We start from the raw sequence: 144,179 nt of genomic DNA on the forward strand, positions 1-144,179 counted from the left end.
TTACTCTGGTTTCTCAGTTTGATTCCTAGTGCCGTTTTGAATTTCCTGCAGTTTTCACTGGAAAAGAATGATGGAGCTAGTACCTCCCCAAATATATGTATGGAGTGGAGTTTGTAACTGAAAAGAAACTTTGTGTTCCCAACAAGATATGTGAAGAACGGCTTTCACACACACTTTTCAGTCAGAACTGAGCATGTGGAGAGACGTTCATTCATGTAGCACAAAAGTAACGGTTTGCAGGAGAAATTTTTAATGTGGTTTCTCAGTCTGTTTCCTAGTGTCGGTTGGAATTTCCTGCAGTTTTCACTCTAAAACCGAGTTGGAGCTTGTACCTCCTCATATATATTTATGGAGTGGAGTTTGCAACTGAAAAGAACATTGTGTTCCCAACAAGCTAGGTGAAGGACGTCTTTCACACACACTTATCTCTCAGAACTTAGCATGGGGAGAGACGTTCGTTCATCTAGCACAAAGGGAACTGGTTGCAGGAGAAAATTTACTCTGGTTTCTCAGTCTGTTTCCAAGTGCCGGTTTGAAGATCCTGCAGTTTTCATTGTAAAACTCTGTTGTATCTCTACCTCCCCTTATGTATGTATGGAGTGTAGTTTGCAAATGAAAAGAAACTTTGTGTTCCCAACATGCAAATTGAAGGACGGCTTTCACACACATTTTACTCTCAGAACTTAGCATGTGGAGAGACGTTCTTTCATCTGGCACAAAGGGAACAGTTTGCAGTTGTAACTTTTAATCTGGTATCTCAGTCTGTTTCCTAGTGCCGGTTTGAATTTCCTGTAGTTTTCACTGTAAAATCGAGCTGGAGCTAATACCTCCCCATATATATGTATGGAGTGGAGTTTGCAACTGAAAAGAACATAGTGTTCCCAAAAAGCTAGGTGAAGTACGGCTTTCACACACAAATATCTCTCAGAACTGAGTATGTGGAGAGACGTTCTTTCATCTAGCACCAAGGGAACGGGTTGCAGGGGAAACTTTTACTCTGGTTTCTCAGTCTGTTTCCAAGTGCCGGTTTGAATTTCCTGCAGTTTTCACTGTAAAACCGTGTTGGAGCTAGTAACTCCCCATATATATTTATGGAGAGATTTTTGCAACTGAAAAGAAACTTTGTGTTCCCAACAAGCTAGGTGAAGGACGGCTTTCACACACTCATAACTCTCAGAACTGAGCATGTAGAGAGACGTTCATTCATGTAGCAAAAAAGTCACGGGATGCAGGAGAAACTTTTACTCTGGTTTCCCAGACTGTTTCCTAGTGCCGGTTTGAAGTTATTGCAGTTTTCACAGTAAAACAAATTTGGAGCTAGTACCTCCCCATATATATGTATGGAGAGGTATTTGCAACTGAAAAGAAACTTTGTGTTCCCAACAAGCTATTTGAAGGACGGCTTTCACACACACTTCTCTCTCAGAACTGAGCATGTGGAGAGACGTTCATTCATCTAGCCCAAGGGAACGGGTTGCAGGAGAAACTTTTACTCTGGTTTCTCATTCTGTTTCCTAGTGTCGGTTGGAAGTTCCTGCAATTTTCACTGTGAAACCGAGTTGGAGCTAGTACCTCTTCAAATATATGTATGGAGAGGTGTTGGCAACTTAAAAGAATCTTTGTGTTCCCAACAAGCTAGGTGAAGTACGGCTTTCACACACACTTATCTCTCAGAACTGAACATGTGGGGAGTCGTTTTTTCATCTAGCACAATGGGAACGGTTTGCAGGAGAAACTTTTACTCTGGTTTCCCAGTCTGTTTCCTATTGCCGGTTTGAAGTTATTGCAGTTTTCACAGGAAAACAGAGTTGGAGCTAGTACCTCCCCATATATATGTATGGAGAGGTGTTTGCCACTGAAAAGAAACTTTGTGTTCCCAACATGCTAGGTGAAGGACGGCTTTTACACACCCTTATCTCTCAGAAATGAGCATGTGGAGAGACTTTCATTCATTTAGCACAAATGGAACGGTTTGCAGGTGTCACTTTTACTCTGGTTTCTCAGTTTGATTCCTAGTGCCGTTTTGAATTTCCTGCAGTTTTCACTGGAAAAGAATGTTGGAGCTAGTATCTCCCCAAATATATGTATGGAGTGGAGTTTGTAACTGAAAAGAATCTTTGTGTTCCCAACAAGATATGTGAAGAACGGCTTTCACACACACTTTTCTCTCAGAACTGAGCATGTGGAGAGACTTTCATTCATGTAGTACAAAAGTAACGGGTTGCAGGAGAAATTTTTAATGTGGTTTCTCAGTCTGTTTCCTAGTGTCGGTTGGAATTTCCTGCAGTTTTCACTGTAAAACCGAGTTGGAGCTTGTACCTCCTCATATATATTTATGGAGAGGTGTTTGCAATTGAAAAGAAACTTTGTGTTCCCAACAAGCTAGGTGAAGGACGGCTTTAACACACACTTGTCTCTCAGAACTGAGCATGTGGAGAGACGTTCGTTCATCTAGCACAAAATAACGGGTTGCATGAGGAACTTTTAGTCTGGTTTCTCAGTATGCTTCCTATTGCCGGTTTGACGTTCCTGCAGTTTTCACTGTAAAACCGAGTTGGAGCTAGTACCTCCCCATATATATGTATGGAGTGGAGTTTGCAACTGAAAAGAACATTGTGTTCCCAACAAGCTAGGTGAAGGACGTCTTTCACACACACTTATCTCTCAGAACTTAGCATGGGGAGAGACGTTCGTTCATCTAGCACAAAGGGAACTGGTTGCAGGAGAAAATTTACTCTGGTTTCTCAGTCTGTTTCCAAGTGCCGGTTTGAAGATCCTGCAGTTTTCATTGTAAAACTCTGTTGTAGCTCTACCTCCCCTTATATATGTATGGAGTGTAGTTTGCAAATGAAAAGAAACTTTGTGTTCCCAACATGCAAATTGAAGGACGGCTTTCACACACATTTATCTCTCAGAACTTAGCATGTGGAGAGACGTTCTTTCATCTGGCACAAAGGGAACAGTTTGCAGTTGTAACTTTTACTCTGGTATCTCAGTCTGTTTCCTAGTGCCGGTTTGAAGTTCCTGTAATTTTCACTGTAAAACCGACTTGGAGCTAGTACCTCCCCATATATATGTTTGGAGTGGATTTTACACCTGAAAAGAAACTTTGTGTTCCCAAGATGCTAGTTCAAGGACGGCTTTCACACACACTTATCTGTCAGAACTGAGCATGTGGAGAGACGTTCTTTCATTTAGCACAAGGTAACAGGTTGCAGTGGAAACTTTTACTCTGGTTTCTCAGTTTGTTTCCTATTCCCTGTTTCAAGATCCTGTTGTTTTCACTGTGAAATCGAGTTGGAGTTTGAAACTCCCCATATATATGTATGGAGGTTAGTTTGCAACTGAGTAGGAACTTGGTGTTCCCAACAATCTAAGTGAAGGGCGGCATTCATACACACTTATCTCTCTAGAAATGAGCATGTGGAGAGACTTTCTTTCATCTAGCACAAACGGAAAGTTTTGGAGGAGAAACTTTTACTCTGGTTTCTCAGTCTGTTTCCTAGTGCCGGTTTGAATTTCCTGCAGATTTCACTGTAAAACCGAGGTGGGTCTTGTACATCCCCATATATATGTATGGATTGTCGATTGCAACTTAAAGGAAACTATGTTTTCCCTGCAAGCTAGTTGAAGGTCGGATTTTACAGACACTTATCTCTAAGAACTGGGAATGTGGAGAGAAGTTCTTTCATCCAGCAAAAATGAACGGTTTGCAGGGAAAATTTTTACTCTTGTTTCTCCGTCTGTTTAATAGTGCCGGTTTGATGTTCCTGCAGTTTTCACTGTAAAACCGGGTTGCAGCTAGTTGTTCCCCATATATATGTATCGAGGGTAGTTTGCATCTGAAAAGATTGTTTGTGTTCCCAACAAGCTAGTGTAAGGACGGGTTTCACACAAAGTTATCTCTTGGAACTGAGCATGTGAAGACATGTTCGTTCATTAGCACAAATGGAATAAGTTGCAGGAGAAAATATTATTCAGAATTCTCAGACTGTTTCTTAATGCCGGTTTGATGTTCCTGCAGTTTTCACTGTAAAACCGATTTGGAGCTAGTACTTCCCCATATATATGTATGGAGTGGAATTTGCAACTGAAAAGAATCTTTGTGTTCCCAACAATCTAGATGAAGGACGGCTTTCACACACAATTATCTCTCAGAACTGAGCATGTGGAGAGACGTTCGTTCATCTAGCACAAAGGGAACGGTTTGCTGTAGAAACATATACACTGGTTTCTCAGTCTGTTTCCTAGTGCCGGTTTGAAGTTATTGCAGTTTTCACAGTAAAACAGATTTGGAGCTAGTACCTCCCCATATATATGTATGGAGTGGTTTTTGCAACTGAAAAGAAACTTTGTGTTCCCAACAAGCTATTTGAAAGACGGCTTTCACACACACTTATCTCTCAGAACTGAGCATGTGGAGAGACGTTCATTCATCTAGCACAAAGGGAACAGTTTGCAGGAGAAAATTTACTCTGGTTTTTCATTCTGTTTCCCAGTGTCGGTTGGAAGTTCCTGCAGTTTTCACTGTAAAACCGAGTTGGAGCTAGTACCTCTTCAAATATATGTATGGAGAGTTGTTTGCAACTGAAAAAAATCTTTGTGTTCCCAACAAGCTAGGTGAAGTACGGCTTTCACACACACTTATCTCTCAGAACTGAACATGTGGGGAGTCTTTTTTTCATCTAGCACAATGGGAACGGGTTGCAGGAGAAATTTTAACTCTGCTTTCCCAGTCTGTTTCCTATTGCCGGTTTGAAGTTATTGCAGTTTTCACAGGAAAACCGAGTTGGAGCTAGTACCTCCCCATATATATGTATGGAGAGGTGTTTGCCACTGAAAAGAAACTTTGTGTTCCCAACATGCTAGGTGAAGGACGGCTTTCACACACACTTATCTCTCAGAACTGAGCATGTGGAGAGAAGTTCATTGATGTAGCACAAAAGTAATGGGTTGCAGGAGAATCTTTTACTCTGGTTTCTCAGTTTCCTAGTGCCAATTGGAAGTTCCTGCAGTTTTCACTGTAAAACCGAGATGGAGCTAGTACCTCCCCATATATATTTATTGAATGGAGTTTGCAACTGAAAATAAACTTTGTGTTCCCATCAACCTAGGTGAAGTACGGCTTTCACACACATTTTTCTCTCAGATCTAAGCATGTGGAGAGACGTTCTTTCATCTAGCACAAAGGGAAAAGGTTTCAGGATAAATTTTACTCTGCTTTCTCAGTCTGTTTCCAAGTGCCGGTTTGATGATCCGGCAGTTTTCACTGTAAAACCGACTTGGAGCTAGTACCTCCCCATATATATGTATGGAGAGGTGTTTGCAACTGAAAAGAATCTTCGTGTTCCCAACAAGCTAGGTGAAGGACGGCTTTCACACACCCTTATCTCTCAGAAATGAGCATGTGGAGAGACTTTCGTTCATTTAGCACAAAGGGAACCGTTTGCAGGTGTCACTTTTACTCTGTTTTCTCAGTTTGATTCCTAGTGCCGTTTTGAATTTCCTGCAGTTTTCACTGGAAAAGAAAGTTGGAGCTAGTACCTCCTCATATATATTTATGGAGAGGTGTTTGCAATTGAAAATAAACTTTGTGTTCCCAACAAGCTAGGTGAAGGACGGCTTTCACACACACTTGTCTCTCAGAACTGAGCATGTGGAGAGACGTTCGTTCATCTAGCACAAAATAACGGGTTGCATGAGGAACTTTTATTCTGGTTTCTCAGTATGCTTCCTATTGCCGGTTTGACGTTCCTGCAGTTTTCACTGTAAAACCGAGTTGGAGCTAGTACCTCCCCATATATATGTATGGAGTGGAGTTTGCAACTGAAAAGAACATTGTGTTCCCAACAAGCTAGGTGAAGGACGTCTTTCATACACACTTATCTCTCAGAACTTAGCATGTGGAGAGACGTTCTTTCATCTAGCACAAAGGGAACAGGTTTCAGGATAAATTTTACTCTGCTTTCTCAGTCTGTTTCCAAGTGCCGGTTTGAAGATCCTGCAGTTTTCATTGTAAAACTCAGTTGGAGCTCTACCTCCCCTTATATATGTATGGAGTGTAGTTTGCAAATGAAAAGAAACTTTGTGTTCCCAACATTCAAATTGAAGGACGGCTTTCACACACATTTATCTCTCAAAACTGAGCATGTGGAGAGACGTTCTTTCATCTGGCACAAAGGGAACAGTTTGCAGTTGTAACTTTTTCTCTGGTATCTCAGTCTGTTTCCTAGTGCCGGTTTGAAGTTCCTGTAGTTTTCACTGTAAAACCGAGTTGGAGCTAGTACCTCCCCATATATATGTTTGGAGTGGATATTACACCTGAAAAGAAACTTTGTGTTCCCAAGATGCTAGTTCAAGGACGGCTTTCACACACACTTATCTGTCAGAACTGAGCATGTGGAGAGACTTTCTTTCATTTAGCACAAGGTAACAGGTTGCAGGGGAAACTTTTACTCTGGTTTCACAGTTTGTTTCCTAGTCCCTGTTTCAAGATCTTGCTGTTTTCACTGTGAAATCGAGTTGGAGCTTGAAACTCCCCATATATATGTATGGAGGTTAGTTTGCAACTGAGTAGGAACTTGGTGTTCCCAACAATCTAAGTGAAGGGCGGCATTCATACACACTTATCTCTCTAGAAATGAGCATGTGGAGAGACGTTCTTTCATCTAGCACAAACGGAACGTTTTGGAGGAGAAACTTTTACTCTGGTTTCTCAGTCTGTTTCCTAGTGCCGGTTTGAATTTCCTGCAGATTTCACTGTAAAACCGAGGGGGGTCTTGTACATCCCCATATATATGTATGGATTGTCGATTGCAACTTAAAGGAAACTATGTTTTCCCTGCAAGCTAGTTGAAGGTCGGATTTTACAGACACTTATCTCTAAGAACTGGGAATATGGAGAGAAGTTCTTTCATCCAGCAAAAATGAACGGTTTGCAGGGAAAATTTTTACTCTTGTTTCTCCGTCTGTTTAATAGTGCCGGTTTGATGTTCCTGCAGTTTTCACTGTAAAACCGGGTTGCAGGTAGTTGTTCCCCATATGTATGTATCGAGGGTAGTTTGCATCTGAAAAGATTGTTTGTGTTCCCAACAAGCTAGTGTAAGGACGGGTTTCACACAAAGTTATCTCTTGGAACTAAGCATGTGAAGAGACGTTCGTTCATTAGCACAAATGGAATAAGTTGCAGGAGAAAATATTATTCAGAATTCTCAGACTGTTTCTTAATGCCGGTTTGATGTTCCTGCAGTTTTCACTGTAAAACCGATTTGGAGCTAGTACCTCCCCATATATATGTATGGAGTGGAGTTTGCAACTGAAAAGAATCTTTGTGTTCCCAACAATCTAGATGAAGGACGGCTTTCACACACAATTATCTCTCAGAACTGAGCATGTGGAGAGACGTTCTTTCATCTAGCACAAAGGGAATGGGTTGCAGGAGAAACATTTACTCTGGTTTCTCAGTCTATTTCCTAGTGCCGGTTTGAAGTTCCTGCAGTATTCACTGTAAAACCGAGATGGAGCTAGTACCTCCCCATATATATGTATGGAGTGGAATTTGCAACTGAAAAGAATCTTTGTGTTCCCAACAAGCTAGTTGAAGGACGGCTTTCACACACAATTATCTCTCAGAACTGAGCATGTGGAGATACGTTCGTTCATCTAGCACAAAGGGAACGGTTTGCTGTAGAAACATATACTCTGGTTTCTCAGTCTGTTTCCTAGTGCCGGTTTGAAGTTATTGCAGTTTTCACAGTAAAACAGATTTGGAGCTAGTACCTCCCCATATATATGTATGGAGTGGTTTTTGCAACTGAAAAGAAACTTTGTGTTCCCAACAAGCTATTTGAAAGACGGCTTTCACACACACTTATCTCTCAGAACTGAGCATGTGGAGAGACGTTCATTCATCTAGCACAAAGGGAACAGGTTGCAGGAGAAAATTTACTCTGGTTTTTCATTCTGTTTACTTGTGTCGGTTGGAAGTTCCTGCAGTTTTCACTGTAAAACCGAGTTGGAGCTAGTATCTCTTCAAATATATGTATGGATAGTTGTTTGCAACTGAAAAAAATCTTTGTGTTCCCAACAAGCTAGGTGAAGTACGGCTTTCACACACACTTATCTCTCAGAAATGAACATGTGGGGAGTCTTTTTTTCATCTAGCACAATGGGAACGGGTTGCAGGAGAAATTTTAACTCTGCTTTCCCAGTCTGTTTCCTATTGCCGGTTTGAAGTTATTGCAGTTTTCACAGGAAAACCGAGTTGGAGATAGTACCTCCCCATATATATGTATGGAGAGGTGTTTGCCACTGAAAAGAAACTTTGTGTTCCCAACATGCTAGGTGAAGGACGGCTTTCACACACACTTATCTCTCAGAACTGAGCATGTGGAGAGACGTTCATTGATGTAGCACAAAAGTAATGGGTTGCAGGAGAATCTTTTACTCTGGTTTCTCAGTTTCCTAGTGCCAATTGGAAGTTCCTGCAGTTTTCACTGTAAAACCGAGATGGAGCTAGTACCTCCCCATATATATTTATTGAATGGAGTTTGCAACTGAAAATAAACTTTGTGTTCCCATCAACCTAGGTGAAGTACGGCTTTCACACACATTTTTCTCTCAGATCTAAGCATGTGGAGAGACGTTCTTTCATCTAGCACAAAGGGAACAGGTTTCAGGATAAATTTTACTCTGCTTTCTCAGTCTGTTTCCAAGTGCCGTTTTGAAGATCCTGCAGTTTTCATTGTAAAACTCAGTTGGAGCTCTACCTCCCCTTATATATGTATGGAGTGTAGTTTGCAAATGAAAAGAAACTTTGTGTTCCAAACATTCAAATTGAAGGACGGCTTTCACACACATTTATCTCTCAAAACTGAGCATGTGGAGAGACGTTCTTTCATCTGGCACAAAGGGAACAGTTTGCAGTTGTAACTTTTTCTCTGGTATCTCAGTCTGTTTCCTAGTGCCGGTTTGAAGTTCCTGTAGTTTTCACTGTAAAACCGAGTTGGAGCTAGTACCTCCCCATATATATGTTTGGAGTGGATATTACACCTGAAAAGAAACTTTGTGTTCCCAAGATGCTAGTTCAAGGACGGCTTTCACACACACTTATCTGTCAGAACTGAGCATGTGGAGAGACGTTCTTTCATCTAGCACAAACGGAACGTTTTGGAGGAGAAACTTTTACTCTGGTTTCTCAGTCTGTTTCCTAGTGCCGGTTTGAATTTCCTGCAGATTTCACTGTAAAACCGAGGGGGGTCTTGTACATCCCCATATATATGTATGGATTGTCGATTGCAACTTAAAGGAAACTATGTTTTCCCTGCAAGCTAGTTGAAGGTCGGATTTTACAGACACTTATCTGTAAGAACTGGGAATATGGAGAGAAGTTCTTTCATCCAGCAAAAATGAACGGTTTGCAGGGAAAATTTTTACTCTTGTTTCTCCGTCTGTTTAATAGTGCCGGTTTGATGTTCCTGCAGTTTTCACTGTAAAACCGGGTTGCAGGTAGTTGTTCCCCATATATATGTATCGAGGGTAGTTTGCATCTGAAAAGATTGTTTGTGTTCCCAACAAGCTAGTGTAAGGACGGGTTTCACACAAAGTTATCTCTTGGACTAAGCATGTGAAGAGACGTTCGTTCATTAGCACAAATGGAATAAGTTGCAGGAGAAAATATTATTCAGAATTCTCAGACTGTTTCTTAATGCCGGTTTGATGTTCCTGCAGTTTTCACTGTAAAACCGATTTGGAGCTAGTACCTCCCCATATATATGTATGGAGTGGAGTTTGCAACTGAAAAGTATCTTTGTGTTACCAACAAGCTAGTTGAAGGACGGCTTTCACACACAATTATCTCTCAGAACTGAGCATGTGGAGAGACGTTCTTTCATCTAGCACAAAGGGAATGGGTTGCAGGAGAAACATTTACTCTGGTTCTCAGTCTATTTCCTAGTGCCGGTTTGAAGTTCCTGCAGTATTCACTGTAAAACCGAGATGGAGCTAGTACCTCCCCATATATATGTATGGAGTGGAATTTGCAACTGGAAAGAATCTTTGTGTTCCCAACAAGCTAGTTGAAGGACGGCTTTCACACACAATTATCTCTCAGAACTGAGCATGTGAAGAGACGTTCGTTCATCTAGCACAAAGGGAACGGTTTGCTGTAGAAACATATACTCTGGTTTCTCAGTCTGTTTCCTAGTGCCGGTTTGAAGTTATTGCAGTTTTCACAGTAAAACAGATTTGGAGCTAGTACCTCCCCATATATATGTATGGAGAGGTTTTTGCATCTGAAAAGAAACTTTGTGTTCCCAACAAGCTATTTGAAGGACGGCATTCACACACACTTATCTCTCAGAACTGAGCATGTGGAGAGACGTTCATTCATCTAGCACAAAGGGAACAGGTTGCAGGAGAAAATTTACTCTGGTTTTTCATTCTGTTTCCTAGTGTCGGTTGGAAGTTCCTGCAGTTTTCACTGTAAAACCGAGTTGGAGCTAGTACCTCTTCAAATATATGTATGGAGAGTTGTTTGCAACTGAAAAAAATCTTTGTGTTCCCAACAAGCTAGGTGAAGTACGGCTTTCACACACACTTATCTCTCAGAAATGAACATGTGGGGAGTCTTTTTTTCATCTAGCACAATGGGAACGGGTTGCAGGAGAAATTTTAACTCTGCTTTCCCAGTTTGTTTCCTATTGCCGGTTTGAAGTTATTGCAGTTTTCACAGGAAAACCGAGTTGGAGCTAGTACCTCCCCATATATATGTATGGAGAGGTGTTTGCCACTGAAAAGAAACTTTGTGTTCCCAACATGCTAGGTGAAGGACGGCTTTCACACACACTTATCTCTCAGAACTGAGCATGTGGAGAGACGTTCATTGATGTAGCACAAAAGTAATGGGTTGCAGGAGAATCTTTTACTCTGTTTTCTCAGTTTCCTAGTGCCAATTGGAAGTTCCTGCAGTTTTCACTGTAAAACCGAGATGGAGCTAGTACCTCCCCATATATATTTATTGAATGGAGTTTGCAACTGAAAATAAACTTTGTGTTCCCATCAACCTAGGTGAAGTACGGCTTTCACACACATTTTTCTCTCAGATCTAAGCATGTGGAGAGACGTTCTTTCATCTAGCACAAAGGGAACAGGTTTCAGGATAAACTTTACTCTGGTTTCTCAGTCTGTTTCCAAGTGCCGGTTTGATGATCCGGCAGTTTTCACTGTAAAACCGACTTGGAGCTAGAACCTCCCCATATATATGTATGGAGAGGTGTTTGCAACTGAAAAGAATCTTTGTGTTCCCAACAAGCTAGGTGAAGGACGGCTTTCACACACCCTTATCTCTCAGAAATGAGCATGTGGAGAGACTTTCGTTCATTTAGCACAAAGGGAACGGTTTGCAGGTGTCACTTTTACTCTGTTTTCTCAGTTTGATTCCTAGTGCCGTTTTGAATTTCCTGCAGTTTTCACTGGAAAAGAAAGTTGGAGCTAGTACCTCCTCATATATATTTATTGAGAGGTGTTTGCAATTGAAAATAAACTTTGTGTTCCCAACAAGCTAGGTGAAGGACGGCTTTCACACACACTTGTCTCTCAGAACTGAGCATGTGGAGAGACGTTCGTTCATCTAGCACAAAATAACGGGTTACATGAGGAACTTTTAGTCTGGTTTCTCAGTATGCTTCCTATTGCCGGTTTGATGTTCCTGCAGTTTTCACTGTAAAACCGAGTTGGAGCTAGTACCTCCCCATATATATGTATGGAGTGGAGTTTGCAACTGAAAAGAACATTGTGTTCCCAACAAGCTAGGTGAAGGATGTCTTTCATACACACTTATCTCTCAGAACTTAGCATGGGGAGAGACGTTCTTTCATCTGGCACAAAGGGAACAGTTTGCAGTTGTAACTTTTACTCTGGTATCTCAGTCTGTTTCCTAGTGCCGGTTTGAAGTTCCTGTATTTTTCACTGTAAAACCGAGTTGGAGCTAGTACCTCCCCATATATATGTTTGGAGTGGATATTACACCTGAAAAAAACTTTGTGTTCCCAAGATGCTAGTTCAAGGACGGCTTTCACACACACTTATCTGTCAGAACTGAGCATGTGGAGAGACGTTCTTTCATTTAGCACAAGGTAACAGGTTGCAGGGGAAACTTTTACTCTGGTTTCTCAGTTTGTTTCCTAGTCCCTGTTTCAAGATCCTGCTGTTTTCACTGTGAAATCGAGTTGGAGCTTGAAACTCCCCATATATATGTATGGAGGTTAGTTTGCAACTGAGTAGGAACTTGGTGTTCCCAACAATCTAAGTGAAGGGCGGCATTCATACACACTTATCTCTCTAGAAATGAGCATGTGGAGAGACGTTCTTTCATCTAGCACAAACGGAACGTTTTGGAGGAGAAACTTTTACTCTGGTTTCTCAGTCTGTTTCCTAGTGCCGGTTTGAATTTCCTGCAGATTTCACTGTAAAACCGAGGGGGGTCTTGTACATCCCCATATATATGTATGGATTGTCGATTGCAACTTAAAGGAAACTATGTTTTCCCTGCAAGCTAGTTGAAGGTCGGATTTTACAGACACTTATCTCTAAAAACTGGGAATGTGGAGAGAAGTTCTTTCATCCAGCAAAAATGAACGGTTTGCCGGGAAAATTTTTACTCTTGTTTCTCCGTCTGTTTAATAGTGCCGGTTTGATATTCCTGCAGTTTTCACTGTAAAACCGGGTTGCAGGTAGTTGTTCCCCATATATATGTATCGATGGTAGTTTGCATCTGAAAAGATTGTTTGTGTTCCCAACAAGCTAGTGTAAGGACGGGTTTCACACAAAGTTATCTCTTGGAACTGAGCATGTGAAGAGACGTTCGTTCATTAGCACAAATGGAATAAGTTGCAGGAGAAAATATTATTCAGAATTCTCAGACTGTTTCTTAATGCCGGTTTGATGTTCCTGCAGTTTTCACTGTAAAACCGATTTGGAGCTAGTACCTCCCCATATATATGTATGGAGTGGAGTTTGCAACTGAAAAGAATCTTTGTGTTACCAACAAGCTAGTTGAAGGACGGCTTTCACACACAATTATCTCTCAGAACTGAGCATGTGGAGAGACGTTCTTTCATCTAGCACAAAGGGAATGGGTTGCAGGAGAAACATTTACTCTGGTTTCTCAGTCTATTTCCTAGTGCCGGTTTGAAGTTCCTGCAGTATTCACTGTAAAACCGAGATGGAGCTAGTACCTCCCCATATATATGTATGGAGTGGAATTTGCAACTGAAAAGAATCTTTGTGTTCCCAACAAGCTAGTTGAAAGACGGCTTTCACACACAATTATCTCTCAGAACTGAGCATGTGGAGAGACGTTCGTTCATCTAGCACAAATGGAACGGTTTGCTGTAGAAACATATACTCTGGTTTCTCAGTATGTTTCCTAGTGCCGGTTTGAAGTTATTGCAGTTTTCACAGTAAAACAGTTTTGGAGCTAGTACCTCCCCATATATATGTATGGAGTGGTTTTTGCAACTGAAAAGAAACTTTGTGTTCCCAACAAGCTATTTGAAGGACGGCTTTCACACACACTTATCTCTCAGAACTGAGCATGTGGAGAGACGTTCATTCATCTAGCAAAAAGGGAACGGGTTGCAGGAGAAAATTTACTCTGGTTTTTCATTCTGTTTCCTAGTGTCGTTTGGAAGTTCCTGCAGTTTTCACTGTAAAACCGAGTTGGAGCTAGTACCTCTTCAAATATATGTATGGAGAGTTGTTTGCAACTGAAAAAAATCTTTGTGTTCCCAACAAGCTATTTGAAGGACGGCTTTCACACACACTTATCTCTCAGAACTGAACATGTGGGGAGTCTTTTTTTCATCTAACACAATGGGAACGGGTTGCAGGAGAAACTTTTACTCAGGTTTCCCAGTCTGTTTCCTATTGCCGGTTTGAAGTTATTGCAGTTTTCACAGGAAAACCGAGTTGGAGCTAGTACCTCCCCATATATATGTATGGAGAGGTGTTTGCCACTGAAAAGAAACTTTGTGTTCCCAACATGCTAGGTGAAGGACGGCTTTCACACACACTTATCTCTCAGAACTGAGCATGTGGAGAGACGTTCATTGATGTAGCACAAAAGTAATGGGTTGCAGGAGAATCTTTTACTCTGGTTTCTCAGTTTCCTAGTGCCAATTGGAAGTTCCTGCATTTTTCACTGTAAAACCGAGATGGAGCTAGTACCTCCCCATATATATTTATTGAATGGAGTTTGCAACTGAAAATTAATTTTGTGTTCCCATCAAGCTAGGTGAAGTACGGCTTTCACACACACTTTTCTCTCAGATCTAAGCATGTGGAGAGACGTTCTTTCATCTAGCACAAAGGGAACAGGTTTCAGGATAAACTTTACTCTGGTTTCTCAGTCTGTTTCCAAGTGCCGGTTTGATGATCCGGCAGTTTTCACTGTAAAACCGAGTTGGAGCTAGTACCTCCACATATATATGTATGGAGAGGTGTTTGCAACTGAAAAGAATCTTTGTGTTCCCAACAAGCTAGGTGAAGGACGGCTTTCACACACCCTTATCTCTCAGAAATGAGCATGTGGAGAGACTTTCGTTCATTTAGCACAAAGGGAACGGTTTGCAGGTGTCACTTTTACTCTGTTTTCTCAGTTTGATTCCTAGTGCCGTTTTGAATTTCCTGCAGTTTTCACTGGAAAAGAAAGTTGGAGCTAGTACCTCCCCAAATATATGTATGGAGTGGAGTTTGTAATTGAAAAGAAACTTTGTGTTCCCAACAATATATGTGAAGGACGGCTTTCACACACACTTTTCTCTCAGAACTGTGCATGTGGAGAGACGTTCATTCATATAGCACAAAAGTAACGGGTTGCAGGAGAAACTTTTAATCTGGTTTCTCAGTCTGTTTCCTAGTGTCGGTTGGAAGTTCCTGCAGTTTTCACTGTAAAACCGAGTTGGAGCTTGTACCTCCTCATATATATTTATGGAGAGGCGTTTGCAATTGAACAGAAACTTTGTGTTCCCAAGAAGCTAGGTGAAGAACGGCTTTCACACACACTTTTCTCTCAGAACTGAGCATGTGGAGAGACGTTCGTTCATCTAGCACAAAATAACGGGTTGCATGAGGAACTTTTATTCTGGTTTCTCAGTATGCTTCCTATTGCCGGTTTGACGTTCCTGCAGTTTTCACTGTAAAACCGAGTTGGAGCTAGTACCTCCCCATATATATGTATGGAGTGGAGTTTGCAACTGAAAAGAACATTGTGTTCCCAACAAGCTAGGTGAAGGACGTCTTTCACACACACTTATCTCTCAGAACTTAGCATGGGGAGAGACGTTCGTTCATCTAGCACAAAGGGAACTTTTTGCAGTGGAAAATTTACTCTGGTTTCTCAGTCTGTTTCCAAGTGCCGATTTGAAGATCCTGCAGATTTCATTGTAAAACTCTGTTGGAGCTCTATCTCCCCTTATATATGTATGGATTGTAGTTTGCAAATGAAAAGAAACTTTGTGTTCCCAACATGCAAATTGAAGGACGGCTTTCACACACATTTATCTCTCAGAACTGAGCATGTGGAGAGACTTTCTTTCATCTGGCACTAAGGGAACAGTTTGCAGTTGTAACTTTTACTCTGGTATCTCAGTCTGTTTCCTAGTGCCGGTTTGAAGTTCCTGCAGTTTTCACTGTAAAACCGTGTTGGAGCTATTACCTCCCCATATACATGTATGGATTGTAGATTGCATCTGTAAAGAAACTTTGGTTCCCAACCAGCTAGGTGAAGACGGCTTTCACACACACTTGTCTCTCAGAACTGAGCATGGGGAGAGACGTTCGTTCATCTAGCACAAAACGAACGGTTGGTAGGTGATACTTTTACTCTGGTTTCTCAGTCTCTTTCCTAGCGCCGGTTTGAAATTCCAGCAGTTTTCACTCTAAAATCGATTTGGAGCTGTTACCTCCCCTTATATATTTATGGAGTGCTCTTTGATTCTGAAAAGAATCTTTGTGTTCCCAACAAGCAAGGTGAAGGACGGCTTTCACACACACTTATCTCTCAGAACTGAGCTTGTGGGGAGACGTTCGTTCATCTAGCACAAAAGAACAGTTTTCAGGAGAAACTTTTACTCTGGTTTCTCAGTCTGTTTCCTAGTGCCGGTTTGAAGTTCCTGTAGTTTTCACTGTAAAACCGAGTTGGAGCTAGTACCTCCCCATATATATGTTTGGAGTGGATTTTACACCTGAAAAGAAACTTTGTGTTCCCAAGATGCTAGTTCAAGGACGGCTTTCACACACACTTATCTGTCAGAACTGAGCATGTGGAGAGACGTTCTTTCATTTAGCACAAGGTAACAGGTTGCAGGGGAAACTTTTACTCTGGTTTCTCAGTTTGTTTCCTAGTCCCTGTTTCAAGATCCTGCTGTTTTCACTGTGAAAGCGAGTTGGAGCTTGAAACTCCCCATATATATGTATGGAGGTTAGTTTGCAACTGAGTAGGAACTTGGTGTTCCCAACAATCTAAGTGAAGGACGGCATTCATACACACTTATCTCTCTAGAAATGAGCATGTGGAGAGACTTTCTTTCATCTAGCACAAACGGAACGTTTTGGAGGAGAAACTTTTACTCTGGTTTCTCAGTCTGTTTCCTAGTGCCGGTTTGAATTTCCTGCAGTTTTCACTGTAAAATCGGGTTGGAACTTGTACCTCCCTATATATATGTATGGAGTGGTGTTTGCTTCTGAAAAGAAGGTTTGTGTTCCCAACATGCTAGGTGAAGGACGGCTTTCACACACACTTATCTCTAAGAACTTTGCATGTGGATAGACTTTCTTTCATATTTCATCATGTTGTGGGACGTTCTTTTATCCATTTAATAGGTAGAGTGTATTTTAATAACTCCTTCTCTGATTTCTCTGTAAGGATTCAACTGTCGGTTTTCATGTAAATCTTGTTTGCTCTTTAAAATGCTTTTGCAGTATTGCTTGCCCTGGGATATATAATTAATGTATTTTCTGTAGACCAGTAACTCTGGTTTTACAAAAATTTATGTGATGGACTTCTCCAACACACATACTGATGCGGGAATTCACCATGTTCTGAGGCGTTCTATCATCCAGTATTAAAGTTAAGTGACATACAGAAACACTTACTCTGTTTTCTCTGTTTGTTTCTCAAAGCCATTTTCCATGAAAAGTTTTTTGCACTGGAAAACCGATTTGGTTCTAATACATACCCATATATATGAAAGCAGTGTAGTTTCCCCTGGCCATAAACTCTGGTTTCCCAACAAGCCAGTGGAAACGTGGCTTCCATACGCATACAGACCTAAAAATTTAGCATGTATAGAGGCATTGTGTCATCCAGCATAAAATACAAGGGGAGTTCTAGAGAGACATTCTCTGATTTCTCAGAATGTTTCCTGATGCCGGTTTCAAAGTTAAAGCCGTTTCCTGTGGATAACAATTTTGGAGATTTTGCCTCCCTTTACATATATAATTACTGTAGATTCTCTAAGACAGAAGCTCTGTGTACCCAAAAATCTAGTTTTACAACAGCTTCCACACAGATTGAGATGTCAGAAGTGATCATGTTGAGAGGCTTTGTTACATCGTTCATAAAAGGTAGAGTGACATGTAGAAACACTTACTCTCTTTTCTCAGCATGATTCTTAAAGCTGGTCTCTAGTAAAATCGGTTTGCAATGGAAAAGCGCGCTGGAGTTTTTGCCTCCCCTTTGATATGTAACTAGCCTGTTTCCCCGTGGCCAGAAACTCTGGGTTTCCAAAAACCTAAGTGAAGGAGGCTGCAACACATATTCCGTTCCCAAAATGGTACATGTGGGGACGCATTCCTTTATGTAACGTAAACAGCAAGGTTAAACCTCAGGCACTTACCATGATTTCTCAGCATGATTTCTAGAGTAGGTTTAAAGCTAAAAGCATTTTTCGCTCAAAAACCTTATTAGAGCTTGTTCCTTCTCTTATATTTATAGGTCGGGCAGTGCCCCTAACACCAAAATTCTGTGTTCCAACAGGGTTGATGAAGGATGATTTGCAAACACATTCGGTTTTCTCTCCTCCTCACTCTTCTGCTAAGGGAACCATGCAGGTTGTCTATTCTGGAAGCCAAGGAAAGTTTTATCATTTAGGATCAGCCTCGGAGAAAACTGAGATCTGCTTCTGCTTCTGCTTCTTTTCCCTGCTAGATTTCCTCTTGATGCATTTCCAGATCCTCACGAGTGAGTTCCTGTAACCAAGAAATTATTTCAAAGAAAATGAGCAGGTTTCCTTAAGGCCACTACTTCTTTTATATTCTTGCTTTTCAATACCTCATTTCCATCTCTTAATCTCCAGGTATCTTATTTCTATGTTCTTTGGTTGGGGCTGAAGTCTAATCAGCAATAGTGTAGAAATTATTGCTTGATATTACTGATCTACTTTCTTTCCATGGATATTTGAATTATCATTGGATTTTAGGGAAGATACTTTCTTTAAAAAAATTCTGGTAAGTATCTTGTGGGTGATTCTGATTCTCTTTGTCTAGAATTATAATGCTTAATTTCTGAATAAGTGATGCTTTCATAGAGCTCAAAATTCCAAAGGTTTGAGCGCCACCACTGTCCCGAAGCCTTTCAAACTTTTCCTTGGGGGCACTCAGAACTGCGTGTGTCTCTGTGTGTGTGTGTGTGTGTGTGTCCTTCTGGACTTAGTTTAGCCTGAAATGAGCAAAAGGAAGTACCCCTCTTTTTACACAAACAGCAGACGACTTTCACAAATTTATAACTTTTAAAAATATATGAACTGTAATGTTGTAGAATTTTACAAGAGGCAGTGACCTTCAGAGCTGTCAATAATGGAGGCAGAACAGTTGGAAGTACAGCAGGTTCTCGTGCTCAGTGGCTGAAGTCACAGAACATCCACGGCCACCTCTGGTTAATCTTTTACAGTGGGTGCTGTCTGCAGGCATTCAGGGCTGTGCCCCCCTCCCCACCAAATATATATATTAGGAAAACTGTGGAGCCTCAGTATGAGAAACAATAAAGTATTAGAAGGGGAAATTGAGTATATTGTTTTAAAAAAAATTAGCATCCAGGTAGTTTAATTTCAGCTCCTAATACACTGATGTGATGACATTGACAAGGATGTGTAAACACCTGTAAGATCAAGGGACAGGACCGGAGACTCTGAAGCAGCAATCACCACACACAACCTTCACTGCTGTCCTTGACAACCTTATTGAATTACTTGATTTAAAATAGACTATAGATGTTAAACATCATCATTTTGAGAAAGCAGATCTTTTGAAATCTTATATATTAATGTAACTGAATTGGATAAAGAAATGCTAAATGTGTAATAAAGTATCCAAAGAAGTAACGATTACTGTAAACACCACAAATTGAAGAGGACCACAGCATAATGTGCATATATAGTTTAATGATCTGGAAGAATCACTCACCATTGTATTCAAGACATCTAAAGATGATGTTAAATGTGGTTGTCCTTGGATAGATTTTTGTGAATGTTAGAATGAAATCAGGGTCAAGCACACAAGTTTAGTTTAAAAGCAAAAGGTGAAACAGACTTCTTTTCAAAAAGCTGTTGTGTCTGGTTAGAAATCATCGAACCCATGGGTCAAGGGAAGGAAAAAAAACCTAGTGACCACGTGACTGTTTCAGGAGCTGGTAGTAATATGAAAGTTGACAATAGTGTAAATTAGATATGATATTGATGTCCAACTGACCCAATGATTTTTAGTCCATGTGTAAAAAATATATCAAGGAATAAATACTGATTTATGTGTTCTCAGCTCTGTTGCCTCCCTTCAAGCCTGCATTCTGGTTGGGAAAATAAGAACTTCTACTGCAGGGAGGAGGATTTTCAAAAAAGGAGTGTCCCCCAACCGAGAAAATAAAGAAAAAGTAGACGACCACTGTACAGACACAGGGAGATCTGTTGAGCCAAATGACACTTGCTTTACTGTCAATTAGTAGGAGGCACAGTTTTTGATGAGTTGGGTAACGTATTGCTGCCTTTCTCAAGGTATTGCCCATGGCTCTTGAGAAGCGATGAAGTGGGGTCAAGGAATTAGCCTCCGAATGCCCTTTGCCATGGATGTTGTCTCTATTTTCCACTTTTAAGCTTTAGCTTAGACAAGTTGCCGTGTCTTGCCAAGTGAGCTACAGACAGTAAGTACATCTTGAAACACACGGCCCTTTCCTCCTCACTGCAGCAGAGAACCTCAGCATTGGAGCATTCTGAGATGTCATTGGTGGTCATTTTTCATGTTAGGAATCAGTAAGGATGCTATGTCCACATGGATGAGGAGGGTAAGGTTTCAGTCTCTAAAGTGTAATGATGGGTTTACCTTTTCACTTAAAGAGTCTCACATCAACAAATGCGGGTCTGTTCTGGACCAAGAAGAAACAAGTGTTTCAAAAATAACAGCTTGAAAGGTCAGTGGGACATGCCAGGCATCTTCTTCATGTCTTCAAGTTCGTGTATCAAACATGGGTTTCCTATCCTGAGTGATACTGACAATTTGTCATGCTCTGTGCCTCATGTATACCAAAGGCTTTCCTAGATAAAATGTCTAGAAATGGTATCATTCTTGATATCTGTTAAACAGGGGAAGATGAAGGAATTAAATTTAGTCCCTAATGTGCATTGATTTTTTTAAAGACATCAATTTTATAGAAACTTTTGAAGAATTAAAGTGACAGAAAATTGCAAAGCACCTTCTCCTTCTGGTAGAAAACTATTCTGTTTTCGTTTTTTGAAGAATGTGACATAGAATCAGTACTAATATTGTTTGTATTGTACTTAGTGTTTACAGAGTGATTCACAGATATTCTCCTATTTCATCTATGCAATGACCTCTGGAAGATAAGATTTCCTAGTTATGCTTTTTAATGTCTGTTTCCTAACTCTGTCTAAAAGCAGATTGATTGAGCTCCATTTGCTCAATTTAGAAGGCTGGACTGATTAATTGTGTCAGAACATTCCAGGAGGCAGAGGAAAGGAAGAGACAGGGGTTCTACACGATGGAAGCTGCTCCTGAAATGATTTGACCAGCAGCCTTATCCATTTTTCCCAAGGCTGGAAAGAAAAGACAACCCAAGGCAAGGAAAACAGGGAGCCCATGAGACTCCAACCTTGGCACGTAGAGTCACGGCTGTCCTCCTGTGCCTTGGAGAAGAGGAGGCTTTGTGTCTCTGTTCTATAATCTCTGTTTTGCTTTTTCTCCACAGTGTCTTGTTTTACTAGCATATGCTGAAACTTGATTTACATTTCATAGCATTAAAACAAAAATCAGGAACTCTTTATCATTTATTAACTATTTGGTAAATAGTTTTTGGTGAATATTTAACTTTATTATTAGGACTTACCGTGGCAATGTACAACACCTACTTCCCCAGATAACAGCAGTAGCTTACACATGCTAAACTTGTATTTCCCTCTTACATAAAGAAGTCAAGCAATCGGTACCACAGGGCTGGTTTGCATGAAGGTCCCAGGGTCAGAGAACCAGATGCCTCTTATTTTCAGCCCGTCAACTTGATGGCCCAAAGTGTCTGCCTGAGGGTCAAAAATCAGGCCCACATTCCAGGCAGCAGAAAGGAGGGAAGAAAGGTGCTTCAGTTCCCTTTTGGGTTGGTTCTGTAAAGTCCCAGGTAGCTTTCCTGCTTTTATCTTGCTTTAGACAGAGGGCTGAGAGACAGCTTGCTATGAGGTAAGCTCAGCTCAGGACCAGCCTTCTCCCTCGAGGGGAGGGGAGGGAGGGGGCGGGGAGGCACTGTTCATCCTGCACATGGTGTAAGACACCATGATGAGACACCGGGGGCCTCCGCAGTCCGCCCATTGCTTTGGGCTGCACTGAGCGGTTGGTAACGGTTGAGATTTTCCCGAAGTGCGTGTATGCTAGAACAATTGCTCGGTTCATTTAAACTAGTGGCTACCAGAGCACGTTGGAGAACTCATTTGTTCTCACCTTCTAGCCAGTGACTCTCCCGCCATGTTTCTGTCCTACTGATCATTTCCACCTTATTTTCCAAGACTCCCGGAGGAAATGTAAGCAGCCTGATGCTCAAATGCTTTTCTGTGTGATTTCCCCCTTGTTCTTTGAAGGAAAAACAAATTGCCTAGAGAACAGTGGACGAAATGACAACCCCCCATATCTTTAAGGGTCTGAGATTTGGTGTTAGGAAATAGAAGAAATTTCCAGAAACACCCTTAAGAAACATTATTCCTTTCAAATGTGATTTGGAACAACAAAGGACAATATATTTTATAGCACAGCTTTTAAGACAAATGAATTGGCAGTAAGTTCGCATAATGAAACTTCCAACATCTTTATATTTCTCCTGGAATTTCCATGGTTCTTGGTGTAAATTTTTAATAATTAATACCAGCTTTCTATTCTTTCTCTTCCTGTAGTTGTAGGGTTAACTTGAATATAGCTTGTTGTGTCACTGAGAAAGCCTCCTGGTCAGCCTTCTAGTTAAACAGCTTGTGTGAGTTTCGGTGGCAGGTGTGCTAAATAGTAGTTTTCAGGCACTTGAGGGATGCCCATCACACCAGCACTGCGGGAGCCTATTTCTCACCCACGACCAGGTGAGACCCTCCTTTCCTCCGCTGCCTCGCCCAGGCCCCCGCATTCTGCTTCTTTCTCACGACCCATTTTCATCAGGTTCAGCCCTGCACAAGCAGAGCAAGTCTTGGTTTCTCAAAGACCAGGAAATTAGTTCAAGGTTTTCTGTTAAAGGACAGTGTATAAAATCAGGCAAATTGATGTCTTTTGAGGCCTCAGGATCTCTGCATTTAAAACAAGAACTTGAGTTACAATACTATTCTCTTCCACTTTTGAAATTCTAAAGCTCCACACAATAGCTTTTTTAATTGCTAAAATTTTTTTCTAGACTATATTTTTCGAAGATTCACAAATATCTGTTAATTTATATTTAAATATGTTATATTTAAGAAATGGAATAATTATTTACATTTAAATAGGAATTTAAGTCAAGAAATATTTGATACTGAATGTTTACTCTGAGTTCAAGTATGTAAGCTTAATTTTTGTGGTACTGTCGATAAACCACAAAACGTGAGAGTTGTTGGTTAAAGTTTATCTGGGGCAAAATTAGGACCAGAGCCCAGGTGACAGCATCTCAGAGAGCTCGGAGGAACTGCTCTGAAGAGGAGGGGGAGTTCAGAATTATATAAGATTTCAGTGAAGGGGGACGTGCGGTCCAATACAAGTTTAGGCAGAGGCTGCTGCTAGTCAAGAAGCAGGTGTCTCTGTTAATGATTTTAGTGCTTTTCTAGATAGGAGGGGATGCAAGAATTTGGGTGCATAAAATTTCCTGAAAATGTCTAACTATCTGAAGACTCTTCTGCCCATTTTCCCAGAGCACAGAGCGCCCCATTCCTGATTTCCACACTTAACTACTTTCAGAGGGTGTTGAAAGTCAGCAGCTGCAGTGGCTCATGACTTAACCAAATCAGAGGCAGATGACAAGTGCCAATTTTTAGTTGACAATATGTATATATTGTAGGAAAAAATGTTACTTTCCAACCCTACCCGTGTTCTAGTTTTAGTTAGAGATCAACGGATAACTGTGTTCGATGACTTAGGTCAGACGAGGGGGCGACGGGGTCGTCTCATGAGCCGGCCAGTGCTCTATGTCAGCCTCCTTGATCACATTCAATTTTCTTTCTCTTCAAACAGTATGCTTCTGATTTTGTGAAGTTTTGAGCCTGTCCTGAGCACATGGGGTCTGGAGGTGGCCCTGTTCCTGTGGTCTTTGTTTATTCTGTGAATTATGGTGTGAATCTTTATGTGCCCAAGCTTCATCATAATTTCAAACTTAAAGGATTTAAATATGGGAGATGGATGCCAAGTTCTGGGAATAGATTTTCAGGATAACAGCCAGGATTGGTAAAAAGTAGGGAGAATGGATACGGCCTTCAGAAAAGAAATGCTATTTTACAATTTCTTGTAGACAAATTAAAGTGCTTGTTGGGATTCTATCAGGAATGTTTAATTGGGAGACTTGCCTCACATTTTCATGAAACAAAATAATTTTATTATTTGTTTAGTGCCTACTGTCTGGCAATGAAGTAGCCCCTTTGCATACAGTTTTATCATTTAATCTCTACAAAGAGTCCCAGGAGAACACATGTGTCACCGGTGAGGGAACCAAGATCATCCAGGGTATGTGGCTGGAAGGCAGATGGGCTGGAGGGCTTACCCTCCTTCAGGCTGAGACAGAGACACCAAGGTTTATTGACAAGCATGTTGCAGAATGGCTTACTTAATACTTTGCTTCCTTGATGAAGTGGATCTCTTGAAATTGTTTATGTCTGGCTTATATTCCCCTCTCTCCTCTGCCTCAGGACTTCTCGTAATTAGAATGAATTAAGCCTGAGCTGATTCAGGAAAATCAGAAAATATAAAATTAGCTCACACAAATGTCTGATTAGTCCTTGTAATTCAGTAATTCCTAAAACTCCTAGAAATGCAAAGAAGGTGTGTTACCTCGGGGACTGAGTGTATTTGAAGAGTGAGAAATTTAGTGTGATCTGGTAAAGGCACAGGCTCTATAGACAAAGATCCGGGTTTGGATCCTGGCTCCACCAAGTACTGGAAACATGACCACACATAGCCTCAGTTTCTTCATGTGTTAAATGGGCCGATGGAGCTCACCTCTAAGCAGTCAGGTCAAAATAAGATGGTACGAGTGACTCTCAGGCAGAATGCTTGGCAAAGTGCTAGTTGCTCTTGCTGCTTTATAATGTCTTCTTAGGTAATTCCGTTGTCCATTGGCTTGCAAATATCTCCTCATTTGATTTAAGAAATATAGCATGCCTTAAGAATTTTAAAATAAAGATTGAAGATTTACTGGTTAATGCTGGGTGTATTTTTATAGGTCATTTATTAAAAACAAGTAGTTCTCTAAACAGAATTTATTCAGTGTGCCTAGAATATGATTCAGTTAAAAATGATTTTCCTTTAAATTCTTTTCAGAAATTTTCTGTGTTATTTTTATCGAATAGTAGTTGAAGTTTTCTGAGGAGGGGTTACATTTTGAAAAGATTATTCTAGTAACAATTGATATATTAAATAAATGATTCATATCCCTGGACAGCATAAAGCCCTGTTTTTTTTTTAAATATATATAATTTTGGGGCTTAGTTCTATGTCATTTTATTGGGCAGAAGTATTTCCCATTTCCATTTTACAGGCAGAGAAGATGAGTCATACGATACTCATTATACAAGAGCAGCAGAGGCTGATTAATTTGGGCAGAGGAGGAAAAGTGTGTGGAGAAAAAATCCTTATTCTCAAACTGGACACATTCTGCAGTGCTGTGCAGCTGGAACGGTTTTGAATTTGCTTCTGGGTTGTCCTAGGTTTCGGCCCATGTGCCTGGAAAGGTCACTCGGGCAAACATGCTAATTTAAGAAGTTTGTCATTCTAAATGCTCTTAAGAGGATTAAACAAAGTCCACAGCAAATAAATGAACATGTTTGGAAGGTTTTCCACCCTCATGTAATTTCCAGAAAACAGACATGATTCACTTGCTAAACCAAACACACAGGTATATTAATGAGCCTGGTTCACATGACTGGACAGCACGGAGGGAGCCTCATCTATTGGCGTGGGTTCTGCTGCAGGAACCGCACCTGAAGGTTTAATTAGAATTTATTTCCAGCGAGTGCTGCTCCAGCCTTTTTCTCCCCAATGTAAGAAAGCGCCCTCCTTGCCTGGCCATTAGTCTGCAGAGCCCCGCGGCTCACACACTCCCCTGCTCATCAGGATGCTGATGGAGCCAGCTTGCTTAGACACACTTAGCTACACTCGCAGCGGGGATCATCAGTCTCTTCTGTGTGTTCACCTCCACATGCAGGGGAGAAAATCGAGTTTTGCTGGCGACAAACGCTAATTGACCACCAGTTGTTTCAGAGGGACTGTGATGTTGAAAACTGGAGTCCCTTTCATTTTTATATGTTGGATGCAGACAAACTGCACGGCGACACCCCCACTGTAACTACACCTACCAGGGAGGGGGTCGGAATTTGGATCTGCACGTATTCAGATCCTGGCACTGGTCAGCTTACAGTGTTCTCGCTGGGTTTGGGAGACTGTTTCCATAGTGATTTATTTGGTTTCCAATAAATTTGCACAGCCGTCTCCTTCAGTCGAGTTCTGATGAGTTCAGTTGGGAGGGGCATGTGAAATTGGGGCAGGCAGAGAGGTGCAATGAAGACTAGACACCATCTGGTTACCTCTCATTTTTTATGGGCCCCAAAATGCTTGTCTTGTTTTCTTTTCTCCTCCATCTACCCCTTCAGGTCAGGGAGTCGTCTTCAAGAATTTCATCCTAAAATGTAAAGTAATGAAGAAGGCAGTGTGTCTCTTTGGTTGATTTCATTTGACTTGGGTTCATTGTTAAAGATTTTCCAGTGAGGAGTTTGTGAGTTTTTAAAAGCTGGAAGTGCAGCACAACCAAGGAGAGAAAGTCAGAGAAACGAGTCAGCGGCCCCTGTGAGGTCTGCAGGACGAAGGCAGGAGGTGGGGCGGAGGCAGCACCGTGGCCTCCCCTGTAGCCCTGAGGCCAACGTGGGCATGAAAAGCCAGCGTCTCTTGTCGCCATGTGTTCTACCAGGTCTCCAACTAAAGGAATGCGAGGAGATTTGGGGAGGCCTTACCTTTTACCCTCTTGTCAAACATCTTTAATGCTGACTGTATTTATTCAAGATGACACAGAGATCACCTGCAGAGCTTGAGGGAGCGGTGCTTGCTTCCTGACTTGCCCGCCCCAGGCTCACTCATCAGACTCCTGATTCTTGCAGGCACTGCAGTGCCCGTGGGGGGCGCTCTGCTCCTGGGGGGTCTCTGCTCCTGTGGGGGGAGCTCTGCTCCTGGAGGAGCTGGGCACTGGAGTGCTCACATTGGAGCCGGTCGCACAAGCGCTGATCCCTCACCACGTGATGAGCCCTTTGTGTAAGTAGTAGAGGTGGGAAACAGAGTCTTCCTGTGTCTACGGAGTTCTCCAGTAAAGCCAACTTGGAGGAAAGAAAGAAAATGCCTACTGTTCCATGACTGTGTCCTAAGGGTTTAAAGCTCACTGCGGAGAACACGTGAGAACTCATCCAGTAAATACTCTGGGGTCTTGACTCTGACATGTCATGAATTTTGCATTCTCATAATGTTATTTCTCTTAAAATATGTCTAAGCAATCATTTTTGTGTGATGGTTATATGTGCATAAGTGTCCTGAAGAAACTGTTGTGGATGGAAGTGTGGGCATCAGTGGTACCAGAATGGCTGGTGGTCCTGGGGGCTGCCCGAGCTGCACACCATTTGTTACCAGCAGTCTTTCAGGTCGCATCTTATTCCAGAGCTCACCGGGGCTCCCATCTCTCACTATGTGTCTTGAGAGAATATTTGTTCAGAGGGTAGGGGACAGGGTGCTTCCAAGTCTGGGTTCTGGGGTTCCCTGTCTAAAGGTGGCACTGGCACAAATCCTTTATTCATGGGGTAATTAAGCCACACAGTCTCGTGGTTAATTTGGCCTCCCTGTCCTTCTTCATGTTAGGAGATGGAGGGCTTGGGTAAGGCCCCCAAACCTGTTTTTGGTAAGCTATCAGCCCTACCACACAACCTGGGTTGTCCCGTTTCAGTCACATGACTTTGATTTTTGCAGGTAGGTGTGACTCCTGGACAGTGCCTGGGACTTCCAGGTTTCCCCTACAGTAGGAACACTGAAGAAATTTCAACCCGTAAGTTGTGTTTGGGGGCCTCGAGGACAAGTAGGGACCCACAGAAAGATATCTGGATGGGTGGCGATCAGGCCCGAGTCTTGGAAGGACAGAGATTCCATTATTGTTTTAACAGTGAACTTTAGGGAGGAATTCGGGAAGGTCTGATGCAATTGAGGCTAAAAATATTATCTGGCTTTTATTGTTAGCAGTAGTGGTTTTTAAACCTTAGACCCACTCCCTCTTTTTATAAGAAATATTTTGCAACCTTTCTTTTTTGGTGCCCGGAATTGAACATCATGGAAAGTGTAACCTAAGTATAAATATGATAAACAAATAGACAGGTAGATGGAAAAATGGGGTACCTAAATTCTTATATTATGGGGTATTTTATATTTATGCTAATTAATGACCTCTCAGGACAAAAGGCACATACAAAGGGAGTCACTTCTAATAAACTGTTTTTCCAAGCCTTACCTAACTGGGAAACAAGTGGCTTCAGAATGTTAGAGCACCTCCCAGGTCCCCGGGGAAATCTCCTTGTCAGAGTTACACTTGCTGATGGTGTCCTGTGCCAAGTGCAAGCAGATGCGGTTCGGAAGCTGCCCGGGGGCTAACTCTGGGGATTCCTTCTCCGTCGCAGCTGTGAGGGAGCCTTGCCTTTCCTGACCACAACCACAGAGGCGATTTTGAATCTTTGAAAACTGCCATACAAGTATATATCACAACCCCCACAAGATATGTTGAATAAAGTAGAAAACTTTAAGTGCCTCCTTTAGGATAGAAATAGGATATAAAATAAATCATGATTTAAAAAATTCTAGTGCCTGAATAAGTGCTACATTACACTGGCTGCATTATTAGGTTAGACAACTTCATTACTGCTTTCCATACCACATCTTCTAGTTAGATTTTATTTATCTTTTTTTCCCTAAAGAAAAAAATCATATGATGCATTCTTGTGTCAGAGGTGACAAGAAGAGAGCAAGTGTAAAACCGGAAATCGTGATGCTGGTCAGTCTAATATCAGCTCCGTCACTGCACAGATCATCTTAACTCATTTTACTGCAATTTTTGGAATTACCTTCTCACTTGGAAAATCCCCTGTGTCAGTTAGATTTGCTAGTAAAACAATTTTTTTTCTTACTTAGTGCATCAGTGATGTTTTCAAGATGATAAAAAATTTTGCCCATGGCATTTAAACAGTTGCTTCTTCTCGTAATTCATGGTTCACGGTCTTGTATTTGTCACAACTGGAGAACTGTGTTTTCTGTGTGCAAATTCTCATTGCTTTGGTGACGCAGGAACACTTGTCCTTACTGGATGGAGTATGATAGTAGTTGTTTGAATTCTCTCTCTAAATCTGGAGTCCTGTGTTATGATTCCTGTTAACTTAAAAAATATAAATATTGTTATTTACCTAAATAGATAACATCACACCAGTGATGTATATCAAATTGGTCCAACTAGGAATTCCAATATTAAATGAAACAGTAATTTCACAACTCACTATTCCAAAAATTTGGATTGATGGTTCAATTATACCAGGGACATTACCTGTTGTAATTGAATCAATCATTGCTTTCTTCAATAAAAGTTTCCATTCCATCTGCTCTTTTGTTTTATTGTCCTTCTGTGTTTTGTTTGCTTTCTTTCCCAAATATATATGATTTTGGATTTTGTCATTGAAAATCCTTGCTGGTTTTGCTACCTCATGCTGCAGAGAAAGCCTTGTGACTGTTTTATAGTCACTGATTTCATGGTTGTATGAGTGCTTAATGCCACCTTGCAGGGATGTGGAGACCTAATGAAGTGTGTGCATAAAAGGCTTAGTCTACATTGAGTGCAGGGTTAGTGTGAGCAGCTCATGTCATCAGTATCATAGTTAATCCATTACAATCATCCTCTGTTAATCAGTGTTATCATTCTAACGTCTCCAGGAGAGGAAATGTAGTATTCTAAATGCAAATCTTTGCCACTCTTAGTCAATTCAACACCTTTAAAAATTTGCTGTAATAGGACTGTGTGCCTGGTATCCCTACTTTTGCTTCTCCTGACCCAGGATGCAGTCTCCACGGCTGATGATCCATGAGACACTGGAATCTTGGTCCCATGGCTCTGTGTGTTCTGGGACATCTGGGGACTTCAGCACTGTTTTAGGGGCTTTGGGTCCCACCTCTTCATAGCATTGCTGAGATGAGATCTGTGGGTTCACCCTCATTCTTGAGTGTATGGTGCATTTTTTCTAGAACCAACACACGCCACCGTGGCAGCACTGCTTTGACCACGTGCTGGGGCAGCGTGTGCTTGTCAGTTCTTGGGTTTAAATTTTCTGTTCAAATTTCTAAAATGGGGTATATTGACAGATACACTCCATGTAAACAGAAGCTCTGTGGGGTTTTCAGCAACTTCTAAGAGCATAAATATTCCTGAAGCAGCTAATCTTCCTCCCAACAAGTGAGGAGCAAGCCGGCAAGTCCTGGGCGCCTGTGGCGGCCAAGCTGTGCAGCCCAGGCTGCTCACCGAGGAGCAAGGAGAAAATCTTAAAAACCTACTTCCATGCTGTCTTTCACAGAATCTCAGAACTGAATGTTTTAATATTTAAAGAGGGGTGATTAGTTTTTTTTATATATTATTTTATTTTTTCCTTTTTCAGTATTATTAGGTATAATTATTACAGTTCAACTCCTCATACACATTGCATGTAAATACATATATAGAGTATACTGCATTTTTTTAGTTTACATATATGTACTAATTATTGTTTCTAAGAACAGATTAGAGTTTCAGATTTTTAAACTTACATAGTTACCAGAGGAATAAAGCCAACTACAAAAGAATAATAAACAGAATATGGTAATCCAATCACAAAGGACAGTCATATGTGCTTAAGCATATTCAAGAAATCAAAATAACACTTAGTTCATTTGTGGTCTTATTATAATTGCTATTAATTTTAGATTCCTCATAAATGAAGTCATATGGCATTTTTTTTTCTCTTTTCACCCCACTTCACTTAGAATGACAGTCTTCAATTCCATCCATGTTGCTACAAATTGCATCTTTTATGGCTGAGTATTATTCCATTGTAGATATGTATCACCTTGTCTTTATCCAGTCATGTGCTGATGGACATTTGTGTTGTTTCCATGTTCCTTGTTCTATGTCCCTTCTGGCAACAATTACTGATTTTAAATATTTTCCACCTTAAAATCCTTCCTGAAGGAGATGTGGTAAAAGGAATCAAAAACAGTTACAGCACAGGGTTGTGTGTGATGGGCCCTAGGGGCTTGGTAGGAAGGTTGGCAGAAAGGATTTCAGATTCTGATCAAATGATTCCTCCTCTTGTAGCCCTGCTGACCGCCTCTCTCACGGCCTGCCCTACTAGTCTGACCAGTCCATTCTGTGAATCCCACTGTATTGTGCACAAATTTTTTCCAATTGGTGTCATCCCGCAGGGACCTTAGGTGAGGCACCTAAGCTCCTGTGTTGGTTTCTTCCATCAGCCCTTAACTTCCTTGGGAGCCAGGACTGTCTCATTGCCCCAAGGATTCCTAATGCCTAGTGAGATGCCTGATACAGCTGGTACTTAACGAGCACATAAGTCAAATGGAAAAACCTGATCAAAGAAATGGCCCTCATTTTTCAGACATGCCTACTTGAGTACATAGGGTAAAATGACAAGTTTTCTTGAATTTGCTGTCAAATACTTCAACAAAGGACAAGTAAAAGAACAAAGGTCTGAATAAAGGAAATATGGAAATGTTTGTGAATTCCTTAATCTGGGTGATGGGCTTATTGTACTATATTTATTGATGTATACTTAAGTTATTTTATAATTTTCTTATCATTAGCTGAATAGCAAGTATTAATACGTATTAATTGAAATCCTTTGAGCCGACCAAACTTACCCCACACAAAATCCTTAATGTCCTAGTAGTTTGTCTTACAGAAATCTTTTCCCATAAAGACAGGAAAAAAGGGAAAGACAGATCCGTGCAGTATTTCCACATTGTCAAAAGACCAAAGACCGACACAAAGAAGAGATTCTAAAAAAGATAAAGAGGCTGAAATCAATGTCCTGAAAACCTAGCCAAGAATTCTAAATGTCCCAACTTAACTAACCTCAGCACTGCCGCATCAAGAATGGGGCAAGTAGAACCTTGAGGATTTTTTTTAAATAAATAAATAATGATCCAGTTCCTACCACAGGCAATTATGGTAAGAGTGAGTATAAGTTCTAACACCAACTAGTGTACAAATTATAATTTATACTTGATTCAAACTGCTTCTTCTATAAAATCTGAATCTTTTTATTCTTAAGACAGATTTGTGGCATATGACCTAGTGATAAAATTTTCAACTCGCTTGTATTCAAAAAGTTCACCAATGTGAGAGTTTATTACAACAACTATTGCTTTTTGGGAAACCCATGTGCCTTGTCACTCTCTTCCATAAGATTTCCTGTGGAAAATTCAATCCCTTATTCAGGAAGGGGCTGAGCAAACAGTCTGATGGAAAACCTTCATACACTGCAACACAAGAAAATGAAAATGACAGTGAGCAGCCCGTGAAGCCGGCAGACACACACAGCTCATGGCTGTGTTCCCGCCACGACTTTCTGTAACCAGCAGGGAAAATGTGCATTTCAAGAAATAGACATAAACACTTTTCAGGACCTGAGCACATAATTTCCCTTTCCGGGTTTAGTGGGCTTCCATTTAATTCTATGAGAAGTGTTTAAAACAACAGAACAACAGCTGAGATATGGTTTAAAGTAACATTTGTCTTAGTGAAAATAAAGCCAGCTGATAGTTATCATTTTTACTTTATTTGATCTCACTCTCCTACTTTACCTCCCCAACCTCCTCCACAAAATGATGGTGAACGTCCCCTCCTGGGTCAGAAGGCTAAGTAGAAAGTACCAATCACATGGAGGTGTGCTTTGTTGTTTTATTTTTCAAAAGAAACATGTTTCATTCATGTGATTTAAAATTAAGATCAAGAAACAAACTCTATTCAATGAATGGTAGCCAACACATGTCGTCATAGCTGCTCATCAGTTTTGGCCCCACGTTACACACATTTACATGGACATGTGACATGTGCTGTCATGGGACATGGTGAGTGGGGACAGGGTCTCTGCTCTCACAGGGCACACAGCCTGGTGGGGGAGGCAGTGTTCAATCATTGCCTTTTTTTTAATGTACTTACAAATTACGGGAAATTCTATTTAAAAAGAACAAAGTGAGTCAATGAAAGTGAAAAATTCAAGGACAGTATTTAGGCTGAGGGAAGACAGGGAACCTCTTTGAAGAGCTGACACTCCACTGAGACCCAAAGGACAACTCCGGTGCTGCAGGTGAAGGGCAGGGACACACTGATAAAGGGCTGATATCCAGAATACACCAAAATCTCTTTAAACTCAACAAGAAGAATGAATAACCTGCTTAAAAAATGAGCAAAATGCCTCAACACACACCTCAACATAGAAGGAAACTAGATGCCAAAGAAATCTATGGAAACATGCTCCACAGCATCTGTCATCAAGGGGCTGCAGACTGAAACAGCGAGGTATCACTGCACACCTGTCAGAACTGCCAAAACTCAGAACACTGACAGCACCAAATGCTGGTGAGGATGTGAAGTGACAGGAATTCTCTTGCATTGCTGGTGGGAATGAAAAATGGCCCAGATACTTTGGAAGACGGTCTGGCAATTTTTTACAAAACTAAACGTACTCCTACCATATGATCTGGCAACTGTGCTCCTTGGTGTTTACTGAACAAAATGGAAACTTACGTCCACACACAAATCTGCATACAGATGTTAATAGCAGCTTTATTCATAATCACCAGAACTCAGAAACAACTAAGCTGTTCTTCAGTAGGTGAACGGATAAATAAACTGTGGTCCAAGCAGAAAATGGACTATTTATGGTGTTAAAATGAAATGAGTTATCAAGGCATGGAAAGACATGGAGGAACCTTAAATGCATATTACTAAGTGAAAGAAGCCAATCTGGGAAGGTTCTGCAACTGTCTGATTCCAACTGTATGGTGTTCTGGGAAAGGCAAAACCACACAGACTAAAAGATCAGTTGCTGTCAGAGGCTAGAGGGGAAGGAGTAATGAATGAAGTGCAGCACGGAGCATTTTTAGGGTCACTAAGACAGACTACTCTGTATGATGCTGTGATGGTAGAAACGTGTCATTGTACATCTGTCCAAACCCACAGAGTGCACACCACCAAGTGTAAATCCTAGTGTCAAGTATGGGCTCTTGGTGATGATGACGTGTCAGTGTAGGTTCACCCATTGTCACAAATGCACGCTCAGGTGCAGGCGTCAATAGTGAGCAGGCTGTGGGGACAAACTGCAGTTCATACACCCAATCCAGCCCCAGCCACTGCTGTGAATAAAGCTCTGTGGGTGTGTGGACTGTCCGGCTGCTCTGGCGTCTGAACAGCAGAGCTGAGCAGCTGCACCAGAGATCAGGAGGTTTGCAGATCCTGAAATATTGACTCCCAAGCCCTTGACAGAAAAAAGTCTGCTGTGTCCTGTTCTACACGAATCACAATTCACCCTGATGAGACAGGAGAGCAGGGCCCAAACAAGGCATGGTTAATCGGACTGAAGCAATGTTTTAGTTCCAAAACCTTTGTTGAAGTCCTGCAGAATCAGTGACAGACTGCAGCCAGGAAGCGTCTGCAGAAGGAGTCGGTAGCAGGCCTTCCCGCCAGGCTCCGGGATGCCGGGGGCCGCACGCTGCACGGGGGCCACCCACTTGAAGAAGACGGACTTGCAGTGGAAGCCAATCAACTCATAGAGCTCGGAGAGGATGCTGCACTGCTGAATTCTCTCCTAGGAACGCTGAAGCACAGGGAGAAAAGCAACAAGCATCTGAACAAAACATGTAAGTGAAAAAAGACACGTAAAAAATGTTTTCCCATAAAACAGAGACCTGATGACACAGGAAGGAAGAAGAAGGCTGACTTCGTGCACTGATGGGACCGGATGCAGAAATGCAGGGAAGCAGCGCTGTGCAGATGCTCCAGACCCCCTCCGGCCCCACCTATCCACGTTCATCCTGTCCTTTTCCTAGAAAGGCCTGTATTCCCTGAAACAGAGGAATCTGCTCCCTACACATGAGACGCAGAGAAAGGAAGGAGCAAAAGAAGGGGAAAGTAAAGGAACAACGTTTCATCTAGACCCTAGTATTTGGGCAGGACTTTCACCAAACACACATCATCTCAAAGCACAGAGCACACAGTGAGAGGCTGACAGAGTGACTGCGACTTCTGCTCCTTAAGCACCAGCTACCTGCCAGCACATGCTGCCCCCCTTACTGAATCATTACAATCATCTCAGAAACTATTACTAACCCGGCTCACAGGCAAGGAAATCTGAAACTCGGGGAGGAATTATTATCATCCTGGACAATCTCCCACGACCCAGAATTGTCAGAGCCTCCACAGACCCTGGACTAAAATTCTCCACTTCACCACGGGCCCTGAGCCTCAGGCTGAGGCCACATCAGGTCTGCACGGGCCCAGAGCACGAGTATGTGGGACAGGGGATGGTCCCACTCGAAGTGCCAGGCCAAGGCCCTCAGAAACCTATGAAATGAAACCAAATCCCCAAACTCATTTCCAACCCACTGCCCTGTCCAGTAGGACTGCTCGGCACATCTGTGCTGTCACCTGTGCACAGGCTGTGCAAGGGGCCCAGACAGTGACGTGACGTCCCAATGGAAGTGGCTCGGTGACCACTTCATCACAGGACAGACTCTCCCGGCTTCCAACGTTAACTCTCCATTCCATTTTCAACTGGAAAGTAAGTTTAGACTTGTTTTCCTCTCCAGAAACAAAGAGAGTGGTAATATCAGCAGGAAACTCAAGATTGAGGAAGAGTCTCCTGGCCATCTGGAAGGATAGGCCGGGGAGGGAACAGAGACAGGGATCAGAAAGACCCGTGTTCCAGTCCAAAGTCTGCACGTCACTCACTTTGACAGTTTACTTATTAATACAGGTGAAAAAATCTAATTATGATTGTTGGGAAAACTAATTGAAATAACATATGCCACTAGCATACGTCTAAAATCCTTCATGAGTGTCCCAGAAATGGAAGTGATCGTGGTTAGTTACTGTCTGCCAAGTCTTGGGTGCTAAGCCCACATCAGCCAGCCAGAGATGTGCCAGAGAATGCCTCACCAGCTAGCAGCCTTCTCCAACTTGGAAACTCACATTGTCCGAAGAACAGGCAGTGGTGGATGCTTTGGGACACTCTGGAGGTAGCACTCCAGTGATGACTTTAAAAAGCTGGGAAGAATTTAGGGGACCATACAGTTCAAATACAGAAAACACATTCCATGTCTGCCCACATTCATCTCTAGCCATGATGATTCAGAGAGGAAATACATATTCAAACGTACACCATTTTCCCACATAAGTGCATCAAAACAATTTGGAAAGAATGTAACTTTCTTCTCTAGATCACACAGCGGGGATTACAAGGTTTGCACTGAGAGCCCTACTTGTAAAACATCTGCTAACATAACTGGGTCCACTATCAGTCCATTCAAAGAGAAGGATGGAAAAGAACAAAGCCAAGCTAATACGCTCCGGTCTTTGGTGGGTTACAATGTCACAAAGGAGACGGACAGGTCATCAAGGAACCACCCTGCCGTGATCACGGAGCCGGGCAACAGGGTGGGCGGCAAGATGTATGACGCAGCCGCAGCTGTGCCCGCGCTTCTAGACAGGTATCCAAAGTCACCTCGACATGGCGTCCAATGCTTGTGCCCACGTCCTCATCACCTGAGATGTATTTAAGAGAAATGAAAACTAATAAACGGAAAACACCTTTGGTGGGCACACCGTCCAAAAAGCAAAGTCACAGTTTGACAACTGGCCATCCCGGTTCCCAGGGATTCATTCTTGGAGAACCTTAAAAACCACTCCTCTGTCCTCAAGAAGTGCTGCCTACTTGTCCTATCTTTGGCTCAGGGATACAGCACGTTCACATGAACGTCAATGTCTGCACAGATTTGACTGTCTTTCTCCAGTTTCATTTGTCCATTCTGAAGAGGCCTGAGTTAAGTCCATCTTCTGTAAGATCAATTCCCTCCAGTGAAAACTCATCGAGCCTGCAATTAAAAGCCAACTGAACAGAACTGTCCTCAGCTAAAAATGTCACCCACCCTTCACTGCTTTCTTAATTTCCTTTCCTAGCTAATTGCAACAGACTAAAACCTCCCTCCACCCAGCTCCCCAACTATGTCAAACAGAAAGAAAGGTCCATAAAAGAGGAGACAACTCCATAGTCACCTCTGAATTCCTAGCATATACTAATGTCAATAAATAGAACTATGATTATGGCTTCTTTCCTTTAAAACCTTTCTGGTTATTTAAATGAGACCTTGGAAGAGAGCTGTTTGGGTCTAGTATCTTGATCCAGAAGACTCAGGAGGCCTTTTTCGGAATGGCTGTTCACTGATTCATTCAAAACACAACTTCTCATTCCGGGAGGAGCTGTGATTTTCTGCCAGGAGATTGTGGTCACTCTCATGCCAGAACAGCTTTAAACTAAATCCTTACTTTGGATTTGTTATTTTTCCCTGCTTCCCCAGAAATTGACTTTCCTTAATTTCTTGCCTTGAGGAATGATATTTTTCTTTCTTTCTAATTCACCCCTTATTAAACAGGATTCTCAGGATGTGCATGGCCTTACATAGGATGAGCCATCCAACTCCCAGTGTGAGAGGCCTGGGGCTCACCTCCTGCCCTCCTGCCAGGGCAACTAACACTCAGTTCAGGAGCCAACCGGCACCCCAGGGCTTCTAAGGCTCGTGTATCTCCCAGAATCCCTGCTTTCTGGTATGACTTGGATTCTGAGGATTTCCCCTCACTTTCTTGACAATTAGCTGTGCAGCTTGAAAGATGAGGAAGGAAGGATTTATTTCTTAATCAGCATTTTAAGGAACTTGTGTAATGAACGTTTTCACGAGTTTCTAGAACCCTCCATTGCCGAGACAGAAAACACAATAGATATTTTCTAAATTTAGGTATCATGTGCATTGTTTCTTTGCTTTTGTTTTCTTAACTACTAACACACATTTTTTAATTAAAAAAAATAAGCCCCGAAATAGGATAGAAACTTGAAGGGGCAAAAAAATTTAAGGGCAAAGAAAGAAAAATGATAAGTACTCTACAAAGTTAATATAATACATACACTATGGATCAGATCAGCAATTCTCAGTAACAGCTAATTGAAACATGACCATGAGGTAAAACGTCTCTCCTGTCAGGAGATGACCAACAGATACTAGAATTAAAACAACAAATTAAAATTCTAAGTCTGGCGAAGTATAGAAGGCTACCAGCTAAATGTGTCTTCTTCTGGAAAAGAGGGAGGCTCACCAGCTCTTTACTGTGGAGCCTGAGCCTAGGGGAGGGTGGTGAAGAACCGCCCTGTAAGTATCCAATTAACAAAGTGGGTGATGAATAAAGAGACGTGAGCTTTGATGACAGAGATGATACTACTATTCACTTGTCCTGTAAAGTATGTCTTCACGTTCAGTGATCAATACCTCGGCGTCCTCAGGGATTGAGATTATAGGAAAATGCACAGTCCGGGCCCAGACCTCCTCTGTGAGCTCGTGACACTGCACTTAGATGTCTCAAGGGCAACTCCAACTCCACCTGCAAAGAGCTGACTTCACGGTGCTCCTCCCATAGCCGTCCTGCCCAGGGCCCCTGGTTTGGAGGGAAGGTCTCTTTGCCCCTCCCAGCTCAGGCCCATCACTCACAGATGTGACTGGACCCCTCCTTCAGGGCTCAGATTTCCTCAGTCACCGAGCCCCACCACCCACACCTGACTTACCAGGTACTCACAGGCACTCCCTCAGCACTGACTCTGGGCTGGGGACCACGCTGCACACTGTGCGAATGTTATCTCACTGGATCTCCACAACAGTCCTGGGAATTGGGTATATCACTGCTTCAATTGATTAGATAAATTGTTTCACTTCCTTGAGTGCGTCATCCAAAGTGACACATCTACTGAGCCACAAACATGGGACTGAAAACCACTTGAAAATTGAACACTGCTACACCTCGCAGCCACCCTACTCTGATTCGTCACATCACTTTCTGCCGAGCCTACTGAATGTTTGCAAGAATTCTACAAACACAAAAGTGATCTACGAGAGCACCCCACTCCCCTACTTAAAATCTGTCAATGACGGTCCACTGCTCTTCAGAGAAAGCCTCACCGGGCCTGAGCACAGCCCAACGGCCCGGCATCCTCGTTCCCTGCACGGCCACGCCGCCTCATCCACCACGCAGCACAGTGCCATGTCCAGGACTGGGATGCTGACTCTGTACAACACGGGGCTCGTCTCACTCGAACAATGATCACCCTCTTCAGTGGTCACCCTCTTCAATGCTGACTCTCAGAAAAATGTTTTCTCAGGATGAATCAATATGTTTTCCCTTACAACTTCCAGTCATTGATAATGAGCTCCCCCAAAAAGAGAGAAGACTTAATCCTCAGTCTCCTTATCTGTAAAGTGGGAATAGCAAGGAAATATGTAAGGTTTTCAGAGAAATAAAATTCATGTGAGTCTGAGGGACAATTCCCAACATACAGTAAGCACTCAATATGGGCTTACTTAGTATTAATAAGAATATGTTGCATTCCAGCAACCTTAAATCAATGTTTTATGGCTTTGTCCAACAGACTACTGACAAACATTTGGACGAACCCCTTTGAGCAGATCAGCACAAGTGTATTGGGAGAGGTAAGCGCTGCCTCCAGTTACAGCTCAAACTCTTACATGTTGTTTGAGCATTTAGTTGTCGTTATTGAATAAAGACAGGTGTTCTTTAGTCAAAGCTCCTGAAACATAAATCTTCAAAGATAGATACAAATTAGGTTTCAAGTACAACATTCTCACTAGAAATTATTTGAAAATGATAGTCTTAGCTCCTCTGTACATCAAAAGAGCATGTTCTTAATGTATCTGACTATATACACTGAGAGGATTGTTTAAAAGAAATTAAGATGAAGCCATCCTAAATAAGTTCTCAGTATCATCTGCACAAAGCCCCACCCAAGGGTCTCATTTCTCACTTCCACATAGGTGTTGAGGTAGTTTAACCTGGGTCTTGGTTTTTTATAACACAGGGGAGGGAAGAGTTGTGGATAGATTTATGTAGCAAATATAAACTTAGTGTATTTGATGTGTAGGAATCCTAGAAATAAACAAATTGATATATAGTCCCACCCTTAAGAAGCTCAGCCTTTCCATTTACAACAGCATTAAAAATAAAATGGGAGATACATTTAACAAAAATTTACAAGATTTGTACATTGAACAATTTGAAGTATCACTGAAAAAATTTTAGAAGATCTACATATATGGAAGACATCCCATGTTCATGGAATAGTAGACAATATTGTTAAAAATGTTAAGACTCCCCAAAGTGATCTACAAATTCAGTGGAATCGCTATCAAAATTCCAGCTGACTTCTTTGCAAAAATTGAAAAACTGATCCCAAAATTCATATGGAAGTGCAAGGGGCCCAGGACAGCCAAAGCAATCTTGAAGAAGCAGAGCAAAGTGGGAGGACTCACTTTAAATGTTACTACAAATCTATAGTACTGAAGTCATTATGGTACTGTCATAAGTTTGGATACATAAATCTATGAGACACAGTAAAAATTCCAGGGGGGAAACTTACATTTACAGTCAGTTTTCAACAAGGGCGCCAACAACACTCCATTGAAAGAATAGTCTATTCAATGAATGGTGCAGGGAAAGCTGGGTATCTGCAGGCAAAAGAATGAATTTAGAATCTGAAACCCCCTATTGTATATAACAAATAAAAATTAATTGAAAATGGATCACAGACAGAAACGTAAAATCTAAACCTATAAACTTTCTAAAAGAAGACATAGTATAAATCTTTGTGGTCCTAGGATAGGTTATGTTTTCCTAGATACAATACCAAGAGCAGAAGTGATAAAAAAAATAAAACAGATAAACTGGACTTCATCAAAATTAAAACCACTTGTTAAAAAAGACATCATCAAGAAAGTGAAATGAAAGGGGAAGTGGGTAGCTCAATTGATAGAGTGCATGCTTGGCAAAAAATAAATAAATAAATAAAATAAATGAATAAATCTAATTACCTCCCCTATAAAGAAATTGTCTTAATGCTTATAAAAAGTAAAGTGGAATGACAATCTGCAGAATAGTAGAAAAAAATTGCAAAGCATATATCTAATAAGAGACTAGTATCCAGGATATAAAACAAATGCTTACAACTGACCAATACAAAGAAAATCGACCCAATTTTTAAATTTACCAAGGAATTAAATAGATACACAAATGACCAATAAGCATATGAAAAGATGCTCAGCATCACTAGTCAAATCAAAATCAAAATGAGATCTCATTTTACACCCACTAGGATGGTTATAATCAAAACACGGAGAATAACAAGTGTCGGTCAGGAGGCAGAGGAATGGGAACCCTCAATATGCAGCCATTGGAAAGGGGCAATGGTGCAGCTTCTTTGGAAAAGCCTGGTGTTTCCTCAAAAGTTTAGTGTTATCATATGGCTCAGCAATTCTACTCCTACATATAGGGTCATCCCTCAGTATCCTCGGGGGATTGGTTTCAGGAACCCACCACCCTGGATTCCATAATCCAAGGATGTTCGAGTCCCTTTACAACCAGCCATCTGGATCCATGAAGTAGAAACTACAGATATGGCGGGCCAACTGTACAGCCAACAGAATGAAAACATATTCTCACAAAAACTTGCACATCAATATTCATGGCAGTATCATTCAGAGTAGCCAAAGGTTACAAACAATGTCCATCCATCAATGAATGGGTAAAAAAATTATCAAAAATAGTCCCAAAAACTTTTGGTCATTGAATCTTTGACAAAGGAGGTGAGAACATACAATGGAGTAAAGACAGCCTCTTCAGAAAATGGTGTAGGGAAAACTGGACAGCTGCATGTAAATCAATGAAGTTAGACTACTCCCTCACAGCATACACAAAAATAAATTCAAAATGGCTTAAAGACTTAAACATGTAGACAAGACACTACAAACCTCTTAGAAGAAACGTAGCAAAACATCTGACATGCATCTCAGCAATGTTCTCCTAGAGCAGTCTACTCAAGCAATAGAAATACAAGCAAAAATATACAAGTGGGTTCTAATTAAACTTACAAGCTTTTTCACAGCAAAGGAAACAGTAAGCAAAACAAAAAGACAACCTATGGAATGGGAGAAAATATTTACAATAAATGAGACTGTCAAGGGGTTAATTCCCAGAATATATAAACAGCTTTTACACTTCATAAGAAAGAAAAATAAACAATTCAATCCAAAAATGGGCAGAAGTTCTAAAGAAACTTTTCTCCAATGAAAACATACAAATGGCCAATAGGCACATGAAAAAATGCTCAATATCATTATCAGAGAAATGCAAATCAAAACTACAACCAAGTATCACCTCACACCAGTCAGAATAGCCATCATTCAGAAGTTCACAAACAATAAATGCTGGAGAGGCTGTGGAGAAAATGGAACCGTCCTACACTGTGCTGGGAATGCAGTTTGGTGGATCCATTGTGGAAAACTGTATGGAGATTCACCAAAAGACAAAAAATTGACTTCCCCTATGACCCAGCAATCCCACTCCTGGGCATATATCCAGAAGTAACCCTAATTCAAAAAGACACCTTCCCCCAAATGTTCACAGCAGCACTATTTACAATAGCCAAGACATGGAAACAACCTAAATGTCCACTGACAGATGACTGGATAAAGAGGTTGCAGTATATTTATACCATAGACTACTACTCAGGCATAAAAAATAATAAAATAATGCCATTTGCAGAAACATGAATGGACCTGGAGAATGTCATTCTAAGAGAAGTAAGCCAGAAAGAGAAAGAAAAATACCATATGAGATCGCTCATATGTGGAATCTTAAAAAAAAAAAAAAAACAAAGAAAGCAAAACTTATCTACAGAGCAGAAACAGACACAGAGACATAGAAACCAAACTATGGTTACCAGAGGGGAGATGGTGTGGGAAGGGATAACTTGCGAATTCAAGGTTTGCAGATACTGATTATGTATAGAATAAACAGCAAGTTTATACTGTATAGTACAGGGAAATATGTTTAATATCTTATAGTAACTTATGTTGAAAAAGAATATGAAAATGAATACATGTATATTCCTATATAACTGAAGTGTTGTGCTGTAAACAAGAAACTGATGCAACATTATAAACTGACTAGACTTCAATGAAACTATTTTTAAATAGACCAAAAACAAAAAAAAAAAGAAAGAAAAAATATTATTAAACCAAAAGAATATATTACTGTTTCAGGCTACAACATGGATGAACCTTAAAAAAATTATGCTGAAATAAGCCAGACACAAAAGGACAAATACTGCCCTTTTAGGTGAAGTGTATCTAAGTGTTCATTGTACTACTCCTGTAAATTTTCCAGAAGTTTGAAGTCTATTAAATTAAAAATAAAGTGTATTATTCATTAAAAACATAAAACGATCCCTCACAGGAGGGCTTTAAATAATAAATGAAGAAATGCATGTAAATCTCCTGGAACAACACTTTGCACGTCCACAGACAGTCACTGCTGTCACTGCCACTCAGAGGTTGGTACCAGCGCTGATGAGAGCTGCCTCCACTCGCTGCCCTGCAGACAGGTGTGAGGGCCTGGGGTCTGAAAGGCAGGGTGACCTGGAACCTGAGTCAGACACAGCAATGCCCCAGACTCTGTGTTACCCAACTTTCTTATACAAGCTGCTACATGTAACGTAAACACGCTAGAGGGATTTATCTTACAACATAGGCAATACAGTCAATGTTTTACAATAACTATAAATGGAGCAACTATTGTACACCTGAAACATATCATATTGTAAATCAGCTATACCTTTAGAAAAAATTAAAAAATAATGTAAAAATGTTATAACTTTAATATCAGTCCAGTTTTTAAGTAACTACTAAACAGCTTAGAATGTATAAAAGCATTTAAGTGTGATGTTTATTTACATATTTATTTACTTTCAGCCTCCTGCTAAAAGAGAATTTAAACAATTTTTTAAACACAGCTTAACAACCATAACAACAAAAAGACAAAAGTGAGAGTGAAAAGAAAATGGAGATTCAATACTTAAATGAAACCAGGGGGAGGTAAAGTCATAAAAATGGATGCCATGAAGTCAGGGTAAGTGTTAAAGGCCGACTAGGAATTCAGCTGTAAGATTTTTGGCAGCTAAAGCAAAAAGAAAACGATGAAGGGGCGAGTGGTAGAGCTCAGCGTTAGAGAGTGTGTATAACACACACAGGGTCTGGTTTCAAGCCCCAGGGCCTCCACTAACAGATAAATACACCTAATTACCTACCCCCCCAAAAAGAGCCCCAAAGAAAAGAAAAAGAGAAATTTGTTTCCTAAAAAAACCTGATATTAAATTTAGATTAAATACTAAATAAAAAGAAAAAAGAAAAATAGAAACAAATGAGTGACACAAGCGATAATGCCCGTGAGATAAATCTGTGGTGGCAGCTGGCAGGTCCCCATGTCCCACGTGGGAAAATCTGAAACATCCTTCACACCACCCAGAGTCATCCTCAGCCTACCCCACCCCTCCCCCTGTTAAATGCAGGAGCACAGCCAGGGCCGGGCCTTTGTTCTCTCTGTGTCATCACAGTGAGACAGGATGGAAGGGGGCAGAGCACAGCCATTCAAGGAAGGCCACAGCAATTAACATCAAAATGGTGAAGGATTCAACCCCCAATAGGCCTTGAGGGTCAGGATGAAGAGATTTAACTTCTAGCAGATCTTGAGCTTCATTACACACCCATTGTAATAGTAACATGGTGAATAACACACCCCCAGGCACCATGGCAGTCCCAAGTCTAGCCAAAAAAGGTCAAAGGGTGGGAAATGGCCAACTCCCTGTGAATTCCAGCCCCTTGCCCTTAGGCTGGTCCTTCTATTTATTACCATATGAAACCACCAAGCCCATGAATACAAGCAACACAGCACCGCCTAGGGGTCACATCTCTCTCTCCCACTTCAGAGAAGGCCCACACTCTCTGGATTGTGTACCTACTTTTAATCTGAGCATCAACCCCCACACATCGTGGAATTTCTCTTGCCTTTCAATGAATCTCTCTGAATAAATCTACCTTTACTCAACAGTGGCTTGCGCTTGAATACTTTCCTGCATGAAGCCAAGTACCCACATCTGGCAGGGCACATTCCAGGGACTCAACCAAAGCCTGGGACACAGCCCTTCTCATGACCCACTTATTTTTTCTTGTATCAACAGGACTGGGTTGTGAAGGGAGCTCTAAGGCCCTGGTTAAGGGACAGAAGCAGCCCCAAGGGCTCGAATTGGCGGGCAGCCTCTCCCCTAGCAGGGGCCCTGGGGTCTGCCTGGTTCTCTGTGTTTCCTTGTTGTGCTGAATCCCCAGCCACAGAGCGTTCTCCCTAGGCGTGTCCCCACAAAACCCTTCTCTCCAAAATACAAGCACATCATGTCACAGTCCTCTTGTTCAACCAGGAAATTTTCAGCCCACTATTTCCCTCCCCAGTAAAGTACCTAACTGTCCTCCCTCCCATCCCACCACTTCTTTCTTTGTGACAACTCTGCACTCCCTACCCCCCATCCTGAACGCAGGTGCCTTGCTGGCTGGGACCGAGATGTTTCAGTCTTACACAGCCTGCGTCCTTTCACTTTCCCCTTTCTACATTAAAAAGCCTTTCCTGAGTCTCCCACCCATCTGATTCTGAACTTAACAAAGTGCTGAGGTTGCAGTCACTGTGTGCATACATCCCAGGTTTTGACTAGGTTTCCTTCACAAGATCCTCATTAAGGAGCTGCATCAAGAAGTTTAAAGAGGCTATTCTTACATCTTAGTGGAGGAGCCTGCATAAAATTTAAATGGCTTTGAATAGACTGTTAACCAGGGACAGAGAGGTCGCAGGTCCTAGTCAACAGTGTCATGAGGCAAAATGTTCTTCAAAGGCTCAGAGTGGCTTCTGAACATGGAGTCGGCAGGGAGGAGGTGGCAGGCAGTGAGTGGGGTGTGTGACAGAGCTTACGCTCCCCCAGCTTGGGAAGAATTGAATTTTTTTCTAGTTTTCCAAACAATTTCTTACTACCTTTTTCTCCTACTGTCACATACCATTTCCTACGAATTAAGAAAATCAATATCAGTCATTTGGGCCACTTGGGAGAAGCTACATGATGCCATTCACAGGGCTGGGGCACGACAGCCACGCCAGTCTAGGTTGAAAGACCAGTGGGGATATTTCCAAGGTGATCACGGGCATGCAGCAAACTCCCCAGCTTCAATTACCTCATCTCAAAGGTGGGGCCAATAAAACTACCAAGCAAAGTGCGTGATGATTATGGCCAACATCTGTTTACTAGGTAAGTGCCCATGACAGCTGCCGCTTAATGGGGAATGAGTATGACTAACGAGGCCGTCTACCTGGTCACACGTGCCCTGCCTTCCTGCCTTGGTGCAGCAGCAGAGCTTGTTTAGCTGAGATTAACACCCCCAGAGCAGCCCCGACGGGTAAGCTCCCAGCACTGCATGGCCAGGCCTGTTCCTTTCCTTCTCAGAGCTGATCACAGTTTGCAGTCATCTGTTTTTATGTTTATCCTTTTTGTAACTGCCTCCACCCCGGAGTTTTGCTCAAGCAGCACAGGGCCAGGTATGTCTTGCTCCCTGCTGGATATTCTGGGCTGGGAGACAGCCGAGCACACATCTGGCTCAGGTGCTGAAAGGAGAGGGCAGAAGGCCCAGAGGCCCATGCTGAACTGAGGCCCCTGCACCCAAAATTATGGTCTGACTTTGGGCAAATTACACAGTTTTCTTTACCCTGAGATTCCTCATTTGTCCATGAAAATAACTGCCCATGGCACACAGATTTACCAAGATTAAAGGAAATCACCAAATTCACAACATATTCAAGGGGCCACCAGTGCATCCTCAACAGACACATGCTGCCTTTACAGCTCTGACACAAGCGAAGCGGGGCGGCCCCACACAGTGAACACTGCTAAGTGCCAGTGTGTTAAGTGCTCTATGTGTGCTACAATACTCTTTACAACTTACAACAATCCCAGGTAGAAACGAATATTATCATGCCCATTTCACAGATTCACCAACAGGTTAGGAGAGGTTTCATTCTAGCCCAAGGCCCCATGGTGAGGAAATGGCAATTTAAACCTGAATCTGTGCCCAGGCCTGGGCTCCATCTCTTTCCCATCCACCTGACCACTTGCCTATGTATTCCACCTGTCCAATACACAAGTTTGCAGCCGGCCAGCTCTTGAATGCAATGTTTGCCACCGTTTCTCAATGTTCATTAATTACCATAAACTGTTCTGAGAAACCACTACAGAAAAGAAAGTTGGGCTTACATCCCTGCCCACAAAGGAGAGGAATTCTGCCTTGCCTTCTCCTGTAATGTGCAGAACACCTTCCCTACACCACCAAATCCTTTTGTATGCTTCATCCATGTTTATGTTTGCACACGGCTTATTAAATTAGAAGGTACCTGAAGTAATTCCATCTCAGTTGCTTTCCAAGTTTGCAGATTACCCATAATCATTCTGTGACTGAAAATACTACAGTGTGAATGAAAATACTGCAACCATGTCAGTAAACAAAGAATGTTGAAACCAGGTTATCAGTGGCTGCCAACACACCCCAGCGAGAACAGGCCTGCAGCCCAGCCTTTACAGCCACTCACAATGGTGCCCTCTGAGCACACTCAGAATAAGAAAGGACAGGATACTTGCCCTAGATAGCTAGGTGCTTGTCTAAAGAATGAATTCAGTGAGTCAAAATGTTTGCTTCCTCCCATACATGGAAAAGCACTAAATTCTTGAACTTGAGATACCTGGCTTTCTTTAGATAACAAGCAATCTTTTATTCTTCCAACTACCTGGTCTTTGTTTTAAAGCTCCTATATATCCTAGCTCCTCCTCAACCTCTTGGGAGCAGTCTCTCCGAGTGATCTGAGAGGCTGTCATCCCGGCTCGAGTCCTCCTACCAAATAAAACATAACTCTTAACTTTTAGGCTGCACATGTATTTCAGTCAAAAGTTTTGGACACCTGGAAGGGACCCAGAGGAGACTTCTCTCCAGCTGAACTCTCCGAGTTACCGGAGCCTTGGTACCAGCATTGGCACTTTGTGCCCATCTGCCTCCTCAGGGAATCCAGATGAATTTGGGTGAGTCTCTCCTGGTTCTCGGATCTCCCATATTGGTTGATGATCCTGAGTTTTATTTGGTGGTGTTTCCAGGTACCTGGCCCTCCAGTTGAAAGAGAATGGGGGGAATTACCCACCCAGTGGAGACATACTGGGTGGGGCCTGGTTGAAAGATAACAGGAAACACCCACCTTGAGGAGACATCTGAAATGGGGCTGGTGGAAACATACCAGGAAAATACTCACCCAGTGAAAACGTCCTGAGTGGGTCCAAGTTGAAAGACACTGGGTTCAGGACTGTGTGGTTAGGTAAGAGGCTGGTCTAATGTTGTCCTCAATTTGGTTACCTCCATTGAATTTTTCGGAATAAAAGTAAAACTCTTATGAGGAACCTTTCAACTCCAAAAATGGGACCCTCCTCCTGGCTGGTAACAGCTTTCTTGGGTGACGGAGAAACTTTCAGGAATGGTAGAGGCAAAGACTTCATGCCATAGTGTTGTCCCTGTGGGAAATCTTACCAGCAATTTTATTCTGAGAACCAGACCTTACAATGGGGAATAGAACTTTCAAAAAAAATTAAAAAAAAAACAAAAACACAGAACAGAAAAGAAAATGAAATGACAGATTGCCAGCCTCCAACTAATACACTAGCCAGGTTTATATACGTACAAAACTTACAACATTAATTAGGAATTAGAAAAAAAAACTCACCCTGAAAGTAACTAACCAGGCCTGATAAAATATTTTTTGGAATTCTGAACTTATAAGAACAAAATCCCCTTTAGGGGGAACTTGGATTTCTCTTCCTGTGTCCTTGAAATGTAAACGTTTTATCTTTCTCTGGGTGTTTTATGTGTGTGTATGTATGTATATATGTGTTTCTTTTTTTTTAAACGAAACTTTGGACTCTGTCATACAAAAGGTACGAGTATTGTGTACATATTGTGGCCATGCAAATAAATTGGGATTCTCAAAAATCCTTTGATTGTACCAATTTTCAGATATTTTGCCGTCTTAACCGTTGTTGCATCAGCCTGGACCACAAAGGCTTTTAGCTTTTGGAAAGTAAACTTTTGAATTTTATTTAAGCAACACCCCCACTCTCATGTGGAAAAGCCTCTTCATCTTACTGGTTTAAAATCACAATATATATATATATATATATAAATTGATGGCCATGTGATGGATCCTTTAATTTGGGAAAACTTAAATTGGTGAAAGTTGAAAGAGCCTCTCATTATAAACAGCCGTTTTATTGGTACCTATTAAAATCAAGTTTAAAGGTAGAAAAATATATCTAATGGTTAACCTAAGAAATTAGTTAAAAAAAAAACTGGTTTGAAAAGCTTCATTTGTGTTTTTCCTTTCCGATCAATGGTTTTAGAGATGCTAATAAATACTTAGAATAATTAATGTTAATTAGGCTGAATAACTGGAAAAAGGATTGTAAAAATGTCAGAAAAAAAAAAGATAAGGGGCTTATCCCAAATGGATAAATATTTTTATATGGTTATTTTGAATGAGATAAATAAAATGGACATTTTTGGATTTAGATACAAGGTTTTGATACTACACTATGTAAAGTAAAAAAAAAAAGGGGCCAAAGAGATCACCTACTGCCCCCCAAAATTAAAGTTCAAACAAGTCCGCTTTAGCACAGTTTAAAATATATGTATTTATAGAGCTAAAAAAAATACATATTTATAGACTGAAATACTTGATCAATGATTGGGACAACAGACCTATTAATCAAATTGAAAATCGAGAAGGGCCTAAGCTCTTTGGCCGAAATTTGGGCATCCCAGAGACTTTTCTATATAATTAAACACAATGCACAAAAAGAAAAAAAAAAAAAAAAAGGCTTCTGGCACTCCTTCTAGAAATAGGAATTACTGATTAAACCTAATAAATATAAAAATTAAAGGTACAAGATTTAATAAAATTGAGATAAAAGTTTGTAAAATTGTTAATTTAAATGGGCTTTATATAAAACTTTTGCTTAATTATATTGTGGGATAGATATATTTCAATGGCAAAACGCTTCCCCTTCTTGGTATTATAAGGCTGGGCACATATCTGTCCCTTAGAAAATATTAATTGAACAAAGTAAAGGAAATCAATAGAGTTTCATGAGCCATCCAATATAACGTAAAATTAAAAACTAATATTCAGTGGCTAATAGACAATAAAATAAGAGGTTTACCCTTGGTTTAACTTATAACTCAAGGAAAACAGACCTCACTAAATACCTTATGCAAGCTTTGGAAGACATGATAAAGTAAATCTTAAAGTTTTAAAACATGGAAGCTCTTCTCACTGATACAAAAAAGCCAATTAAGGAGATACAATTGGACCTGGGTGACAGAGCAGTTCTCTGGGGAACTGGAAGCGTGTGTCATTGTCTTGCAGATCAGAAATGTAAATACAGCAAACAGTGACCTAGGACTGAGCCTGATTAGCTCAACGAAATAATACTTAAGGCCAAGAAATTTTTGGCATTTTAGAACTCAGAACTCTGATGCGTCCTTCAGCATTTGTCAAGAAATCTTAAATGTCGGTTTCATAAATAGTAAGCCTTAGTGATTTGAGCAAGCAAATTCAGCTTACTCCAACTATTATTATACCTAACTTATAAGTAAGATTTAAAGTGAACCTATGAGATCTCTAGTTTTTGTCTGTTTATAAGCCTGCATACACATTATAGATGTGAGATATTTCTACAGCTGAAAAAAAAAATCAAAGTCAAAGAGCTCTGCTTAATTGACGTAAAAAAAATAAGAGCTTACAAATTAAGTATTTTTAAAATAAAAACTGACCAAATTGACTTTCAGCGTCACATGAACTGGAAAATATTCAATATTAAGATAATACTTGATATGGTTTAGTTTAAGTATGTTCTAATTAATATAGACATCTTTAAAGTTATCAATATTAAGTACAATACCTTTACTGTACCTAGGCTTAATGAAAGTCAAATAAGATCCTGTTATATCTGTTGCAGAATTGTCAAGAAAAAAATAGTAATGTGGTGTAGTAAAATTTTAAGTAAATTAAATGCAAATAAGATGAAAGCTTTAGGTAAATTTTTAAAATATATTTTTTAAATGTATGGTTAAGATAATCTCTAAATGTTTGGTATCTTTAAATTCTAGAGTTGTGCTACATTAAGTTAAATGATAAGATTTTATTAAATAGCTATGACATTTTCAGATAAAATAAGTTTGAAATATGAATTAATTAACATTTAACTTACCCTTACAGAGAAACTAAAGGTGTTTAGAAATATTAATAAATGGTTGGTGCTACCCTGAAATAATCTCTATTGTTAAGGGTATTATCTCAGTATCCTAGGAAAGTAAGATAAATGTGTAAAGGAAGATATATGAATGCAATTATATTTTGTTAATAAAAAAAGTGACTTTCTTCTGAAGCTGGTTACTTCTGAATGGAAGAGAAAATAAAGGACACACTAATGTGAGTATAGAAAGCTGTGGAACGCTTGTGGAAGAGGAACCTTGAGGAAAGAGTTTTGTACATGGTCAGAATTGTCTAAGTTTAGAATCAACTTGGGCAAAGTAAATGAATCTTAGAAGTAATATGGTACAAGACTAGATTTGGTTTTCTCTCTGTTAAGACGACAAAATTTTCTAAAAATGTTAATCCACTTTCAGTAACTAATTGTAAAACTTCTTATACCACATAACTGATCTGTTCTGCTTTTACCTTTAACGTATTGTCTTGTTAATGAAAAAGAACTACTTTACAGTGATCTATATGTTTATCTGATCAAGTGTTCTGAAAACTTTTAACAAGCTCCCCAAATATCAATTTCTAATTAAAATTCTTTTAATCTCCAGTTAAGTTTGGGATGCTACAGAGGGCCCATGAAACATCCCAAAGAGAGATTTTAAACTAGTAAGTTTCATTTAGCATGTTAAATAACATGGTATTGTCAAATGAATAATAGATCTTCCTAGGTTATATTGTATGAGAAAATATTATTAATATAGATATTCTAGAAATTATATGGATTCCCTAAAATTCTGGTATATCTGAAATGTTACCAGTCATAATTCTGGTTATAGCGACCAGCTTTCTTTATCGATTATAGTGTAACGTTGTTTAACCATGCTTTTAAATCACTTGTCATTTATATACAGTTAATTGTTTCCTTCTGATGATTTTGCAAATTGCTTTCTCTTCAAGGAGATTTATTGATTTCAAATAAATTTCAAACTATAGCACTGAACTAAACTCGGTAAGAAATTTTAAAGGTCTAATGAGAACTCTGATTAAAAGAATTAGTTACATGGGACTGAGTAAACTGGTGAATATGGTTATAATTTTTGATTTTGTCTGAAATACTACTGGCTTTTTACCTGTTTCCCAGACATAAAGAAACTCTTCTCCTTAAGCTAGTTATGATTCAGAGAAATTTGATAAATTACACCTATGTAAGCAGACTTGGAACAGTTATCTTTTCTCTCTATCTGATCCCTCAAGGGACTAAAAACTCTAAGGTCCCCAGTGGCTCTATCAGACAAATTAGTAAGATCATCTCCTAACAGATATAGCAAACTCAAAGTATTTTAAGGATTTTAAAGAGAAAAGAATTTACCTAAATCTGTAAGGCAGAAATCCATGACAAGCCCTTGACGAGGCATTCCGGGCCTAAGAAAACCTTATTAACATTCTACCCTGAGAGTCCTTATTAAAAGTTCCAACACAGCCAATTTTAAAAAAAGCCTATATAATCAAATAATCAGACTTAGCTTGTAAATAAATTAATCTTGATTTGACTATATTTGAGAAAACTGAGGGTAACTTTAGAGAGAAAAAAGATTATATTTTAGTGGATATTAATTTCTACTTTTGTTGATTGAGGTCTATATTTACTTAGACATTTCCCAGATCATTCCTTGCTGTTATGTCACATTGCTGTAAAGTTTAATTGAATTATAAAAAGAATACTCTAGGTTTGTTTCTGAAGCTCAGTAATCTATCCTTGGGCAAAGTTCCAATGCCCCATGACCAGCAGCCAGGGTATTATAAATACTGGAACAGGCATGACTTAAAGAACTGTCTCCAACCTGAATGGAATGACCCTTTATCAGGTACTCTTAACTAGACCATACACACCAAAGCTGAAGGAAATGGACTTTCAGATTCATTTCCTATCAGAAACAGCCCCTGCAGTGCACTGGTCTATAGAGCCCTGCTCACCTTAAAACAATGCCCAAATGGAGAAAAAGCTACAAGTTCAGGATGAGAAGAAGACAACATCTGAAGAAGACTGCAGACCCAAGACACCGAACCAGGCCTTTATGCAAATTACTTTGATAATTTCTCCTACCGTTGATTATGAACTACTCCAACTGTTAAGTTTATGGTAAATTAACTATGTCTAGTACTTCTGTGTTACCTTGGTGGGTTTCCCTACTCCAAGGCTCTAACTAGATAGCCCTCAGAAACGTTATTCTAAAAAGAAATTATAGTTCTGTTTAGGCCACTGTTGATCTTCCAAGGTGGGAGACCTCACCTGGCCAATTAATACCTGCTCTGACCCTGACCATAAATATGAAATTTCTCATAAGATCACTCAAACTCTATCAGAAACACAAGGAAAAATTTAACCCAAAAATATAACTTCTCGACTATTAAATTCTTACTCATGACTTTATAAACATTACTAGCTGAATTACTCATATACTGTTTATATAATAAAAGTGTTGTCTGTTACATTTCCCAATGTGTAACGAGGCCTACAAGATTGATGATGGCTAAACATCTTGAAGGAATAGATAAAATTTATAACTCTGTGTAAAATAATTGTAATAGTGTGATTCTAGTTATGGTAAAGAGCAACGAAGGGTAAACAATTCCTGGATCATAATAAACTAGTAAGATAGGCGATCCAGAGAACTTTTAGTATCAACAGGGTCTGATAAAAAACTAACACCTTGAATGGCAGCTCAGAAGATACTTCACCTGAACTAGGAATGAGCCATCCTAGCACCATGGGACAAAATTAGTCATGAAACGTCTCTCAAAATATTGGTCGAATTTAGGACCAAGGGGGAGCACTGTGAATGAAAGTACTACAATGTGAAAGAAAATACTGCAACCATGTCAGTAAACAAAGAATGCTGAAGCCAAGCCATCAGCAGCTGCTGCCGCACCCCAGAGAGGACAGGCCTGCAGCCCAGCCTCTCAGTCACTCACAATGGTGCCCTCTGAGCGGACTCAGAATAAGGAAGGACAGGATACTGGCCCTAGATAACTAGGTGCTTGTCTAAAGAATGAATTCAGTGAGTCCAAATGTTTGCTTCCTCCCATACATAGAAAACCACTAAATACTTGAACTTGAGATACCTGGCTTTCTTTAGATAACAAGCAAACTTTTATTGTTCCAACTACCTGGTCTTTATTGTAAAGCTCCTGTATATCCTAGCTCTTCCCATACCTCTTGGGAGCAGTCCCTCAGAGTGATCTGAGAGGCTGTCATCCCAGCTCGAGTCCTCCCACCAAATGAAACACAACTCTTAATTTTAGGCTGAACGTTTATTACAATCAAGTCCCAGAATAGACACAACTCATCACTACTGTAATGGAACACACTGGATCAGGAATCAAAAGCGTGTTCTAGTCCTGAAAATCTAGTGGTTCCTCTTTCTTCCTGTCATTATACAATCCCACCAGAACTCATTACTTTGCTGTCTGCTCATCTGGTAACCAAACTCAGAGAAGAGTCAACTCAGCAGACTGCCCTACTGGGGAGAACAGCTGGCAAAAGCACTGTGGGTTGCCTGCCCTCCCGCACGCTCTGCTGACCGCTAGTGTCCTCCATGGAGACCAGGGCAACAGAGCTGTTCCCAACAGCTGCAAAGTCCCACATGTTAAGAAAATCATTTTATTTTATACAATATGTTACATATATACCCATCTCTGAAAACAGCTTTGCCAGAAGCCCAAATCTTCAACATTAATCTGCAAAGGCAAATCCGGTCCCCAAGTGAAAACAAGTCTTAAGACGATGCTAAGGCCTCCAAAGTTCTCTCCAGGACCATCAACCAAACTGCCTGCAGGTCTGCACCTGCAGGCGGCAACATGTCTGCTTTTAAAGCAACTCCTTCCTGCCCTCGGGTGCTAGAATGTCCCTCTACACCCTCCCATCTCAGGGTAAGAGCAGCCGCTGCAGAACCTTGCAGGGCAGCACTGACAGGACTGGACAAAAGGATCAGAGCTAAACTAAGCCTTCTGATGACACGAGCTTGTCACTGTGTCACTTTACAAATGAAGATATATATATAGAGAGGTGGGGTGATATTGCTCAAAGTCACACAGCTAATAAGTGGCAAAGTCTATAACCCTGCTCCTCCCTCGGGCATGACGCCCCAGCTGGGACGCCCACAGGGTTATCTTGTGCCTGCCTGACCAGTCCTTTCCTGTCACTCATAACCCAGCACAGGGTCTGAGCCTAGCCTGCCTTTTCCGCATCTTTTCCCTCCAGTCTCTCAGGAACAAGGCTGCTCAGTCCACTGTATGTCTTCCAGCTTCACAAACCCTCCGTGCTCAGGCTGGTCTTGTCTATGAATCCAGCACCCTGCTCAGAGGCTCTTCCTACCCTGCAGGTGGACGTTTCCACTCTCCGCAGGGACACCCCTCAGGGAAGCCCTCTTCTCTCCCTCAGCATGGCAGGTGTCCCAGGCCACATCCAGAGCTGCCCCATTAGGACTGCAGGTGCCCAGGGACTAATCAGACTAGCAGCCTCAGAGCCAGGGATTATGCCCGGGTCTCCCTGCAAACCTACTGCCCGCCTCACAGTCCCCAGCCAGCAGGTCACCTGGAAGTCACAGCAAGTACCCCACCCAATCCAGAAGTCTCTTCATTTGCCAGCACCGCTGATGACTGGTCTCCAAGGTTTGGTCAGTTTTGCACAAAAAGGCACCTTCCACTGTGAACCGGGGGGGGGGTTTGCTTATGCTACCCACCCTTACTGGAAACGTCAAGGGAAACCAAAAGGCCTTTTCTCAACACATTTTTGATGACACCCTCCCACCCACAATACTCAAATGTTCAAGAGAATTGGGTCCACGTGATTTTGTTTTCCTTACTTAAGTGGCTCAAAACACTGCGGGATTCTTTCTCTTTTGAGGGTATTTGTACTAAGTTTATAGGCATTAATCGGTTTTTGTCTCTCTCTTCAGTATCCCTAGCCGTTGCCACTTCTTACTCCCTTCAGCAGCCTCCCTCCCAACATCAAGTCTAGGAAATCAGCTGTGATGAGGGGCCCAGGGGCAGTCACAGAAAAAGCAACCAAGGCACAGAAAGGCGACATAATTTGCCCAAGGTGATCAGCTTCAACCCCCAACAGTGTGTGTCACGTCCCTCTGTTTAATCCTTATCCTAAGCAAGTTAACTTTTTGTAGATTATAGTTATAAACAGATGAGGTATCAAAATATATACAAGGACACACATCAACTCTAAGATGTTCATTAACTCCACTATTTTGTTTCTATTTATTTTATTTCTGTTAAAAAAAATTAAGAATCTCTGCAGTCAATATAGCAAAATGATACTGGGGTTTAAATCCAGAATATAGAGGTGTTAAGTGTGTCATTGCTCACACTTATTTGTATGTTCACAAGACAAAATGATTTGAAAGTCTCTCTCCCCTCACCCTACTCACTACTGGCTCTCACCAGAGCTCGCAGTCCACACATCTAACAGCCTTTCATTTTACCCACAGCTGAACTCATCAGATTTTCCCCAGAACTCCCTCTGCAGATTTCCCTCATCACAGCACAGCAGGACTATCATTTACCTCATTAATCCACCCAGAAACCTGGGTCTTACTCCATTCTAACTTCACAGACAGCATTCATCCTTTCCTTTTTACCATCAAAACATGTTTTCAATCTGTTCACTTTTACCCACTGACTGTCCCACCGCTCAAGTGGAAGCCACCAACACTGCCCACCTGGTCTCACGAGTCTCCCAACTGGCCCTACAGCCGCTCTCCCCTACTTGAGACAAATGGAATTGTGTCACTCCCACGCTTTTAGGACTCTTTTCAAACCTACTTTTCTTAGAAGAAACTCCAAGTTCTTCACCTGGTGAAGGTCTTTGCCATCAAACTGTCAGCTCAGGGTGGGCAGGACACGCCCTCTCAGGTCGGCCCTGCCCTCTGACAGAGCATCAGCATGGGAGGACCAGCTGAGCTACACCAGCCTGTATTCTAAACCTGGTCTTGATTTCTTAGCAAACTGCTTCACTTAACCATACAAACCCAAGGTAGATTAGAAAGATTTTAGATGTTGAGCTAGACTATTGATTTGGGGATTTTGCACTAGCAACCTGCAAGTACATGTTCTAATGATTCTGTCTTCTAAAAGCCACACCCAGATTTAAGTAGTACTTTGGAATGTCTTCGGAGTAAAAGGGACTGTACTTATACAGACTTTATGTTTTATAACATAAACAACCTGCACAGGGTCACAAATGGAACTGCCTCACAAGTGACAGAAGACAGGTGAGAGACATATAGCAACAGGTCACAAAGATCGTAAGAGCAAAGATGATTCTCCAACCCCCGAAAAAATTCCTCAATGAACTGAAAACTCTGAATTTTGAAAGTAAAATACTATCATATAAAGAAATAAAATAAATAATCCTCTTCACGAAGGTTTCAAGATCTGACTCCAGAATTTTTAGCAGGCTATACTGAATCCTAGCACAGGAAAATCAGATAGACTAGTGGTGAGTAAGTTCCAGGGAAACGGCAGTAATTCCTCCACTTGTAAAAGGACATACACTCACCTGTCAAGGTGAATGTAAACCGCATTCTGGAGAAATTCGGAAGCTCCCAGGCTCCGCTTCTGGATGGCAAGGACACGGGCAGCTTCGAAGCATGCTTCTGAGTCACCGGCATTCTTACACTGCACGGGGAATTGGAGGCCATCAGTCATGAGCAGAGATGTTCCTGTAGTGTCTCACAGCCTGTGCCTCGGGGACTCAGTGCCCTGCAGCAACCCGGCCCCAGGTGAGGACCCGCAGCGTGGCCCACCCTTGCAGGAGGGGCACTGTGCTTGAGAAAGCCCATCCCTGATGCTGGCAAGAGGTGCTGGTGGTGTTGTGTGAACCTATAAATGCTCACAGAAATACAGCTACATACAATCAAGTGATACAATTAAGAGTAGCAGGCTATTTAACAAAATTTCAATTGTCAGTGGAAATTTTACCATTCCTTTCCACTTGTCCCCTGCACTCTGAGACAGGCTTAGGCTCTCTCACACCTGCAGCTCTGATGCAATTTTTCTGAAGTCATTTTACTTTGCTGCAAGTTTCTTCACTCCCCGTGTCGCTGTGACTGTCGTCTCTTAACAGAGTCAGATGTCTTCCTGGATCTCTCTCTGAGTTCCTTGCTCCTGCTTCTCAGATCCTAAGATAAAGGGCAAGTGAAGACACATGACTAGAAAAGGCACTGAGGACTTGACTAAAGCCTTCAGTGACCCATATGTGAGTGCTGCCCACCCCTTACCTTCACTTCTCAAGGTTCTGCCCAGGGTGACATCCAGACAGGATAGCGTCCTGGGCCAATTAAATGCTGTGTGGCTTGCATGCACGGACAGGTGCAGGAGCTGGTTCCGGAGCCGGGCACCGCCCCACCTCTGCTCGTCTCTCTCCCGAAGCCCCGCTTCCAAGCCCCCAGGCTCCCTAATCTTCTGTCCTTCTCTTCTACTTTACTCCAAGCCCTTTTCCTCTTCCTTTATTCACTACTTATCCCCAGCTGGAGTGATTTTTCAATCACAGTATCTGAAAAAGTTTCCTGCAGCTGAAAAAGAGGTCTCCAGAGGTCAATGCTCATATGCTGGTTCTTGAAGAGAGCCCCAGGTTAGGGAGACCCTCACCAACACTCACAGGGCATCAGACATGTTGCAGGGTTGACCACCCCCAACAAGAGTTTGCTGTGAACCCAAGGCACGCACAGCATCCCTGCTCACAAAAATGTAGTTGGCTCATTTATCCGTTATTAAGAAGCAAAAATTAAAAATTGTTCATGTTTCTTACTAAAATTATTTATGAGGTGGAAAAAGGAATTTTAATAGAAAAGAACAAATTTGACTTCATGTTAGATGTGTTTCTTTGGCTTTAAACCTGTGCCCTGTTTTCTAGGCTCAGACTTGCTAGCTCTGCACCTTTTGTAAAAGAAAGTTGCCTTTAGCCTGAAATATCCAGGAGGGCCTATTCTGCGGGCTCTGATCTTTAAGGATGTTAGCTCTTCTACACTTATGTAGAGATGGCAAGTTGCAAAATAGAGAATAACCTTTTTTTTTTTTGGTGTTTTTAAAAGGTCACCATGAGTTGACCCACATGGACAGCTGCAAGAACAAAGGATTCCAAGGAAATCAATCCGAACAGCAAGAAGTTTGCAACAACGAACCACACCCCCGCCCCTTTTTAGTAAAAAAGGAGACTGAATTCTGACTTGGGGAAGAGGGTTCTCCAGGATATCAGTATGCCATCTTCTGGGTCTGCCAGCTTTTCAAATAAAGTCACTATTCCTTGCTCTAACATCTTATCTCCCGATTTACTGGCCTGTCATTCAGGAAACAGAACTAGTTTTGACGTGGTAACTAAATGACTTCATTGGAGTTAGTATGTCTCCACTGTTTCCTCATTTACAATATGTCACAACCTGTCAATTTTATATGCTGTTTAGCAACACAACCAAAAAACCTAACATAGGGAATTGATTCCAAGGAAATAAAATTATTTCAACTCCTTCAAAACTTTTTTTCTTTTCTATTTTATTTGTTTTGCTTATTGAAAAGAAAATAAAAGTCAAATCTATTTATTTCATGTATTTTTGTTATAGCTGCATATTTTAAATACTAAAAAGATATTTAAATTGCAATAAAAAATTGTTCATATATTAGTGTAAAGATATATAAACAATCAATGTGGATTAGGAAAGGTATGGATATTTACTAAAAATCCACTGCACATCCAGTCTTTTACAAGCATATCCTGGAATATAAGCTGTATGACCCAGGGGTCCACCACCCACATTCTCACTGCCGAGTTCCTTAGTAATCATCTACCAAGGCACCAACATAGAACCACGTGATCAGTATTTTAGGTATAAATAAGGGAATTAGCTCATTCAATTCTATAAAAAAAACCTTAAAATAATTACTGAACTTACTTACAGACAAAGAAAATTGGACACAAAGAAGTACAGTTTCTTTCCCAAGGTCACAAAGCTAATAACTGGTAAACGCAAGATTTGAACTCATCTGCCTGATTCTAAAAACTAGGTGGAAATCCCATTTGACTGTGGAGGGTCCAGAAGCACAGCCTATCACCATATCTTTGTTCAGATCTAGCCATAGACAGCCTGAGAAAGCACCCCATTCCTATGGAACTCGAGGGCAAGTGATATCAATAAGAATTTTATATTCAGTAGTTTCTTAGGCCTCATTTATATAAAGTGTCAGCAGGTCAGCACAAAAACTCTGGGAAATATGAGTGGATCCAGAGCTATTTGCTGATTAGAAACTCAGTCTACCAGGACAGAGTTACCTTCCCATGAGAGGCCACATGGACATAAACTAAAGGCAGGTGAGCAATGAAAACTAGCAAGACCCTGGAACTCAAGCAAGAAGGACCCCTGCCATCCCCTGCCGAGTTGCCTCTTCACCCACTTGGACACGATGGCAGAAGACCCCGGTTCTTGTCCAAGTTACACCATCATGGATTCTCACCCATAAAAAGTTACTGCTCTATGCTCTTAAGTACTTTCCAACTCAAATATGATGAAACCAATATCTCAGCAGAATGTCTATATCTCCACATCCACTCTTCTATTAGGAGAATATTTCTATGGCAACAGAGCAGAAATCCAATTAAAAACACCATGCAAGAAGTCGGGAGAAAATCTGCATAAGAGACTTTGTTCACACGCTCAGTGAATGGAAACACAGTAAAAGTGTTCTTTCTCCCTCAGCAAGTGGGAGGTAGCCTGATTTTGTGTGTGTGTGTGTGTGTGTGTGTGTGTGTGTGTGTGTAAATCAAATACAACGAATTCTGGGATATTTACAGATTTTTTTATCTTACTGTCATTTCATAAGGATGAGACAACCTTTAAATTAATTTGAATCTAGTGTTCTGAGAGAGTCTCAGGCTCTTTTGGTGGAGGAGGGGAAAGGGGAATAGAAAGGAGGAAAGAAGTAAATGAAGCAAAGGAGTACGAATACTGCTAGGGAAAGGCAAGACATTAATTTTGTTCCTAATTACATCACACACAAATTATGGACTGGCTTTCCCCCATGTCTTGTCAAGCACTGAGTTGCAGAAGAAAGGTGACAGCCCATTTGTTACTGAGCTTGTGATTGTACGTGGAGTCTTATAGACACAAATCATTTACCCTGATCAAACACTCTAGCAGCAGGCCGTAATTCTCCTGTTTTGAGAGACAAGAAAACAGGTGTTCAAAGAGTATATATAAGTTGACAAAAGTCAGAGGACCAGTAAACAAGAGAGGGTGAATTCAAACTCAGATCTGAATGCAGAGTCTGCTCTTCTCACTCCCAGGACTGGAAAATCCTTAACACACAGGCTTCCCAACTCCCCTGCAGTGTTCCTGGTACCAAGGATTTCCCATAGCGATGGTCTCCAGTTCTCACAGACACAGCACTCTGTGCGGCCAATGGCCTCCATCAGACCTTGATCATCTACCTGCCACGCCCAACATGCTTCACCATAAAGGCAGGAATGCTGGCTTTCAAGTGCATAAAAAGCCATCCCTGGTCTAACCTGGTCTCTTCTGCAGCTTCTTCAGCCTAAAGGCAGCCATGAAACTGCTCAGAGTTTGTACATGAGCCACACTACCTCTCTCCATCTGTCTCCCCAAATATACTACTTAGCTATGACCATTTTGATAATCTTGGAAACAAATTTTGAAAAACAGAAAAGAAAGGATTCTGGAACAAGTACTTAATACTTACAATTTTAAATGACAATTTACAAAGTGAGTATTTACAAACCGAATCTGCCTTCCTAGGTGTCAGTTTTAACATTTACAAAATATAATACCAAAAAATTCTCACTTACAGAATTAACAAAGACATCAACAATAATCTGGAATAAACTCAAAATTAAAGCCCCTGTTCTACATGGAGAAAACTACTGGACTCTACTGAGGAGTAAAGTAAGAGGTTTGAATGTAGAGACATCAACATATTGCATGGAGGAAAGCAGTTTTGTAAAGATGTAAGTTCTCCTAAAGATAATTCAAAACTTACTAAAAAATCCCATGAAAAACCTTATCTGTTTTTTTTTTTAACTTGAACGAAGTATTTTATATTTCTTCAGGAATAATAGTCATAATACTAGCCAAGAAAATTTGGGATGGAAGAAAAAAGTAAAAAAAATCACACTTTCAGTTATTAAATAAATTTTTACAATATATAAGATATAGCGCTGGAGTAAGAAAGTAAAATTGACAGAAATAAACCATGAGCTCAAAAAGAGACTCTAGTGTACATAAGCATACTGTATAGGTGGGATTTCAAATCAAAGAGAAAAGTATGAATTCAATAATTGTCCTGGGACAATCAGAGAATCACCTGGAAAGTACAAATTCTATTCCTGTGCTAATGACCACAAGAAAAATTACAGAGAGTGATGTAAATATTAAAATACTAATAACAACAAATGCAACTCTTTGCTCATATTAATTCAACTTCTCCTCACTATAACAAGTACTATTATCATCTCCATCTTAGAGATTAAAAAAACTTACAGAAGAGATTTATATCATTATAAGAAAGTGTTTCTAAGAATAATAACAAAGATAAAACCCAAAAGAAAGACATTTACAATCTTAAAAATATTTTGGGCCAAAACGAAAATAAAAAACCTACTGAACAAAATGAAAGGCAAGAAATGACAAGAAAAAGCTCTGTGATACATGTTGATGAAGACAAGCGGTTAATGTTCATAACATACAAAGAGCTGTCACAAAGCAACAAGAAGTTCCCTCACTTAAATATGTGCAAAGGACAAAAGGGATCATTCACTTTTAAAAAGTCAGATGGCTAATAAGTGAAAAATGCTGGATACCTCACTGGTCATCAAATACAAACTAAAACAATGAAAAAGCACTTTTGCTCATCACATTGGCAAATATTTATAAAAGATATTCTAGCTAGTGTCCATCTGTGAGAGAACAAACTGTGAGCGACATTTTGGAGGATGACATGTCAATGGATATGTAAACTCTGAAAAACGTGTGTACACACAGGCTCAACTCAACTTCTAGGAATCATTTCATTTAGAAAAAAAATCAGTTCAAAAAGATGTACTCAGAGCATTTACACAGCACTGTTTACAATGGTGGGATGAAAAGCTGAAGTGAAATCATATCCAGTGATAGAGAATTGGTTACATAAGTTATTCTACAGCTTTTCATTCCCCACTGGAGAAGCAATTTCTAGAGTCACTTGAAAGGAGCTTGAGATGAATGTAAATGTCACATCCAGGGACTAAATTTCCAGAAGCCTTAACTAAAAGAATACTCATACAAGATCACAGGTATGTTTGTACAAGAGGGATGCCAGTCAAACATCCTTTCTGAAAGTGGAAAATGGAGAAAACTTAAGGGTCCAACATCAAGAAAATGATGCGGTAAATCATGGCTAGATGTGGGCTCTGAAGGGGCCGGCGATTCGGCATGGTCCAGGGCCTTGTCCACATCACTCTCCCACCAAAGGTTTCCTTGCACAAGAGACCACACCTGCACATCAGGAGACCCCTCCACTCTATCTGAAAGGACCGGGTGAGTCTGGAGTGGGAGGACGTCTATGATATACCCGTGAGTGAATAAAGTGAGCTGAAGAACACATACAGTATGGTCTTATTTTTCAATAAAGCATATATACACACACATATAAGTTGATTTCTCATATATGTGTATGTATGTATGTATGTATGTATGTATTTATGGTTATATATATATGTCATAAGCATAAAGGTCATGAAATATATACACCAGATTGTCAACAGCTTTTACAGTCACGAAATAAGGGGAAGGGAGTTAGGGGCCTTTTGGTACCACCACAGTTCTCTTTTCAGTATTTCAGTTAAGTATACTTGAATTTAAAAGTTTATTTAAGTCCGAAGTAAAATGGACGATGCCTCCACAAGACAGAATGCTATACTGGTCATTAAAAATCATGCCAGGGGAGATAGAATATTGCAGAAAAACATGTAATAATCCGAATGGAAAATGGAGGTCTCCACACAGTAAACAGGCACAGAGTGCTCACTGGTTTTTATGACAGAGGTGATACACACTGAAGAAAAGAACAGAAAATAGAAGTTAAAGTGTTAATTACTGTCTCTGAGTAGTGGGACAAGGATACCCTCTTTGCCCCTTTTTTCAGACTTATTATATTAAATACACATTATTTTACATCTGAAAAAAAGCATTTTAAGATGTCTATTACCATGCATTGGAGAAAATACATAAGTACTTACAGAAACAAATAACTAGGAGACACTGCAGCAGCGCCACACAATGTAGAACGGGCGATCCTGAATAACAACATGCAGTTACATAAGGACCCACAAATTGAGAGCACCTGCTGTAACAGGGCGTGGCCCCCTTCTATTTGTCAGTTGTGCCTTCAGGGCTGAGGCAGTTCTGAGCACGGCCAGTGTCAGTGCTGGTGTCTGGATGGATGCCACTGGAGGTGAGGGCACCTGCAAGCCGAGAGGAAGAACAGAAATCATCCTCTGCTTTTTCTGTCTTGTTTCTTTGTTACTGTAAAAGAGAGGCGTAAATAAGATAAACTAAATCTTCCCTGCTGAAATTTCAGTAATGAAACCGTTTTTAAAGTCTTCACAGCTTATATTCTGCCTATAACTGTCTTTACAACAAAGCATCATATTTATTAAATGTTAATTAACTCAATTAACTCCCTGTTGAAACCTATTAAAGAACATGAAATGCACTACATGAAAGCACCACGCCTGCAGTGACTACCCCAGCTGTCTTGACGGCAGTGCAGTCAGCCCACACCATCCCGTGGCCCTGAGCTCCTGATGATGATGCTAAGAGAGCACACTGCCACCTCAGATGGAGAGGAACTCTGAAAGCATTTTCTGAAGTCAACAGCACTGACAAAACATAACTGACAAATCCCAGGCTTCTTGGAGGCTGTCATTTTCTGTTTCTGGCCAACACCCGTCAATGAGCAGAACCACCCCATTCCGAGCCATGGGACTCACGTGGGAAGCAGTTTTGGAGAAATTTCCATGTATAGAATGTAACCAACTATACATAGAACTCTGACAAAGGAAAAGATGAAATACTCTGATTTTGGAAGACACTCAAAATATTCTCCCAAGCCTTAGGAGCTGGAAAGGCTTGGCTTCTCTTCATCCACTTATTTATTTCACATCCAGGGAGAATCTCCCACAAACCCTGTTTCCCTGTGTCTGCTGGGAGCCTCAGGCACACTCTTGTTGTCGATCTTATAAGTCACAGCAATCTTATAAGTCTTATATGTCTCATGTCTGCAACCCTCACACAAGCTTGCCAACTAGACACAATGTCTATACTTGGCCCCATTTTCTCACCTGTTTATTTGGTATCTGTTCTTCTGTAAGTTGCCTAATATGCTTCTTGGAACAAGTAAGAAGAATGAGTGGGTTGATAAATACAGATGGACAGGTGAGAGATGGGCAGACAAACAGAGAGACTCCAAGAAAACGGGAAAGAAAAGGGGAAAGAAAATTTCCTATGCAAAACCCTCTTCTAGTCAGGGAAGAAAACCACCACGGAGAAGTGTGAAGAGGCAGGTAGCTTAGGATAGTTTTCTGGATTCCATGTAAAGTCACACCAAGTGATGAGAGGGTAGAACTATAAATAATAAAAGAAAAAAAGCATGCATGCTTGAAAAATATATCTACAATATGTACTTTCTAAAGAATAGATTCAAATCAGCAAGGCCCAATAACACAATTTTTGGGTATTTAGAGAAGTGAGAATCCCACATCCAAACCACAAGACATCCCTTTGGCGCACTGAGAGTCTACATGGGGCGGTCATAAAGCTGTCTCCACAAATCCATTCTATCCTGCACTTACGAGGAACGAACAGCTGTGCTCAGGCTGCCCACATGCATCATTTACACCCCACAACACCTCTACGGTGGAGGGACGCCTAGCGAGCCCCGTCTCTGCAGGACAGGAAACAAGTATGGGAGAGGCTAAGCAGACCTACCAGTTCTCCATCTCACAGGACTGGTCACTCCAGAGCAGGACTCGATCTCAGACCCATGTTTGTAACCACAGTACTACCGTGCTTTATGTGCTTTTTGTGTGTATAATACATTTGTTTCCGGCATGAAAGGATATTTAATAAATTTTCGGTTGTCTTGTCTATCTCATTAGCTCACAATCAATCTTTATACTGTTGAACTGTATTATTTCAAAAAGAGTACATCTGAAAAAGCAGGGGTCAGAATAAGTGGGGCTGCATTCTTTATCTGGTACCTCATCTCATCCAAGTCCCCAACCAGGGAGAAGGAGCAAATGTTTTCATCTTTTAAAGAGAGGGCTCCAGTGATGGTGACTTACTCAACTCCAAAACCAAGGCTGGGGGTAGGGCACAGGCAGCAACCATAGCAGTATCACCTGTAGGAAGGAGAAAAGAGGTCATGGGAGGTCTCAGGGGGTCATCCTGATTTAATTTCAATTGATAAAAGAATACCACAGTCTGAAAATACTACCATTCAATGGATTTGCTCTTTCTTGACATCTAGCAAGTTTCCACAGCCCACATGTAACATTATCATGTACCAGTGAAAGGAAGATTCTACAGACAGGGAAAATCAATGCCACAGGCAGGCTGAAAACCAGACTGGATGAAAGGAAGAGAAAGGGCATAGTTAAGAAGAGGGAAAAGGCTGGGAAAAAGACATCATCACAAGGACTCTCAAGCATCATCCAACAATCATATAATCATTCATTCAAGAGAGGGTTACTGAGGTCCTATTTTGTGCAAGATTTTACACAGGGCAAAGAAAGAGCACAGCGTACATGGTGGCAACTAGTATCGGGGCTAAAATACACTTTTGATCCCGGTAACTTGCACACTTTTATACAGTATAAAGGCAAAGAAAAAAAGTAAAATAATACTCTGTAAACACAATGCATTGTTGAAAAAAATTAAAGAAGTCCTAAATACCTGGACAGACACACCGCGCACATTCCTGGATCAGAAGACAGCGCTCTTGGAATGGCAGTGCTCCCCAGAGCGATCCATACATACATCGTGGTTTCGATTACAATCCCAGCAGGCACATCTGCAAAAAGCTGCTACTACAATTCATATGGGAATTCGAGGGTCTCAGTAACCAAAACGTACTTGAAAAAGAAGAACAACATGAGAGGACTTGTAATTCTCAATTTCAAACCTTACAACTGTACCTCCAAGTGATATTAGAGGCCATTTTTAAGTTATTATTGTGTTTATCCTTATTTTCCAAATTGCCTAAAATGAATATATCTTTTACAATAAGAAAAATAAAAAGTAAGGTATCTTTTAAAACATGCACACCGATTCATTCATTGGGAAAAAAATATTTTAACTATAAAGAGGTAAACAAATATCTAGTGAAAAAGGACTACTTAAAAACAAGAGTGCATTTACATTTTTCATAAATTGAAATCTGAAAAGCACAAACACATCAAGATTCTAGGGAGACCGATGCAACATATTAATATTTATTTCCAAAATTCTAATTTAACAATGAAAACTCAAGAAAGGTAAAATCATGGTTGACAGCCAACTGCAAACACATGGAGAGCAAAGGCCTAGAAATCACAGTTCCTTTAACTCTGCTACTACCTCAGTAGGAGAGGAAATTCCTCACTGAGAGGACAGTGGAATCCCATGCATAAGACAGGATATGCAGTACAAACTGCACTAGAATCAGGGGTGATTTTCTTAGAAGAACTCTAAGGCTACAACATTGTTGAAAAACTATAAAAACTTTGACAGACAGATTAAAACACAGTCATATATATTATAGAGAAACATATGAAGTCTGCTCCCATGTTGCATAGAAATACAAACATATTTGTTCATTTATGGGCACTGATTACTTTATCCCAGGTAGAATATTTCAACTAAAACAAATAATCAATAATACACTCCTCTTGTCAAATCTAGTTGATAAGTTACTCTGCTATGTAACCATAATGTGTCTAAGATAGTTCTAAAATTAGTGAAAAAGATCTTTTTATGGTTCCCTGAACTCTTCTCAAAATTCCAAGCTAAATTTTAAAATAGATCAGAGCAGTATTTCTATATTATCTTTTCCCTCGTGAAATGAACAACACAGTCTGTTGTCAAAATTCTGTCCTTTCAATGGTTCACGAGCACCATATCCTAACAAAACTGCTGGACAGCAAGGCACTATCCAGACAATGTGACCAAACCAATGAAACACAAGGAAGACAATGACCCTATTCTGGAGGGCTTATATATGTGTCAACACAGGGGTTTTTATTTGATTGGTTTGATTGGGTAGCAAAATAAAATCACTCAAGTACTTTCTTCTTTGAGCATTCTGTAAGTAATGACTCTTTTTAGTGTCATAAGCAGGAAAGATTTAAGCATGACTTGATTAGGTCAACTAGCAACAATCATCACTGGAGAGTGAGTAATAAAGAAGTTACCTGATAGCAATGCTTCTGCCTACATGAGACCTAAAATAAACCTACACTGACCTCTGCAAGGAAAATGAGATGAGGTCCCCAATGAGAAAACAAACCAACAAGAAATCAAAAACGGAAAGATATTTTCATTAATGATTCCAGGAAGGAGTGGAGCATGTTGGTGAAAAGCACAGATGTTGGGGACAAATATGAGGGTCTGAACTCCCACAGCACGGGTAGCTGTGACACTTATATGTCAGTGAAATTTTCTGCATCTCAGTCTCCTGTCCATAGACTGGGGACAACAACAGCACCCGTCTCCTAGAACGGTCCTAAATTAAGTTATTTTATATATAAAAGTTTAAATAAAATACCTGAGATTTTAAATATTACCCCAAAAGCACAAGGAAGAAAGAAAACAGAGATAAATTGGAGTTCATCAAAAGTGAAAACTTTGCTTCAAAGGACACCATTCAGAAAGTGAAAAAACAACACACAGGAGAAAATTTTTTCAAATCATTTATCTGATTAGAAATTTGTATCTCAAAAAAAAAAAAAAACAAGCAAACAAACAAACAAAAACTCCTACAACAATACAAAGGCAACTCAATTAAAAATTGAATAATGGATCTGAAAAGGTATTTTTCAAGGGAAATATACAAATGGCCAATAAGCACAAAGAAACGATGTTCAATATTATTAGCTGTAATTGAAATCAAGTCAAAACCACTAGGAGAAACTGCTTCACACTCACTACAATAGGATATACTCAAAAAGAGAGTAACAAACAGTAATGAGGTCACAGAGGAAGCGGAGATCCAAGCCCTTGCTGGTGAGGACTTAACACAGCGAGGCCACTTTGTAAAACAGCCTGGCAGGTCCTCAGAGAGTTAAACATTTGGTTTATGAATGACCCAGTCTTTCTGCTCTCTGGGAACACAAGTAAGAGAACTGAAAACAAGTGTCCACATAAAAACTCCTACAGGAATGTTCACAGCACCATTATTCATCACAGACAAAAAGCAGAAACAAACAAAATGTCTATCACCTGATGAATGGGTAAACAGTGGGGCCCAGTCATACAGTGGAATATTATTCAGCAATAGCAAAGCATAGAGTACTGACCCAGGCAACAACGTGGACAAACATTGAAAACGTTACTAAGTGTGAAAGAAGTCAATCATAATAGATGGTTTCATTTACATGAAATGACTCAATTTACATGAAAATATCCAGCACAGGCAAATACTCATAGAAAGAAGAGTGGCTCCTTGGGGCTGGGGGAGGATGGGGAAGATGTGAATAACTGCTTATGCATACGGGGCTTCCTGTTGGGGGATGAAAATGTTCTAAGATTGACTGGAATGCACAATTATGGGCATAGAGTAAAAACCGCTGTACATTTTAATGGGTGAATTGTATTAAAACTGCTAAGAACAAAAGCACCTCGGGCCAGTACCTTCCCATAGTAAATGCAAATTGCTAATTTTTATTACAGGAAGAAGAAACTGCCCTCAGCATGAAAGCAGGAAATCATCAAATGTGGGTAAACTGAAATTGGGCAAGAGCATTTCACTTGAAACACTTGCTGAGTGTACACGAAATATTCAGAAATAGGAAAATCATTTTGACATCATGAAGAAGCATTCTGCTTCAAATGAAGATCAAGGATTCGGCAAGCCCAGCTGCTAAAAATGACCAGAGAAGAAACCTGGTTCTTAAAACAAGCACCAGAGCCAACAAGGAAATGGTGGTGACGAAAGCAGGAGGCCGAAAATCTGGAACAGTTAGCTACAAATAATTTCTCCACTGAAAATTCAAATAAAAAATGAAAGTGATGCAATGCTGTATTGACCTCACCTGAATGGGCTTCCTCCGGTGCACGACAGTTCTGTAACCCCGAATGAGAGACTCAGGAGAATCAGCATGTTTCCTGGGAGCCCCAAGTGACTGCCCCCCAGCACGCTGACCACCATCACATCTGCCAGGGTTCAATTGCAGAGAAGAGACCAACTTCTGAAAGGCACAGGAAATGTTGACCAGGGAAGAAAAGGCTGCAGTCAGTCCTGGGACAGAGGCCCTGTGAGCAGAGGCCAGAAAGCTGCAGGTGAAATGGAGTGGCCCTGGGGCAGGAAGGGACCACAAGGAAGCAGATCTCAATTCTCTACTCTCTCTCCCTCGGGTAGGAGAGATAAACCTGCATCCTTCTCACCTGGAACTGTGGGTTCTGGCTGGCAGAAATCTTACAGACAGGGAATGATTATTCAAGACTGGAAAAAGTCCAGCAATTGATAGGGAGTAGGGAGCCAACTCCACGAGCCTCTCAAATGCTCCCATATTTATTGTGTATAATCAAAGAAATAGTCATTAACAGTTGTGTGATAGTAAGCAGGAACTTGGGGAAAGTGGATGAGACAGAGATTATAGAATCCACCATGAGTACAATGTCTTAGTGTATCTTTAGGGAAGTCATGGGGTGAGGGGAACAAAATACATTCTTTAGATATGTGAATTACAAAGCAGACCACCAGACCAGCCAGGTCCTTGTTTTGGGGATAACAGGCTATCTAACAGCATACAAGCCCAGCTTTTATAGCTGCGGTCCTGGGTCCTTGCTTTGCAATGAGCAGAGTGCTATCTAAAACCTCAACTATGCAAGCAAAGCAATGTCTCTGCTTTTTAAGGCAAGGAGACAGGAGTGAGGATGCACAGGCGCTTGCTTGCAAAGCAGTTACTAAGCATAGTTTTTCTTCTTAAAGTTGACAGGCGGCCTGGGTCTGCTACAATTTGTTAACCCAATCAAGGGCTCCCACATGGAACCATTATGGAGAATACCCTAGGATGATAAATCCTGGTTTTGGGTCTTTTCCTGCCAGCTTCAGCCACTCTAGAAGGGTCTATGCACATCCCTGAATAACGATCCCACAGAATCAACCACACTCATAACTCCTGGTGCTTGAAACTTAATTTTAGCTCTACACAACTTAAGTTAGAAAAGTTTCAGAAATAAAAGATATTATATACTTTTTATAGCTCATCATAGGACAGATTTTTCTGATTGCTCTAAGCTGCTTCTACTTGGTAAATCACCTAACTCTGCAGGTGAATTCAATACTTTCCATTGGGCATAACTAGCCAGTTTGAGCTCTCTAACTTCAATTGGTCAAATACCGATACACTTAATTGATTTTATTGTTCATCAATTTCAGCCGGGAGGAGAGGGAGTGTCACTCTGATCCTCAGCCCACCCTCAACTCTTTTCTCATCAGCAACTCAGGCCTCCTGAAAACAAAAAAAAAGCATTTGTTTCCCTTCTTCTACACATTCCACAAACCCAAAAGGAAACATCAGCCTGAAGAAAGAATTCAACACAAATGTTAAAAATCTATAAACCTAAACTATCTCCATCTCTGAATCATGATACACAATGACATGAGAGTAAGTGTGTCAGGCACAAAGCATGAGTCAGCCTAACCACCTGATTTATATTCTTCAAAGGAAAGAAGGTTTTCGTATTTTTTATTATCACTCTTTGTCATTGTTTCTGATTAAGCCAAAAAATAGTTTATGAAATAATTTAGCACTGCAATAACAGATTTTTGTTGTATCAATTACAGAAGGCATTCAGAGGGGATAGGAAAACCCACCTCTGTAAAAAATTCAAAATATCTTCCCCTGTTAAGAACACGTAAACAAAATGCAACAGGGAATTCAAATTCTTGTGGAGAGGAGCAAAAGCCACAGAAACAAAGAAAGTAATACTATGAGTCAATTCAAAATTCACTGGACAAATATGATCAATGCATTCAATGAATTTTAAAGGCACACTGCAAGCCATTCACTTAATGATATGCACGCTAGAGGAAGAATTTCCCTCTTTAACACATAACAGAATTCAATAGGGTGCCCCACCAAACAACGACCAAAGAACAATCAGGTTTTTAACAGTTCTGATAAATCAGCATGTTCTAAAGATGAAAATCCAAAAATTTTAAACATTCATTCACACCACAATGAAACAAGCACTTAAAAAAACCAAAATACCCCAAAGAAACTAAGCACATAGATCATGTACATAGATCAATGAGAATTTCTTTTGCCGCTGGAAGAAAGAACAGGCTATAGCCTTTTCCTTGAAAAATAAAACTACTTTTAAAGATAAATGTTAAAACACATTTCATCATTCATGTTGCCTTGAAAAATCTGAGGCACTTGTATCTGATTAGAAAAGCAATTCTGAGTAATAGTATGTTGCAATTCAGTGCCATTTTGCTTTAGAAGAAAAGAGAAAAGAAAAGCTACTGTTTCTCATATCCTGCACAGAGTGTGAAGCGCCTCCCTGCCTCTTTCTCCCCCCGTTTTCTAAGCTCATGCTCCCCAACCCCTCTGAAACAAGTATGGCAACCTCTTATTCCCACCAATATGCAAAATGAAAAAAGAAAATCAATTTATTTGTGTAAATATATGCCTATACCTTGAACTGGAGGAGAAAGGTATCAGAAGTCCATATGGAACTTATTTCTACATTCCTGAAATCACACACACAAATGTTCACACAGAAACAGACATATACCCCCAGGATTACTGGGCACTTCACAAGTTTAGGAATTCCAACTTCTAGAAGATAACTTTGTAGTTAGTTTAAAATACAAAACTGCCAGCTTTTAAAAGCCTTGATCATCTGCTAAACCATCCAAATATCAAAGAGACTCAATTAGCCTTCTCTGTAGAATGTAATTTCTCATGATGGCAAAATAGACCCTAGGAAGTACTGGATCCAAGTCTCGTGTTTATCACTTGCTATGATCGTTTTTAAGCACATTAACAGATTCAGAAAGGTATGTCCCAACAGCATTTATTCTTATTTAAATAGTATACTTGTTCAATTGTCTATACAGACTATGTCCCATGATGGTGTTTAAGAGCTATTTTGTGTATTGCAATATGTATTTTTAAGTGCAGACAAGGAGAGTGGGTATTACTCAGTTTACAGCACCTGCTTAGCATGCACAATGTCCTGGCTTCAGTCCCCAGTACCTCTAAAAAAATAAATAAAAAAAGGGCATATTTAAAAATAAGAATAAAGTTATAAAAAAATGCAGACTAAAAACCACTGCAATCTAGGAGCCACAATTACAATTAAAAAACAAGTGTTTCTATCAAATATTGACTATATGCCAATCACAGAGACAACCACAAATCACACCTGATAACCATCACGTGTGATTCTCAGCAACCCTAATAAGTAGGCATGGATGAGAAACCCGGCACTGTGGATGAGGAGACGAAGCTCAGAGGAGCTGGGGACTCTGACCGTCCTGCTCCCCGTGACACCACATCTGGCCAGGGCAACCGCTGATGGAGCTGCACTGAGGGGACACCCAGCTGCATGGAACCTTGGGGCACTGGGGAGTCCCAGAAAACACAAAAATTGTTCAGTGAAAAACCAGCTCAAATATATTACACTGTGCCACATCCTTTAAACAGGGAACATGACTGAGAAATATTTGATGCCTCTGTGTCCTTTCTGCCATCATCAATATTTGCCCTCTCAGTGTGACCAGTGATGAACTGGACCCCATATGAAGTGCACTCAGATGGAAGATCATTTGAAGCTGTTTTATGAAGTTTGTAGGACTCTGTCTATGCCTCACACAGGCGGTCATCCATCACTTCTCCCCGGTGTGGAGGTACCACCTGAAATCACTCCTTTCTGCTTTTTAAAATCCCTTCATCTACTCCAGACTTTTCAACAGCAAAGAAGCAGCTCAACCACAGACAGTGGACAGCTTCTCACCAAATGGACTTGAACAGCCCATCGGACTACCTGGAAGCACTTTTCTTCTATTAAACCCACTTTGAGGTAGTTCATCATTTTCTGATTGGTGGACTTGGCCTCTGACTGGCCTTCTCAGAAAGCTTCCAGCCTCACATCCGGGGATGGGATAGGACCCTGATATTGGGGTAAAAAAGTGCGGAAGGCGGACATCATCCAGTCAGGTCTGCACGGGTAGAAGTGCCACAACGTGCTCAAAAATTATGCAGTCAGCACCCCTGGGCTCCCATGGACTGATTGCACATTAACCAAACGCATGAGACACTGATGCAAGAAAACCAGAAACTTAACTTATTACTGTAACAGAAGACGTGAAACTATGAACTAGACTGCAATATCAGAGTTCAACCATGAGTACATTTTCTCCTCAACGGCCCAATCACGGGCAGGCAGTCACATGGCAAGCATGGACAGAAGTAGAGCAGGAAGGGTTTCTAGATTAACTCAAAGGACTAAATTTCTGTTATACGAACAGATCTACTGCCTGGAAAACAACGCTAATCACGGTGCACTCTTCGTGGACAGTGGCCGAGACACGACTGTGAGCACCTGTGTGACTTTCCTTTCCCTGTCCTTTCTGGGCTAACGGATGCACAGACGTACACAGATCAAGGCATGCAGATACATCTAAACTCCCAAAGCCCGTCTCTGTGAGCCTCAAAACCAGACAGCCAGGGTTTAAATACCAGCTCTGCCACTTACTATTTCTGTGACCTTGGCCAACTTAACCTCTGTGTGCCTCAATTTCCACACTGTAAAGCTGGGATAACAATCAATCTTTTCTTACTCACTTGTTGAGAAGATTGAAGGATACATTTCTGTAAAACGCTCAGAAAAGAATGTAGCACATTTTTGGTGCTCAACAAATGTCAACTTAATATTACAGTGGTTTACAAGTCTCCCTTCTAATCATCTTCTGTGTTTCCTGGCTAGTCTAAGTCCCAAAGAAAATCCTTATTTCTCCTTTTATAAACTCTTGGGGTGCACCCTTCTGTTCCATCCCACCACGTCTTTAAACTGAGGGAGGGGATGCCTCCTCCCCTCTACTCTCGGCCATGGAGAGTGCATCTCCCTTCACACCCCTGACCCCTTGCCCACAGCTAGCCCTCCTCACACTAACAGAGTGAGGTGTGATTCCAGGGAGACAAGCAGGGCATGTGAAACCCTTCCTTTCCCTCCAGGGTTGGCCACCCTTGGGAAGCACCCGGGATGCTCAGCTCCATGGCAGGACATCACTGTGCATGATGCGGCAGATCCTTTCAAGGGAAGGCTCGCTGTGGCACAGAGATACCTGGGACAGGGTAAGTCTCTACTTCTGGGACACAGTATCACGACACTCATTTACCCACAGCCATGAAGTTCATGGAGAACATGGTTTCATCAGTAACAAAGAGTACATTTAACGCCTGCCTACTCTTTTGTGTCATCTCTCAGTTGGCTGCTGGAGACAACATGTGTATAAGTATTGGATCCCCTTAAGCCCCAACATATATGAAGTAACAAAAAATTCTGTGGCTTAACATTGGTTCAGGGTGACTGTGTAATAGTCCTGACACTGCTGATGCTAAATTATGGGTATAGGAACTATGGAACCTCCTCAAATATCTTTCATCATAAAACAAGCTTTTCTTATTTTCCTGTTTCTTTTTAGTTGCCAAAGACCGTCAAATGATGGCTTCACACAAAACAGCAGCTAAAGTTTTTGAGCCCTCTTGACATACCCACTGTGTTAAACACTTTACATAATTTCTAATTCTCACAATTCTACAAAGCAGATACGAGCGTCCCCAACTCACAGACGAGGGAAAAACTCAGAACAAACTGACTCAGGCTCATGTGGAAATCTTGAGAAATATGTAAACTGGATCTGAGATGTCTAGTCTTATAACATTATTCATGAATTCATATTACCAAGTCTTAAAACTACCTGATAACCCACAGTGGTGATAGTGATCATAACAGCTACCAACACGGATCAAGCTCTGGTTAGGACTGCTCTGTTCTGACATCTCTGCCCCTGAGGCTTCACCAGGCTGAGAGCACTAAATTCGGTCATTCATGAGCATCTATTTGTAAGTCCTCCCTTTGTGCTTCTCACTCTCCTCTAACCAGCCCCTCTGAGGGAAGCACTGTTATCATCTTCCCCACCCGCAGATAAGGCCACTGAGGCACAGAGACTAAACCCTTTCCAGGTCACATTGGCATTAAAGGACCTCTGTATTTCTGCTGTTTTGATTTTGACAAAGAATCTGAGATATCAATTCAAGTGAGACTGTTAAGTAATCAAGTCTGTCTGGTCTTCACCTCAAAGAGCAGATACTATAAATTCCTGATGTAGGATGAGGCTGCCGCCACAAACTGACTCAGCTTGAAATTAATATCCAAGATGAAGCAGTGGATACACGTAAATATTCACGATTGTCAACTCCGTTCACGGGTCTGGGCCCTTCACTGCCTGAACGGGGGTTAAAACTCCACCCTTGTCAGGGAGGGAAGCGCGGCTTTTCCAGGTCTTACCAAGGCTTCATGGGTTACTTCCCCCCAAAGTCTGTCCTCAACGATGAAAAAGCTGTCAAGATTTTTACACCATGCAAAACTGAAAGACATTTCTGCAGATGGAGCACTTTCTCAGGCTTAAACCTATTTTGCCTACACTCAGCAAGGGGAAAATAAGAAACATGACTCTGCAAAGTCTCGGAGTCTCACCACTCACACGAGTAGAATGGCCTCAGCACAAGATGACTCTTCACATTGCAGGGTGAGAAGAAAATAAAGCCGCCCCAACCACAGGTGCTCCCAGAGACAGAGATCAGTAGTCTTATGCACACTCACGGTTGTGCAGCCCTCATCACCATCCACTTCCAGGACACTTCATCACCCCAAAAGAAACCCCCTGTCACTAACAGTCCCTCCGTAACCCCCCTCCACCCAGCCCCTTGCAACCATCACCTGCTCTCTGCCTCTGCATGTGCCTATTCTGGGCATTTCAGATCACTGAATCAACAATATGTGGCCGTTTTTGTCTGGCTCCTTTCACTTAACATGCTGTTATAAAGGCTTGTCCATGTTGAAGGGGTATCAGCATCTCTCTCTTTTTTTTTTTGAAAACGTTAAAGTTTATTAGAAGGTGGTAAGTACTATCAAAAAGAGTAGAGTGGAGCATAAGGGGTTGGGTTTCAAAGGGAAAAGGGCGGGTTGAGAAGTCAGGGTGGACTTCCCAGAACAAGTGGCCTTTATCATTTTCCTCTTTATTTATTTTTTTTATTCACTCTTACGTGTGAATAATGTTCCACTACATGGAGATACTACATACTGTTGATGCATTCAGCAGCTATATATGGACGAGGTCCAGAAGGATGAGTGTAAGAGGTGACTAGCAGGGATGGCATTTAAGCAAAGGGCAAGATGTGCTTTCAAAAAAAACCAACAAACAGAGGCGCAAGGAAATTCAGTGCGTTTCTGAGCAAAGTGCATGCTTGCTTCGGCAGGACTACCGTGCAGGGCTGGGGCGGACATTGGCAGGAATCACAGTGAGGCAGTCATCTGAGAAGACTCCCCACTGCAAACACCTCACCCAGTTCTCCTCCCTCATCCTCTATTGTTAGAGCCATGTTTCTAGGTTTCTCTTATTTCAAGTAATAGCACTTTAACTACATATCTGATCATCTGCATCAGACCACTTTACCTCCAAGGCACAGAAAATCATTCACTGACCGGAGCAGCTCCAGGACATAACGGTGATGGATTAGGGAGTCCTGCAGCATCCCAGCCTGCATGCACAAACCCCACATGTGCCCTGGTGATGTCCGGAAAATTAAATGCATGGAAATATCTCACTGCTGGTACACGACATCTGTCCTCAAATTGCGCCAAAATCATGCTGGCAAAGCACTACTCAACCCTCTCACTACAAAAAAAAAAAAAAAAAAAAAAAAAGCTAAGAAGGCAAATTTAGGCTCTTCCATTGAAAACCAGCAACCATCACTGCCAGTATCTGAGCTGGAATGCCCCTGACTTCAAAAACCACTGCACAGTTACTTTTCAAACATGAAACTCATATATGTATTCCACGTAGATGTTATTACAGTAGGATTTTTCTTTTCAAAATTTCCAGTTGCAACATTAGCACAAGAAAGTTTATGTTTCAGCTTTAAAAATATCAATTATCTTCCACTTTCTTAATTTTGAACCTATTATTGTTTTATAAATGGGGCTATGCTGTGTAGTATAAACCAACTGTTTGATATCTGCAAACAAGACCTTTATGACCTCACTATTTCAGAGCAAACTTTAACGATGCTTTGAGAGGTGGGGCCTGGGGCGCTCACTAACAGCTCTTTAAATACTGACAAGTATGTGCTATTAAGTAATGCAAAGGCTCTAACTCCACATTAGCTCAGAAATGAAAGAAACTACACCAAAGCCTTACTTTATCATTTTTATATATTCCTATTCTTTTGAATATTAATGTTCTTAAAAGATATGATTTTTTTTGAGAAAGTCAACAGCTGTATTAAATTTCCTCTCTCCAAGACAGCAAACTTTATCAAGAATAAATACCCCTATGGAAATCGAAATGACCGGACGTTTCTAGCTAAGTGAACATGCAGATCTGAACACAAATCTAAATCCTATCAGATCTCACTCGAACGAGTACAACAAAGACCTGGGCTACCCTAGAACTTACCTCTTCTGTTCCAAAAGTTGGCTGAGCTAAGATCATCACACAAGGCAGGGAAGGAGAGAAGAGGAAAGTCCACCTGGCGGCCTCCATCTGTTTTCTTCCAGCCAAAAGTCGCCTCTAGGGCGTCCCCGATAACAAGCCCTCCCCAGAAGGAAATCCGGCATCCACACTGCCCCTGCCATCCCCAAGCAGCCCCGATGCCCCTCTCCCAGCCTGTGAATGGTCTTCTAGTGGCCCCCCAGTTGGTGGCACCCTCTCCCTCTTCCCCGCTACACACACACACACACAGAGCAACGGCAGCCTTCCCAAATCACAAAGTTGATTACATCACCCCACTTCAAACCCTTCAGAGGCTCCCTGGTGGAATTCTAGCCCCGCCCCCAACACTGCTCACCCAGCCTCACCTCAGTACAGGTCCCCAGTGACCTCAGGGGCCCCCTGACCTGCTCCTACTTCCCACTTGCCCCCAGGTTCATTTTGACTGTTTCCCAAGGAAGCCTTCCCTCCCTCCAACCTCCACATCTTGTTCCTCTGTTCCTAGAACATTCTAGGCTAAGTCAACTTCTGACATTGCTAAGCTCACAAGAAGCAAATACATTTGGCTTACTAATGTGGGTCCACCCTCTCTCCCCTAGACACACAGAAGTTCTCGTGTTATGAATAAATGAATGATGGGGTGGGTCTCAAAGGAACAGACAGACCTGCTCTTGCCTGACCAGACCCTTCTGTCTGTAGAATATCAGAAGCAAAACCAGAAGTACCTTTCCTGGAGGTCACTTCCTGCTGACATCCTTCACTGCCTCCAGTGTCTGTTCAAGTAAAACCCAAACTCTTCCAAAGCCCTTCACCCCAGGCTCTCTCCAGTGTCCTCCCCAGCAGGGGCACACTCCACCCTGGACCACACATGGCACTCTCCCCGGGTTCCCACCACACAAGCCTCCAGGCCTCTGCTCGGGCAGCCCCTGACACCTGAGCCAGACTCCTGACTCCTTCTCCTGGCTGACTCTTACTCTGTCCTTACGACTGAAAGTAGAGCCCATTTCTTCCAGGAAGTCCTCTCTGATAATGTCCTTTAGGTCTTGGCTGGGCTCCCTCTACATCAGCACTTCATGGAGACCAACTGGGTGTTTGCCTGCTCCTTTCAGACCACGACCTCTTGGGGGCCATGTGGGAAGGAATGAGAGATTACAAGAGGGGTGGGGGAAGCAAAAATCACAGCCCAAGTCCCAAATTCAAGGATTCTTTCTCAGAAAAAAGTATAAACTATTTCACACGTGTGCAATTTGGCTACTATTTTTGTGGCTTGTGGACAGCAAGAGCTTTGTGTTCTAGTCCAAAACCCAGGTTACATGCAAAGAAATGTATATATTCATATCCAAAGGAAACCAGAGCTGCTCAACAACAGTTTGCAGTTAGAATAGAAAGGAACTTTGATAAAGGCCATCTCTCTCTTCTTTCTTTTCTGGCATCATATAATTTTAGAAGTATTTGCGTGACTAAGAGATGGCTACAGCCCGTGATTCTGCACTGGATTGTTTGGGGCTGAGGAAGCCCAGATTACATTCACTGCGTAAATGCAATCACAACAACACAGTGATAGGTGCCGTGGTGGTGGAGCTGATGTTCCAAAGCAGGCATCCTTATGCTGTAAGAGAACTCTAAATAGAAAGTAAGAAATGCAATGTTCTGTACTCAATTTCATTTGCTATATGGGTCATTAACTGATAGTATATCTTGACTAATGAAACCCAAAAATAAATTGTCAACGTCGATTTTCTTCATCTGACCGTTTTATGCTAACTTTGGATATTAAACCCTCACTCCATAAGTAAAGCTCTGGCCTACACTGCAGCACAGTTACATCCCATGGAAGAAAGCCAATCAAGGGAGAACTGGAGAGTTTCCCTTCAGAAGCTGCTAAGTCTGGTTTTGCACCTGTACTTCATTTGCAACCACGTCATCGAGAAAGGAGTAAAACCTAACATCTGTGGGGCGAAAAACACTGTGGTGCTTCAGAAAAATCAAAGAACGCTGAGCTTTGTGAAACAGTCCTGAGGCACTTAAATCGTACTTATTCTGAAAGGCTCCAAAACTGACCCAATTCACCATTCCAGGTTCAACAGGGAGGTACCGGAATTAGTAGAGAAAACATGCCCTTGAAGTCTGACAAGGCCTTGCTTGAATTCTGCTACATTTACTAGCCACTAAACGGACCAATTCCTTAACCCTCTGAGAAGGCTTCCCGATCTGCAAAAGGGGGCTGCCACCGCCCACCTGGGAGGCATGGATGTGAATGCAACATGCAAGTAGGGCGGCCGACTGGTACCTGACACGGGGCCTGGCTAGTTTCCCTCCGCTGCTCTTCTCCCCCTTTAAACTTGCACTGTTCCCCCGGTAAGGATCAAGACCACGGAACAGACTGCCCGATTCTTCTGTGTATCCCCGGATACATGCCTTACCCTTAAGAGGCCAGAAAAACTGCCTCCTCCCCAGTCACTATCAATGTTCTTAAGATTCTGGGTATTTTTAACTCTATTTTCCAGGGAGACTATTCCAGAAATTTCCAAGCACCATTCCCCAGGTTGGCTCCCCTCCCAGCACCCATCCCTTCTCACCTCAGATACTCTGTCTGATTGCCTTCTGTTCATGGGAAAGTGAGTCCGGTAGGGTGGGGACTCCCAAGGACTCCCCCCTCCCTCACAGGTGAGTGTGAGTACCTTCTGCCCACTCCCCACTCCAACTCCAGCTTCTAAGAAGTCTACCCTCCAGGACCCTGCAGACTCTGCATCTTCCCAAGACACACACGTGGCCATGACCCTCCCTTCAGATTTCTTCCTGGCTGGCCCTGCACACAGCCTGGCCCCTTAAAGACAAATGGCATTATACTGAAAATCGCAAATGCCGCTGACTGACACACCAAAGCTGCATGGTCTGGGCTTTCCTCCAACCCAGGCACCGCCCTGCCCCCCCTCAGCCTCAGTCTGCAGCTCTCGAGATGATCTAATTCACATGCAAGGTTGTGAACACCAGCTAAGAATGACAACTCCCAATGTGTATCTCTAGTCTGGCTCCTTCACCTGAGCCCCAATCTCATAGACCTGATTGCCTCTTTGAAGTCCTAACTTGGATGACAACTGGCATCTTAAAAATGCCTCATGTTCACCATTTACTCTGGAATTCGATTCCTGGCAGGTACCTCGCAGACTCCCCATTTTAGTAACAGCCCCAGCACCCACCTATGTGTTTGAGGTCACATTCAATTTCCACTGTTCCCTCCCCCAAGCCCTGCCCTGGAATCAGTACTATTATTTCCATCGCTAAGCCCATCTCAAATGTGGTTCTACAGGGACCATGGCCGTAACCCCCCAAGTTCACAGCATGGTACACTAACAGTCCTCCGTAGGGTGCTCCCTGGAGAGGGAGGCATCTCCTGTCACGGGTCACCTCAGAAGGCACTGGATTCTCACAAAGGAGGCCCAGGAGAAGGGACTCAAGGTTCTCCCATGGTCTGAGTTTTGAAGGGCCTGAGGTCTGGGGGAGTTCCTAGTTAGCAGACACACACGCCAGTGACCAGAAAGGATGGAGGAACCCAGGCAAGGCTGTTCTCACTCCAACCCCTGGGCTCTCGGGAGCCACGGGAAAGTCCTGTGTCCAGGGTACAGCCCGGCCATCACAGATCCCAGCCTGCATTTGCCAACCCGGACAGCCTAGACTCCATCTACTTGTGACATTTACTTCTGTTCTGTTCCCCACCCAGAATGTGATGGACTCATTCAGATATTCTGGCCTGTCTCAAGTGAGACAAATTCAGTGATAAATGAAGTGTCCACATTTGGACCAGAGCATGAAAGGAGAAACAAGGCCTCATGTTCAGCATGGTGGTGGTGGCCAAACCCTTCCACCGAGTGAGATGAACCATGGTGGGGGTGAGAATCCAAGGTCCTAGGTCGGCCAAAACATCTTCCTTCACAGTTGACTGGGGAGTTGGAGACTCACTACCACAAACTAACGACAAGGCCGTCAGTGGTGGACGTCAGCTGCAACAGACACGGAGTCAGATATTTACTGCCAACATGGGTTAAAAGTAAAGGCCGGGGCAGGGAGGCCTGCACGGTTGCTGAGGCAAGCCACAGACCCGGCTCTGAATGCCCACTGGCTGGAACAGAGAGGAAGCTACGGTCCCCTTAAGCAATCCCTGTGTCCACCAGATCCAAGTGAGCCAGCTACTTAGGAGAAGGCCATGTTGTCCTGATACTCAGAAAAACCAGCCTCGTAAAAGAAACAAAAGAGTGGCATGGAGTTTAGACCCGCTTCTGCGCCTTTATGAAGGGAAAGTAAAGTAAATGGCACGAGGAATTTGAATGCAAAAATTAATAAATAAATAAAACGGTGACTGCTTCCTCCAACAGCATCCCCTGCAGCTGCTCACCTACGAGCCTGCCACTTTCTCACCAGTGACCACCGGCCAAGAAGTGCCATCATGCACGTCACACAGTGGCAGCCAGGAACCGCGTGCAGAGCACGTTTGTGTAAAAGCAGGAATCGAGCAAGGTGCTGCAGAATTTGACTTTACAAGTTTAAATACTCCATGAAAAGAATCCCTCAGCAGCCGCCTAAATGAATTCGCATCTCACTTCTTCAAAACAATCAAACAAACTTAATAAGGGCGCATTTGTCACCAAATATAAGGAGGACCAAACAGATTCCTCAAAGCAAGGATTTTAACAGGTATCAAACACCAGTGGGTGATGTGCTAACAAAGCAAATATTCCAAAAAATTAGAAAATAAAAAATGACTAGGATAATACATGGATCAAGGCAGCTGTTAAGTTTTTGCTTTTTAAAGTGATGGAGACAGTACGGAGGGCAATCTGGCTATTTCCAATTCAGGGTGTGCACAGCCCACATTTTCAGACGCAACAACATGCTCACTGGGCAGTACAAGAGAAAAAGAATAAAGAAAAAGGAAAAGAGGAACAAGAGAAAATTAGAAACACACAAGAACAAAAATGATTTTGACAGCATGTACAAGAATTTATGTGTGTGAGGCCAGGGATGCGGAGATGGTGAGAACCACCCTCACTTCCTTCTCCAGGGAAGGCAGGGGCCTGAGGGGAGTGGCGCTGATGGGGGACCCCAACATGGTCAGCGCCCCAAACCTAAACTTCACCTAGATGCGTCTAGGTAGCTTTTGAGCTACAAATTCTGGTCGCATTTCAGGCTGGACAGTTTTACTCACTTCCACCAAGAGTAGCAGGAGAGAATTAGGCTGTTTCTGCACCAAAGCATTGTTTAAAAAATTAATGACTGTGGAATAGTAAAAGCAAAAATGGAGTAAATGTGACTGGAGAACGTGCTTGACCCGAGCTCACTGGCCGTGTTATCTCACTGACGTTAAGATGCTGGCTGAGCTCTTATGGTACCAAAACAGACAGATGCACCAGGAGGGAGGTTTAATGCGCTGCTGTATTTTGATGCCGAGAACCATGCCTGGTACACGAGGTTCTGCGTAAACAATGGTGACAGAGTCAACCACTATGGGCTAAGCACACATCCAGCTACTCCGCCAAATCCCAAGGGCAGACTTTAAAAGGCAAAAAAAAGCTGGCATTCTCTGGTGGGTCTGCAGAATCAGAGCCAAGCAGTTGCTGAGCAAAAATGTCACCAGTGCCTCCTATGACAAAAGAGGAGGCACTGGCCTGGGGGCTGGGGCAGGGCTCTAGGCTTCCATTGCTCACCAACCAGTCTGTCCAGGGGGTGAAGGTGGTCTCTGCGTATGTTGCACCTATGCACTTACCTTGACTGACGCCTCTGGGCTCAGCAGGAGGTGACATGTGAGGTGAATGGAGCCAGCCTCGGTGTAGCACAGTGCTGGCAGCTATGCCCTCAGCAGTGCCCAGGCTCCTAAACCTGACACCTCATCTCCAAGTAGCAGAAGGGGAGTGCGGGCATGAAGATCACAGGGCCCTGTGAGGAAAAGTACAGGCCATGACATGCCTTGCCACTTCCTTAAGCCATAGAGGTATGTCCGGGAGGAACAGAAAATTCATCCAGAGCCCGCTAGGCACCTCACACACGTGGGACTCGGGTCCCCTGTGCCTATCACTCACAGGGCTGGTCTGGACTTTCTTTTTATCAATTCTCTGGCATCTTCTCCTCCAACTTACCAACAACCAGAAAGTAGAATCTGATCTTAGTTAAGTTCAAGAATCACAGAGCACCGCCTCCACAGTGGGCCCGGCAGCCGTGCCAGGTCCTCTGACCGTCACCTGTGGGACCGCCATGAGTGCTCTCCAGACTCAAGGCCCGAGGCTGTAGGCCAGGGGCACACAGCTTCCCTCACTCTCCCCAGCAAAGGGGGACCACCTCTCTGCAAAGGCATCTCACCCTCTTCTGCACGAGGGACAGCACGATAGATACACGGGGAAACAGAGCAGAAGGTGGGGGGGTAGGCAGCCCAGAAGAGCTCGTCTGTACTTCCGAGACAAAGTGGGGCCGTTGACTTAATCACAGGGACAAAATGAAAATGAACATTTCCCTGCTCTGTCCCATACTCCTTGATATGCCTTTCCCTGAATAAGGAGTTCATTTGGAGGTCCCTGGCGGTGATTCTGATGTCCTAACATGGCATGGTGGCTGTCGGGCAGGAAGACAGGGCCTGAGCAGAACAGGTGCTGGGCCTGGGAGGAAGGAGACACCGGCTCCAGCCCCAGCTCAACCAGCGCCTCATTCTGCCACTTGGGATTCAGAATCTCATCTACAAGCAAAGGGATGAGACTGTCTCAAGACAGGCTGCCCAACATAAATGAAATGAGAGCCATGTAAAGAAAGTTACCCAGTTGCCACATTTAAAACGGTAAACAAAGAAACAAACCAACAAACAAAAAACAAATACTAGAAACTGATTTTAAGAACAGATCATACTTAACATACTGTATGTAAAATGCTATCATTTTGACATGTAATCAATACAGGAAATGACAAGATAGTTTATATTCTTTTTACTAGACAAGTCTCAGCGTCTGATGTGCATTTGATCTACAGCACATCTCAGCTCAGAGCAGCCTCCTCCCCAGCTCTCCTAGCATCAGTGGCTGTGGCTACTTTATTGGACAGCAACTCCAGGGGTCACACCAAGGTCCTGGTTGAAAACGGGAGTAAGTGTCCACACTAACCCTAAAAGGATCTCTCTGAAACGAAGGTGGATTAACTTTTAAATGTCTGTAAACCGGCGGGCTGCACCTCCCTCCACCCTTGGCTACAAAGGAGTCCTCTTCCTTGCTGATCCCTTTCTGGATGTAGGGAAGGAACCCGGCACACAGCCAGGGTGGCCGGGCATCCAGGTAGACTTTCCTGCTCTCTGTGTCCAGTCCCATGATGTCCTCCTTCTCAAATGGGATGCAGAGAAGGAGGATCTTGTCCCCAGACTTGTCGGATGCACCATCCAGCCACTTGGACTTGGGCAAGATGAAGAGTGACTCAGTGAAGTCCTCGATCCTCTTCTCCACCACCCTGCAGTCCTCATAAATTGAAGGCCACGTCGGTGCGAGGCTGCTCGGCCACCTCCCCATGCAGCACAAAGACAAAGAGCTGAGAGTCATAGAGCATGGTGCCATACAGCTCCTTTGCACGTGGAGCTTCTCGAAGGCCTTGGCCAAGAGGCAGTCGGTAATGGTGACAAGGCCCACGACCTTGCAGTGGGTCTGGAATTTGCTCCACCCATTCTCGGGCACATAGTGGTGCCTGTAGTGGATACAGAGTGCCCACTGGGAGCCGCAAGGGCTGATCTGGCTCACCAAGGAGATTCGCTTATAGATGCAAAAGAAATTCTCATCTGAGATGATCCCCATGGGTTGGACAACAACGGGAAGAGTCTCATAGTCCTCAGCACACTGCACGTAGTCAGGGATGCTCATGTTGCAGGCCCTGATGAGAGGGGAGAGGAGATTGAGGTACATACTGTGCTGTGGGCTGCGGGCGCATCTGGGTTGCGGTGACCTGGTGTGTACCAGCCAGAAGGCAAGGGAAGCCCAAGCAAATACGGGAGTACAGTTTGTCCTCAGAGTCTGCACATGGCTACCGTAGCTCGGATCACATTACCCAGCTTTTGGTCTAGGCTTCCTGCCCCTGCAGAGAAGGGTCATTTCTTGTTTTCTGTTTCCAAGCACCTACCAAGGCCCTGATGCAAAGTCACTGCTCAAAAATGCTGAATAAAGAAATGAACAAAGGAACTGCTTTCCCCAACCTCCTTCAGCAGAATATAAAGAAAAGAACTACAGTAGGATCAAAAGATCTGGATTTCTATCCAATTTATTTGAACTCCTAAGCTTCAGAATAATGGATAAGAAAACTTGCCTTGGGGAGGAGGGTACAGTTCAGTGGTAGAGCACGTGCTTAGCATGTAAGAGGTCCTGGGTTCAAACCCAGTACCTCATTTTAAAAAATGAAACAAATAAATAAACCTAATTACCCTCCTCAAAAAATATTTTTTAATTCAAAATTCAAAAGACACCTTGCATTTGACACAACATTGTAAACTAGACTATACTTCAATTAAAAAAAAAAATCCTTGCCTTACAAGAATATATCTTGATTACCGAAGTTTGCAAATTTAAAATGCCTAGGGTACCACCTGCATAAAAAGGGGTGACTGTACATATTTACTATTGCTCCTTTATGAGCTATATTTCCTTTGGGGGGGTTATAACCTCTCAGATCTAATTTTCTCAGATTAAAAATATAAACATTACCTGATTCTCAGGACTGCTGAAGAATCAGATAACCCTATGAAAGCATCTGACCCACAGAGGTTACTCAATAATGTTTGTTGAATGAATGAATAAACAAGCAAATTAAATGCTGCTCCCTGCCACAGACCATCACAATGGTACTGCCTGGAAATCCCAAGCCCACATTCCACCCGTCTCTACACTAACCATGTGGGTGACCTGGTCAGGCCTGTGTGATTCTCTAAGCCCCAGTTTAATCGTGAATAAAATTAGGGCAATAACACAAACCTCAAATTGTTAGTGAGTCAATAATGAATTGTACCCCAACCTTGCAAGATGGAACAATTAAGGAAAACTGGGCAAAGGGTCCATAGGCCCTCTCCATATTATCTCTTACAAATACATGGGAATCTACATTATATCTCAAAATAAAAAGTCTAATTTTTTAAAGAGGTTATTGAGGTTAAATGAGCTCACTCTCAAATAAGGAACACACAGTAAAAATAGGACAAAGCCCAGCATATGAGATACACTCAGTTAACATTCCCACTGAACCCACTGGTCCCTCCAACTTCAGAGCAAGATTCTGGGTCCTCATGGCAAGAGGCCACTGCACCTGATGCTAACAAAGCTAATGGTGCCCACTTCCAAGAGCCCCTGTCATCATCCTTATTCTAATTTTCTATTTGTAATATTTTTCTTTTTATTAAATAGAAACTCCAAATTGCATAGCCTTCACCTGACCAGACATCATGATGGCAGCCCTTCAAAACCTGACCACAGAGATCATGATGGCAGCCCTTCTTGGTGAAAAAATAAAATGAAAAGCCATTTCCACAAGACATCTGTGTAAATCTACTAGGGAACTTAATCCTGGACTGAGTAAGAGGACTGGGGAGGAGGGGGCAACCTGGGGCACACAGACCCATGGGCCACCTGTCCCACGATGGACTTTAGACTCAACCCTCACCCTCCAGGAAATTCAAAATACACACCGACAGAGTGCTATGGACAAGATTTTTTTTTTTTAAACAAATCCCTGAATCCCTAGCAGGTCTTATTTCTACCGAAACACAAATGGATTATGTGCATAATGTTTCACAAAAGCCCTAAAATATCATCACGCCAACTTGACACATCAAGGAAAACTGAGGTAGAGAAGTTTATCACATTGTGCAAGATTAGAGAGGACACGTCAGACACCGTATTTAAATCCAAGACACTGCTCCAGTTCTCACATTAGAAAGTGGGACATACTTCTCTTTTCCTGCCCTCTCCCTGCAATAAATCTCTGAAGAGTCCTTTCTGTGCCACCTGGAATCACAATCACATCAATTTTCCACAAAGAGCTATGTCACTCCTTGGAGGCCGTATCAAAATCTAAAGTGTTGGGATGGGAGGAGTGATTTGCATTTTCTGTTTCTCAAAGGAAACATGGCTTTAAAAGAAACTGAAAAGGACTTATCTAGTCTAAGCCCTCATTGTGCAGAGAAAAAAACGGAGGCTCAGAAGAGATGAGGAAAGGGCCTTATTAATAAATATTGCTTCAGTGCAGCACCAAGCCAGCCCTGGGCACTGCTGGGGGAGGATCTGGGAGGCCCAGGAGAATGAGTGTTAGAAAAAGGAAAGAGAATAATCATAAAAGGCCCTGTCTCTAAACCACCATAACATGAAATTCCACCAAATTACCAAGTATGGGTGCAGCCAATATTAAGGTGGGCTAAACAGGTTATAGAAACCTGGAAGTCTCAACCATAGTGGAAATTCCAACATTTACTATGTTTTTTTCCCAGTTCAAGCATCAACTCAGTGGGAACTCTGTACCAGGGACTACACAAAGCCTGGAGTTCTCCCAAATACAGATCTCTATTACCACGTGTACAAACCACATAAAGAACACCAGAAGAAAAGAAACCACAGATGGAATTACTGAAACTGAAAGCAGCCAAAGAGCATATATTACTAAGAAAAACGGTGCTGCTAGAAATGGACTCATGGACATAGAAAGCCAACTGTGGTTAGCAGGCAGGAAAGGGGGAATTAACAGATACACGTTAATAAATATAAAATAAATGACAAGGACCTACTATATAGCACAGGGAACTATATTCAATTTCTTGTAATGAGTTGTAGTAAAAACAATCTAAAACATATGTATATACATGTGCATATGTTTATAACTGAATCTCTGCTGTACACCTGAAACTAACATTGTAAATTGACTACACTTCAATAAAAAATAATTTTAAAAAATAAGTAAAAATAAAAGCAATGCCATTAAGATAAAATAAAAGAACACTCTAATCCCCTTAGCTGTAGCTGCTGAAGAATTTTGGTTGCAAGCACCAAGTCCACTGGATCAATCCAGCACTGGCTGTCACTCTTTCTGACCATCAGAGTCACTTGGCTTCACTGAGGTTACTTTTCTCTTCTGTGAAAGACTACAGTTGCAACTAATGATGTGTAGAATCTCAACATTCACAAGCCCAACAATTAGTGAGGACTTCCCATGGGCCAGGCTCTGGAGAGATGAAAATATAGGGTCCCAGATATATTCATGGGTAGAAGAAGTTTATGCCATAAAGACATTAATTCTTCCTACTTTGATAGACAAATTCATTGCAATTCTGATTAGAATTCCTACCAGATTTTTCATGGAATTTAACAAGTTAATTTATGGTCAAGAATAGCCAAGAAACTTCTTTTTTTTTTAAACATTTTTTATTGATTTATAATCATTTTACAATGTTGTGTCAAATTCCAGTGTTCAGCACAAGTTTTCAGTTATTCATGGACATATACACACTCATTGTCACATTTTTTTCTCTGTGAGTTATCATAACATTTTGTGTATATTTCCCTGTGCTATACAGTGTAGTCTATTCTACAATTTTGAAATCCCAGTCTATCCCTTCCCACCCTCCACCCCCCTGGTAACCACAAGTCTGTATTCTCTTTCTGTGAGTCTATTTCTGTCCTTTATTTATGCTTTGTTTTTGTTTGTTTGTTTTTGTTTTTGTTTTTTAGATTCCATATATGAGCGATCTCATATGGTATTTTTCTTTCTCTTTCTGGCTTACTTCACTTAGAATGACATTCTCCAGGAGCATCCATGTTGCTGCAAATGGCATTATGTTGTTGGTTTTTATGGCTGAGTAGTATTCCATTGTATAAATATACCACATCTTCTTTATCCAGTTACCTGTTCATGGACATTTAGGCTGTTTCCATGTTTTGGCTATTGTAAATAGTGCTACTATGAACACTGGGGTGCAGGTGTCATCCTGAAGTAGATTTCCTTCTGGATACAAGCCCAGGAGTGGGATTCCTGGGTCCAGAATATATAAGCAGCTCATACGACTCAATAAGAAAAAAGTAAACAACCCAATCCAAAAATGGGCAGAAGACCTAAACAAGCAATTCTCCAAGGAATACATACAAATGATCAAAAAGCACATGAAAAAATGCTCAATATCACTAGTTATCAGAGAAATGCAAATCAAAACTACAATGAGGTATCACCTCACACCAGTCAGAATGGCCGTCATTCAAAAATCCACAAATGACAAATGCTGGAGAGGCTGTGGAGAAAGGGGAACCCTCCTACACTGCTGGTGGGAATGCAGTTTGGTGCAGCCACTATGGAAAACAGTGTGGAGATTCCCCAAAAACTAGGAATAGACTTACCATATGACCTAAGAAACTTCTTTAGAACCACCACTGGGGAGGGGTGGATAGGTCATTCATTTCCACTGGTCTTTCTGATGTGATGAAAACGTTCTGGATTAATAATTGTTGCACAACTGTGAATATGCTAAAAGCTGCTGAATTGTACCATTTAAATGGATGGACTTCATGGTGTGTGAACAATGTCACAATAAAGCTGTTATATGAAAAAATATTTCTTGACAATTATTTTTCCCTCTATACTACTTAGTCTGCCCCACAATTTAAGAAAAAGAAAAAACCAAAACAAACCAAACTGTGCCAGGAGCTCTTTAGGACTGGAATGTCCCTGGGTCTCCAACGCCTCTGGTGGTGCTGTTCCTGTTAACACACCCAAGCTGGGCTGGGCTAGTTAGGGAATGTAACTGTCTTTTTAAAATCGATGGTCATACGTTTCACCCTGGGAGAGGGAAGGAAAGAGGATGTCACAGCCTTATGCCTTCAGCTCATTTTTAACTGAACCAAGCCCTGCTTTCAACACTGTAATCCCTCGCACTATAAAAACACATGACATCAACAAGCACCACCATCATAACACCTGAAAGTGTTCAAGGTACTTACCTGAGGCAGAAACACTGAGGGAGGAGACAGAAGCTCGCTTGGCACTGAGGATCCCTTTTCCCGACTCCACCAGAAGCTGGGCTTTACAGCCGGAGACTCTCAGCCCAGGGAGCAGCGCAGACGCCACTGAGATGTTCCTCAGGGAGCGGGAAAGGAAGACCAGGGCAGACCCGGAGTCGCGGGCTGCAGCCCCGCTCAGAGGCCATCCCCAGCCCCAGCCCCAGCTGCCCTGTAAGGGTCCGCAGACCCCGCCCACCAGGGATGCATCCCGCCCAGTTGTGGGGACGGGCCGGCAGCCAAGGAGAGGAAGCCCGGGAGGAGAGGAATCGCGGGCGGGAGAGGGGAAGGGGACGCCAGCCACAGACTGAGGGGAGCCCAGCTGGGGAGAGAGGCGGCAGGTGCACACCTGGCCCTGGGCAGCTGTGGCCGGGGCTCCGGGGCAGGTGGCGCGGTCAGAGAGGCCTGGTCAAAGGAATTCAGCTGAACACAGGCTGACTCGCGCCTTCGTGGTCTGTGACATGCGGACCGCCCTCCCGCAGCCGCCTGATCCATTTCCCGGGAGACCCCACACTGCACTTCCACAGCCAGAGGCACCGGCCCCGGGCAGGAGCTAAAGGCCTGGCTGGCGACAGAGCTGAGAAGCCTTTGGGGCTAATCCCCTGCTCGGAGCTGGAGATTCCAACCCTCGGTCCAGCTGACACTGACTGCCCATGCGCAGGAGGGCCAGCAATCCACTCTGGGTTCTGCGAGAGAAGGTGGGGCAGTGAGGGAGGGAAAAGATGGGAGGGGGAGGAGAGGAGGGAAAAAGTGGAGGGGGACAGATGGACAGGAAGAGCAGAGAGAAGGGAGGGATCTGGAAATGAGAAGGTCCTAGCGGGGATGGAGAGAAAAAGCTTTACATCTGGGGGCACCTTGAAGGAGGCAGCAGTCCTGCCTCTGTACCCTTCTGTAACCCTTCAAGGCCCGCAGCTCAAGTTTTACCTCCCTGATCCAGCCCTCCATCTGATGCTTCTGAAGAAACACTACGGGTATCACACCCGTTGCCCCCATGCGGAGCTGGGTTTTCTGTTGCTCTGGGAACCAAGCACCCGCAGGTGTTGTCGCTCAGAACTACCTTGGGAAGAGTACATATTCCCCTTTTACATGCTGGGAAACAGGCAGGCACGATCTCTGCCTTAGCCCCACTGTCCCAGGTGTTGGGCTGGCAGGGAGCGGGGTGGTACAAGATCAGAGCCCCAGACAGAGCAGACTGCCTGAGTGTTGGTGCATAGACCCCATCCCTCCTGGGTAAACCACACCCCACCCTAGTGGAACCATCAAGGGCTTACAGTAGCTCCCTGGGTGTGGGAGAGCTGTCCTCACGTGAAGGAAAAGCCCAGCTGGGCTAACAAGCTAAGTCACAAATCTAAGTGTGATAAGTGTCGGTTTACTGATCTAAATTCTGCTGGGCTAACTCTTAAATCTGAAGTTTAGTGTCAGTTTACTGGGCTAACAAGCTAACTCGTAAATCCAAGCTCAACAATTGTCTATTACAAGTTGATAAGCTCCAGTGTGCTGATTCCTTGCTTTTTGTTGTTTGAACCTTATTGGCTAATACACAATTAATTGTAATTAACCCTTTAAAACCTCATGTTCACATCTTGGAGGTGCTCAGAACTTCGGAGCAGAAGCCCCTCTGAGCCCACCGGCATAATAAATCTGAGTACTCCAACACTCCGAGAGGTGATTGTTCCTTGGCTGGCCTGTTGTTTCCATAACACTCAGTTCCAGTGCCCAGCTTGCTAGGTAGATAGGAGTGTTACCAAGTCCAAATTCATTCTCTTCAGTGCAGGACAGGCCAATAAGTTGGGACACCAGTTGTTGGGGTATGGAAAAGCAAGTTTCTGTAGACCTAGATGGCAAACTTATGTCCTGGAAAACCATCTCCCCAAGTTAGAATTCAGGCTCTTTTCCTACGTGCTTGGTTGTTGCAATTTTCTTGGTGTAGGAATTCCTTCTTGTTAGAATCCTTTGTTCTTGCAGCTATCTGCCTGGGTCAAACATCTGTAAACCTCTAACAAAACAAACGTTATTTTCTATTCTGCAATTTTTTATATTTTTATGAATGAAAAAGTGTTAAATATCCTTAAAGGTCAGAGCCTTCAGAGTAGGTTCTCCTGTATATTTCAGGCTGTAAGCAACATTGTTTTACAAGCAAGATGAAGCCTAGGAGACAGAGCATAGGGTTAAAGTCAAAGGAACAGATCTAATATGGAGTCAGATTGTTTCTGTTCTATTACCCAGGCAGAAGACACTTAAGGATTTAAATCCCTTTAAGTTAAAAATAACTAAAACTTTAAAGGAATTTACATACATAGGTGGGAATGTGCATAAAATATCTGGAAAAGCACCCAAAGGATAGTAAACAGTGGCATCTCCAGGGAGGGCTGAAAGAAGAGAGGATGAGGGAAAACTTCTTTCACTTGTGTATTTTTGTGCTCTGTTTGAAATTTTTTTAACCATTTGCATGTATTTCTCTTTCAGTTAAAAAAAATGTGTAATGGAGCAAAGGAGTAACTAGCTCAGCAAATACAGCAGCCATGGAATCACTGAGTCATCACTTTTGATTTAAGCCAGGAAGCATTTATTGACTCTCTCCTATGTGCCCAGTGCTGTTTTAAGACTTCTTCTTCTATTATTATTATTATTATTATTATTATTATTATTATTATTATTATTATTATTACTATTATTATTATTACTATTACTATTACTATTTTTATTATTATTAATATTTTATGAAATAATAACAAGGTATCCCTCACCCCTGCCCATGGATGGTGGAAAACCAACTGAGTTTTTATTGAGTTGTTTTCCAAGGAGTAGAGATGAGTTATAAACTGAACACATCTTCAGGGCAAAACAGGCGGAGTGGTTTTCCAGCAGGCCAGACAGCTCTGAAGGGTTTTCCATAGAGGCGCCCAGGGGCTGAGAGAGAAAGCCTCCAGGACCCTATAAAAAGCTGCCCAAACTGCCTTCTCCATGGCACTACTGAAATAGGAAAGAACAAATCTGACTCCATATTTGACCTGTTCCTTTAACTTTAACAAATCCAAGTTAATACGCTCCGGTCTTTTCATGGGTTATGATGTCACATAGGAGACGGACAGGTCAACAAGGGACCACTCTGCCGTGATCATGGAGCCGGGGAACGGGAAGGGGGCAAGACGTATGATGCATCCTCAGCTGTGCCCGCGCTTCTAGGCAGGTACCCAAAGTCGCCTCGACAAGGTGTCAAACACTTGTGCCCACGTCCTCATCACCTGACATGTATTAAAGAGAAATGGAAACATATAAACGGCCAATACCCTTGGTGGGTACACCGTCCAAAGAGCAAAGTCACAGTTTGACAACTGGCCATCTCGGTTCCCTGGGATTCATACTTGGAGAACCTTAAAAACCACTCCTCTGTCCTTAAGAAGTGCTGCATATTTGTCCTATCTTTGGCTCAGGGATGGAGCACGTTCAAGTGAACTTTAATGTCTGCACAGATTTGACTGTCTTTCTCCAGGTTCACTTGTCCATTCTAAAGAGGCCTGAGCTAAGTCCATCTTCCGTAAGATCTATTCCCTCCAGTGACTGCTCATTGAGCCTGCAATTAAGGGCCAGCAGAACAAGAATGTCCTCAGCTAAAAAGTTCACCCACCCTTCACTGCTTTCTTAATCTCCTCTCCTGGCTAATTGCAACAGACTAACACCTCCCTCCACCAAGCTCCCCAACTATGTCATTTGGTCTCCCCAAAGAGAAAGTAAGGTCCATAAAAGAGGAGACAACTCCATAGTCACCTCTGAATTCCTAGCATAAAGTAATGTTAAAAAATAGAACTATGATTATGGCTTCTTTCCTTTAAAACCTTTCTGGTTATTTGTATGAGACCTTGGAAGAGACGTGTTTGCATTCAAGTATCTTGATCCACAAGACTCTGGAGGCCTTTTTTGGAATGGCTGCTCACTGATTCATTCAAACCACAGCTTCTCATTCCAGGAGTAGCTGTGCTTCTCTGCCAGGAGTTTGTGGTCACTCTCATGCCAGAAAAGCTTTAAACTATATCCTTACATTGGATTTGTTATTTTTCCCCTCTTCCAGCAAAATTGACTTTCCTTACTGTCTTGCCTTGAGGAATTTTTTTTCATAGTTCACTCTTTAGTAAACCATGCTTCTCGGGATGGGCTTGGCCTTACATATGATCAGTCATCCAACTCCCAGTGTGAGAGGATTCAGGCTCACCTCCTGCCCTCCTGTCAGGGCAACTGAAACTCAGTACAGGAGCCAACAGGCACCCCAGGGTTTCTAAGGCTCGTGTATCTCCCAGAATCCCTGCTTTCTGGTTTGTCTTGGCTTCTGAGGATTTCCCCTCACTTTCTTGACAATTAGCTGTGCAGCTTGAAAGATGAGGAAGGAAGGTTTTATTTCTTAATCAGCATTTTAAGAAACTTGTGTAATGAAGGTTTTCACGAGTTCCTAGAACCCTCCATTGCCGAGACAGAAAACAGACTAGATATTTTCTAAGTTTAGCTATCATGTGTATTTTTTCTTTTCTTTTGTTTTCTTAACTGCAAATAGACATTTTTTAATTTAAAAAAATAAGGCCCCAAATAGGATAGAGACTTGAAGGGGCATACAAAATTAAAGGGCAAAGACAGAAAAATGATAAATACTCTACAAGGTTAATATAATACTTACACTATGGATCAGATCAGCAATTCTCAGTAACAGCTAATTGAAATATGACCATGAGGTAAAACGTCTCTCCTGTCAGGAGATGACTAACAGAAAATAGAATTAATACAACAAACTAAAATTCTAAGTCTGGTGAGGTACAGAAGGCTACCAGCTAAATGTGTCTTCTTCTGGAAAAGAGGGAGGCTCACCAGCTCTTTACTGTGAAGCCTGAGTCCAGGGGAGGGCGGTGAAGTGAGCTCTGTAAGTACCCAATAGCAAACTTGTGATGAATAAAGAGATGTGAGCTTTGATGACAGAGATGATACTACTATTCACTTGTCCTGTAAAGCATGTCTTCACGTTCAGTGATCAATACCTCGGTGTCCTCAGGGATTGAGATTATAGGAAAATTCACAGCCCGGGCCCAGACCTCCTCTTTGAGCTCATGACAATGCACTTAGATGTCTCAAGGGCAACTCGAACTCCACCTGCAAAGAGCTGACTTCATGGTGCTCCTCCCATAGCCGTCCTGCCCAGGGCCCCTGGTCGGGGGGCAAGGTCTCCCTGCCTTTCCCAGCTCAGGCCCATCACTCACAGATGTGACTGGACCCCTCCTTCAGGGCCCAGATTTCCTCAGTCACCGAGTCCCAACACCCACACCTGACCTACCAGGTACTCACTGGCACTCACTCAGCACTGACTGTGTTCTGGGGACCACGCTGCACACTGTGCACACGTTATCTCACAGGATCTCCACAGCAGTCCTGGGAGGTCGGTACACCACTTCTTTAATTGATTAGATAAATTGTTTCTCTTCCTTGAGTGTGTCATCCAAAGTGACACGGCTACTGAGCCACAAAACTGGGACTGAAAACCACTTGAACATTCTACACTCCTACACCTGGCAGCCACCCTAATCTGACTCATCACATCACCTTCTGCCAAGCCTTCTAAATGTTTCTAAGCATTCTACAAGACAAAAGTGATCTACGAGAGCGCCCCACTCCCCTACTTAAAATCTGTCAATGACGGCTCACTGCCCTTAGGAGAAAGCCCCACTGGGCCTGAGCACAGCCCAACGGCCCAGCATCCGTGTTCCCTGCGCGGCCATGCCGCCTCACCCACCATGCAGCACTACACTGACCGTGTCCAGGACAGGGATGCTGACTCCGTACAACCCGGGGCTCGTCTCAATCGAACAATGATCACCTTCTTCAGTGGTCATCCTCTTCAATGCTGTCTCTCAGAAAAATGTTTTCTCAGGATGAATCAATGTCTTTTTCCTTACAACTTCCCGTCATTGATAATGAGCTCCACCCAAAAGAGAGAAGGCCTAATTCTCAGTCTCTTTATCTGTAAAGTGAGAATAACAAGGAAATATGTGAAGTTTTAAGTGAAATAATATTCATGTGAGGCTGAGGGACAATTCCCAACATACAGTAAGCACTCAATATGTGCTTACTTAATATTAATAAGAATATATTGCATTCCAGCAACCTTAACTCAATGTTTTATGGCTTTGTCCAACAGACTACAGACAAACTGTTGGATGAACACCTTTGAGCAGATCAGCCCAAGTGTGCTGGGAGAGGTAAGCTCTGACTCCAGTTACAGCTGCAGGCGACCAGCACTACGGGGCGGGGGCAGTTTGCTCAAACTCTTACATGTTGCTTGAGCATTTAGTTGTCATTAATGAATAAAGACAGATGTTCTTTAGTCAAAGCTCCTGAAACATATATCTTCAAATATTGATGCAAATTTGATTTCAAGTACAATACTCTCACTAGAAATTATTTGAAAATGATAGTCTTAGCTCCTCTGCACTTCCAAAGGGCATGTTCTTAATGTATCTGACTACACAGAAAGTGTTGTTTAAAAGAAATTAAGATGAAGCCATCCTAAATAAGCTCTCAGTATCATCTGCACAAAGTCCCACCCAAGGGTCTCATTTCTCACTTCCACATAGTTGTTCAGGTAGCTTAACCTGGGTCTTTGTTTCTTATAACACGGGGGTGGGAAGAGTTGTGAATAGATTTATGTAGCAAATATAAACCTAGGGTATTTGCTGTGTAGGAATCCTAGAAATAAACAAATTGATATATAGCCCTACCCTCAAGAAACTCAGCCTTTCCATTTACAACAGCATTAAAAATAAAATGAGAGATACATTTAACAAAAATTTACAAGATTTGTACATTGAATATTTTGATGTATCACCGAAATAAAATTTAAAAGATCTACATATATGGAAGACATCCCATGTTCATGGAATAGTAGACAATATTGTTAAAAATCTTAAGACTCCCCAAAGTGATTTACAAATTCAGTGGGATCCCTATCAAAATTCCAGCTGACTTCTTTGCAAAAATTGAAAAACTGATCCCAAAATTCATATGGAAGTGCATGGGGCCCAGGTCAGCCAAAACAGTCTTGAAAAAGCAGAGCAAAGTTGGAGGACTCACTTTAAAGGGTACTAAAAAGCTATAGTACTAAGTCAGTATGGTACTGGCATAAGTTTGGATAAATAAATCTATGAGACATAATAAAAACCCAGGGGGAATAACTTACATTTACAGTCAGTTTTCCACAATGTTGCCAACAACACTCCATTGAAAGAATAGTCTATTCAACAAATGGTGCAGGGACTGCTGAGTATCTGCAGGCAAAAGAATGAATCTGGAATCTGGACCCCCATATTTTAAATAACAAATAAAAATTAATTCAAAATTGATCACAGAAAGAAACATAAAAACTAAACCTATAAACTTTCCAAAAGAAGACACAGTATAAATCTTTGTGGTCCTAGGATATGCTTTGGTTTCCTAGATACAATATGAAGAGCACAAGTGATAGAAGAAAAAAGCAGATAAACTGGACTTCATCAAAATTAAAACCTTTTTGTTACAAAGGACATCATCAAGAAAGTGGAATGACAGGGGAAGTGGGTATCTCAAGTGATAGAGTGCATGCTTAGCAAGAAAAATAAAACAAATCAATACATCTAATTACCTCCCCTGTAAAGAAATTGTTTTAATGCTTAAAAAACTAAAGTGAAAGGACAATCTGCAGAACAGGAGAAAAATTTTGCAAAGCATGTATCTAATAAGAGACTAGTATTCAGGATATATAAAAAATGCTTACAACTGAACAATACAAAGAAAATTGACCCAATTTTTAAATATGCCAAGGATTTAAATAAATACACAAATTGCCGATAAGCACATGAAAAGAAGCTCAGCATCACTAGCCAAATCAAAATCAAAATGAGATCTCATTTTACACCCACTAGGACGGATATAATCAAATCATGGACAATAACAAGTGTCGTTGAGGAGGCAGAGATACGTCATTTGCGGCCAGTGGAAAGGGACAATGGTGCAGCTTCTTTGGAGGAGTCTGGTGTTTCCTCAAAAGGTTAGAGTTATATGGCTCAGCAATTACACTCCTACATGTAGAGTCATCCCTCAGTATCCTCGGGGGGTTGGTTTCAGGAACCCCCCACCCTGGATTCCATAATCCAAGGATGTTCGAGTCCCTTTACAACCAGCCATCTGGATCCATGAAGTGGAAACTACAGATATGGTGGGCCAACTGTACAGCCAACAGAATGAAAACATATTCTCACAAAAGCTTGCACATCAATATTCATAGCAGTATCATTCAGAGTAGCCAAAGGTTACAAACAATATCCATCCATCAATGAATGGATAAACAAAATTACCAAGAATATGCCCACAAACTTTTGGTCATTGAATCTTAGAAAAAGGAGGTGAGAACATACAATGGAGTAAAGACAGCCTCTTCAGAAAATGGTGTAGGGAAAACTGGACAGCTGCATGTAAATCAATGAAGTTAGACTACTCTTTCACAGCATACACAAAAATAAATTCAAAATAGCTTAAAGACTTAAACATGTAGACAAGACACTATAAACCTCTTAGAAGAAAACATAGGCAAAACATCTGACATACATCTCAGCAATGTTCTCCTAGTGCAGTCTACTCAAGCAATAGAAATACAAGCAGAAATATACAAGTGGGATGTAATTAAACTTACAAGGTTTTGCACAGCAAAGGAAATAGTAAGCAAAACAAAAAGACAACCTATGGAATGGGAGAAAATATTTGCAATAAATGAGACTGACAAGGGCTTAATTCCCAGAATATATAAACACCTTTTACACTTGATAAGAAAGAAAAACAAACAATTCAATTCAAAAATGGGCAGAAGACCTAAAGAAACATTTCTCCAATGAAGACATACAAATGGCCAATAGGCACATGAAAAAATGCTCAATATCATTATAAGAGAAATGCAAATCAAAACTGCAATCAAATGTCACATCTCACCAGTCAGAATAGACATCATTCAGAAGTTCACAAACAATAAATGCTGGAGAGGCTGTGGAGAATATGGAACCTTCATACACTGTGGTGGGAATGCAGTTTGGTGGAGCCATTGTGGAAAACAGTACAGAGGTTCCTCAAAAGACAAAATTTTGACCTCCCATATGACCCAGCAATCCCACTCCTGGGCATATATCCAGAAGGAACCGTAATTCAAAAAGACGCCTACACCCCAATATTCACAGCAGCACTATTTACAATAGCAAGACATGGAAACAACCTAAATGTCCACTGACAGATGACTGGATAAAGAGGTTGTAGTGTATTTGTACAATAGACTACTATTCAGCCATAAAAAATAATAAAATAATGCCATTTGTAGAAATATGAATGGACATGGAGAATGTCATTCTAAGTGAAGTGAGCCAGAAAAAGAAAGAAAAATACCATATGAGATCGCTCACATGTGGAATCTAAAAAAAAAAACAAGCAAACAAAAGATAAACTTATCTACAGTACAGAAACAGACACACAGACATAGAAACCAAACTATGGTTACCAGAGGGGAGAGGGTGTGGGAAGGAATAAATTGGGAGTTCAAGATTTGCAGATACTGAGTATGTATAGAGTAAACAGCAAGTTTATACTGTATAGCACAAGAGAATATATTTAGTATCTTATAGTAACTTATGTTGAAAAAGAATATGAAAATGAATACAGGTATGTTCCTATATAAATGAAGTGTTGTGCTGTACACAAGAAAGTGATGAAACATTATAAACTGACTAGAATTCAATGAAAATTTTTTAAATAGACAAAAAACGAAAAAAAAGAAAAAGGATATTATCAAACAAAAAGAATAAAGTACTGATTGAGGCTACAACATGGATGAACCTTGAAAGTTTATACTAAAATAAGCCAGACACAAAAGGGCAAACAGTGCCCTTCTAGGTGAACTGTATCTAAGCGTTTATTGTACTATTCCAGTACATTCTCCGGAGGATTGAACTCTATCAAATCAAAATAAAATGTATTACTCATTAAAATCATAAAATGATTCCTCACAGGAGGGCTTTAATTATTAAATGCAGAAATGCATGTAAAGCTCCTGGAACAACACTTTGCACGTCCACACACAGTCATTGCTGTCACTGCCACTCAGAGGGTGGTGCCAGCGCTGATGAGGGCTGCCTCCAGTAGCTCCCCTGCAGACAGGAGTGAGGGCCTGTGCTCTGACAGGAAGGGTGACCGGGAACATGGGTTAGACAGAGCCACTCCCCAGACTCTGCGTTACCCAACTTTCTTATACAAACTGCTCCATCTAACATAAACACACTACAGGGATGTATCTTACGACACAGGGAATATAGCCAATGTTTTACAATAAATATAAATGGAGCATAACAATAAAAATTCTGCAACTATTGTACACCTGAAACTTATATCATATTGTAAATCAGCTATACTTTTATAAAAAGTTAAAAAATAATTTAAAAATGTTATCACTTTAGTATTCAATTCGGTTTATAAGTAACTACTAAACAGCTTAGAATGTATAAAACATTTAAGTGTGATAAGTTTGTTTACATAATTATTTACTTTCAGCCTCCTGCTAAAAGAGAAATTAAACAATTTTTTTAAACACAGCTTAACAACCATAACAACAAAAAGACAAAAGTGAGAGTGAAGACAAAATGGAGATTGAATACTTAAATGAAACCAGGGGAAGGTAAAGTCATAAAAATGAATGCCATGAAGTTAGGGTAAGTGTTAAAGGCCGACTAGAAATTCAGCTGTAAGATTCTTGGCAGCTAAAGCAAAAAGTAAAAGATGATGGGGCGGGTGGTAGAGCTCAGTGGTTGAGCCAGTGCTTAGCGTGCACGGGGTCCTGGGTTCAAGCCCCAGGGCCTCCACGAACAGAAAAATACACCTAATAACCTACCCCCCAAAAGAGCCCCAAAGAAAAGAAAAAGAGAAATTTCTTTACTAAAAATACCTGATATTAAATTTAGATTAAATACTTGAAAAAAAGAAAAAGAAAAATAGAAAAAGATGAGTGACACAAACTATAATGCCCGTGAGATAAATCTGCGGTGGCTGCTGGCACATCCCCATGTCTCACGTGGGAAAATCTGAAACATCCTTCTCACCACTCAGAGTCATCCTCAGCCCACACCACCCCTCCCCCTGTTAAATGCAGGAGCACAGGCAGGGCCCGGCCTTTGCTCTCTCTGTGTCAACACAGTGAGACAGGATGGAAGGGGGCAAAGCATAGCCATTCAAGGAAGGCCACAGCAATTCACATCAAAATGGTGAAGGATTCAACCCCCAATAGGCCTTGAGGCTCAGGATGAAGAGATTTAGCTTCTAGCAGATCTTGAGCTTCATTATACACCCATTGTAATAGTAACATGGTGAATAACATGCCCCAAGGCACCATGGCCATCCCAAGGCTAGCCACAAAATGTCAAAGGGTGGGAAATGGCCAACTCCCTGGGAATCCCAGCCCCCTTCCCTTAGGCTGCTCCTTCTAATTATTAGCATATGAAACAACCAAGCCCATGAAAACCAGCAACACAGCGCCACCTCGCGGTCAACCCTCTCTCCCTCTTCGGAGAAGGACCACACTCTGTGGAGTGTGTACCTATTTTTAATCTGAGCACCCAACCCCCACACCTCGTGGCCTTTCTCTTGCCTTTCAATGTGTCTCTGTGAATAAATCTACCTTTACTCAACAGTGGCTTGCTCTTGAATTCTTTCCTGCATGAAGCCAAGGACCCACGTCTGGTGGGGCACATTCCAGGGACTCAACCAAAGCCTGGGATACAGCCCTTCTCATGCCCCACATGTGTTTTCTTGTATCAACAGGACTGGGATGTGAAGGGAGTTCTGAGGCCCCAGCTAAGGGACAGAATCAGCCCCCAGGACCAAAATGGCGGGCAGCCCCTCCCCCAGCAGGGGCCCTGAGGTCAGCCTGGTTCTCTGTGGTTCCCTGTTGTGCTGACCCCCTAGCCAGACAGCGTTCTCCTAGGCCTGTCACCACAAAACCCTTCTCTCCAAAATACAAGCACATCATGTCACAGTCCTCTTATTCAACCAGGAAGTTTTCAGCCCACTTTTTCCTTCCTTAGTAAAGAATCTATCTGTCCTCCCTCTCATCCCACCACTTCTTTCTTTGTGAGAACTCTGTACTCCCCACACACCATCCCGAACGCAGGTGCCTTGCTGGCTGGGACCGAGATGTTTCAGTCTCACACAGCCTGCATCCTTTCACTTTCCCCTTTCTACCTTAAAAAGCCTTTCCTGAGTCTCCCACCCCTCTGATTCTGAACTTCATATAATGCTGAGATTACAGTCACTATGTGCATACCTCCCAGGTTTTGAGTAGGTTTCCTTCACAAGATCTTCACTAAGGAGCTGCATCAAGAAATTTAAAGAGTCTTTTCTTACATCAGAGTGGAGAAGCCTGCATAAAATTTAAATGGCTTTGAAGAGAGTTAACCTGGGACAGAGAGGTCACAGGTCTTAGTCAACAGTGTCATGAGGCAAAATGTTCTTCGAAGGCTCAAAGTGGCTTCTGAACATGGAGTTGGGAGGGAGGAGGTGCCAAGCTGTGAGTGGGATGAGTGACACTGGGTACGCTACCCCAGCTGGGGAAGTATTGGATTTTGTTCTAGTTTGCCAAAGAATTTCTTACTACCTTTTCTCTTATTGTCACATACCATTTCCTACGGATTAAGAAAATCAAAGTCAGTCATTTGGGCCACTTGGTAGAAGCTACACGGTGCCATTCACAGGGCTGGGATGTAACAGCCACACCAGTCTAGGTTGAAAGACCAGTGGGGGTATTTCCAAGGTGATCACGGGCATGCAGCAAACTCCCCAGCTTCAATTACCTCATCTCAAATGTGAGGCGAATAAAACTACCAAGCAAAGTGCGTGATGATTATGGCCAACATCTGTTTACTAAGTAATTGCCCGTAACAGCTGCCACTGAATTAGGAATGAGTATAATCAATGAGGCCATGTCAACCTGGTTACACGCACCCTGCCTTCCTGCCTTGGTGCAGAAGCGGAGTTTGTTTAGCTGAAATGAATGCCCCCAGAGCAGCCCCGAAGGGAAAGCTCCCAGCTCTGCACGGCGAGGCGTGTTCCTTTCCTTCTCAGAGCTGATCACAGTTTGCAGTCGTCTGTTTTTACATTTATTCCTTTAGTACCTGCCTCCCCTCCGGAGTTTTTGCTTAAGCAGCACAGGTCCAGGTTTGTGTTGCTGCCTGCCGGATATTCTGGGCTGGGAGACAGGCGACCCCACGTCTGGCTCTGGTGCTGAATGGAGAGGGCAGAAAGCCCAGGGGCCCATGCTGAACCGAGGCCCCAGCACCCAAAATTATGGTCTGACTTTGGGCAAATTACACAGTCTTCTTTACCCTAAGATTCCTCATCTGTTCATGAAAATAATTGCCCATGGCACGTAGAGTTTCAAGGATTAAAGGAAATCACCAAATTCACAACCTATTCAAGGAGCTACCAGTACGTCCTCAACAGGCTCATGCTACCTTTACGGCTGTGACACATGCTAAGCGGGGCGGAAGGACACAGTGAACACTGCTAAGTGCCTGTTTGTTAAGTGCTTCATGTGTGTTATAATACTGTTTACAACTTACAAGAAACCCAGGAAGAAATGAATATTATAATGCACGTTTCATAGATTCACCAACAGTTTAATGGAGGTTACATTCTAGTCCAAGGTCCTTTGGTGAGGAAATGGTGAAGTAAACCTGAATCTGAGCCCAGGCCTGGGCTACACCTCTCTCCAATCCACCTCACCACTTGCCTATGAAATCCACCTGTCCAATACACGTTTGCACAGGCCAGCTCTTAAATGCATAGTGTGCCACCATTTGTCAATGTTCATTAATTACCATAAACTGCTCTCAGAAACCGCTACAGAAAAGACAGGTGAACCCATATCCCTGCCAACAAAGAAGAGATATTCTGCCTTGTGTTCTCCTGTAATGTGCAGAAACCCTTCCCTACACCACCAAATTCAAATGTATGCTTCCTCCATGTTTATGTTTGCACACGGCTTATTAAAGTAGAAGGTACCTGCAGTAATTCCATCTCGGTTCCTTTCCAAGTTTCCAGATTATCCACAATCAGTCTGTGAATGAAAATACTACAATGTGAATGAAAATACTACAACCATGTCTGTAAACAAAGAATGCTGAAACCAAGTCATCAAGGCTGCCGCCACCCCCCAGCGCGGACAGACCTAAAGCCCAGCCTCTACAGCCACTCACAATGGTGCCCTCTGAACAGACTGAGAATAAGAAGACAGGATAATTGCCCTAGATAGCTAGGTGCTTGTCTAAAGAATGAATCCAGTGAGGCCAAATGATACATAGAAAGGCACTAAATTCTTGAACTTGAGATACCTGTCTTTCTTTAGATAACAAGCAATCTTTTATTGTTCTAACTACCTGGTCTCTGTTGTAAAGCTCCTATGGATCCTAGCTCCTCCCCAACCTCTTCGGAGCAGTCCCTCAGAGCTATCTGAGTGGCTGTCATCCCGCCTCGAGTCCTCCTGCCAAATAAAACATAACTCTTAACTTTTAGGCTGCACATGTGTTTCAGTCAATAGTTTTGGACACCATGAAGGGACCCAGAGCAGATTTCTCTCCACCTGAACTCTCCAAGTAACCAGAACCTTGGTACCAGCAGTGGCCCTTTGTGCCCATCCGCCTCCTCGGGGAGTACAGATGAATTTGGATGAGTCTATACTCATTCTCAGATCTCCCATATTGGTTGATAATCCTGAGTTTTATTTGGCGGTGTATCCAAGTACCTGGCCCTCCAGGTGAAAGATACTGGGGGCAATTACCCACCCAGTGGAGACATACTGGGTGGGGCCTGGTTGAAAGATAACGGGAAATACCCACCTTTAGGAGACGTCCGAGGTGGGGCTGGTTGAAAGATACCAGGAAAATACCCAGTGGAGACGTCCTGAGTGGGTCCATGTTGAAAGACACTGGAGTCAGGACTGAGTGGTTAGGTAAGAGGCTGGTCTAATGCTTTCCTCAATTTGGTTACCTCCATTGAATTTTTCGTGATAAAAGTAAAACTCTAATGAGGAACATTTGAATTCCAAAAATGGGACCCTCCTCCTGGCTGGTAACAGCTTTCTCGGATGACTGAGAAACTTGCAGGAGTGGTAGAGGCAAAGACTTCATGCCATACAGTTGTCCCTGCGGGAAAACCTACTAGCAATTTTATTCTGACAACCCTACCTTAGAATGGGGAATAGAACTTTCAAAAAAAAAAAAAAGAAAGAAAAGGAAAAAAAGAAAAAGAAATGACAGATAGCCAGCCTCCAAGTAATACCCCAGCCAAGTTTATATACATACAAACTTACAACTTTAATTGGGAATTAAAAAAAAAAAACTCACTCTGAAAGTAACTAACCAGGCCTGATAAAAACATTTTTTGGAATTCAGAACTTATAAAAACCAAAACCCCTTTAGGGGGAACTTGGATTTCTCTTCCTGTGTCCTTGAAATGTAAACGTTTTACCTTTCTCTGGATGTTTTATGTGTGTGTATGTATGTATATATGTGTTTCCTTTTTTTTTAAAGGAAAACTTGGACTCTGCCATGCAAAAGGTACAAGTATTGTGTACATATGGTGGCCACACGAATAAGTTGGGATTCTCAACTATCCTTTGAACCAATTTTCAGGCATCTTGCCATCTTAAACTTTGTTGCATCATCCTGGACCACAAATGGCTTTACCGTTTGGAGAGTAAACTTTTGAATTTTATTTAGGCAACACCCCCACTCTCATGTGGAAAAATCTCTTCATTTTATTGGTTTAAAATCAGTGTGTGTGTGTGTGTGTGTGTGTGTGTGTGTGTATAAATTGATGGCCATGTGATGGATCCCTTAATTTGGAAAAAATTTTAAATTGGTGAAAGTTGAAAGAGCTCTCATTATAAACAGCCATTTTATTGGTACCTATTAAAATCAAGTTTAAAGGTAGAAAATATATATAAGGTTAATCTAAGAACTTTGTTAAAAAAAACTGGTTTAAAAAGCTACATTTGTGTTTTTCCTTTCCCATCAATGGTTTTAGAGATGCTAATAAAATCTTAGAATAATTAATGTTAATTAGGTTGAGTAACTGGAAAAAGGAATGTAAAAATGTCGAAAGATTTTTTTCTTAACAAAACAAAACAAAAAAAAAGATAAGGGGCTTATCCCAAATGGGTAAATATTTTTAGATGGTTATTTTGAATGAGATAAATAAAATGGACATTTTTGGATTTAGGTACAAGGTTTTGATACTACACTACATAAAGTTTAAAAAAAAAAATGGCCAAAGAGATCACCTACTGCCCTCCCAACATTAAAGTTCAAACAAGTCCGTTTTATTTACCCCAGTTTAAAATGTATGTATTTATAGGGATATATATATATATATATATATATATATATATATATATATATATATATATATATATCTAGACTGAGATATTTAATCAATGATTGGGGCAACAGACCAATTAATCAAATTAAAAGTTGAGAAGGGCCTAAGTTCTTTGGCTTAAACTTGGGGATCCCAGAGGCTTTTCTATAAAATTAGATACAGTGAAAAAAAAAGAAAGAAAGAGAAGAAAAGAAGAAAAAGGCTTCTGGCACTCCTTCTAGAAATAAAAATTATTGATTAAACCTAATAAATATTTAAATTAAAGGTATAAGAGTTAATAAATTTGAGATAAAAGTTTGTAAAATTGGTATGTTTAAATGGGCTTTATATAAACTTTTTGCTTAATTATGTTGTGGGATAGATATATTTCAATAGAAAAACGCTTCCCCTTCTTGGTATTACAAGGCTGGACACATTTCTGTCCCTCGGAAAATATTAATTGAACAAACTAAAGGAAACAAATAGAGTTACATGAGCCATACAATATAATGTAAAACTAAAAACTAATATTCAGTGGCTAATAAAAAAATATAATAAGAGCCTTACCCTGGGTTTAACTTATAACTCAAGGAAAAGAGACCTTACTAAATGCCTTATGCAAGCTTTGGAAGACAAGATAAATTGAACCTTAAAGTTTTAAAACATGGAATTCTTTGTTTACAGCTCTTCTCACTGATACAAAAAAGCCAAATAAGGAGATACAATTGGGCCTAGGTGACAGAGCAGTTCTCTGGGGAACTGGAAGTGTCTGTCATTGTCTTGCAGATCAGAAATGTAAATACAACAAACAGTGACCTAGGACTGAGCCTAATCAGCTCAATGAAATAAAACTTAAGGCCAAAGAAATTTTTGGAATTTTAGAACTCAGAACTCTGACGGGTCCGTCAGAATTTGTCAAGAAATCTTAAATGTCTTTTTCATAAATAGTAAGCCTTAGTGATTTGATCCAGCAAATTCAGCTTACTCCAGCTATTATTATACCTATCTCATAAGTAAGTTTTAAAGTGAAGATATGAGATCTCTAGCTTTTGTCTGTTTATAAGCCTGCATTCACATTATAGATATGAGATATTTCTACTGCTAAAAAAAAAACAAAAACAAAGTCAAAGAGCTCTGCTTAATTTACATAAAAAGTAAGAGTTTACAAATCAAGTATTTTTAAAATAAAAACTATGTTGACCTTCAGGTTCACGTGAACAGGAAAATATTCAATATTAAGAGAATACTTGGTATTGTTTAGTTTAAGTATGTTCTAATTAATATAGACATCTTTAAATTCAACAATATTAAGTATAATACCTTTACTGTACCTAGGTTTAATGAAAGTCAAATAAGATCCTGTTATATCTGTTGCAGAATTGTCAAAAAATATAATAGTAATGTGGTGTGATAAAATTTTAAGTAAATTAAATACAAATGAGATGAGAGTTTTGGATAAATTTTTTTAAATATATATTTAACAAGTATGCGTAAGATAATCTCTAAATGTTTGGTATCTAAATTCTAGAGTTGTGCTAAATTAAGTTAGATGATAGGATTTTATTTAATAGCTATGCCATTTTGAGATAAAATAAGATTGAAATATGAATTACTTAACATATGACTTCCTCTTACAGAGAAACTATAGGTGTTTAGAAATATTAATAAATGCTTGGTGCCACTCTGAAATAGTCTCTGTTATTAAGGGAAAGATCTCAGTATCCTTGGAATGTAAGATAAATGTGTAAAGGAAGATATAAGGAATGGAATTATATTTTGTTAATGAAAAATAGTGACTTTGTCCTGAAGCTGGTTACTTCTGAATGGAAGAAAAAATAAGGGACACAATAATACGAGTATAGAAAGCTGTGGAAGGCTTGTAGAAGAGGAACCCTGAGGAATGTTTCGTACGTGGTCGGAATTGGCTAAGTTTAGAATCAATTTGGGCAAAGTAAATGAATCTTCGAAGTAAGCTGGTACAAGACAAGATTTGGTTTTCTCTCTGTTAAGGGGACAAAATTTTCTTAAAATATTAATCCACCTTCAGTAACAAATTGTAAAGCTTCTTATGCGACTTAAGTGATCTGTTGTGTCTTTACCTTTGAAATATTTTCTTGTTAATGAGTAAGTACTACTTTACAGTGATCTATACGTTTATCTGACCAAGTGTTTTGAAAACTTTAACAAGCTCCCCAAATATCAATTTCTCATTAAAATTCTTTTAGTCTCCAGTTAACTTTGGGATGCTACAAAGGGTCCCTGAAATATCACAAAGAGAGATTTTAAAGTAGTAAGTTTCATTTGGCATGTTAAATAACATGTGAAGTATTGTCAAATGAATAATAAATCTTCCTAGGTTATATTGTATGAGAAAATATTATTAATATAGATATTCTAGAAATTATATGGACTTCCTAAAATTCTAGTTTATCTAAAATGTTACCAGTCATAATTCTGATTATTGTGACCAGGTCTCTTTATAGATTACAGTGTAATGTTGTTTAACCATGCTGTTAATTCTGTTGTCATTTATAGGCAGGTAATTGTTTTCTTCTGATGATTTTGCAAAATACTCTCTCTTTAAGGAGATTTACTGATTTCTAATAAATTTCACAACTATAGCACTGAAATAAACTAGGTAAGAAATTTTAAAGGTCTAATGAAAACTCTGATTAAAAGAATTAGTTACGTGGGACTGAGTAAACTGATGAATCTGGTTAAAATTTTTGATTTTGTCTGAAATACTACTGGCTTTTAACCTGTTTCCCAGACATAAAGAAACTCTTCTCCTTAAACTAGTTATGATTCACGGCAATTTGATAAATTATACCTATGTAAGCAGACTTAGAACAGTTATCTTTTCTCTCTATCTGATCCCTCAAGAGACTAAAAACTTTTAGGTCCCCAGTGGTGCTATCAGATAAATTAGGAAGATCGTCTCCTAACAGGTATAGGAATCTCAAGGTATTTTAAGGACTTCAAAAAGAAAAGAATTTACCTAAATCTGTTAGGCAGAGATCTATGACAGGCCCTTGACGGGGCTTTCCTGGCCTTAGAAAACCTTATTAACATTCTAGCTTAAAAGTCCTTATTAAAACTTCCAACACAGCCAATTTAAAAAAGCCTATATGATCAAATAATCAGACTTAAATTGTAAACAAATTCACCTTGATTTGACTGTATTTGATAAAAATGAGGGAAATTCAGAGAGAAAAAGATTATATTTTAGTGGATATTAAATTCTCGTTTTGTTAATTGAGGTCTATATTTAGTAAGACACTTCCCAGATCATTACTTGCTGTTATGTTACATTGCTGCAAAGTTTAATTGAATTATTAAAAGGACACTGTATGTTTCTTTCTGAAGCTTAGTAATATATCCTTGGGTAAAGATCCAATGCCCCATGACCTGCAGCCAGGGGATTATACATACTGGAACAGGCGTGACTTCAAAACCTGTCTCCAACATGAATGGAAGGACCATTTATCAGGTACTCTTAACTAGACCATACACACCAAAGCTGAAGGAAACTGACTTTCGGATTCATTTCCAATCAGAAAGAGCCCCTGTAGTGCACTGGCCTATAGAGCACTGCTCACCTTAAAACAATGCCCAAATGGAGAAAAAGCTACCAGGCCAGGATGAGAAGAAGATGACATATGAGGTAGACAGCTGACCCAAGTCACCAGACCAGGCCTGTATACCAATTATTTTGATAATTTCTCCTACCTTTGATTATGAACTACTCCAATTGTTAACTTTATGGTAAATTACCTATGTCTAGTACTTCTGTGTTACCTTGGTGGGTTTCCCTACACCAAGGCTCTAACTAGATAGCCCTCAGGAACTTTACTCTTAAAAGAAATTATAGTTCTGTTTAGGCCACAGTTGATATTACAAGGTGGATGACCTCACCTGGCCAATTAATACCTGCTTGGAGCCTGACCATAAATACGAACTTTCTCATAAGATCACTCAAACTCAATCAGAAACACAAGCAAAATTTTAACCCAAAAATATAACTTCTCAACTATTAAATTCTTAATCGTGACTCTATTAACATTACTAGCTTTATTACTTTTATCCTGTCTATTTTATAAGATTGTTTTCTCTTACATTTCCCAATGTGTAACTAGGCCTACAACAAGATTGATGATGGCAAAACATATTGAAGAAATACATAAAGTTTATAACCCTGCGTAAAATAATTGTAACAGTGTGATTCTATGTATGGGAATGAGCATCAAAGGGTAAACATTTCCTGGATCATAGTAGACTAGTAAGATAGGCGATCCAGAGAACTTTTAGTATCAACAGGGCCTGATAAAAACACCTAACACCTTAAATGGCAGGTCAGAAGGCTCTTCAACCTGAACTAGGAATGAGCCTTCATAGCACCCTGGGACAAAATTGGTCATGAAATGTCTCTCAAAATATTGGTCGAATTTAGGACCAAGGGGGAGCACTGTGAATGAAAATACTACAATGTGAAGGAAAATACTGCAACCACATCAGTAAACAAAGAATGCTGAAACCAAATCATCAGCAGCTGCCTCCATCCCCCAGCTAGGACAGGCCCTCAGCACAGCCTAGGCAGCCACTCAGAATGGTGCCCTCTGAGGGTACTCAGAATAAGAAAAGACAGAATACTGGCCCTAGATAGCTAGGTGCTTGTAAAAGGAATAAACTCAATGAGCCAAAATGCTTCCTCCCATACATAGAAAAGCACTAAATTCTTGAATTTGAGATGCCTGGATTTCTTTAGATAACAAGCAATCTTTTATTGTTCCAACTCCCTGGTCTTTGTTGTAAAGCTCCTATAAAATCCTAGCTCCTCCCCTACTTCTTGGGAGCAGTCCCTCAGACAGATTTGAAGGCTGTCATCCCGCCTCGAGTCCTCCCGCCTAATAAAGTATAACTCTAAACTTTCAGGCTACACATTTCTTTCAGTCGACAAGTCCCAGAATAGACACAACTCATCAATTCTGTAATGGAACACACTGGATCAGGAACCAAAAGCGTGTTCTACTCCAGAAAAACTACGGGTCCCTCTTTATTCCTGTCATTATACAATCCCACCAAAACTCATTAATTTGCTGTCTGCTCGTCTGGCAACCAAACTCAGAGAAGAGTCAACTCAGCAGAGTGCCGTGCTGCGGAGAACACCCCGCAGCACCATGGTGGGCTGCCTGCCCTCCCGCACGCTCTGTCGACCACTAGTGTCCTCCGTGGAGACCAGGCCAACAGAGCTGTTCCTAACAGCTGCAAAGTCCCACAGATTAAATAAAAGCATTATATTTTATACGATATGTTATGTATATTACCATCTCTGAAAACAACTTTGCCAGAAGCCCAAATCTTCCACATTAATCTGCAAAGGCAAATCCGGCCCCCAAGGGAAAACAAGTCTTATGACGATGCTAAGGCCTCCAAAGTCCTCTCCTGGACCATCAACCAAACTGCCTGCAGGCCTGCAGCTGCAGGCGGCTACATGTCTGTTTTTAAAGCAAACCCTTCCTGCCCTCAGGCGCTGCAATGTCCCTCTAAGCCCTCCCATCTCAGGGTAAGAGCAGCCACTGCAGAACTTCACAGGGCAGCACTGAAAGGACTGGACACAGAGGATCAGAGCTAAACTAAGCCTTCTGATGACACGAGCTTGTCACTTTGTCATTTTACAGATGAAGGTATATATAGAGAGGTGGGGTGACCTTGCTCAAAGTCACACAGCTAAAAAGTGGCAAAGTCTATAACTCTGCTCCTCCCTCTGGCGTGATGCCCCAGCTGGGACACCCACAGGGTTCTCTCGTGCCTGCCTGACCAGTCCTTTCCTGTCACTCATGACCCACCACAGGGTCTGAACTTAGCCAGCTTTTTCAGCATCTTTTCCCTCCATTTCTCAGGAACAAGGCTGCTCTGGCCACTGTATGACTTCCGACTTCCCAAAACCTCCGTGCTCAGGCTGGTATTGCCTATGCATCCTTCCTCATGCTCAGAGGCTCTTCCTCCCCTGCAGGAGGACGTTTCCACTCTCTGCAGGGACAACCCCTCAAGGGAGCCCTCTTCTCGCCCTCAGCACGGCAGGTGTCCCAGGCCACATCCCGAGCTGCCCCATTAGGACTGCATGTGCCCAGGCCTGCTAGTCAGACCAGCAGCCTCAGAGCCAGGGATTATGCCCGGGTCACCCTGCAAACCTACTGCCCGCCTCACAGCCCCCAGCCAGCAGGTCACCTGGAAGTCACAGCAAGTGCCCCACCCAATCCAGAAGTCTCTTCATTTGCCAGCACCGCTGATGACTGGTCTCCAAGGTTTGGTCAGTTTCACACAAAACAGCAGCTTCCACTGAAGCGGAGGGTTTTCGTTTCTGCTCCCCATCCTTACTGGAAACGTCAAGGGAAACCAAAAGATCTTTTCTCAACCCTTTTCTGATGACACCATCCCACCCACAATACTCACATGCTCAAGAGCTTTGGGTCCACGTGGTTTTGTTTCGCTTACGCTAAGTAGATCAAAACACTGCAGGATTCTTTCTCTTTTGAGAGTACTTGTTTGTACTGAGTTTATCGGCTTTAATCTCTTTTTGTCTCTCTCTTCAGTGTCCCTAGCGGTTGCCACTTCTTACTCCCTTCAGCAGCCTCCCTCCCAACATCTAGTCTAGGAAATCAGCTCTGATGAGGGGCCCGGGGGCAGTCACAGAAGATGGAACAAAGGTACAGAGAGGCTACATAATTTGCCCGAGAAGATCAGCTTCAAGCCCCGAAACTGTGTGTCACGTCCCTCTGTTTAACTCTTATGCTAAACTAGTTAACATTTTATAGATTATGGTTATAAACAGATGAGGTATCAAAATACATACAAGGACAAACATCAACTCTAAGATGTTTATTAACTCCACTATTTTGTTTCTATTTATTTTATTTCTATTAAGGAATATTAGGAACCTCTGCAGTCAATATAACAAAATGTTAATGGGTGTTAAATCCAGAATATAGAGGCGCAAGTGTTTTATTACTCATAATTATTTGTATGCTTACAAGACAAAATGAATTGAACGTCTCTCTCCCCTCCCCCTACTCGCTACTGGCTCTCACCTGAGCTCCCAGACCACACATTTAACAGCCTTTCACTTTATCCACAGCTGAACTCATCAGTTTTCCCCCAGAGCTCCCTCTGCAGCTTTCCCTCCTCAGAGCACAGCAGGACCATCATTTACCTCATTAATCCACCCAGAAACCTGGGCCTTACTCCAACCTACCTTCACAGACAGAATTCATACTTTCCTTTTTACCATCTAAACATGCCTAAAATCTGTTCGTTTTTTCCCGGTGACTGTCCCACTGACTGTCCCACTGCTCAGGTAGAAGCCACCAACACTGCCCACCTGGACTCACGAGTCTCCCAAGTGGCCTTCCAGCTGCTCTCCCCTACTTGAGACAAATTGGATTTTGTCACTCCCGTTATTTTATGACTCTTTTCAAACCTAGTGTTCTTAGAAGAAACTCCAAGTTCCTCACCTGGTGAAGGTGTTTGCCATGAAACTGTCAGCTCAGGGAGGGCAGGACCCCCCTCCTCCTTGGCCCTCCTCTTTCCCCAAGGCCCCGCCCTCTGGCACAGCGCTGGCTCAAGAGGACCTGCTGAGCTACACCAGCCTGTAATCTAATACTGTTCTTGAGTTCTTAGCAAACGTCTTCACTTATCAATACAAATCCAAGGTAGATTAGAAAGATTTTAGATGCTGAGCTAGACTATTGATTTGGGGATTTTGCACTAGCAACCTGCAAGTACATGTTCTAATGATTCTGTCTTCTTAAAACCACACCCAGATTTAAGTAGTATTTGTGGAATGTCTTCGGAGTAAAAGGGACTGTACTTTTACAGACTTTATGTTTTATAACATGAACAACCCGGACAGAGTCACAAATGGAACTGCCTCACAAGTGACAGAAGACAGGTGAGAGGCCCAAAGCAACAGGTCGCAAAGATGGTAAGAGCAAATTTGTTTTGCCAACCCCCCCAAAAATGCCTGAAAGAACCAAAAATTCTGAATTTTGAAAGTAAAAGTTTATCATATAGGGAAATAAAATAAATAATCCTCTTCATCAGGGTTTCAAGATCTGACTCCAGATTTTTTAGCAGGCCATACTGAATCCTAGCACAGAAAAATCAGATGGACTAGTGGGGAGTAAGTTCCAGGAAAACGGCAGTAATTCCTCCACTTTTGTAAGGACATACATTCACCTGCCGAAGGTGAATGTAGACTGCATTCTGGAGAAATTCGGAAGCTTCCAGGCTCTGCTTCTGGATGCCGAGGACACGGACAGCTTGGAAGCATGCTTCTAACTCAGTCACCGGAATTCTTACACTGCAGGGGGAAAAGGAGGCCCTCAGTCAAGAGCACAGGTGTTCCTGTTGTGTATCACAGGCTGTGCCTCAGGGACTCAGTGCCCTGCAGCAGCCCGGCCCCAGGCGAGGACCCACAGCGTGGCCCACCCAAGCAGGAGGTGCACTGTGCTTGAGAAAGCCCATCCCCGATGGGGGCAAGAGTGGCTGGTGGGGTTGAGTGAACATATAAATGCCCAAAGAAATATGCCTGCATTCATTCAAGTGATACAAGCAACAGTAGCAGGCTATTTAACAAAATTTCAATTGTCAGTGGAAATTTTGCCATTCATTTCCGCTTGTCCCCTGCACTCTGAAACAGGCTTAGGCTCTCTCACACCTGCGGTTCTGATGCAATACTTGTGAGGTTGTTTTACTTTGCTGCAAGTGTCCCCGTTCCCCTTTTCACTGTGTCTGTCCTCTCTTAACACAGTCGGACATCTTCCTGGATCTCTACCTGAGTTCCTTTCTCCTCCTCCTCAGATCCTGAGATAAAGGACAAGTGAAGGCACATGACCAGAAAAGGCACTGTGGACTTGACTGAAATCCACAGTGACCCCCTAGGTGAGTGCTGCCCACCCTTTACCTTCGATTCTCAAGGTTCTGACCAGGGTGACATCCAGCCCAGAGAGGTGGCCCAGGCCAATTGAAAGCTATGTGGCTTGGGCACAGGGACAGGTGCAGGAGCTGGTTCTGGAGCCAGGCCCCTCCCCACCTCTGCTCCCCTCTCTACCGAGGCCCCGCTGCCAAGCACTCAGGCTCCGTGATCTGATGTCCTTCTCATCTACTCTACTCCAAACCCTTTTCCTTTTCCTTTTTTCCATAATTATCCCCAGCTGGAGTGATTTTTCAATCGCAGTATCTGAAAAAATTTCCTGCAGCCGGAAATGAGGTCTCCAGAAGTCAATGCCCATATGCTAGTTCCTGAAGATTGCCGCTGGCTAGGGGGACCCTCACCTACACTCACGTGGCATCAGACATGTTGCAGGGTCGGCCACCCCCAACAAGAGTGTGCTGTGACCCCTATGCCCGCGCAGCATCCCTGCTCACATAAATATAGTTGGCCCACTTATAGGTTATTAAGAAGCAAAAATACAAAATTGCTCGTGTTTCTTACTAAAATTATCTATGAAGTGGAAAAGGGAATTGTAATAGAAAAGAACAATTTTGACCCCATTTTAGGTCTGTTCCTTTGGCTTTAACCCTGTGCCCTGTTTTCTAGGCTCAGACTTGCTAGCTCTGCACCATTTGTAAAAGAAAGTTGCCTTTAGACTGAAATATCCAGGACAGCCTATTCTCCTGGCCGTGATCTTGAAGGATGCTAACTCATCTGCACTTATGTAGAGATGGCAAGTTGCAAAATAGAGAATAACCTTTGTTTTTTTTTGGAGGTTTCACAGGGGCAACATGATTTGATCCGCATGGACAGCTGCAAGAACAGCGGATTCAAAGGACAAGCAATTCATACAGCAAGAAGTTTCCAACAACCAACCAACACCCCGCCCCTTTTTAGTATAAAAAGAGACTCAATTCAGACTTGGGGAAGATGGTTCTCCAGGACATCAGTCTGCCATCTTCTGGATCTGCCAGCTTTGCAAATAAAGTCACTATTTCTTGCTCCAACACCTCGTCTCCCGGTTTATTGCCCTGTCATGCGGCGAGCAGAACGAATTTGGATTCGGTAACAAAATGACTGCATTGGAGGTAGTATGTCTCCACTGTTTCCTAGTTTCCAATATGTAACGTGCACATTACTTATGATCTAGTGCAAATAATTCATCAAAGACAACCACAAAAAGAAACTATACTCACCCAGCTATCAACACTGAAGTCAAAACCTGTCAATTTTATATGCTGTTTAAGAACACAACCAAAAAACTTAACATAGGGAGTTGATTCCACGGAAATAAAATTATTTCTATTCCTTCAAAACTTTTTCTTTTCTTTTCTATTTTATTTTGTTTTGCTTATTGAAAAGAAAATAAAAGTCAAATCAGTTTATTTCACATATTTTTGTTATAGCTACATACTTTACATACTACAGAGACTTAAATTGCAATAAAAAATTTTTCATATATTAGTATAAAGATATATACACAATCAATGGGGATCAGGAAAGGAATGGACATTTACTAAAAATCCACTGCAATCCAGTCTTTTACAAGCATATCCTGGAATATAAGCTCTATTATCTAGGGGGCCTCACCCACATTCTCACTGCTGAGTCCCTTAGTAATCAACTACTAAGGCACCAGCATAGAACCATGTGATCTGTATTTTAGGAGTAAATAAGGGAATTAGCTCATTCAATTCTAAAACAAAAACCCTAAAATAAATACTGAACTTATTTACAGATAAAGAAAATTGGTCCCCAAAAAAGTAAAGTTTCTTCCTCAAGGACACAAAGCTAATAACTTGTAAAGGCAAGATTTGAACTCATCTGCCTGATAATAAAAACTAAGGTGGAAATCCCATTAGACTGGGGAGGGTCCAGCTGCACAGCCTATCACCCTATCTTTGTTCAGATTTAGCCTTAGACAGCCTGAGACAGCACCGCATTCCTATGGAACTCGAGGGCAAATGATAACAATAAGGATTTTATATCCAGCAATTTCTTAGGTCTCATTTATATAAAGTGTCAGCAGGTCAGCAGAAAATCTCTGGGAACCATGAGTGGGTCCAGACATTTTTGCTAATAAGAAACTCAATCTATCAGGACATAGTGACCTTCCCATAAGAGGCCACATGGACATAAACTAAAGGCAGCTGAACAATGAAAACTAGCAAGACGCTGGAACTCAAGCAAGAAGGATCCCTGCCATCCCCCACCCAGTTGCCTCTTCATCTGCATGGATACGAAGACAGAAGACCCGGGTTCTTGTCCAAGTTACACTATCATGGATTCTCGCCCATAAAAAGTTACGACTCTATGCTGTCGTAAGTCCTTTCCAACTCAAATATGATGACACCAATATCTCAGTAGAATATCTATGTCTCCACTTCCCTTCTTCTAATAGGAGAATATTTCTATGGACACAAAGCAGAAATCCAATTTAAAAACCATGCATGAAGCCAGGTGAATTTCTGCTTAAGAGACTTTGCTCTCACGCTCAGTGAATGAAAACTCAGAAAAAGTGGACCTTCTCCCTCAGCAAATGGGAGGCAGCCTGATTGTGTGTGTGTGTGTGTGTGTGTGTGTGTGTGTGTGTAAATCAAATGTAATCAAGTCTGGGATGTGTACAGATTTTTTTTAATGTCACTGTAATTTCATGGGGATGAGCCAACATTTAAAGTAATTTGAATCTAGTGTTCTGAGAGAGTCTCAGTCTCTTTTGGTGGAGGAGGTGAAAGGGGAGAGTAAAGGAGGAAAGAGGTAAATGAAACAAAGAAGTAATAATACTGCTAGGGAAAGGCAAGAAGTTAATTTTGTTCCTCTTTGCATCACATACAAATTAGGGACTGGCTTTCGCCCGATGTCTTATCGAGCACTGAGTTGCAGAAGAAGAGGCGACAGCCCATTACTCACTGAGATTGTGGCTGTACATGGCATCTTATAGACACAAAACATTTACACTGATCAAACACTCTAGCAGCAGGCTGTAATTCTCCTGTTTTGAGAGACAAGAAAACAGGAGTTCAAAGAGGATGTATAACTTGACAAAAGTCAGAGGACCAGTAAACTAAAGAGGATGAATTCAAACTCAGATCTGAATGCAGAGTCTGCTCTTCTCACTCACAGGACTGGAAAATCCTTAACACACAGGCTCCCCAGCTCCCCTGCAGTGTTCCTGGCACCAAGCATTTCCCATGGTAATGGTCGCCAGTTCTCACAGACACAGCGCTCTGTGCAGCCAATGACCTCCATCGGACCTTGATCATCTACCTGCCACGCCCACCAGGCTTCACCATATAGGCAGGAAAGCTGGCTTTCAAGTGTGTACAAAGCCACCCCCGGGTCTAACCTGGGCTCTTCTGCGGCTTCTCCAGCCTAAAGGCAGCCATGAAAATGCTCACAGTTTGTACATGAGCCACACTACCTCTCTCCACCTGTCTCCCCACCTATACTACTTAGCTATGAGCATTTTGAGAATCTTGGAAACAAATTTTTAAAAACAGAAAAGAAAGGATTCTGGAATAAGTGCTTAATACTTACAATTTTAAATGACAAGTTACAAAGTGAGTATTTACAAACCGAATCTTCCTTTCTAAATGTCAGTTTTAAGCATTTAAAAATATAATAGCAAAAAATTCTCACAAAATTAACAAAAACATAAACAATAAACTGGAATAAATTCAAAAATAATGCCCATGTTCTACATGGAGAAACTTCAGGACTGTACTGAGGATTAAAGTAAGAGGCATGAATGTAGAGACATAAACATATTGCATGGAGGAAAGTAGTTTTGTAAAGATGTAAGTTCTCCTAAGAATAATTCAAAACTTGCTAAAAAATGCCATGAAAATTCCAATCTGATTTTTTTTAACTTGAACAAAATATTTTGGAACTCTTCAGGAATAATAAAGTCATAATACTAGACAAGAAAATTTGGGATGGAAGAAAAGAATAAAAAAAAATCAGACTGCCAGTTATTAAATAAATTTTTACCATATGTAAGATATGGTGCTGGAGTAAGGAAGGGAGATTGACAGAAGGGAACCATGAGCTCAAAAAGAGACTCTAGTGTATGTAAGTATTTTGTACAGATGGGATTTCAAATCAAAGAGAAAAGTATGAATTCAATAATTGTCCTGGGACAATCAGAAAATCACCTAGAAAGAATAAATTCTATTCCTATCATAATGACCACAAGATAAATTGCACATAGTGATGTAAATATTAAAAAGTACTAGTAACAGCAAATACAACCCTTTGCTCTTATTAACTCAACTTCTCCTCACTATAACAAGTACTATTATAATCTCCACCTTAGAGATTAAAAAAACCTGCAGAAGAGATTTATTCCATTATAAGAAAGTATTTCTAAGAATAATGTCAAAGATAAAACCCATAAGGAAGACCTTTACTATCTTAAGAATAATTTGAGCCACAACAAGTATAAAAAAACTTTCTGAACAAAATGAAAGGAAAGAAATGACAAGAAAAAGCTCTGTGATACATGTTGATGAAGTCACGAAGTAAATTTTCATAACATACAAAGAGCTGTCACAAAGCAACAAGAAGCTCCCTCACTTAAATGTTTGCAAAGGACAAAATGAATCATTCATTTTAAAAAAGTCAAAAGGCTAATGAGTGAAAAATGCTCAAAACTTCACTGGTCATCAAATGCAAACTAAAACAATGAAAAAGCACTTTTGCTTATCATAATGGCGAATATTTTTAAGATATTCTAGTTAGTGTCCATCTGTGGGAGAACAAATCATGAACGACTTTTTCAGAGGATGACATATCAATGGATATGTAAACTCTGAAAAACGTATGTACACACTGACTCAACTCCACTTCTAGGAATCGTTTCCTTTAGGAAAAAAAAAAAAATCAGTCCAAACAGATGTATCCATCAGGGCATTTACACAGCACTGTTTACAAAGGTGGGAAGAAAAACTGAAGTGAAATCATATCCAGCGATAGAGAATTGGGTACATAAGTAATTGTGCATTTTTTCATTCCCCAATGGAGAAGGAATTTCTAGAGTCACTTGAAAGGAATCTGTGATGAATGTAAATGTCACATCCAGGGACTAAATTTCCAGAAGCCTTAACTAAAGGAATACACATGCAAGATCACAGGAATGTCTGTACAAGAAGGATGCAAGTCAAACATTCTTTCTGACAGTGGAAAATGGAGAAAACTTAACTGTCCACCATTAAGACAATATTACGGTAAATCACGGCAAGCTGCGGGTGCTGAGGGAGCCTGCGTTTCACAGTGGTCCAGGGCTTTGTCCACAGTACTCTCCCACCAAAGGTGTCCGTGGACAAGAGACGACACCCGCACATCAGGAGATCCCTCCAATCTATCTGAAAGGACCGGGGGAGTCTGGAGTGGGAGGACGTCTATGATATACCCCTGAGTGAATAAAGCGAGCTGCAGAAAAACATATAGTATGGTCTCATTTTTAAATAAAGCATATATACACAAACGTATACATTGATTTCTCATATGTGCATATATATGTATCTCATAGGCATAAAGGTCATGAAATATATATACCAAATTTTCCACAGCTTTTACTCTCAGGAAATAATGGGAAGGGAGTTAGGGGCCTTCCTGTACCACCACAGTTCTCTTTTCAGTATTTCAGTTAAGTATACTTGGAATTTAAAAGTTTATTTAAGTCCGAAGTAAAATGGACGATGCATTCCTTAAGACAGAATGCTACACTTGTCATTAAAAATCATACCAGGGGAGATAGAATATTGCAGAAAAACATGTAAGAAGCCGAATGGAAAATGGAGGTCTCCGCACAGTAAAAAGGGACAGAGTGCTCACTGGTTTTTATGACAGAGCTGATACACACTGACGAAAAGAACAGAAAATAAATGTTAAATTGTTAATTATTATCTCTGAGTAGCAGGACCAGGATAGAATCTTTTGCCCCTTTTTTCAGACTTATTATATTAAATGCACATTATTTTTCATCTGAAAAAAGCATTTTTAGGCGTGTAGTACCACGCATTGGGGAATAATACATGAATACTTACAGAAACAAGTAACTAGGAGACACCGCAGCAGGGCTACACAATGTAGAACGGGCGATCCTGAATAACAACGTGCAGTTACATAAGGACCCACAAATTGAGAGCACCTGCTCTAACAGGGCTTGGCCCCCTTCTATTTGTCAGTTGTGTCTTCAGGGCTGAGGCAGTTCTGAGCACTGCCAGTGTCAGTGCTGGTGTCTGGATGGATGCTACTGGAGGTGAGGGCACCTGCAAGCAGAGAGGAAGAACAGAAACCATCCTCTGCCCTTTCTGTCTTGTTTCTTTGTTACTTTAAAAGAGAGGCATAAGTAAGATAAACTGTGTATCTTCCCTATTCAAATTTCAGTAATGAAACAGTTTTTAAAGTCTTCACAGCTTATATTCTGCCTATAACTGTCTTTTCAAAAAAGCATCATATTTATTAAATGTGAATTGACTCAGTTAATTAACTCCCTGTTGAAACATTCTAGTAAAGAACATGAAAGGCCGTATGTAAAAGAACCACACCTGCAGTGACTAGCTCAGCTGTCTTGACGGCAGTGCATTCAGCCCGCACCATCCCGTGGTCCTGAGTTCCTGATGCTGGTAACAGAGCACGCTGCCGCCTCAGATGGAGAGATACTGTGAAAGCACTTTTTGAATTCTACAATACTGACAAAACATAACTGACAAATCCCAGGCTCCTTTGAGGCTGTCATTTTCTGTTTCTGGCCAACACCCATCAATGAGCAGAACCACCCCATTCCCGAGCCATGGGACTCACGTGGGAAGCAGTTTTGGAGAAATTTCCATGTATAGAATGTAACCAACTATACGTAGAACTCTGACAAAAGAAAAGATGCAATACTCTGATTTTGAAAACACTCAAAATATTCTCCTAAGCCTTAGTAGCTGGAAAGGCTGGGTTTCTCTTCAGCCACTTATTTATTTCACAGCCAGTGAGCATCTCCCACAAACCCTGTTTCCCTGTGTCTGCTCGGAGCCTCAGGCACAATGTAGGTGTCGATCTTATAAGTCACAGGGCAGACGCGTGTCTCTCATGCCTGCAACCCTCAAACAGGCTCGCCTCCTAGCCTCACTGTCTGAACTTGGCCCCATTTTCTCACCTGTTTATTTGGTATCTGTTCTTCTGTAAGCTGCCTGAAAAGCTTTTTGGAACAAGTCAGAAGAATCAGTGGGTAGATAAATGGACAGATGGACAGGTGAGAGTTGGGCAGACAGACAGAGAGACTTCAAGAAAAGGGGAACAAAGAAAATTTCCTATGCAGAACCCTCTTGTAGTCAGGGAAGAAAACCACCACGGAGAAGTGTGAAGAGGCAGTTAGCTTAGGACTGTTTCCTGGATTCCATGAAAAGTCCCACCAAGAGAGAGGGTAGAACTATAAATAATAAAAGAAAAAAGCATGCATGCTTGAAAAATATATCTACAATATGTACTTTCTAGAGAATAGATTCAAATCAGCAGGGCCCAATAACACAATCCTTGGGTATTTACAGAAGTGAGAATCCCATCTCCAAACCACAAGGCATCCCTTCGGAGCACTAAGAGTCTACAATGGACGGTCATAAAGCCGTAACCACAAAAGCTATGCTATCCTGCACTTACGAGGAAAGAGCAGCTGTGCTCAGGCTGCCCACATGCATCATTTACACCCCACAGAACCTCTACGGGGGAGGGACGCCTAGCGAGCCCGTCTTTGCAGGACAGAAAACAAGTCCGGGAGAGGCTAAGCTGACCTACCAGTTCTCTATCTCAGAGGACTGGTCACTCCAGAGCAGGACTTGAACTCGGACCCACGTTTGTAATCATGGTACTACCGTGCTTTGTGTGCTTTTTGTGTGTATAATACATTTGTTTCTGGCACGAAAGGATATTTAATAAATGATCGGTTATCCTGTCTATCTCATTAGCTCACAATAAATGTTTATAGTGTTGAATTGTACTCTTTTTCCCTGGAGAAAGGAATGGAACACGAGCTGGTGTTAGAATGAGCTGGGGCTCCATTCTTTATCTGGTACCTCATCTCATCCAAGTCCCCAAGCAGGGAGAAGGAGCAAATGTTCTCTTCATCTTTGAAAGAGAGGGCTCCACTGATGGTGACTTAACTCCAAAACCAAGTCTGGGGAAAGGGTACATTCAGCAACCAGAGCAGTATCACCTCTAGGAAGGCTAAAACAGCTCACGGGAGGGCTCAGTGGTTCAGCCTGATTTTATTTCAATCGATAAAACAGTAACACACTCTAAAAATACTAGCATGCAATGGATTGGCTCTTTCTGACATCTAGCAAGTTTGCACAGCCCACATGTAAAATTATCATGAACCAGTGAAAAGAAGTGTCTACAGACAAGAAAAATCAATGCGACAGGTAGACTGAAACCCAGGCTGGAGGAAAGGAAGAGAAAGGGCATAGTAAAGAAGTGGGGAAAGGCTGGGGAAATAAAATCATCACAAGGACTCTCAAACATCATCCAACAATCATACAATCATTCAATAGAGAGAGAGAGTTACTGAGGTCCTATTCTGTGCAAGATTGTATAGCGGGTGAAGAAAGAGCTCAGCGACCATGGTGGCAGCAAGTGGCAGGGCTCAAATACACTTCTGATCCTGGTACCTTGTACACTTGTCCTCAGTATAAGGCCAAAAAAAAAAAAAAGTAAAATAAAATTCTGTAAACTCAAAGCATTGTTGAAAAAAAAATTGAAGAAGACCTAAATACTTGGATAGACACACCACGAATATTCCTGAATCAGAAGACAGAGCTCTTGGAATGGCAGTGCTCCCCAGAGCGATCCGTATATTCAACGTGGTCTCGATCAGAATCCCTGCGGGCTCCTCTGCAGAAACTGACTAGCTGCTGCTACAATTCATATGGGAATTCGAGGGACTCAGTAACCAAAACGTACTTGAAAAAGAAGAAAATGTAAGAGGACTTGTAATTCTCAATTTCAAACCTTACAACTGTATCTCCAGGTGAGATTAGAAGCCATTGTGAAGTTATTACTGTGTTTATCCTTAGTTTTTAATTCTCTACAATGAATATAACTGTTACAATAAGAAAAATAAAAAGTAAGGTATCTTTTAAAACATGCACACCGATTCATTCATAGGGAAAAAATATATTAACTATAAGGAGGTAAACAAATATCTAGTGAAAAAGGACTACTTAAAAACAAGAGTGTATTTACATTTTTCATTAATTGAAAACAGAAAAGCACAAACACATCAAGTTTCTAGGGAGACCGATGCAACATATTAATAGTTATTTTCAAAAATTCTAATTGAACAATGAAAACTCAAGAAAGGGAAAATTGTGATTGACACCCAAGTGCAAACACATGGAGAGCAAAGGCCTAGAAATCACAGTTCCTTTAACTCTGATACTAACTCAATAGAAGAGGAAATTCCTCACTGAGGGGACAGTGGAATCCCATGCATAAGACAGCATACACAGTACAAACTGCACTAGAATCTGGGGTGATTTTCTTAGAAGAATTCTAAAGTTACAACATTGCTGAAAAACTATAAAAACACTGACAGACAGATTAAAACACACAGTCATATATATTATATAGAAACATATGAAGTCTACTCCCATGTTGCATAGAAATACAAACATATTTGTTCATTTATGGGCACTGAATATTTTATCCCAGGTAGAATATTTCAACTAAAACAAATAATCAATAATACACTCCTCTTGTCAAATCTACTTGATAAGTTACTCTGCTATGTAAACATAATGTGTCTAAGATAGATCTAAAATTAGTGAAAAAGATCTTTGTATGGTTTCTTGAACTCTTTTCAAAATTCCAAGCTTAATTTTAAAATAGATCTGAGCAGTATTTCGATATTAACTTTTCCCTCGTGAAATGAACAACACAGTCTGTTGTCAAAATTCTGTCCTTACAATGATTCACGAGCACCGTATCCTAACAAAACTGCTGAACAGCAAGGCACTATCCAGACACTGTGACCAAACAAATGAAACACAAGGAAGACAGTGACCCTATTCTGGAGGGCTTACCGTCTGTTTCAACATCGGGTTTTTATTTGATTGGTTTGATTGGTTAGCAAAATAAAATCAATCAAATACTTTCTGCTTTAAGCATTCAGTAAGTCATGACTCTGTTGTTAGTGTCATGAGAAGGAAAGACTTAAGCATGGCTTGATTAGGTCAATTAGCAAAAGCCATCACTGGGGAGTGAGTAATAAAGAAGTTAACAGATAGCAATGCTTCTGCCTACAAGAGAGCTAAAATAAACCTACACTGATCTCTTTAAGGAAATGAGGAAATGAGGCCCCAATGAGAAAAACAAAAACTAACAAGAAATCAAAAAAGTAAAGACTTTTTCATTAACGGTTCCAGGAAGGAGTGGAGCATGGTCGTGAGGATCACAGATGCTTGGGACAAACATGAGGGTCTGAATTCCCACAGCACTGTTTAGCTTTGACACTGATAAGTCAGTGAAATTTTCTGAATCTCAGTCTCCTATCCATAGACTGGGGACAACAGCACCCATCTCCTAGAACGGTCCTAATAATTAAGTTACTTTATATATAAAAGGTTAAATAAAATACCTCAGATATTAAATATAACCCCAAAAGCACAAGGAAAAAAGAAAACAGAGATAAATTGGAGTTCATCAAAATTTAAAACTTTGCTTCAAATTTCACCATCCAGAAAGTGAAAAAACAACACACAGGAGGAAATTTTTTCAAATCATTTATCTGATAAGGAATTTGTATCTATAAAAAAAAAAAAGAACCTCCTACAACTCAACAATAAAAAGGCAACTCAATTAAAATATCAATAGATTATCTGAAAAATATTTTTCAAGAAAGTATACAAATGGCCAATAAGCACAGTGAAACGATGTTCAATATCATTAGCTGTAAGGGAAATCAAGTCAAAACCACTAGGAGAAACCGCTTCACACTCACTACAATAGGTTATAATCAAAAAAAGAGTAACAAGCACTAATGAGGACACAGAAGAAATGGAGGTCACAGCCGTTGCTGGTGAGGATGTAACACAGCGTAGCCAATTTGGAAAAATGCCTGGCAGGTCCTTAAAGAGTTGAACATTTGGTTTCTGAATGACCAGGCAATTTTGCTTCCTGAGCACACACGTAAGAGAACTGAAAACAAATGTTCACATAAAAATTCCTACAGGAATATTCATGGAGCCATTACTAATCACAGCCAAAAAGCAGAAGCAACACAAATGTCTATCACTTGATGAATGGGTAAACAGAGGGGCCCAGCCATACAGTGGAATATTATTCAGCAATAGCAAAGCATAGAGTACTGACCCAGGCCACAACTTGGACAAATATTGAAAACGTTACTCAGTGTGAAAGAAGTCAGTCACAGTAGATGGTTCCACTTACATGAAGTAACTCAACTTACATGAAATTTCCAGCACAGGCAAATCCACAGAGAGAGAAAAGTGGCTTCCTGGGGCTGTGGGAGGATGGGGAAGATGGGAACGTCTGCATATGCGTAAGGGGCTTCCTGTTGGGGGGATGAAAATGTTCTAAGATTGACTGGGATGCACAATTCTGGGCATAGAGTAAAAACCGCCGTACATTTTAATGGGTGAATTGTTATTAAAACTGGTAAGAAAAAAGCACCTCCAGCCAGTACCTTCCCATAGTAAATGCAAATTGCTAAATTTTATTAGAGGAAGAAGAAACTGCCCTCAGCATGAAAGCAGGAGTTCAGCAAATGTGAGTTAACCGAAATTGGACAAGAGCATTTCACTTGAAACAGTTGCTGAGTGTACACAAATTATTAAGGCATGACAAGGAAAATCAGTTTGACATCACGAGGAAGCATTCTGCTTCAAATGCAGATAAAGGATTCGGCAAGCCCAGCTGCTACAAATGACCAGAGAAGAAACCTGGTTCTTTAAGCAAGCGCCAGAGCCAACAAGGAAATAGTGGTGAGGAAAGCAGGCAGCCGAAAATCTGGAACAGTTTGCTACAAATAATTTCTCCACTGAAAATTGAAAAAAAAATGAAAGTGATGTGATGGTGTGTTGACCTCACGTGAATGGGCTTCCTCCGGTGCTCAACAGTTTTGTAACCCCGAATGAGAGACTCAGGAGAATCAGCATGGCTCCTGGGAGTCCCCAAATGACTGCCCACCAGCTCGCTGACCACCATCACATCTGCCAGGTTTGAACTGCAGAGAAGAGACCAACTTCTGAAAGGAACAGGAAATATAGACAAGTGAAGAAAAGGCTGCAGTCAGTCCTGGGACAGAGGCCCTCTGAGCAGAGGCCAGAATGCTGCAGGTGAACTGGAGTGGCCCTGGGGCAGGAAGGGACCACGGGGGAGCAGATCTCAATTCTCTTCTCTCTCTCCCTCGGGTAGGAGAGATAAAGTCTGCATCCTTCTCACCTGGAACTGTGGGTTCTGGCTGCCAGAAGTCTTACCAACATGGAATGAATTACTCAAGACTGTGGAAAAAGGAAAGAAAGTGAGAGGGAGTAGGGAGCCAACTCCAAGAACCTCTCAAATGCTCCCATATTTATTGTGTATAATCAAAGATAATAGTCTTTAACAGTTGTGTGATAGTAAGGAGGAACTTCGGGAAAGACGGGATGAGGCAGAGATTGTAGAATCCGCAATGAGTAAAAAGGCTTAGTTTACCTTTAGGGGAGACATGGGGAGAGGGGAACAAGATAAATTCTTTAGATATCTTCATTACAAAGCAGACCACCAGACCAGCCAGGTCCCTGTTTTGGGAATAATATACTATCTAACAGCAAGCACGCCCAGCGTTTATAGCTGAGGGCCTGGGTCATTGCTGTGCAATGAGCAGAGTGCTATCTAAAACCTCAAATATGCAAGCAAGGCATTGTCTATGCTTTTTATGGCAAGTAGACAGGAGTGAGAATGCACAGGTGCTTGCTTGAAAGAAGTTACTAAGCGCATTTTTTCTTCTTAAAGTTGACATGCGTCTGGGGTCTGTTAAATTTGTTAACCAAATCATGGGCTACCACATGGAACCATTATGGAGGACAACCTAGGATGACAAATCCTGGCTCTGGGTCTTTTCCTGCCAGCTTCGGCCATTCCAGCAGGGTCTAGACACATCCCTGAATAACGAACCCACAGAACCACCCAGACTCTTTACTCCTGGTACTTGGAACTTAATTTTAGCTCTATACAACTTAACGTAGAATAGTTTCAGAAATAATAGATATTATATTCTTTTTATATCTCATCATAGGACTGATTTTTCTGATTGCTCTAAGATGCTTCTACTTGGTAAATCACCTAATTCTGCAGGTGAATTCAGTAATTTCCATTGCGCATAACTAGACTGTCTGGGCCCTCTGACTTCTATTCATCAAATACCGATACACTTAATTGATTTCATTGTTCATCAGTTTCAGCCTGGAGGTGAGGGAGTGTCACTCTGTTCCTCAGCCCACCCTCTACTCCTTTCTCTTCAGCAACTCAGGCCTCCTGAATACAAAACAAAGCATCTGTTTCCCTTCATCTACCCTTTCCACAAACACATCAGGAATCATCAGCCTAGAGAATGAATTCAACACATGTGTTAAAACAAAAATCTACAAACCTGAAGCAACTCCATCTCCGAATCATGATGCACAATGACATGAAAGTAAGGATGTCAGGTACAAAGCATGCATGAGCCTGACCACCTCATTTCTATTCTTCAAAGGAAGGAAGGTTTTCATATTTTTTTATTATCATTCTTTTTCATTGTTTCTGATTAAGCTAAAAAATAGTTTATGAAATAATTAAGCACTGCAATAACAGATTTTCGCTGTATGAATTACAGAAGGCATTCAGAGGGGATAGGAAAACCCAGCTGTGTAAAAAATGCAAAATTTCTTCCCCTGTTAAGAACACGTATACAAAATGCAACAGAGAATTCAAATTCATGTGGAGAGGAGCAAAAGCCACAGAATCAAAGCAAAGTCATTACTATGACTCAATTCAAAATTCACTGGACAAACATGCTCAATGCATTCAAGTAATTTTAAAGGCACACTGCAAACCATTCACTTAATGATCTACAGGCTAGAGGAAGAATTTCCCTCTTTAACAGACAACAGAAATCAATAGGTTGCCCCACCAAACGAGGACCAAACAGCAATCAGGTTTTTAACAGTTCTGATAAATCAGCATGTTCTAAACATCAAAATCCAGAAATTTTAAACATTCATTCACACCACAGTGAAACAAGCACTTAATAAAAAACAAAAACCCAAAGAAACTAAGCACAATTATCATGTATCTGGATCAATGAGAACTTCTTGTACAGCTGGAATAAAGAACAGGCTACAGCCTTTTACTTAAAAAATACAACTACTTTTAAAGATAACTGCTAAAACACATTTTATCATTCATGTTGCCTTGAAAAATCTGAGGCACTTGTATCTGATCAGAAAAGCAATTCTAAGTAATAGTATGTTACAATTCAATGCCAGTTTGCTTTAGTAGAAGAAAGAAAAGCTACTGTTTCTCATACTGTACAAAGAGTAAAGAACCTCCCTGCCTCTGTCTCCTCCTATTTTCTAAGCTCATGTTCCCCAACACTTCTGAAACAAGTATGAGAACCTTTTATTCTCACCAATATGCCAAATGACAAAAGAGTATCAATTTATTTCTATAAATATATGCCTACACCTTGAACTGGAAGAGAAAGGTATCAGAAGTCTATATGGAACTTATTTCTACCTTCCTGAAATCATACAAGCATATCTTCACAGAGACACAGACATGTACACACTGAATTACTGGGCAATTCACAAGCTGAGGACTTCCAACTTATAGAAGATAACTTTGTATTTAGTTTAAAACACAAAATTGTCAGCTTTTGAAAGTCTTCATCATCTGCTAAATCATCCAAATATCAACGAGACGCAATTAGCCTTCTCTGTAGAATATAATTTCCCATGATGGCAAAACAGACCCTAAGTACTGGATCCAAGACTCGTGTTTATCACTACCTATGATCGTTTTTAAACACGTAAACAGATTCAGAAAGTATGTCCAAACAACGTTTATTCTTACTGAAGTAGCATATGTATTCCATTGTCTGTACAGAAAATAGGTCCCACGATGGTGTTTAAGAGCTATTTTGTGTATTGAAATATTTATTTTTAAGTTCACACAAGGAGGGTCTGTATTACTCAGTTGTAGAACACCTGCTTAGCATGCACAAAGTCCTGGCTTCAATCCCCAGTACCTTCATAAAAATAAATAAAAATAAGTGCTTATTTAAAAATAAGAATAAAGTTATAAAAAGAATAAATGCAGACTAAAAACCACTGCAATCTAGGAGCCATAATTTTAATAAAAAATTAGAGTTTCTATCAAATATTGACTATATGGCAATCACAGAGACAACCACAAGTCACACCTGACAACCATCACGTGTGATTCTCAGCAACCCTACTACGTAGACAAGGAAGAGCAACCCGGCACTGCGGATGAAGAAACGGAGCTCGGAGGAGCCGGGGACGGTGACCGTCCTGCTCCCTGTGACACCACGTCAGCCCAGGATGAGCGCTGACAGAGCTGCACTGAGGGGACACCCAGCTGCATGGAACCTTGGGGCACTGGGGAGTCCCAGAAAACACTCAAAACTGTTCAGTGAAGAACCAGCTCAAATATATTACATTGTGCCTCATCCTTTAAGCAGGGAACATGACTGAGACCTTTTTGATGCCTCCGTGTCCTTTCAGCCATTACCAATTATTTGCCCTCTCAGTGCGCCCAGTCATGAATTGGACCCCATATGAAGTGCACTCAGATGGCAGAGCTTTTCAAGCTGTTTTATGAATTTTGTAAGACTCTGTCTATGCCTCACACAGGCGGTCATCCATCACTTCTCACCGGTGTGGATGTACCACATGAAATCACACCTTTCTGCTTTTTAAAATCCCTCCATGTAATCCAGACTTTTCAACAGCAAAGAAGCAGCTCAACCAGAAACAGTGGATAGCTTTTCACCAAATAGACTCGAACAGCCCATCGGACTACCTGGAAGCCCTTTTCTTCTATTAAACCCTCTTCCGGGTACTTCATCATTTTCTGAATGGTGGACTAGGCATCTGACTGGCCTACTCAGAGAGCTCCCAGCCTCACATCCGGTGGTGGAAGAGGACCCTGCTGTTGGGGGAAATCAGTGCGGAAGGTGGAAATCTTCCACCCAGGTCCGAATGGGTAGAAGTGCCACAACGTGTTCAGAAAATATACTGTCAGCACCCCGGGGCTCCCATGAACTGATTGCACATTAACCAAACTCATGACACCCTGATGCAAGAAAACCAGAAACTTAACTTATTACTGTAACAGAAGACGTGAAACTACAAACCAGACTGAAATATCAGCATTCAACCATGAGTACATGTTCTCCTCAACGGCCCAATCACGGGCAGGCAGTCACATGGCAAGCGTGGACAGAAGCAGAGCAGGAAGGGTTTCTAGATTAACTCAATGGACTAAATTTCTGTTATACGAACAGATCTGCTGCCCAGAAGACATTTAATGCCAATCACGGTGCACTGTCCATGGACAGTGGCTGAGACACGACTGTGAGCACCTGTGTAACTCTCCTTTCCCTTTCCTTTCTGGTCTAAGTGATGCACAAAGGTACAGACATCCAGGGGTGCAGATACCTCTAAACACCCAAAGCCCATCCCTGGGAGCCTGGAAACCAGACAGCCAGGGTTTAAATACCAGCTCTGCCACTTACTAGCTCTGTGACCTTGGCTAACTTACTTACTCTCTCCGTGCCTCAATTTCCACATTGTAAACCTGGGATAACGGTCAAATCTCCCTTATTCACTTGTTGTGAAGATTGAAGGATTCATTTCTGTAAAACGCTCAGAAAAGAATGTAGCACATTTTTGGTGCTCAAAAAATGTGAATTTAATAAGAAAATGATTTACAAGTCTCCCTTCTAATCATCTTCTGTGTTTCATGGCTAGTCTGAGTCCCAAAGGAAATTGTTATTTCCCCTCTTATAAACTCTTGGGGAGCACCCTTCTGTTGCATCCCACCACCTGTTTAAACTCAGGGAAGGGATGCCTCCTCCACACTCTGGTCCATGGAGAGTGCTTCTCCCTTCACACCCCTGACCCCTGGACAATGGCTAGCCCTCCTCACATTAACAGATTGAGGTGTGAGTCCGGAGATACAAGCAGGGCATATGAAACCTTTCCTTTCCCTCCAGCGTTGGCCACCCCTGGGAAGCACCCGGGATGCTCAGCTCCATGGCAGGGCAGCCCTGTGCAGGATGGGACAGATCATCTTAAGGGAAGGCTCGCTGTGGCCCAGAGCTAACTGGGACTGTGTGAGTCTCTAATTCTGGGGCACAGTATCATGACACGCATTTTCCCACAGCCCTGAATTTCATGGAGAATGTGGCTTCATCAGTAATATAGGAGACATTTATCGCCTGCCTGTTCTGTGTCATCTCTCAGTTGGCTGCTGGAGAAAACATGTGTATAAGAATTGGGTCCCCTTAAGCCCCAATATATATGAAGTAACAAAAAATTCTGTGGCTTAACATTGGTTCAGGGCGACTGTGTAACTGTCCTGACTCTGCTGATGCTAAATTATGGGTATAGGAACTATGGAAACTCCTCAAATATCTTTCATCATAAAATTAGCTTTTCTTGTTTTCCTGTTTCTTAGTAATTGCCAAAGACTGTAAAATGATGGCTTCATACAAAACAGGAGCTAAACTTTATGAGCCCTTTGGCATTCCCACTGAGCTAAACAATTTACATAATTTCTAATTCTCACAATTCTACAAAGCAGATACGAGCGTCCCCATCTCACAGACGAGGGAGAAACTCAGAACAAACTGTCTCAGGCTCACGTGGCTCAGTGGCAGCACGTGCACGCAAACCAAAGTCAAAAAACTACACCCCTTCTTATATGTACAAAATCACCTCCCACCAAATGACACACAGCGGCTGGGTCAACACTCAAGGAACTCAGTACACTTTTCATCTTTAAGGTGCTCCAGAGGCAGCTACTAGCTGCTTTATAAGTTCCCGGCTCACTGGTTGCTAACACTGGAAGAAAAGTCCGATTTTGCCATTGTTTGCACAGCAAGTCTGAAATGTTCACAGCAAGATGACAGAATAAAACTAAGATGTAAGCAGAATAACTTTTCCAGGTAGACAGACATAATGGACATTGTGCAATTCTGAAGCACTAAGCAAAGTAATCAAAACAAAATAATATTTGTTAAGCCTTCTTTTACAAACAGGAAAATTAAGGCTGTAAGAAGGTGCAACAGTGCCACCTATGGCTATAAAGACCTTCCAGGTTGCCGGGAAAGATGCAACACAAAAATTGCCTGTTGGATCAGAAACAAGAATCAGATAACTAAAAGCTTATGTAGCACATACTGCACTTTGCTTCAGGGAAGGGAGGGGTATTCAGTATTTATTCTGACGTTGCTAATAATCCTGAATATAAACAAAAGACACAGGCTCATGGAAACTCATCTTAGAAGAAGAAAGAATCCAGTCCAGCCACTTCATTTTACAGGAGGGGAGACTGAGATCTGGGATCTGTCCTCCTGGCAGTCAGCAGCATAGCTCTCTCTCCTAGGCTTCATGTCTTGCACTGTAGCAAAAACCAACAGATCTGTACTAGGCCTATATTCATAAAAGTCACGTCTGTATTTTTCCAACAGTAAGTAATCTAGGTATCTTGCAAAATACTTCTCAAAGAACCAGGAAATCATACAAGTGTATTGAAATTCAAAAACATTTATTTGCACATTAAAACAGCATGAGCTTTACTCTATTAAAAAAAGTGACATGTCAAATCAATGTTTTGATATTTAAAACCTATTTAGAGTGCAGAAAAATAAATCAAAATTTTCTTTAATCACAAAAGAGAGAAGCTTATTTCCTGAAAATGATCAATGTGGATTTTTCTAAACTTAATGGTTCTGGTCAAATTCCTACGAATTTAAATGTCTGAGTGGATGGTTACACGGGAACATGAATTCTGAGTTGTAACAACACACATTCTGTGTAAATAATCTTCAAGGCCGTCTGCTTAAGATGATTTAACTAGTCTCTGTCTCACTAGAATGATACAGATTTCATTAAACTTTCATACTGCACACACACACACACACACACAAAACCCTGAATCCTTGTTACTTTAAGCCATATTCATATATTCATAAATATGCGTATTGAATATTCATCAGAAACAAGCCACCCTCTTTAGTATTCAGAGTTGATCCTTCTAAACTATCTGTCCTCGTGAAAGCATATTTTTACTAAGCAGCTCTTGGGTGCTTCGTATAAAAGGCGTCTACATCTCACAGTCAAACAAGGTAAACGGCATCACTCAAATTTCACAAATGAGGAAATGTACTTAAGCCATGAAAACAACTTACATATTCATCATCAGGAAAGAAAAGAGTAAAGATTTTACTTACAATATTCACTGACAAAACCTTCCTCCATACTAAGACTTCATAGAACCAATTCAGTCTTTGTAAATTTTTCTGTCAATAAGCACCACTAGAGAAAAACAAGCAAGATCATTAGCAATGGTTGGACTTTCAAAGCCCACTCCTATTTTGCACTATAATCATTTTTAATGTTTTGTTTTTAGTGTTTACAGAGCACTAAAATAAAAAAATATAAACTTTTAAACTCATTGGCTGAGAAAGCAACATTTGTGAAAATGTACAATTTTAATTTATGCCACTCTGTCTCACATTATCACTGGTGTCTCTCCTTTGAAGGCTTCATCAAGCTGAGATCACTAAAATCGGTCATTTATGGACTCACAGGAGTTCGGGAAACCACTCAACACGGGGCTGATCAGAGGAGCCATTGAGAAAGCATCCTGTGCAGCCTGGGTTCCAGCCCTGAGCCTGCCAGTGCCAGCTGCATGAGATTTGGGACAAGCTGCCCCATCTCTCAATCCCTCAGCTGCAGAAACGGAGACACTGATACCTACCCTCAAACACCTGCTATGAAGTAAAACATGAGGAAAGCGTTTTAGCCTTAGGTAAGTGTCCACTCAGAGCAAGCTTGGTCATTATGATGACGAGGATTACTTTGAATAAGTTAAGGCAGACCAAAAATTAGAAATCACCATAAAGGAGAAACATTTTATGTCAATGAGCATTTCCTTTTGAATGGATTGTAGAATGTTCTATTGATGTTTTTAATTAACCAAGTTTTGTCCATTAATTATAGATTTACAGGTTCATGGACAAGTCTCCAGAAAAAGAATTAGAGGCCTCTAACCTCTGCATACTAAGAAAGTAAAGTTTAAAAAAAATTAGGGGGGAGATTATACCTCACTTGAGAGAGTATGTGCTCAGCATGCATGAGGCCCTCAGTTCAGACACCAGTAACTCCATTTAAAAACTTTTTTTTTAAGAAATGGAGAATTAAATCAAAAATGTGGAGGAATACAGAATTTTTTTAGAGACTCAACTCGGATTTAAGATGGGGGAAAAAATATCCATTTCTCACAGGAAATCTTGAGAACTATGTAAACCGGATCTGAGTTGTCTAATCTTTTAACATTATTCATCAATTCATATTACCAAGTCTTAAAACTGCCTGATAAACCACAGGGGTGATCCTGATCATAACAGCTGCCAACACGGATCGAGCTCTGGCTAGGAATGCTCTGTTCTGCCATCTGTGCCCCTGAGGCCTCACCAGGCTGAGAGCACTAAATTTTGTCATTAATAAGCATCTCGTGTAAGTCCTCCATGTGTGCTTCTCACTCCCCCCTCACCAGCCCCTCTGAGGGAAGCACTGTTATCATCTTCCCCACCCACAGATAAGGCCACTGAGGCACAGAGACTAAACCTGCTCCAGGTCACACCGGCATTAAAGGACGTCTATAATTCTGCTGTTTTACTATTGACAAAGGAATCTGACATATCAATTCAAGGGAGACTGTTAAATAATCAAGTCTGTCAGGTCTTCACCTCAAAGAGCAGTTACTATAGATTCCTGATGTAGGATGAGGCTGCCGCCACACACTGACTCAACTTGAAATTAATATCCAAGATGAAGCAGCAGATACATGTAAATATTCACGATTGTCAACTCTGCTCACGGGTCTGGGCCCTTCACTGCCTGAACGGGGGTGAAATCCCCACCCGTGTCAGGGAGGGAAGCGCGGCTCTTCCGGGACTCACCCAGGCTTCACGGGCTGTTTCCCCCCACAGGCTGTCCTCAACGATTAAAAAGCTCTCAAGATTTTTCCACCATGCAAAACTAAAAGACATTTCTGCAGATGGAGCACTTTCTCAGGCTTAAATCTTTTTTGCCTACACTCAGCAAGTGGGAAAATAACACATGATTCTGCAAAGTCTCTGAGCCTCACCACTCACAGGAGTAGAATGGCCTCAGCACAAGATGACTCTTCACATTGCAAGATGAGAACAAAATAAAGCTGCCCCCAACCACAGGCACTCCCAGAGACAGAGCTCAGCAGTCTTCTGCACACTCATGGTTGTGCAGCCCTCACCACCATCTATTTCCAGAACACTTCATCACCCCAGAAGAACACCCCTGTCACTAGCAGTCACTCCCCAACCCCCCTCCACCCAGCCCCTTGCAACCATCACCTGCTCTCTGCCTCTGCATGTGCCTTTTCTGGGCATTTCAGATCACTGAAATCAACAATATGTGGTCGTTTGTGTCTGGTTCCTTTCACTTAATGTGCTGTTATCAAGGCTCGTCCATGTTGAAGTGGTATCAGCATCTTTTTTTTTTTTTTTTTTGAAAATGTTAAAGTTTATTAGGAGGTGGTATATACTATCAAAAACAGTAGAGAGGAGTATAAATGGTGGGGTTTCAAAGGGAAAAGTGCGGGTTGAGCAGTCAGGGTGGACTTCCCAGAGCAGGTGGCCTTTTTCATATTCCCCTTTATTTATTTTTTCTTTTTTATTCACTCTTACGTCTGAATAATGTTCCACTACATGGAGACACTACATTCTGTTCATCCATTCAGCAGCAATGTATGGACGAGGTCCAGAAGAATGAGTGTAAGAGGTGACTAGGCAGGGATGGCATTAAAGCAAAGTGCAAGATGTGCTTTCAAAAAAAAAAAAGCCAACAAACAGAGGCACAAGGAAATTCAGTACGGTCTGAGAAAGTGCATGCTTGCTTCAGCATGACTGCCGTGCAGGGCTGGGGGGGTGGGGAGTGACAGGAGACACAATGAGGGAGTCACCTGAGAATATTCCCCACTGCAAGCAGCTCAGCCAATTCTCCTCCCTCATCCTGTATTTTAGAGCCATTTTTGCTAGGTTTTCTCTTATTTCAAGTAACAGTACTTTAGTTACACATCTGATCATCTGCATCAGATCACCTTACCTCCAAGCCACAGAAAGTCATTCACTGACTAGAGCAGCTCCAAGACATAACGGTGATGGACCAGGGAGTCCTGCAGCATCCCGGCCTGCAGGCACAAACCCCCACATATTCCATGGTGATGTCCAGAAAGTAAAATGCATGGAAATATCTCACTGCTGTTGCATTATATCTGCCCCCAAATTGCCCCAAAATCATGCTGGCAAAGCACTACTCAGCCCTCTCACTCCAAAAAAAAAAAAAAAAAAAAAAAAAAAAAAAAAAAAAAAAAAAAAAAAAAAAAAAAAGAAAGAGAGAGAGAGAGAACAGAAAAGAATAAAGCTAAGAAGGCAAATTTAGGGTCTTCCATTGAAAACCAGCAAGCATCACTGCCAGTATCTCAGCTGGAATGGTCCTGACTTCAAAAACCACTGCGCAGTTACATTTCAAACATAATAGACATATATTTATTTCACGTAGATGATATTACAGTAGGATTTTTCTTTTCGAAATTTCCAGTTGCAACATTAACACAAGAAAGTTTATGTTTCAGCTTAAAAAAAATCAATTATCTTCCACTTTCTTAATTTTGAACCTATTATTATTTTATAAAGGGATCTATGCTGCAGATTATAAACCAACTGTTTGGCTTCTGCAAACAAGACCTTTATGACTTCACTATTTCAGAGCAAGCTTTAATGATGTTTTGAGAAGTGGGGCCTGGGGCACTCACTAACAGCTCTTTAAATACTGACAAGGATGTGCTATTAAGTAATGCAAAGGCTCTAACTCTACATTAACTCAGAAACCAAAGAAACTACACCAAAGCCTTAGTTTATCATTTTTTAAATTTTCCTATTCTTTTGAATATTAAATTTCTTAAAAGATAAGATTTTTTGAAAAAGACAGCAGCTGTATTAAATTTCCTCTCACCAAGAAAGCAATCTTTATCAAGAATAAATACCCCTATGGAAATCCAAAAGACGGGACGTTTCTAGCTAAGTGAACATGCAGATCTCAACACAAGCCTAAATCCTATCAGATGTCACTCGAACGAGCTCAACAAATTCCTGGGCTACCCTGGAACTTAGCTCTTCTGTTCCAAATGTTGGCTGAGCTAAGATCATCACACAAGGCAGGGAAGAGAAAAGTCCACCTGGCTGCATCCGTTTTCTTCCAGCCACAAGATGCCGCTAGGGGGTCCCCGCTAATAAGACCTCCCCATAAGGAAATCCGGCATCCACACTGCCCCTGCCTTCCCCAAGCAGCCCCGACGCCCCTCTCCCACTTGTGGCCTCCCAGCCTGTGAATGGTCTTCTAATGACCCTCCCAGTTGGTGGCATCCTCCCCCTCTTCCCCGCTACATACACACACACACACACACACACACACACACACACACACGGAGCCAGGACAGCCTTCCCAAAGCAAAAATTTGATTCCATCACCCCCACTTCAAACCCTTCAGAGGCTCCCTGGTAGAGTTCTAGCCCCACCACCGACCCAGATCGCCCAGCCTCAGTTCAGTACCCAGGTCCCCAGTGACCTCAGGCGCCCCCTGACCTGCTGCTACTTCCCACTTGCCTCCAGGCTCATTTTGACTGTTTGTCAAGGAAGCCTTCCTTCCCTCGAACCTCCGCACTTTGGGTTAGGTTCTCCTGCTGTGTTCCTAGAACTTTCTACGCTAAGACATCTTCTGACACTGCTAAGCTCTCAAGAAGCAAGTACATTTTGCTTACTACTGTGAGTCCACCCTCTCTCCCTTAGACACTCAGAATTGCATGTGTTATGAATAAATGAATGAAGGGGTGGGTCTCAAAGGGACAGGCAGAGCTGCTCTAGCCCATCCCGACCCCTTCCTTCTGTAGAACATCAGAAGCAAAACCAGGAGTACCTCTCCTGAGGGTCACTTTCTGCTGACACCATTCACTGCCTCTTCTGTGTCAGTTCTAGTAAAAAACCAAGATACTTCAAAGCCCTCCATCCCTAGGCCCTCTCCAGTGTCCTCCCAAGAAGGGGCACCCTCCACCCTGGACCACACAGGGCACTCTCCCCAAGTCCCCACCCCACAAGACTCCAGGCCTCTACCCGGGCTGCTCCTGCCACCTGAGTCACCCTCTTGATTCCTTCTCCTGGCTGACTCTTACTCTGTCCTCAGAACTGAATGTAGAGCCCACTTCTTCCAGGAAGTCCTCTCTGATGATGTCCTTTAGCTCTTGGCTGGGCTCCCTCTACAGTAGGACTGCTTGGCGACCAACTGGTGTTTGTCCACCTGCTCCTCTGAGACCATGACCTCTTGGAGGCCACGTGGGAAAAAGGAGTGAGATGACAAGAGGGGTGGGAAGAGCAAAAATCAAAATCACAGCCCAAGCCCCAAATCAAGGATACTGTCTCAGAAGAAAAGAATAAAATGTTTAATACGTATGTCATTTGGCTATTATTTTTGTGGCTCATGGAAAGCAAGAGCTTGGTGTTCTAGTGTAAAATCCAAGTTACATGCAAAGAAATGTACATATTCATATCCAAAGGAAACCAGAGCTGCTCAACAACAGTTTGCAGTTAAAATCCAAAGGAACTTTGATAAAGGCAATCTCCCTCTCTCTCTCTCTTTTTTTTTTTTTTTGTATCATATAGTTGTAGAAGTATTTGAATAACTAAGTGATGGCTACTGCCTATGATTCTGCACTGGAGTGTTTGGGGCTGAGGAAGCCCAGATTACATGCACTGTGTAAATACAATCGCACCAACACACTGACAGGCGCCCTAGCTGAAGTTCCAAAGCAGACAACCTTACGTTGCAAGACAGCTCTCATTAGAAAGTAAGAAATGCAATGTTCTGTACTCAGTTACATACCTTATATGGGCCATTAAGTGATAGTGCATCTTGTCTAATGAAACTCCAAAATAAATTGTTAACGTCGATTTTCTCCATCTGACCCTTCTTTGCTAACTTTGGATATCAAACCCTCACTCCATACCGAAAGCTTAGGCCTACGCTGCAGCAGGTTACATCCCGTGGAAGAAAGCCGATCAAGGGAGAACTGGAGAGTTTCCCTTCAGAAGCTGCTAAGTCTGGTTTTGCACCTGTACGTCATTTGCAACCACGTCAGCGTCAAAGGAGTAAGACCTTACCTCTGTGGGGCGAAAAGCACTTCGGTGCTTCAGAAAAATCAAAGAACGCTGAGCTTTGTGAAACAGTCCTGAGGCACTTAAATTGTACTTTTTCTGAAAGGCTCCAAAACTGACCCAATTCACCATTCCACGTAAAACAGGGAGGTGCCGGAATTAGTAGATAGAACATGCCCTTGAAGACTGACAAGGCCCTGCTTGAATCCTGCTACAGCATTTACTAGCCACTAAACGGACCAATTCCTTGACCCCTCTGAGAAGGCTTCCCAATCTGCAAAAGGGGGCTGCCACCGCCCACCTGGGAGGCATGGATGTGAATGCAACATGCAAGTAGGGCGGCCGACTGCTACCTGACACGGGGCCTGGTTAGTTTCCCTCTGCTGCCCTTCTTCCCCTTTAAACTTGCACTGTTCCTCCTGGTAAGGGTCAAGCCCCCAGATCAGACTGCCCGATTCTTCTGTGTATCCCCGGATACATGCCTTACCCTTAGGAGGCCAGAAAAAGAACCATCTCCTCCCACGTTACTATCAGTGTTCTTAAGAGTCTGGGTTTTTTCAACTCTATTTTGCAGGGAGACTATTCCAGAACTGTCCAACCACCATTCTCCACTTTGGCTCGTCTCCCAGCGCCCATCCCTTCTCACCTCAAATCTTCTGTCTGCTGGCCTTTTGTTTGTGGGAAAGAGAGTCCGCTATGGTGGGGACTCCCTAGGCCTCCGTCCCTCCCTCACAGATGAGTGTGACTACCTTATCCCCACTCCCCACTCCGACTCCAGCTTCTGAGGAGGTTCCCCTCCCGGACACTGCAGCCAT

At 41.6% G+C, this 144,179-nt stretch overlaps 1 long non-coding RNA gene across 4 annotated transcripts; it reads right to left on the reverse strand.

Annotated features, from left to right (window-relative positions):
• Positions 1-32,701: 32,701 nt before the first annotated feature.
• On the reverse strand, positions 32,702-94,452 carry LOC135321526 (uncharacterized). 4 transcript variants are annotated; one of them, XR_010381366.1, is made up of 11 exons: positions 92,335-94,452; positions 92,026-92,173; positions 91,735-91,827; positions 70,659-70,878; positions 67,324-67,502; positions 66,714-66,770; positions 64,608-64,832; positions 58,307-58,506; positions 57,885-58,003; positions 40,512-40,599; positions 32,702-34,637 (listed from the first exon to the last, which is right to left on the reverse strand). It is a non-coding gene; the product is annotated as an uncharacterized LOC135321526 (long non-coding RNA). The 4 variants fall into 4 exon arrangements; XR_010381367.1 differs by lacking the exon at positions 40,512-40,599 and having other exon boundaries at positions 67,324-67,441; XR_010381365.1 differs by lacking the exon at positions 40,512-40,599.
• Positions 94,453-144,179: the final 49,727 nt, after the last annotated feature.

This window comes from Camelus dromedarius, chromosome 6, assembly GCF_036321535.1.
Source record: "Camelus dromedarius isolate mCamDro1 chromosome 6, mCamDro1.pat, whole genome shotgun sequence".
NCBI lineage: Eukaryota > Metazoa > Chordata > Mammalia > Artiodactyla > Camelidae > Camelus > Camelus dromedarius.